General features: G+C 41.6%; 3 protein-coding genes across 3 annotated transcripts; 1 reads left to right on the forward strand and 2 right to left on the reverse strand.

The window, feature by feature from the left end:
- Positions 1-1,221: 1,221 nt before the first annotated feature.
- On the reverse strand, positions 1,222-10,468 carry efhc2 (EF-hand domain (C-terminal) containing 2). The gene is made up of 15 exons (XM_041950968.1): positions 10,427-10,468; positions 9,471-9,659; positions 8,998-9,148; positions 8,583-8,806; positions 7,809-8,060; positions 6,835-6,942; positions 5,817-5,955; positions 4,742-4,907; positions 4,522-4,664; positions 4,028-4,224; positions 3,676-3,806; positions 3,207-3,401; positions 2,067-2,159; positions 1,772-1,871; positions 1,222-1,350 (listed from the first exon to the last, which is right to left on the reverse strand). Exons 1-15 carry the CDS (start codon positions 10,466-10,468, stop codon positions 1,222-1,224), a joined length of 2,259 nt encoding a protein of 752 aa, XP_041806902.1.
- Positions 10,469-10,781: 313 nt separating this feature from the next.
- fundc1 (FUN14 domain containing 1) lies at positions 10,782-13,820 on the reverse strand. The gene is made up of 5 exons (XM_041951084.1): positions 13,748-13,820; positions 13,091-13,244; positions 12,427-12,502; positions 12,186-12,314; positions 10,782-11,571 (listed from the first exon to the last, which is right to left on the reverse strand). Exons 1-5 carry the CDS (start codon positions 13,818-13,820, stop codon positions 11,494-11,496), a joined length of 510 nt encoding a protein of 169 aa, XP_041807018.1. The 3' UTR covers positions 10,782-11,493.
- Positions 13,821-15,533: 1,713 nt separating this feature from the next.
- Positions 15,534-57,670, forward strand: kdm6a (lysine (K)-specific demethylase 6A). Its single transcript, XM_041951529.1, has 30 exons — positions 15,534-15,997; positions 16,140-16,203; positions 19,588-19,696; positions 23,233-23,282; positions 26,603-26,661; positions 31,249-31,369; positions 36,120-36,174; positions 36,588-36,622; positions 38,894-38,987; positions 40,096-40,222; positions 43,112-43,210; positions 43,552-43,771; positions 44,168-44,308; positions 45,469-45,561; positions 46,591-46,668; positions 47,392-47,499; positions 47,666-48,049; positions 49,443-50,329; positions 53,052-53,181; positions 53,370-53,475; positions 54,100-54,305; positions 54,640-54,692; positions 54,793-54,867; positions 55,026-55,174; positions 55,260-55,374; positions 55,461-55,648; positions 55,847-55,988; positions 56,122-56,248; positions 56,360-56,530; positions 56,667-57,670. Exons 1-30 carry the CDS (start codon positions 15,828-15,830, stop codon positions 56,691-56,693), a joined length of 4,383 nt encoding a protein of 1,460 aa, XP_041807463.1. The 5' UTR covers positions 15,534-15,827; the 3' UTR covers positions 56,694-57,670.
- Positions 57,671-144,179: the final 86,509 nt, after the last annotated feature.

A 144,179-nucleotide genomic window follows, 5' to 3' on the forward strand; every position in this document is an offset into this window, starting at 1 on the left:
GAGTGACTGGGGAAGCTAATATTTTAGTATGTGTGAAAGCTGACGGAGTGGACCTGATAATACCTGGGGTGATGTAATGCACTGTTTCTGTGCTCATTGTGAAGTGGGTGAGGCAGGAGTGGTGTATGCATGATGTGTGTTGGGAACATAGAGGGGATTAGGTGGTTGATTACCTAATGTCTGACTTATCCCCTTACTCGAATTTGCAACACAGGCTCTGATTACAGTGACTTCTCAACCTGAACAACCTGTGCCTTTTTATAGTCTAACACTGCCACATGCAGCCAGCCAAACATATAATGAGGCTGTAGTTCCTCTTCATCTCTCCCAATGGTATCTGTAATATAACATAATAAATCCCGTAACAGTCATCTACAGTAAACCACTGGTGCTACAACAAGCCTCAAAAAACCTCAAACAAAAAGGACATAAAAATAAAAAAGACTATTTGTCCACTTTCCTTTTTCCTTTTCTACCTTTGCATGTGGGATTTTTTTTCACTATTAAGACTTTATTAATCTCACAATGGAGAAATTTACTGTTACAGATATAAATGTGCCAATTTAGTCTGGCTGATAAACATATGAGGTCTTTGTGGGCTGGATACACTTTCTGGCTTCTGGACGCATGACAGCCCATCTTTATTTGTAGTTTTCAACAGATGGGGGCTGACAGTATGGATGGCTTCTGTCTTGTTGGGAGATGTAGAGAGCATACAGTCATGTAGAACACATCATTCATTACAAAGACAATGTCCCCCCTTTTCAACTTGAAACAGTGCTGGAGAATACAGTTTAATAGTCTGCAATCATGTGTGTGAACAAACGTGAACAAGCACACGCACACACACACGCACACACACACACACGTGCACGCACGCACGCACGCACGCACACACACACATGCACACACACACACACACACACACACACAAAAAGCATCTGTGTTCTCAGAACTTTCCCCTGTAAAGCATCAATTTCCCAGCTCACAGGACTGTGTTAGCTTATGCTTAAACAGACAATTACTGATCATTATTCATACACGTGAAAACAAACTTTCAAATTGTGCACACATATCACACCACCTGGAGTTTTACACATCTCCATCATGAAACACAATCAAATGAACAGATGCTGGTTAGCTGGATGCACCTTTAATTGAGGAAAAAGTAGTGTGTCCATATGTGTGTGAGGCACAATTGTTTCACATCCCACTGTGTGTCTATGTTGAGGTGGCAGTTGTTGGGTCACTCTTGTTGAAGGGAATGCTGAATACATCCCCCAGAAAGGCAGAATAGTTGACGTTTTTCACAGTAACCCCACTGGCACCAAACCTTGCATTCACATCAAACTGGAGACAACAGGAATATACAAATCACTTTTCAACTCTGACAGCATTGAAATACTTTATTTTTCAGATTGATTATTTTAGTTTCCACTTTGGTTTTACTAATTGTAGCTGTCCTTTCAATTGTTATTGGTTCTCTGTGATAGACCTCTCCTTTTTAAATTCTTTTATTTGTCTTACTATTAGCTTACTATTCTATGATACAACTTGATAAGCACCTTAAGGTTTCAGTGTGTATTAAAAGGGCTTTGCAAATAACACTGCCTTGTTTATAGTTCTAAAAATTAGATGACACACACACACACACACACACACACACACACACACACACACACACACACACACACACACACACACACACACACACATTCTTTCTTTCTTAGGGATGACCCTAATTTTTAGAACTATATCTCCTGTCTCTTACCCTTAAGGTGTCTTCAGGCATGACTGGGGGAGTACGGTGCTCTGCCCAGTTAATGCCAGCCAGGAAGGCAGAGTAGTCAATCTGGTCCCCATCTGCAAACCTACAGCAGACAAATTAGAAACAGGTACATACTGTTTAGCAACCTCCAAATAACAAGACCTCAGCAAAGACCCCATTTAACTTAAATAAAGCCACTCTGCTCTTCTTTACAATTAATGACATGAACATTCTGTAAATGCAGCGCAACCTTGGAACTGTTCTACCCTGAACTGTACAGTGATTAGTGAGCTCCTACTTGCTGAGCAGTCCTGCCAGCAGGTTCTCAGGCAAAGGAAGCTGGAAGGCCTTACAGATGGTCCTTGTCTCTGCGGTGGAGAGATGGCCGGTTCTGAAGATACAAAGAAAAGCAGAGACACAGGTATCGAAGGTGAGAACAAACTAAGAAGCCCTAGTGTTGAAGCTAGGTGCTTGGACTCACATCAGACAGCTTACATATTTGTAGTGGGTTATTAAAAGCTCAAAGAAAACACACATGCTCCTTAGAGGCTACAATCTTCCCTCAACTAAAAATAATCCACACTTATTTTTATAACTTCATAAGAACCATGAGCAGGCTCACATCATTAGTCAGTGCTGTCAAGCTGAACACATAAGACCAGAGCAAATATGCCATCAGCAGCGTTAGTTAGCCTTTGTTGATCTTTTAAAAAGGTAACAATCTTCCATCAGTATATAATTTATAGAATAATCTCTCAAACTTAATTTGTATGAAAATGGGAGTGTGTGTGTGTGTGTGCGTGCGTGTGTGTGTGTGTGTGTGTGTGTGTGTGTGTGTGTGTGTGTGTGTGTGTGTGTGTGTGTGTGTGTGTGTGTGTGAATCAGATGATGCTTGTTCTCTAAGACCACAGTTGTTTTCCACAGTGATGCCAATGGTCCAGATGCTGATTCTTATCATGCCATCTTCATTACAGTGTTGTTGATGAACAATCTGACAATAACTGAGAGCATCAGCACAGCTACATAAACAAACAAATCAACTTTTGGCACTACTGGCCATACATTTTAGCTCACTCATTGCATGTTAAAGGTTTACTAGATATGGATTGGCAGCTATATGTAACATGCATGCATTAAACATGCAGTTTTATACACAAAAAGAGTAGAGAAATGACATGCAGAGAGACAGACACAGAGACAGAATGCTACACAAGTCTTCAGGGTCCATCTGGTTCCAATGCTCCACTTTCACAGTGCTGGAACTAATTGTTGCTCTGAGATATGGAGCCGCTGGCTGCACGATTGATGTCTTGTTGTGACGCTGTCTGCCTGTGTGTGTTTTTTGTGTGTTCCTGCTGCAACGGTGTTTTGTCTTAAGCAAATAATGTGTGTGTGTGTGTGTGTGTGTGTGTGTGTGTGTGTGTGTGCACCTGCCTACTTTTGTCGGTCCTGGTGTGTGAAGGCTCTGGCCATTTCGGGTAGCTCTTCAAAGTGCTTCTTCTTGAGGAAGTCCTGTGCCACAGCCAGCATCAGGCGCACATCCACCGCAGGCTGCTCACGCTCTGAGAAACATCGAGCCAGCACCAGTACCTCATGATCCGACAGGCCGCAGTCCAGGCCCATCAGCAGGCCCCTGTGGTGAATACAAACACACAAACAAACATGTAGAAAATTATACACAAAAACCGATAGGACATATTATTCACCACATCTCACAGTCCTAATTTTAAAGCCAGTATGTAAAGAATTTCTCTCTGCATCCTATTGTCACTTCCTCCATAATACTTACATCCTTTGAATTGGAAAGAAATGACCAGATATCATTTGTATCACTTCAGTACGTGTTATTGCAAGGGGAGCATACTAGACAGATTGAACTATAGTTCTTTTTGCAGTATTTAGTGTACCTGAACGACTCATAGGGGATGAAGCCAGTGTTGGGGTCATTGAGAGCCAGAAACTTCCTGATCTCACTCTGTTTCTCCTCAGGAATGGAACGTAGTTTGCTGATGATGTTTCCCACGTTGGCTTTGGGGAACTTTAATCACACACAAGATGAAATATTTAATCACATATTGGATTAACTATAAATGACGGCTTCATAGTAATACACAGGTAACAGGTGATGGTTAGAGCTCCTGAACCAGGCTGTTTATCCATGTTAGCTCTAGCGACATGTTCCAAAGACCACCCCTGAAAGCAAGCTTGTGATAACAAAATGTACCCAAATAATCCTTAAACCTTCAGTTCCCTCCCTACCTCCTCAGAATGTTGCTCCATGTAGTTGAAGGTATATTCATCAGTATCTAGAAGTTGGAAGTGGTTTTTGTGGAGGCACAGGGTAGCTCCAATGTACAGATCGTGAGCTGTGAAGTGCTCTGACAGCTCGCTCTTAAACAGCTCCTGGCCTGGCTTCTTTACACGACCACGCGCCAGAAACTTACCACCAAGCACACCTGGTGCACAATGTGTGAGAGAGGGACAGGTGAAAGGCTGGCTAATTGTTCATTTTACTTCACTGCTACTTAAATCATTTTGTTTTACATATTTTAACTTTTATACTGAACAGTCCATTAATCCATCATATAATATTAATATTGAACTGAAAAAAAAACTTTCATACATCTCTTTTCAAAAGATTCTGGAAAGGGAAAGTGAATCTGACAAACCAACAGTTTATCATGGTAGCCGTAGATTGTGTATCTCAAGCCCTGGGAGTAGTCTGGGTGCAGCTATGGTCCTAACACTTTTACCTGAGTTCCTCTGAGGACGTTCAAACACACTGATGGAGTCATCACAGAGGTAAAAAGAGATGATGAATATCCTGTCTCTGTCAACTTGATCGGTGGTCACCATCTTGGCATGGAATTTCAGCACATTACTGTCTAGGCCACATCTAGGGGGACATATGCACACTAGAGTTCAGGGTTTCATTTCAGTGTAATTTGATTGTGTAATTTCAACACATCCAACCTGTCTTTCTCCATAAATTTGCAGAAATCTTTCTGCGGGGGCTTGGGCAGCAGGCCCAGGCAGGAGCTTAGTGAATCCTCCTCTGAGCCAAAGCCATTGTAGGGGGGCACAGGCCTCAAGGGCTTAGGGGCTGGTGGAGCTTTGTACATTACTGGGGTGAAATTCTCTAAAAAGAAAGAAGGACAGAGAACAGACAAAACACTTAAAAGAAGAAAGCAACCGAGAAGAAGAGCTGAAATAATCAGAGGGCAGCAAGTAATCCAACCATGCAGGAGCACAGCAGCCTGGGTCTCACTGGAACCCTGAGCTGACCTCAGACTGCTCAGAGGGAGACAGGACCCTCCATCACAGTGGCCTGTCACTATGGGCTCTGCCTGTTTTACTACTGTGACTAATGCAGTGAGCCCCAGAATCTGCCCAGGGTGGCAGACACATCCAGGTCCAGCTTGGGTTTCTCCAGATGGGGAGCAGTGTGCCTCTTGTGGTCCCCAGTGCCTTTAAGTGTGGCGGCATGGAGAAATAGCAGTGCTGGCGGGCCAGAGTATCATATATCAGGCACAGTGGTGCCGAATTGTAATTGACCAAGGAGTAACAAGGAGACCCACAGCATTATGTAAGTTACTGAGTGACCGCAGTCCAGTTTAACAGAGAAAATTACTCATAACATTTCAGTATACCATATACTAATACTATAAACTACATAGATAAAGACAGAGGTATCCTCTGCTATTAGTCTCAGGGATCACTTTTGCAGGAAGGTAATGCTTTTACTGGTGCTTGCTTTTACTGCCACTAAGTGTTCAGATTAATGCATTGCAGGCATGAGTACCATGACGGAAAATCAAATACATTCAAATGTGTGACCGCCTAAAACATCACACTGTCAATAAAAAAGAAATGCACATACATCTATATATATATCGATTATATATAATAATAAGATTTTTTCTTGCACTGATAAAACACTTTTGACATCACATAACATAAATCAGTCTATCATTTTTGGAATTAATAATTTAGTCTGTAAAACATGTTTGCTGCAATACTGAATCAATAGCACAACAATATTGGTTACTTATGCCGTATCTGGAGCGGTAGTAGTCTTTGGTGAAGTCATCACAGTCAGCGATGATCACTCTCCTGCCCCACACGTTCACCTCCCCACCCACAGTCAGATCACAGTCCTTATAAAACTCCTCATGGACAGCTCCTGTCTGTAAGACAGAGAGGAGAAAGACAGGAGAATGAGATGGGTGAAAGACCACCACTGTAGGATTGTTACATTTTTTAAATTCAGATAAACATATGTGAATTGTGCATTTGGCTACATTTAGTGTGTGATTGCATTATGTGTATACTTAAGATGGTGTTGTAGAGTGTCACTTTTGTTTGATCAAGAGCAGTTGTGCTCGGAACATCACCTTGGTCCAACAAAAAGGTTGATACTGGAGCCCCACGAGCTGTTTGTTAGTTTATTTTTTCATATGCTCACTTTTGGCTCAGAACCTGTGGGTTTTTTATCGGATGTGCGTGCGCATTTGCTGTAATGGTAATAGTAAATTCTGTAAGATTTTGGTAACTTGTAGTGATATACTCCAGTTCAGCCACAAGAACATTATTGAGGTCACGTACTTATGTTAGGTGTAACAGTCAGTGTTACAGTCCATCACAAAGGTGTTGAAAGGGGCTGAGGTCAGGGCTTTGCGCAGGCAAGTCAAGTTCTTTCACACCAAACTCAGAAAACCATTACTTTGTACTTTGATGATTTTGTGCATGGGGGCAGCAATTTGCTGAAACAGGAAAGATGTTCCCCAAACTGTTTTCGGTTGTCACTCAGTTGGAAGCACTTTATTGTCTAAAATGTCACTGTATGCTGTGTATTAAGATTAACATTAACTAAATCATCAGAATTTGAACTAATTTTTACCTTAATTGGACAAGGGTGTCCCCATACTTTTGGCCCTATAGAACAGCTTGTTTTAGGGCCACTGTTACTCCAACCTCTGGGTTACAGAACAGTCTCCCTCTCTGTCAAGTTACTTTGTGACCCTTCAGCATGTTTATAGTGAAAGTATGGCTAAGACAGGACATACTTTGAGGCTGTCCAGTATGTAGCATTTTCCCTGATTCCTGGAGGGAAACACATTGAGCACTGTGCGGTCTGTGACCTCTCCAGGCTGCTTCATCTGGGCTGGAGCATACTACAGAGAAAAAACAAACAGCCAGAGGGAGGAAAAGGCACAAACTGTTACACAAAACACATTATACAAGATCCTCACAGAACTGTGCACCGTACTGCATGCAATCCCAGATACACACAGCTGAGAAAGACAACAGCTGGGTAGATAGATAGATAGATAGATAGATAGATAGATAGATAGATAGATAGATAGATAGATAGATAGATAGATAGATAGATAGATAGATAGATAGATAGATAGATAGGTTCAATGACAGAATAAAAAGACAGAGTAAAGAAGTGATGGATTCTGGATGATGGTCTGGTCAACCTTTAGGGCTGCATCGTACTGAACTGAAAGCACATGCAGACACACACACACACACACATGATTGAGGACTGGCTGTCTTTCAAGATAAATTAGGCTTCAGTCAGTAGCTGAAGGAGGACGCCAAAATGCTTGAGGGAGACTGGATGCAGTCCTGTCAGACTGAACAAGGTCTCTGTGAGAGGAGGGATGGTGGGCGAAAGATGGAAAGAAGTCACCCAACCAGAAAGAGAGGCACTGCAAGCCTTTCGGTTTGGATGTATAAATGTAAAACATGCTAATGGACAAGGAAATTGAACGCACTTAATGCATGAGATAAACTGTGAGACAGATACATTCACATACACCTTAAGAATTCATTACCACCCTTGAGAATTTAGCAAATTTTCTGGCTTTTCTTTCCTAGCATGTTCCTCTCTCTAAAGTATTCAAGAATTTCGATGACCTGGAGAATCTGTGTTTTTTCCTTCCTTCTTCTCCTTGACAATAAATATAGTTGTCCTCTCTCCACTCCCATAGCCCAAAGACTCACAGACTGTCACACTTTTATGGTGCCTTACTTTAGGTAGTTTGCTGCGACATAGGAATTTGGACACGCTATCTCTCCCGGAGTTTGGTGTGATAACCTCCAGAATTTCTATGGTGTCATCAGCCAGGAAGTAGTGAAGGATGAGCTCCCGGAGGTCCCCGAACATGCTCTGTGTGTCGTCCCAGAAACAGTAGAAACACAGGACTTTGCGATCATGGTCAAGGAACTGCTTCAGTGTGTCGTGCCTCTCGTATGGCCGAAGTGGCTGCATACTTTTCTCAATCTGGATGAAGGTCCATGTGAAATACAAAGAATCAATATATCTTATCACACATTTAGAAAAGGTATCAAATAGGTATCAGTGCTTTTTAACTGGGCAACAGGCTCATCAGCAGGGTTTACTAGTTGAATAAATGAACACCTGATCCAAAATAAACAAATATATTTTGATAATAATTAAAATAAATGATGCCAAATAATGAATAGTAAGAACAATTTGCTGGTTCCAGTGTCTTCAGTTTAAGGATTCTGTTTTATATTTTTGTAAACTAAATACTCTTGGGATTTGGTACAGTTTCCCCAGAGAAAATAGGCAGCTTTAAAACATCAGCGTGAAGGGTATACGTCATTATCAGACAATATGTTGACTTAGAGTGTAGAAAATTTTAATTATTATGACATTTTACAGACTAAAGTATGAGTAAATCAATTAAAAAGATAACTGATTTACAGTGAAAAAATGGATGGTTGCATCCATTGCAAAAAGGCCCAAACCCACATAAAAATGGGTCGCTCTGATGTTTACCTGTTCCCGAAGGTTGCTGTAGGGGTCATCAGGCACGGGGGCACAGTCATTTAGGTGTACCCCACATTTAGTGAGAAAATTCCTTGTGAAAGAGTCACAGTTGGTCAACGTGAATGTGCGTGAGTGCAGCACCATCTGTTGGTTGATGTTGAAATGGAAAACATTGTAGAACTGGTCGTCATTTGGGGGAGGCAGTGGGATACGTTGGCGACGAATAAGTGTTCCTGCCGCAAGGAACAACAATACAGCAATGGTAAGCGACAGATATTAAAGTGCTCATCATAGGTTACCTGTTTACTTTGGGTAATTGATCAGTTGGAATTGGGTGAAATGATTCCGACTAACGAAAATTTAGAAAAAGTACATGAAAAATAAAGCTACTGTCACAAGACATTTTCTGTCATGTCACAGACACCTTGAGGGATGCCACTGTTCTTGTACTCTGGCTCCACCACTTGCATGGTGTCATCTTCCAGGTAGAAGTAGATCTTACACTTCCTGATTCTGTAGGTCTCATCTTGTGCCTCATGCACAGCTTCCTGAAAGTATGCTTCAAAACACAGCGCCTAGAGGGGCAAAATGGCATTTTGTTAAATTATGGCTTTTAGTTACCTAACTGACCATTGGGTTTCAAGATTTCTTTAATGACTTCACAGAAATATGCAGATGTTAATGCTTGTGCAGTAAATGATTAAAACTAAATGGATCAACACATAAACCACTGGAACCGTTGTACTGTGCTTAGTGACATAATGAACAGAACATTCACTGTATTGTATGTAACATTTTAACATTTAAAGCAAGAGCTAAATATCAGTTGGAATTAAATAACACATGTCAGTCCATTCCAACTTGCCAGTACTCCATACAATGCACAAAAACATTCACCTGTTTGTCAAAGGCCACCCATGATGGGAAATGACTGCCCTCTCCCTTGGGGTAAACAGAATATTTGGGTTTAATCTTCTGGCCAACTAACAGCTCTCCTCCAATGCCTGGCTTCGCAGATCCCACTAACATAGGAACTCCATTTGAATAGTCAAAATGCTGGGATTTGTGAAATGTCCCCTTCCTCAGCTGTAGTAAAGAAGAGAGAAAGCATCTCTACTGTCAACCTTGCTAGAGTTTTCACTTTCTATTAAAAACATACTGTAGTATAAGCTCATCAAATAATCTATTCATCAACTATTTATTTATCTATAATTTGTGCAAACAAAAAACAGTCATGTAGTGACACGTTAAAGTGAAATTATTTACTGCTGCGAGTTATCAAAAACAACCAACATTGGGAGATGAGTACTGGGAACTCTTAAAATATGAGTTGGGAAAGTTTCTCAGCAAAAAAGGGCAACTGAATAACAGGAGACCCTGTCTGACAGACGTGAATACACAAAATTCTAAAATAAATTGGATGACTTTATTAAATCAAAAGCTAAACTAGCATACATTTGATTTAGAACAAAATGGTTACAAGAGGGTGTGCAAAACTTAGCCTATTTCTTTTAATTGGAAGCTTTACAAGCTACTGTTAACCAACTTACGGTGAATAAGAAAATAATCAATGACCCGAGGGAAATAGCTGCTCACTGACCTGAAGCCTGTAAGGTCACCACAAAGTGAACGTTATCTAACGGGTTTGCCATTTCAGCTTGTATCTAAAATGCTCTCGTTTGATTGTGAAATACCGACATTTAGTTTAGGAGCCGCAAACTAAGTTAACACACAGGACTGTAACGTTAGCTCGCATTAGCTCTAGCTAACTATCTATAAGTCACATATTGCCAAGCTGACCAAAGCTACACTCACAACATTTGTATGAAATGTACTGAATGTCGTCAACTTACTTGTTTATCGGGAGAATTCCCGGGCAGAAAAGGTAAAGCCATGGCTGTAATATTTAAAACACGTTGATTCGTTTCTTCATACAACTCAGCTGCTGCAAATTTCTAGTGGTCAGTTTTTGGTTACCATGGAAACGTTTATTAGTGTCGCTTGGCAACGTTCTTAATGGAAGGAACTAGTAACTATTCATATGCATGTGAACAAAGTGAGATTTTAATCTTTGTGTCAGTCCAGGGTACTTCAAAATGCAAACTGCATACCTGTACTGAACAAAATATATCACAGACAACATGGTTTAAATGGAACATCGTATCGTCTTTGTATTTTAGTCATACCTGTAAATTAAAGAAGCACATGTGGTTCCATTTACTCTTTAATTATGAGCATAGAAAGGAGGAATCCAAGAAAAACCATACTTGCACCACTGCACATAAATGAGAAACAATTCAAGTGATTTTATTTTTATTTGTTCACAACTTAGCACACAAACCACAACCTTCAGTGCCATTAAATACATTAAAAAAAGATACAGGGGAGGCTGACATAATGCATAAAACATGAAGAACCTCTAAAAAAAAGGTATAACAATCCTGTATCTTTCAGCACACACCCTGAAGATGACTGATCACGATGTCTGGAAATGAAAAAATAAAACACTGGCACCGATGGAGTCCTATGGGCACCATCTGCCCTGTAAAAGTGAATTTAAATCTACTTGTACTTGACTTGGCTTAATTGAGCGCGGAAAAAATAAATAAAAAAAATTGCAACATTCTGATGGCCTTTACATTTTTTCAATTTATTTTGCATGATATTTATCATTGTTTGGCCTGGACAGTGAAGCGTTTTAAGGTCATTCTGGTGTAACCAAGAAGTCCCACATCATATCGACAGTGCTTGTCCTGTGGATGTGCCGTTTTTAGGTTATGTAGAAATATAGCTACAAACTATTCTGAAATTGGTTGCTAGCCGTCATTAAACACTTAAAAACCATCCAGCAATGACTTTATGTTTTTCTACAGTTTTTCATGACATCAAACCAACACAGAAGCTTCTTATTTGGCAGACCCTAAGATGCCAGGCCGAGCAGGAATCCTCCGATGAAACCGCTTGTGACAACAATGTTTTTCTTCACAAACTCTGTTGACTGAAAAAGACAGAAAATTTATTTCAGTATATAAAGTACTTAGAATCCATTCTAGATTGACACTGATTCTCACTGACACTGAGTTAAGTGATTAAGCTGTTGATCTTTTTTTTCTGACTCAAATTTTCAAAAGCAGAGACAGCCTGAATCACATTAAGAAAACAGTCAAAATCATTAAAATCTTGCAAGCAGATGTGCTTGCAGTTAGCTGCTTCCTTGACATGTTGGCACTGATATCTTAAACATACAAACATCAAGCCAAACCTTTATTAAGTAAAGAATGGCTAAAAAAACAGCATCTTTGGCTAGTTTATTGCAAATTATTCTGTAAGTCTTTATTCGTCTGAAAATGAGAACAGACATTTTACAGTCTAATTAGCCACACAGTATAGCTGGTGACATTGTTGACACTGACAAAAAAAGTCGGAGGTGTGATATGCAGTTAAGGTCTCAAAATCAAACCAAGGATGTTGCAGTTGTATTGTTAGCGTTTCAACCACAAGGCCACCAGGACGGACCAACTGTCTCATTTTCAAGTAGGCAAGACAAAAAATATTCTTCAAGACTGATGGCCCTTTGTGTGACAGTCAAAATAAATGACAGAAAAATCATACCTTCTCAACAAATGTGTTTAGCTCTGGGCCTGCTTGATTGGTACCCTTCTTTAATTGCTTCTTCGCTTTGTTGACGTCTTTCTCTACTCTCTTCCAGTCCACTTGGATATAGCCACTATTGTTAGCTATCTGGAGAGTCAGGTAAATGAAAAAAAAAATTAGGGGCAAATTCACCAAAGTGTTTTTAATTCTGTTGAAAGTCTTAATTCATACATGTTTATGGCTCATGATGCAAGAATACCTGTAGCAACAAAAGACCTCCCCCTACAGATGTAGCAGCAACTTTTCCAACCTTCTGGAAGAGATAGCCTACACACCTAAAATGAATCAAGACAGAGAATGAAGGTTAGTCTCACATTTTTGCCTCTTACTTGAAAAGTTGTGCCTTACTTGAAGGTTGATCTGTACTTGAAAGTTGTTCATCACTTGTAAGTTGCACATTACTTGAAAGTAGTTCCTGTTCTTATTTTGCATGCCCTTGTGTGTCCACCTTTTTGAGCTGCTGGAACTGCAAATTTCTCCTCGGAGATGAACAAAGTATCTATCTATCTATCTACATAAATGACCTCAACTGTCTTTAAAATTACCATTGTAAAGTTTGGTGTGATATCCCAAATGCACAATTATAAAGTTGTAGGGTATAAATCATGGAATTTGTTTTCATAATTGATGGAAACAGGAGATTTGTCTTCTTAAAACATGGAACAAGATGAGAGATCAGGAAATAATCCGAGGCCCCAGGGGCAATTAGTGATGTACTGAATTTAGCACTAGACTATTGCTGAACCATTCAGAATGTTTTGGGTTATGCACATCATAAATCCATAATCCATACAAAACTACGTGGGAGAGTTAACTAGGAGCACCTGAAGGCTACACAATGCATTTCCAAAGAGAGTATTTACCATCCACTCACTCCCCCGATGGCTATCTGTGTGGCCACGGAGTATTTCTCTGCTACGGGGCCAGAGTTTTTCCCGAAAAGTCGATTCCACCATCGCTGACGTTTGGCATATTCTGTCAAGTCCACGACTTTGTCGTAAATCTCCTCTTCAAGCTCTATTCATACATGGTAAAACAACAACAGTCAGCATACAGTAGCAACGAAAGGATGCCCTGCAGTGGTGTCTGGCTAACACGGCAGTGCTGTACACAGTACTCCAGTTGTTATAAAAATCAACACAATATTTTCAACGCTGTACTGGCGCACCTTAGTGATAAACCTTATCAGTTCAGGTGTTTACGTTACAGAGCGGTCAACATAGTTAACGACAGCTCAATTACTGGCTTTTTCGGTAACTTAGTAAAGTTCTCAGGCCAAACAATAAGTTAGCATTATCAGGGAAGTAAAGCTAGACGACAGCTGAAAAGTTAGCTATTAATGCTATGTCTGAAGACACCGCGATTTAAACGGGGGGAGGCAAAGTTTTTAGAACACCAAAATATAGTCAAACTTTGACAACATGTCTGATGTGCAAGTCATGTCTGATGTGCAAGTCAAGCATAGAATAGCCGGTGTCCCAGTTCAGCTAGAGATGTAGTGAGTTTCTAGGCCTGCTTACCCTTGTCGCGGTTCGCCATTTTGGAATGCGCTGCTGTGTCCTCAGCTGCCTGCACGCTCGGCGTCATTTGCATAATTTTAATGGTCAAAGTAAAACAGAAACCGAGTCAGGGACAGGTCTGCCTAAATAATGTCTTGATGTACACACCATAATAATTACAATAATGTCAATGTAAAAAGTGTAACAAGTGGAAGCATGGTTAATAACATTTATTTAAAAAATTAATAAATAATACTATGCAAAAATACATCTAATCCAACTCCTAACAGACAAATTTATTTTAATGGAAAAAAAAAAAAACATTCAAAAAGTGACTAGACAGTGGGTAGAGAATGCCGGCTTGGATACCCCATCATGTGCTGGGTGATCTGCAGCAGACTCATAATGCAAAAATGTACTGAATGTAGTTAAGACACAGTTATGGACAGCGAACGGTTTGGTATTAACCAAAGGTTTTTCCCACGTAAATAAGGCAATGGCCACTAACAGAATAAATAAATGTATGCATTAATTCAATTGACAAAAGGGTAATTAGAATACTAGCAAGAACTGATACTCAGACTTTTACTCAAAATTGACTTTCATATACACCTACAATCAGGTAGGTAGTTCTGTCAGTGGGATAGCTAGATAGATAGTTATGAAACGGATAACAAGAATAAAGGCCATTCTAAGTGGGAAAAGGCTATAAAACATGATACAGTAAATGATCCAAAATGGTCCAAAAAATGTGTTGCTTGTTTTAAGCAGTTATACGGGTTGCCTGTTCTAAAAGATAAATCCTAGCTGACAGAAACACAGGTCTACTTTTATTTACGGCATATTTATACCACTAATTGACAGTTTGATAAAACAGATTCTGAGGGAGGTGAAAGAATAGGTAACTTTTAAGAAAGCAAATTAATGTTACTCTGTTTTGATTTGACAGAATTACATGGGCTACCTTAAGTATAGATTTTACAGTCAATTTTACTTCCCTCCCATCATACATTGTGGTGATGTCTATGCAGTTTTGTTGTTTGGTAGTGAATTTCCTATTTTTACCTATAACTGAACCAAAGCAGTCCTGTGGAGACATATTCTGAGTAACCACCAAGAATTTTGAGAGCTGATTTTCTTCAGAAGTAAAGTTATAAATGATTAATATTGAAATCATTGCACAGCATCCCATATGTATTTATATGGACAGTGTGCAGAACTTCTCGGATACTATCTAATAATGCAATTTCATAGAGTAACAGAGGGAGTGTAAGATAAAAAAAGGGATACATTTAGTATTAGAAAGCAAAGTCACAGAGACCTTAGCAACAAACCTTCAAGTGAGCCAACAAGTGAGTTACATTTACTGTGGCACTATCATGTGCATACACTTAACAAATGTAAGTTTGTCACTTTAGTTAAGTGTTTACTATCTATCTATCTATCTATCTATCTATCTATCTATCTATCTATCTATCTATCTATCTATCTATCTAATGTACTGTATATCTGCAACGTTGCAAAAAACATCCTTGACAGCCACCCCCCATAGACAAATATGACAGCTATTATGGCCAATAGGTTGGTTTAAAATACAGTTACGTAATCATAATATCGCGTGGGGAGCCAATAGCAGAACTAGAGGTGGGTCTTGAAGGTCCGTTTGATGTGTGCGTGAGCGTGTTCGTCCGCGTGTTAGCAGCACGTCAATCCGAGAAAGTCATGTGATTGCAGACGCGGGCCATTCATTGGTCAGGATGAGCAAAGGGCGTGCCGACGGTGGCGGCGTGCGTTTGCCTATGTGACACAATTACAACAACTTTGAGCCGATGGTTGGGGAAGTTTGCGACATTATTAAGTAACACTCACTCCTAAAACCCAACATTACATCAACTTCATGCATAAATTGGCACTGGAATACACGCTGTGTTTCGATGTACAATGAGGAGAGTGGAAGGTAATTTGAAGGGGTCATTTCCTTGAGGATTTGGCGAGAATTACGCTACGCCCCGTTTTAGTCCTGGATAGGTGTGCAACACTTTCGTTGATACTGCGTTTTGCCGGAGTTGCTCGGTGCCGTCGATCTTGCCATTTCTTTCCCATGAAATCGTGCGGAGTGTCGCTCACAGCCGCTGCCTCTGCTGCTGCTCGGAGTCTCGGCGTTGCTGGTAATGACGAGGAGAAAATGGCGTCGGGAACAGCGACTGAAATCGAAGAGGACTTTCCGAGGCTAACAGCGCAAGAAAAAGAGAGCTTGGTCGGAACTGACAGGTTAGATTATCTATAGTGAGAACAGTCTTACCCGCTCCTTTTGTGCAATATATTTTTTCATCGCTCAGTTTTAAACGACAAATATGATTGCCCCCAAGTAATACGGAACCGCCTGTGTGTGTTGTCTGTCCTCTACTTGCAGTTCACTGTTTGGATTTCATAGGCTTCAAGAAGATGGCGCCAGAACGAAGGCCTTGCTGTTAAAGGTATGCCACAGAATAGGATCGCAGTCGCCTCATTCAGTTATCTCCTCTGATTAGTGCATATCCCACCTGAAATAAGTGGTACAGACCTCTGAACGCCACTCTTGCTACATGGCTAGCCGCGACGTACTCAAGCCTCAATTTTCCCAACTTTGAAGCTGAACCACCGTCTGACTGTAAAAGCAGCTTTCAATTATGGACGTGATTCTTATATTTACTGAACAGCATTTGCACTGCCAAGCACAGGCTAAAACTACTCAAGTACAGACAAACAGGTCCAAATTAGCATACAACGTTATAAAACTGCAGAACAATATGAATCTCCACCCTGCTAGAATCGGTGTTGTCATCGGTTGTAGAGAAAATAGGTACCATGCTAGGTGATAGCATTTTATCTACTGATGAAAACGTGTTTGTCACAGCATGAGTGTTATACATAGCTCTCAACACAATGATCCTTAAGAAGAAGCAGGCATGTGTGAAGAAACCACACTTATATTCAACTGCCGTAACTCTGCATGTTACATATGCTGTATAGTCAAGTGAAAAGTGTGGGCTCTTGAGGTGAGGTTAACAAGTGTAACACCTTGCTACCTAGCTAACTGTTGGGACTTGCAAAAGTATGACAGCGAATTTCAGAAGGGGGACTGCACACTCCCTTAATGTTTATCGAGAGAAGTGACATGGAGTTGACGGCTATGTTGGAAACCCTCAAACGTTGTACCACCCGTCCCATCCTCATTAATGGCAGTTAGAGTTTGGGTTGTGCGTCAGCTCACTCTTGTACCGTGTAGCGGCTAATTGTCCAGCGGTTTTCTCCCTCCTTCACTCGCACATACAGCGAACATTACTATGGCATCACTTAGCAGACATTGTCGAGGGAGAAACAAATATATAGTGTCATTCTACGGTTGCAAAATAATGGCTGCTTGACCTGGCCCAAGATGGCGGGGATGGGAAGAAAATATCTAGCAAACGTTTGCTAGCTAACTAGCAGCAGCAGTGGCTAGGCTAATCAGCATTCGTAAAAACTATATCACGATGACGACGATCAGTGTTTGTAACAAAGATGATTATAAGGCGGAAGCCAGGGGCAGCCGCTGAGCTGACGGCATTGTGCATGATGCACGTAGTAATCGTGTTCATGCAGTCATGTTGCCACCGTTACGCTGTCCGGGCTTTATACGTGTCTTCAACATGTGGCCTCTGGATTTCTTGTTGAATGTTTACCATTGTTTTGCTAAGGTGTACTTTCAGATGAGGCCTGGCCATGTACTCAGTTATTGCCATTTTCTGTGGCTGGCCGTCATACTCTGCTGGGTACCTGGCCAGCCAGGCAGGCCTGTCCACATCATATCATTCAGCTCACAAATTGTTATTGTTGGATTATTCTCGGTAATAACGCTGCATGCATTAGGCTGTGTCACATTAAATTTCTTTGTATCTCTCTGGTGGATTAAATCTATATCGTTACCGAGTTCCCTATATCCTCTCTTTGGACTCTACCATTTTAAAATGGGGGGTAGAGAATATTAGTCCAGCATGAGGCACTGTTTAAACTGAGAGAGTCAAAACACCTAAACCTAAGAAACATGAATTCATTTTGGCCCTATATAGTTTGCACTATTAGTGGGTGCCTTTGTAAGTGTACTGTTTTGTTTGCTGAATCACACTGTCTCTGCAGGGTGCTCTGCTGGACCTTAGCTAACCTCTGTGACACAAATTCATAAGTAGAAGAATGGCTTCGCATTAGGCCAGCTCTTCCACAATGTGTGTAATAACGCATGATTTTTATTTGGTGTATGACATTGTGTGTGAAGAATTGGTGTGTATGTGAATTCTTCCTTCTGTGGATGCAAGCATAGCTGCTTTTTCTCAAATTAAAGTTGTGGTTTAATCACAACATGATTTGATTTTGAAAGTCCCAAATAGTATAACAGTTATAGAAATGCAACACCAAGGCACTAGTTCAAACATTTATGGCAATGAAAATGACCAAATACAATATACACTACATTCATTAGTGATGTATACAGTACAGTATTGTATTTAATATATTCCTATTGAAATTACTGTATTAATTCTGCCACATCACTAATGAAGGGTAAATGTTTTTTTGTAGTGCACAAATGGGATAAAGATCATTGGGCTAGCAAATAAATGATTGTCTGTGTTCTCCATACTGCACTGCCAGTAGCAGCATGGATTCTGCTCAGTACTGTGATGCACTTCAGTCACTCAGGGTTTGACGCCATTGTGTGTCGCATTGTGCGTGACATTAAAGACACTTTGAGTGGAGTCTGGGTAGCATACCTGGTACCTGTGTGTGTGTGTGTGTGTGTGTGTGTGTGTGTGTGTGTATATATATATAACTTACTTTGATACTAGACTTGCAACCATGTGCTGCAAATAAACATCAGAAATAGTATGCTCACCATGTGTTATTTTATGGTGTCCATGCTAGATGGGTACAGAAGGATCAGATGATTCTTACAAGTTTCTCAAAACAAAGAAGCAATTATAAGAAACAATTTATATTGCCTGCTCCTACAAGCCAGATAGCCAAATCCTGAATGAGCATTAATGACTGCTGTTGACAGACAACTGAACATAGCCGTTTTGCCTGAAAAAGATGTTCATCTTTTTTTGTTAATTCTGAATACCAGAGTGCTTCAGTAACCATTTTACAAACACAAACATGACATTGTAAATGGTATTCTTAATAATGACTACAGGCAAAAAGGCCTAGGTAGCTTCAGAATGAATTGTGCAAAAACATGTTAAAAGCTTACTGAACTGTACCAGTATTAGCATGTCACAATACAATGATTTCATTTCAGTCTTACGACGAAAACATTGCTGAATCATTTGACTTTAGGAACATCCATTAAAATTTTAGGGATGTCAAAGCTCAACAATATTATCTTACACTGAAGGTGATGCTCTGTTCAACACAAAACAACTTCTTTTATTTGTCAAGTTAGTTTTTCTCTTATGGTATGTAGCATGCAACATAATTGTTGTGTTGACTGTATCTCACACACCGCTATATGCACACTCACAGTCATACTCTCTAATCATTCCTTTTCAGTGGCTGCACTGTGGGCTGTCGAGTAATTTGTTTAGTCGTTGCTTAAGCACTGAGACTGACGAGGTCCATATTTGGTCCTACAGCTGGTATTATGCAAAACAGCCCTGGAAGACTGGGAAAACACACCCCTTTTAGGAGTGTATCAGCCAGTTGTGTCATCACCTCTAATAAATAAATTTAAGCTACTGGTGCAAACATGTTTTTTATGATATGCATATGATCAACCAGTCATTTTATTTTTTATTGCAGTTCCATAGCAACCCTTTAATTTAACCCTGAATTATCATTTCATTTAGGCTGTTAGCAGCTATGATGCCCTCATCCTGAAAACAGAGGGGAAAGTGGACCCTGACATTTTCTGCCAGCTGGGCCACTTCAACCTCCTGCTGGAGGACTATCCAAAAGGTGAGAGTCTCGTTGTCCAAATCTTCTTGCCTATTATTTTTCCAAATCTGGGTCAGTAGATTATTTTCTGATATTTATATATGGCCTGTTTTGCCTTTTCTTGTTTTATTGATACTTTGATTTAAAATTGTGTGTTTCTATTGTTTTTATATGGACTCCAGGATGACTAACAACTTCTTTATAGAAGCCAATGGGGATCCAAATTAAGAATTTAAATCTAGTTTTTTACGAGGAGTCAATTGATGCGTACTGTTGCTTTGATTTTCTAAACAGATTACTTTGTTTAACACTGCTAAAACGTGCTGGAAAAAAAGGATTATTCTGATTAGACATTTTGTGCTTGTCTTGAAAGCTTTACTACTGGAAAGTGTTGAAAGTGCAGCTGAGTTGAATATCTTGAACATTTAAAAATAGAGTAGGTAAAGTATTTTAGAAGCGTGTTTGTTATACTTTGTTGAGTCTCAGTTTACATCTGGACAGCAATCAAAACAGGTGGTCTGATGAACAAAAACGTCTGTGACTGTTGCAGTCCTGTGATAAGTCCATCCAATCATTTCAGTCGGCCCAAATGAAATGACTGGAAGGCCTGCCTTCCTGTCTACCTACACTACCAGTCAAAAGTTCATACACACCTTCTCACTCAATGTTTTTTATTTTTTTTAATTTATATTTTTATTATTTCTCTCTACGTTGTAGATTCATACTGAAAACACATGTGGAATTACGTGGTAAACAAAAAATGGTTAAACAAACCAGAATATGTTTTTAGATTTTTGATTCTTTGAAGTAGCCACCTTTTGCTTTGATGACAGCTTTGCATACTCGTAGCATTCTCTCAATCACCTTCATGAGGCAGTCACCAACAGTCTTGAAGTAGCTCCCAGAGGTGCTAAGCACTTGTTGGCGGTTTTGCCTCCACTCTGCGATTCAGCTCATCCCGAAATTTCTCAGTTGGGTTTAGGTCAGGTGATTGTGGAGGCCAAGTCATCTGATGCAGCACTCCATCACTCTCGTTCTTGGTCAGATAGCCCTCACACAGCCTGGAGGTGTGTTTGGGGTCATTAACCTGTTGAAAAACAAATGACGGTCCGACCAAGTGCAAACCAGATGGGATGGCATGCTGCTGCAGAATGCTGTGGTAGCCATGCTGGTTAAGTGTGCCTTGAATTTTCAATAAATCACCAACAGTGTCACCAGCAAAGCACCATCACACCTCCTCCTCCATGCTTCACGGTGGGAACCAGATATGTTGAAACAATGCGCTCACCTTCTCTGAGCCTCACAAAGACATGGCGGCTGGAACCAAAAATCTCAAATTTGGACTCATCAGTTCTTGGCCCGAACAAGTCTGTTTTTCTTGTTCTTCCTCAGTAGTGGTTTCTTTGCAGCTATTCGACCATGAAGGCCTGATTCACGCAGTCTGAAGCATTTATATGGGCTCTATTCTGAGGTGCATTTAATTTATGGTTTCTGAGGCTGGTAACTCTGATGAACTTATCCTCTGCAGCAGAGGTAACTCTTGGTCTTCCTGTTTCATCATCAGCGTTTGATGTTTTTTGCGAGTGCATGTAAGGATACATTCAAAGTTCTTGAAGTCTTCTGGATCGACTGGCCTTCATGTCTTAAAATAACGATTGACTGTCGTTTCTGGTTTGGTTTGGGGACCACAGGATCCCATCTCTGCTTTTTGCGGATGATGTTGTCCTGTTGGCTTCTTCGAACCAGGACCTCCAGCATGTGTTGGGGCGGTTTGCAGTCGAGTGTGAAGGGGCTTGCATGAGAATCAGCACTTCCAAGTCCGAGGCCATGGTTCTCGACTGGGAAAAGGTGGCTTGGGTTGGAGGAGAGCTCCTGCCTCAAGTGGAGGAGTTCAAGTATAAGTTGGGGTCTTGTTCACGAGTGAGGGAAGGATGGAGTGTGAGATTGACAGGTGGATCGGTGCGGCAGCAGTAATGCGGTCGTTGTACCGGTCCGTCGTGGTGAAGAAGGAGCTGAGCCGAATGGCAGAGCTCTTGATCCCTACCCTCACCTATGGTCATGAACTTTGGGTCATGACTGAAAGAACGAGATCTCGGATACAAGCGGCTGAAATGAGTTTCCTCCTCAGGGTGGCGGGGCACTCCCTTAGAGATAGGGTGAGGAGCTCTGTCACTCGGGAGGAGCTCAGAGTAGAGCCGCTGCTCCTCCACATCTTTACCTGATGCCTCCTGGACGCCTTCCTGGGAGGGTGCTCCGGGCATGCCCCACTGGGAAGAGGCCCCGGGGAAGACCCAGGACACGCTGGAGGGACTATGACGCTCGGCTGGCCTGGGAACGCCTTGGGGTCCCCCCGGAAGAGCTGGTGGAAGTGTCTGGGGAGAGGGAAGTCTGGGCATTACCTGCTTAGACTGCTGCCCCCGTGACACGACCCCGGATAAGCGGAATGAGATGGATGGATGGATGGATGTCGTTTCTCTTTACTTAGCTGAGTGGTTCTTGCCATAATGGATTATAACAGTAGTCAAAGAGGGCGGTTAACTGTGTACCAACCGTACTTCTGCACAACACAACTGATCATCTCAAACACATTAAGAAGGAAAGAAATTCCACAGATTAACTCTTGACATGGCACAACTGAAAACCATTTCAGGTGACTGCCTCATGGAGCTGATTGAGAGAATGCCAGAGTGTGCAAAGCTGTCATCAAAGAAAAAGGTGGCCACTTTGAAAAATCAACATATAAAACATATTCTGGTTTGTTAAACCCTTTTTTGTTTACTACATGATGTGTTCCTTCATAGTTTTGATGTCTTCAGTATGAATCTACAATATAGAAAGTAATATAAAATGAAGAAAAACCATTGAGTGAGAAGGTGTGTCCAAACTTTTGACTGGTAGTGTATGTACCTGTGTATCTTGCACAATGCTAGGCAGATATTTTGCTAAAGCTATGGTGAGCTAGACACACTCGAATGACAGAGAAAGTGCAGCCAGAGTTTCCAATACTGACATGCTTGCTTGACAGCTGTGAGTACTAATGATTTTCATGTTCATTATGACAATGTTAGCAGTTTTCTTACATGTGAATGAGACATGAGGTGCTCTGTGCTCCAGTATGCACCCTCTGAGCCAACAGACTCTCATTCAGCAGCTAACCCGGTAGCACAAAGGACACACCCACAGCAGTGAGCAATAAATGCCAGGTTGGGTCGCAGATTCAGACTGCAAGGTCCATTCTTGAAGGCTGTCTTGCTCGTGTTTACGTATATGATTGTGATATTTAATAAAGTTGTCTATTCAATGTTACTTTTGGACTCATCCTACAACACTCTTCAGGCAGTGCACATTCATGTGTTTTCTCAGGTTTGGAGGGAGGCATGAGGGAGGGGATGGAATTTTTTAGCTTGATGCTTTCAAGCTAAATCTTAATATTGCTTGTTTGCTTGTCCGACATTATCAACTCCAGCTTTAACATTGTCACTAATGGTTCATTATCCTCTTCTGTGTCTCTCCCTCTTTCTGTGTCATGTTCTTTTACTCATCTCACATTTTCTCAGCATTATCTGCATACCAGAGGTACTTCAGTTTACAGTCGGACTACTGGAAGGTGAGTTTGCACAACTCCTCACGGTGGTCCAAAATGTACAATATTAAATCTGCCTCTGTAACAACTTGAAAGACACTATTGGTCCTGACCTTCTAAACTGTCCTTCATCTAGTCCACGTTAGTAAGAGCTACTCAGAAGTATTGTTAAAGACACTTAAACATTATGCCCACATTAACAACCAGCAACAGCCAACAATGGCAAAGACCAAAGTTGGTGACATCTGCATATGAACATTCTTCCAGCTGCAGTGCTCTTTCTCAATACTGAACCATTTTAAAACATTATTATCTCCACTAGTCACTTAACCACAAAAACATGGGGAACTCTGCACACAATGTCACTTTCGTTGACAAAATCTTAGTCAAGCTGAAACGAGTGGATAATTCAGCTACATGGTAAAGTATATTATTTTATAATGTGTAGGTATCTAGATCTATTAAAAGCCATGTTTATAATGAAACATAATCATTTTTGTTAATAATAATAATGATTTTATTATTATTAAGAAATAATTGTGACACAAGTAGTATGTCTCCCATTGTATCTTATGTACATAATGCGCATGAAGAGATATTTGTGGTTCAAACCTGTGTTTTTTAGAAGGAATAACTGAATATAATTTTTGGCCAATTTTGACAGCCCTTTTCTGCACTGATTCACAAGGCTTCAAGATCTAGTGTATCAGTGCACAAAAGGAACCAACTAGAACCAGAAGTGCCTGAGACGCTGCAAGAACTGAGGGCAATGGAAGGTCACATATGTTTTGGAGTGGCTAATGGTCAAGCCGTTACACAAGGCACAATAGTCACAGTGAGCACATCCTTCAGGTTGACTACTACCACACGACAACTGCTGGTGCAGATAAAGTACATACTGATTATATGCAGAGTAGCCTATATGGACCACAGAAGGGTCCACTTGTAACAGTTTATTTGACGTGCACAGAAAATGATAGTATTTCATACAAACTGGTTTAGTTACATGTCATTTACTCTGCTGAGTTGCTTAGTTGTGAGAGGTGTGAGTCTTTCATATATTGAGATCAAATGTTTCCAGCTAGAAATGAAAATCCTGCAGCTGAATTGATTTGCATCTAGAAAATATAACCTGCACATTCTTCTGATGTGTGTGATTTAGCATTGTGTTGGGTTTTGGATGTCTGTGGTGAGAGTGTCAGCCTGGAAATAGTGTGGTTGGAAGGTTACAGTCTCCTTCACGTTCTGTGAATTTGGGCTGTCACAGATGATCATTGACAGCTGTGAGACAAATAGCAAAATCTTTGGTCCTCAATCCAAAATGGTGGTCCAAAGTTGTGAGACATGGCCAATGTAGAATTTAATCCCACATTCTGACTGTAGCTGTGGCCCAAATTTTCAAACCAACCAATCAGTGTACAGGGTCATTGCAGTCAGAGCCTGCAGTCATTATTGGGTGATAATTTTCTGCAGGTTCGGTTCCGCATGTTTTCACGTTTCCATATGAAAAACTGGTATTCTAAAAATATTGACAATAGCAGGTTTTAAAGCTAAGGTGAATGTTCTTCCCTCTTTGGATCAAACATGCTGTCATTGTTGATACAGTTCATGAGTTGATACTGTTGCCTTGATACTACAGAGCCCCCAAAGGGTCACAGAATGATAGTGGGTGTGCTTTGGTTGTCATTGTTCTGATAGTGACATAAGTTTTGTGTGTGTGTGCGCATGTTGACATGGTAGTGCTGGAGGAGTATTGTATTGAAGCCACTGTGCTCCTGAACTCCTGTGGTGTATTGTTAACACATCTGTTATCCCTCGAAGAATAGTAGCAGTAAAGAGTAGTGACAGTACAGCTGTTAACCACATCTATAGCATCAGAGATTCAGCCACAAATGCAATAACCATCTCCATAGCCAGGCAGAGCAGCTACAGCCGTGCTCACAGCCAGTGGCTGTATTTTGTCGACACCTGGCATTTTGACAAGAGGAATGAGCGATATACATGCATAATGTAAAGTGTCACATCACCTTTCCTTTCTGTAGTATCTGCAGAGCGATTCTCTGAAGTGGCAGTGTATAATAAATGGACTGGACCAACACACTAACTGTTCCTATGAATTGGGGGGGTGCCTGGGGAGGGGAGATGCCAAAGTATTGCAAGGAATGCAAAGGTAAATCATGGGAAAAACAAAATCCCACCGTGATCCTTCAGGGGCTGTGTATGTTTCTACGATTCCACAGTTAAGTCATCCACGATGGTGTTCCTCTCTCTCATGGCATGTGGTACTGCTACTGGTACTGGTACTGTATATTGCAAAATCAAAATGTAGTTTGATTAGTAGGTGTTATGTTTTTTAATATTGTCCAGACTATACTATAATTAATCTGGCAGATAAATTAAGTAATGACCTCATTTGGCACTGATTTGTATCCAGTGTGGATCATGATATTGCTTTTGCTTAACCTAGCTGATAGTATAGCATTTGTCATTCCAACAAGCTTAGCTTCATTGGACTTTCTGGGTGGATGTTTTGTTGTGGATGTACAGTAACAATGTTTTAGCATTATATGCAGAAATATTTGCTCCGTTTAGATTGCGTACAATTCCGGTTCATGGCCTGGATTGTCCAATCAGCTGTGATATGATTGCGTCCAGCCCATCCTCTCCATGCTTTCTGTGTGGATGAATAGACCAGTTTGGTTTGATGTTTCACTGTTTGAACTGGCCATTAAACAGAGGTGCTGAGAGTTTGATTGTGATCAAACCTGACAGCTCTGGGCTCCTCTGTATTAGTGACCGTGTGAGGTCCCACCCTCTGCTTGATAATGGCATGGGCCAGACTTTTCTTGGTAGCTGCAGTGATGTAGATAGTTTGGAGCCCAGAAGCTCCAGTCTTATTGGCCACAATGTGGTGGTGTGGTTGACCAAAAAGTGCTCTGACTGGTCTTCTTAGTGAGATGGGGATGCTTATAATGCCGAATAGATGTGTCAACATAATTATGTTGATGATGGTACTGCATTGATTTATGCTCTGTGAGTCTGTGTGACTCATTGGCTGAATGTCATTGCAACTGTATGATTGTGCTTACTTTAACCTTTATGCTACGCAATGTGTTTTGTCTGTCATCTGGTTGTACACTTGAATGAAAGAAAGGTAAGAATAGAAACTTTGAAAAAGAAAATTTGTTGTAACCACATGCTTTAGTGTGTGACATCACTTGATATGAAAGACCATCTGAACGAGGTAAAACTAGCTAGCTTTTAGCTTCTTGTCAAGTCGTTACAATGTGCTGGAGAACTTCATTGTTGCTGTTTGTAACACTTTTCCAACATTCTTTTTTCAGAATGCTGCCTTTTTATACGGCCTTGGCATGGTTTACTTCCATTACAACGCATTTCAGTGGTAAGTGCTTTTTGAAAACGTTTTGATTGCATGCAAGTCGTCCGCCAGTTTTATGATCAACGTTTTTCCTGTTGATTTGAAAATATGGTGGCCAAACAAAGCGTTATACCTTATTCAAGAAATACTAATATTTTGGAAGATACACCATTAGTTTTTCACCTCGAGTAGGATGAAAACATTGAGATCATCATTTCATTTCAGTGTGTACAATAGAGTTGGCTTCAGAATCTGTTTAGCATAAACACTGTAATCAGGCAGAAAAAAGCCTTTTTCCCTAAAGGTGCCTTCTACTTACTTGCGTAGAAGGAGACACACCCATGGTTTCTTGAATTAATTATTAAATAATACCATATTTAAGATCTCCACTGCAAATATGTTTATTGCCAAGTACTTTTGTGACTAATAAACAACTGAACAAAATATACAGCTCCATTGCTTCACATTGTGTCAAACAAATGACAAAACATGTACTGTGCTAAATTGCCTCACTTTTTAGCCATTCAAAGCACCGCTACCGTAACAGCACAGACAGACGGTTTTTACAAATGATGAAGATGATGAAAGTTGTCCTTACTAGGCTGCTTACATGCTTTCAAATAACTGATTTAAAGTGAATGTAACCATTCTTCTTGGGAGAATCATTCAAGCTCAACCGGGTTGGATGGTAAGTGTTGGCACAGAGCCATTTTCAGATCTCTCAGGAGATGTTCTGTTGGGTTCAGGTTTGGACCTTGGCGAGGTCACTCCGGGACTTTCAGAGGTTTCCTGAAGCCACTCCTGTGTTTTCTTGGTGGTATGGCTTGTGTTGTCTTGTCAAACTGTAAACTGGAGTGCAGCCTGAGCACTCTGGAAAAGGTTTTCATTCAGGATAGCTCAATTTTTTGTTCTGTTCTTCTATCCTGACTAGTCTCCCACTCCCTGTTGTAGAAAAACGTCCCCTCAGCTGCACCGTTGTGCTGGGCTGTAGGGATGGTGTTAATGAGGTTAGGCTCTGTGCCTGGTTTCCTCCACACACGCCGTTGGGAATTGTGGCCAAATAGTTAAAAGAAGAATTTTGCTTCTCTCAGTCTGAGAGCCATTCAGGTGTCTTCTGGATAACCCCCCCAGCATGCTGTATGTGCCTTTTAGTGAAGAATGGCATCTATCTGGCCACTCTACCATAAAGGCCTGATTTGTGGAGAGCTACCACCTATGGTTGTCTTTCTGTAAGGTTCACCCATCTGGCTTGTGGGTTCCCTGTCTAACAAAGGCCCTTCGTCCCCAATTGCTCAGTTTGACTAGATGACCAGATCTGGGTAGTAATAAAAAAAAGACCCTGTGTAGTGGACACAATGAGACAGCTCATTTGTTAAAATGCCTGACTATTTCTTTTAACATGTTGAGCCTTCTCTGTCTGGGTATCTTTTATAACTGTGATACCGTGTTACTCTGTGTGCTGCTGAAGAAGTTTTGTGAATGTGGCAGTCCACCATGCTGTGGAGTGGGGGTGTTGATGTGAAGAAGTGAGAATCTTTGACATCTGTTCAATGAGAAATGGTTGTTGAATGTAATGTAACAGAAGTGAGGACTTTCCAAAATGTCAAACTATAGCAGCTGGCCTGGCATTATCCGTCTTTGCCTGCTACCTTTATGCCTGTTGAGCTTGATTTATTCGGTTTAGTAAGTTGCACAATGGAACGTTATTTTGGTCTGTGTACCACTTATTTTAACATCCCAACTGAAGAACCTGGGTTTCTGTTCTTAAACTGCAAGCAAACATAACCTCAGCCTGTGGGTCATCTTTGGCAAATTTCATGGATTTTTCGGAAGCCTCGCCGATGTGTAGATCCTTTGTGGCTGGCTTGCTAATGTTAGCACCTTTAGCAGGCCGGGCGTCCTCATACGCTTTCCAAGCCCCGTCGAAGCGATGGTTATGTTTCAGGTGGCTGACCAGGTTTGAAGTAAGTGTTTTCGTAAGCACGCTGTGCCGCATGCTGCATACATGTTGTAGCGTAAATCACCCCAGTCCCTCGTTTGCTAGTCGTTCTTTCGGCCTTTTCAAGTTCATGTTTCTATTTTTAATGTGTAACATGTGGAGAAAATACTGCGAATATCAATTCAAGTCAGCAACTAGCAAAATTATCACCGAGTTATCGAGTTGTTTTCTGGCATGAGGGGGTATTCTTGATTATTTTTCCCAGTGAGAGAGTTTTCTGATTATGCCGATGTCACGTGAATGCTCTCAAGTGTCAAGTGACATCAGCATAATCAGAGCATTCACTGCAGGCCATTCGGGTCTCATAGTGGGAGCGAGGCACTGCTGTGCTGACAAAAATACAGTATATATGTTATGGGGGCTATTCGTCATGATATTGGACTTATCAGAATGACATCATAATTTCCTGTTATCGGCCCAATAGTTATCATGCACCCCTAGCTTCACCCTAAGAAATATAAAGTTTTAGAGCACGGCACTCAACAATACTTAATTCTGATTGATCTTGATTCTGGTCAATCACCAAAATTCAGCTGCATTTATTTTGTGATAGACGACCGCCTGCCCAGAAATTACTAACAGTCATTGGCTAAAGGGGCAAACCGTTAATGTACCAAGCTCAATAACAAATTGCCAGCTGATTTGAGCGGCAAAATATGGAGCATTTACCAGACATTACTTATAATTTGTTTCGAGAGGACAAAACACTCGTTTTCGTTTAGATTTTTTATGCTCTTGTCTTTGTAGTAATACTACTTTCTTTCAGTGTAGTTAAGAGAGGAATTTAAAGTGTATTCTTTTATTAGTTATTATTGTGTTGTCTACCATATAGTACACTTCTGAAGCCAACCTTGCAGGCGTAGACCAAATACTGGACATCACTGTGAAGCTTTTCTTCTCTGAATGTCACTGGGTTGCAAAAGCCACAATTTCATTATTTCAGACAATGATAGCTGTCACTCACACATTTAGTCAGCTGTAGCTAATCAATGTTAGTTCCAGTTGACCAAACTGTTGGCTCTTGTCTGGTTAATGGATACATCTCAAGTCTCTTATTTGACCTTTTTGAAACGTGAAATAGTCCAGATCTAACATCCTGCAGCCCGTCCCCGAGCCTTGAGCCGTCACAGAAGTCTTTTACCATCAGACACACCCACTTATTGGGTCAGTTATTGATTGGGTGCTGCAGCTGATTGGACTGATCTGATATATCACAATGTCACTGTAGTTTCACATCAGAGTGAAGACAGATAACAGATTAAACTCAAGTGTAGTACTCCCAAGTGTATCATTTTGTTTTCAAATTCACCATCTAGTCTGAAATCTGTGTCGATTGTAGGTCTGAACAACAAGGGGACACAAGCAACTTTCTCATGAGGAAGATTTTTCATTTCATGATCTGTTATTTCCCCTTTGACTTTTATTACACTTCTCTCTCGCTCACTTTTACACTTTGTGCATCATTTGTCATCATTTCCATTAATGCCATTGGTTTTCAGTCCTGGCATGCAGAGCTCATGCTATCTGTATCTTTCATCCTTTCCCAGCCTTCAGTTTGGATTGAGTGTGCCTTTAACAATAAATATCCTATGAAACTAACATTTATGAAACCAATTAAACGTAAGAAAACTGTTTTATTTCAGTGCAGGTTGTTAACTAAAACAGCTTTAGCCATTATAAGGCACTTCTGACAATGTACCTGTTTGTGGTCAGCATCAGCCTTTCTGGACCCAAAATATTACCTTTCTCACTCATCTCACTGTGCACGCAGAGCTTTAATATCACTCACTAGCAACAAACTGCATGTTTTATAAATAGAATAGTAAAAAACCAAACAACTCTATTGAAGAAACCTCAAATCAGAGTGAATAATGTAAATTACATACTTTTCCTTTTGTATCAAGCAGCAAGAAAGTTCTGCATGACGTGTGTGTCCACTGGTAGAGATGTGGAAATAACTGTTTCCACTGCTGGAGCTATCCCTTAAACTGTATTTACACACTCACAGTGTATGCACTGCTACCCTGCTGCACAGTGAGCCAGTGGGCATGTTGATGGCATTACTTGAAGTGTAACTGCTTTGTACTCCTTTTCTGCTTGCCTGTATATTGTTTTCCACTCTTTCATTGATTGCAGATATGTCTGAATACAGTTTGCAATGCAGTTTTGATGTCACCACTAAGGCAGCCATCATTATGGACAAGTCTCCTCCTCCCTCTGGACGCTCTGCACGTACCATGACTTATGCTGTTAGCGTGATATGAAATTCAATAAATATCTTAAATTCTATTTCGTTGAATGATTGTTCAAGCAAATCTTCTGTCGTCAGGTATTGGGTTGTAGTGCCATGTTTCCACACTGCACAGTGTTTCGTCTATATGATGCAATGTGTCAACAAGTGGTTTTGATGGTCGACTAATCTGGCAGCTCAAACAGCAAATGGAGGTGCAAATAAGAACAATAGGAACAATAAGATGCAAAATTACTGTGACAAGATTGATTATTTTCAGATTTGCCATTAGTCTTTAATACGTGTACACATTCCCGTTTTTTTAAACACTTACTACACTATTTAACACTCTGTTTCTGTGTTTTCTCTCCTTTTTTCCCAGGGCAATTAAGGCGTTCCAGGAGGTGCTTTACATTGACCCCAGTTTCTCAAGAGCTAAAGAGATTCATCTGAGACTGGGGCTCATGTTCAAAGTCAACACAGACTACGAGTCAAGCTTAAAGGTAAATCTAGATGATGTTGATTTTGGTTCAGGTCGAGCAGGGCCTGATGACTTTTAGTGCATCCTCTCATTGTAGAATATGTTTAGTCGTGTGAATTACAATGCTAGGTTTGTAGTGATTTGTTCTTTGCAACAAATGTATTATAAATTAAGCACAACTTCACTGATCTTTCAAAATATGTTTGGATTGAATTGCTTTAACTTCATCGATGAGGGATACGAAAAAACGCTCTAAGATAATTGTAGTCTTTTAAAATGTAGTACATTCCGGAAAAATCTCAGTCACACTTTTATTTAAGTTTCCACAAAAGTTATAGGAATCGAAAATGTCATTTTATCAGAACATTGACTGTAGATGGACATTTTCAAGATAAATGTACACAAAGTGAAAAATGCAGTAACATGCTGTCATTGTGGACAGAATTATTGTAAGAAATAATTTTCTCTGAAATAGCTATTTATGTCAAAGAATCTGACTTTTTACTACTCCAGACTTAGTTTTACAAAATGTAAAATCTGACCTGCCAACATGGAATGTGTATGGCTTCTCCTTGTTTAATGCTTCAGCCTGGTCATCCAATAATACTGAACCACATTAACAGAGTGGAATCATTTTCCATTCATGCCAGCTGTATTGTGTACCTGATGCATAGTCATAGAAGCCTTCTTCCTGCCTACATAGATGTGATCTTCCTACTTGTCAGATTAGCAAAGACTGGTGGATCATCTGTCCCGTCTGTCTGAGCTAAAGCCTGTCTTCTCTCTCCTGGCACGTGTGGGCTGTAGATGTCCAGGCAGTAACAAAGAGTTTTCTGTCTGGAGCCTATGGATCCATTGTTGTGGGTCCTGGTTCCCTTTAGACACTGACTGCCATCTGATCCTGGCCTTTGTCATACTCTAGACACTCTGTCACAGGGGTTTTTAATATGCATTTTAGTGCATTTGCACACCATTGAGCCTTGCAGAGCGTTGTTACTTTAAACTTAGAGGCTTTGAGATTAATGGAATAATCCCTGTTAATTCTCTAATTATGGTATTTCAGTAAAGGAGTATGTTTTTATTATAATTCAGTGTTAATTCGCTGACACAGTTCCTACAAGAAAGCTGAATATTTACAAATCTGTTCCAATGGATTGCATTTAACAAGTGTTCATAGTTTGTCTACCAATTTACAATTACATTCATTATCGTGCAGTGTCTAGGACATGGTGCACTATGTATATAGGACATCTATGTGTGTTCATGCTTGTAGTGTTACGCTATTGAGCTAAGTAGGCCTGTCCTCACTCAGGCTTTGCTGCATCCCTCTCTCTTATGCCTGGTGTACAATGCAGGATTTCAAATCTTAATTTAAACCTGAGAGACCCCAAACACAACCACAGATTTTACCGATTTGTAATGTTTTTCTCGTAAGGATGCACACATCAGACGATTTTGTTAGTTGGAGGACTGTAGGAATCCGCACAATTGATGTTTGTACTAACAAAATGTTGAAGTCTGACATATTTAATTCTATGTAGATGTGAAAATATTCCTGCTTCACACGCTGTCTCCCCTGCTCTTTAGAACACACAAGGTATTGGAATATGGAATATGGTATTGGTGTATAGGATGATACAATCACTGTTTTTATGAATGGAGTCTGGTGGCTTTGGCGAAAGCGATAGAACAGCTCTATATGGTTAAACAGAATGGATCTCACTCTTTAACCTTTCCATAATGTCGTCAGACACTTATAACACTCTGAGCCTGTCAGTGGCAGAAACACTTGTAGTACATGGACATGCAAATGCTAGGAGGGATTAAATTGCAGTGTGTTTCGTGGCTGACGGCTGCTGCGCTCTTGTTCAATACTGAAAAAAATTCAAAAATGTTTTGCCCCAATTAGTCATTTGCACATAAAAAACACAGGAAAATAGGGTCCATAATTTGTTTGTCCTGGATGTTTGGACACTGGCACCAACTGGCGCAAACAGCGTCACTGCATTGATTGAAAATGTAATGTAGGTTAGGCTGAAACGAGCGCACAGAATGGGACATTAACTTATTTGTCTATTTGTAGGCATATAGATCTTTTTAAAGGCTGAAATAATGTACAATTAGCATGTCTCTCGTTGTATTGACTTTCCCTCCCTCCTATGGACGTAATGCACAAAAGTAGATATTTGATAGATACATGGTTTGAACCCATGTGTTTTTAGAGAGGAAATATTCAAACATCATTTTTGGCCAATTTTGACAGCCGTACTATAAACCCCTCACTCAACAGGATCATTTGGGCAGATAAACTGTGCAGCCCAACCTTGAATCATGAAAACCCCCGCAATCGTTGGGAGAGGAGAATTGGACCCAAAATCTGCCCAATTATTTTAAAGTGCGGGACCAGCAGTAGTCCTGGCTCAATGCCAGCAACACACACACACACACACACACACACACACACACACACACACACACACACACACACACACACACACACACGACTGCACCAGTTATGTACAGGGTGGGGTGGTTGCATGTTTAGTGGAGCAGAGATTAAATAAAGGTAGAGAGAGAAGGGAAACAGGAAAGTGTTTTCTGCAGATGATCTGTGTGGAGAAGGAGGGAATGTAGAGACAGGTTTTTATGAAGGAATCATGTTCATCCCCCTCTCCCATGAGCACAATGGATAAGAGGAACTCGAAAGATTTTTTTTTTAATATGTTGTAACCTAATTAGGAGCCAGCCATCCCAGGGTATATGTGGACACTCACACTAACTTCTTTCCATCATTGGCTGCTAATTTAGCCAACGAGAGAAGGGGAGAATGAGAATGGCAGAGTGTTTCTACGCTGTTTATTGGTAAGGTGTAGAGCCATGTAGCCATAGAGAGGAGCTTTGAGCTGAGAAAGGAGGTGAGATAGAGGGAGGGGGAGACAAGGAGAGGTTCTGTGTGCTGCCTATTCCAGCTTTGAGGTATTGTGTGTCATCTCTCTGCACTCTCTACTGCAGCCGTCTGCTGAATAGTAATCAGTGACACCGGGATAGAAGAGGGGGAACGAGGGGGAGGGAGAGAGAGAGAGAGAGAGAGAAAGGATGATAGCAGTGAGGTGGAGAGAGAGTGAGGAAGGCGAGACATGGGGAGGGAGGTGGAATGCCAAGCTGACAATCCTGCTGCATTATCTGCCTGTTGGTAGAGCAAGTGTGAAAGAGAAGGAAGGGAAGGAAAGAAGAGACAGAGGGGGAGATCTACAGGAGGATGCAATGGGGGTTCCAAGAGGAGTGTGATGTACCAGAAATCTAGGTAACGCATTTCTGTGTGTGTGTTTGAGTACATTCTCTAATATTAAGGCATCTGGCTGTTATGAGTGTGTCTGATGTCTTGTAGCTCATAGCTCTGCGTAGAAGGAGTTTATTCTTAGCAGAGTCCTGTGTTTTTCTGTGTGTGCACACATGTAAGTGCATGAAGCTCCACTGGCCCTGGGTGAAGCACACAAAGAGACCCAGCTGGACAGTTCTTAATTTTTATCTGTCTGACATTGACCGTCTGGAAAGCTGCTGCTGCAAGGCTACAGTCTTCTCCTTTGGATGTGTGTGTTTGTGGGTAACAGCTATCCTTTTTCTCAGCTGAGATGACAGACACTGACATTTGCCTTTAAGGTTACAGCATTTCTGTTTTTCTTCTATGAAATCCATTACAGCTGACCAGTGGAGTACAGCAACACCAGCAGTACAGTCTGTTCGCTAACTGTTCCTGGTTTCAGGAGGTTCTCATGTTCAAGAGCTGTGAGTTTTTTCTGACTCACATAAAGACACCAAGTGGTGCCTTTTTAAATATGTGAAGCTCTGTGTGACTGCATTTGGTCATTGTGCAGCTTAGTAACTGCAGTGAAGCCTCTCACCTTGAAGCCACCTATTGGCGCCTGAGTACTCCCTTTTCCACGTGTGAAATTTGCTCAGCTCAGATATTCGTACCACCAGGTGTAAGGCGCCTAAGTTTGCTCTGCACAGTTGTGATACCCTGAAGCAGTACCGTACATATGACTTCCAGAAAGTATAAGCTCAAAATAATAGTGGCTTGCCAACATGTCAACATAGAGGGAAGTAATGGAGTTGTATGGAAGTCCTCTGGTGATCAGGACAAAGCCAGAAGTGACAGTCCATAGCGTTGCCTTTGTAGCTGTATAATATACATATATATAAGCTAATCTGTTCAATCACCCAGGATGGAGATACTGGCCGGCAGCGTGCCACGCCTTGGCAGCCAGGCTAAGCCTCTGCAGATAACTTCCTTACTTAGCCATGTTGTCTCTTAGCTTCAGATGAATGGAACAGGACCCCATTATAACTCCTGAGTATTACTCTCATTTTAAAGACTTTGTACTCTGGTTGGGCACAAGGAAAGAGTCAAGGTTGGAGCAACAAGAGTGATCCAGAGACGAGAATATCTCTGGTTCAGCCCCTCCAGCTATTACTGTCCTCTCATGTTGCAGTGAACAGGATTCATTCATGGTTTGTTGCGGATCTGTTGGGGAATTCAGTAAAGAAGATATGATAGCAGAGAATATAAAATTCTCAGTGATTTCCTGGAAAGCATCAAGACGTATATGCAATCCAGTACTTTATGCTGAGTGTTACTGTTGCCTGTTTTAATTATGCGATGCATGTTTTTTATCACTTTCTGTATTTGTGACGTGAATGTGCAGACTTTTGATCATGTAAAAGTTTATGTATGTCTGTTGTTAATAAAATGTCTCTTTCATTCTCTGCAGCATTTTCAGCTGGCTTTGATCGACTCCAATCTCTGCACTTTGTCAAAAGCTGAAAGTAAGTAGTATTGTTATGATTACCAGAGGCCACATGGGAACCAGCCATAGCCTGCTGTGTAATGTAATATTTTATTAGATGTACCAGCTTGTCATTGGTAGATAGCACATACGGAAAGGGCACAGAAATATTTCTACAAAGCAATTTTTCCTCTCTGCTGCCGTTTCCCTGCTGACTCTGCCCAAGACTGGGGTTGCCTAGGAGACAGCACAGAGAACTGGAAGTGCTTGCAAGCACATTGCACATACACGCTGTGATGTCAGATTACATGTAGACTCTGGGGAAACTGTCCCACCCCCACTCCTATTTGTGCTCCATACTGTCCACTGAAGTGGATGGGGGCAATTTGTGGTATATGATTGTAATATAATGAAGTAAACCCTTATTCTTCTTTCCTCTGCTCTTTTCCTCAGTTCAGTTCCACATTGCTCATTTATATGAGATCCAGGTAAGTAATCTGTTACAATTTATGTTTCAAAATTCATGTCAGTTTAATGTTCTGGAAGCTCTGGAGGTTAAAACGAGTTGTAGGCTTCATGATATTCTTTTGTTTGTTTGGTTGGTTTAATGCTTTTGAGCAGAAGGGTTTTATTCCCATAGCTTTCATGGTAACTTTAAAATTCCCATGGCCCTGTGGAAATCAAATAAATTGTAAATCATTTGTCGTTTGTTTCCATAGCTTGTGTGGACATATGCCTACATTCATTCCCTGCAGACTTACCTTAACCATTACTTGCCTAACCTTAACTCAAGTCTCCACCCTAGATTTTAATGATTTATTTAATGGAGTTTGGCATTTTGGTCCCACAGAGTTGTCAGACCCCACAACGTTGACTTCTTTTATTTAGACCCCAAGAAATACGGAAAAAGAAGCACACACACTCTCTCTCTCAAGTACATGGGCTCTTCCTTCCCTGTGTTGACCAAGCAGTAAACAGTCAGTCTCTCTGTTGACTGCAGTCACTGGATTAGACTACCGCTCCTTTTCTTGTTTTGCAGCAATATGCCATAATGTACCAGAAATAATGGTCACTTACGCAGTTTTTAATCCTGCAGACAATGGACCAGGATAGTTGAAAACGCAGAATGGATTACACAGAGGATATTATCCTTCTTACTTATATCCCATTCATTTAGTGCCCTGTGATTCTGAGGAGCATGGACAGTAGCGTCATTCACAAAAGCTTGACGTCATGTAGGCCTGCACTTTTCATCTTTAACCCTTAAATGTCTCCTTTGACTTCAGCAAGAGGACTTAGGAGCTGCATGTTGATCTGTTTACACACAGGAAGAATTGTCCTGTTCTCAGCCTTTTAGTTGGGTGTTGATCAAGTGAAATGCTTGTATATAGATGATGTGACAGATGTTCTGCCACCGGCTTGTTGGCAGTGACTGAATAATGTAAAATTACATTTTTGTTTTACTGTGACAGTCCTGTCTCTATTTACCTTCCCATTTGACATTGCGTTTATAGAAATGAATCTGCTCGATAACACTAAGATTTGTGATCTCTCAGTATGTTAGCTCTTGAATTCTTTCATTTTAATTTATTTAGCCTTTGGAGAGCGTTCAACTTACGTGGATGTTGATATATTGGTATTGTTATATTGACTCATTTTGTATTTTTCTAATGTTTTTAATGCTAATTTCTGACTAGTGACTCATGCTTTGAGTGCTTTTGATCATCAGTCAAACTCTGTAGTCCTCTGATTAGGTGATTGGATATTTGAGGCAGCTCTTGTGTGCTCATGTGTGTCTGTATGTCTAAATATACACTACCAGTCAAAAGTTTGGACAGACCTCCTCACTCAGTGGTTTTCTTTATTTATTTAGACTCATGAAGTCTAAAGACTCATGAAGCTGATTGAGAGAGTGCCAAGAGTGTGCAAAGCTGTCTTCAAAGCAAAAGGTGGCCACTTCAATGAAAGAACCTTTTAGTTTACTACATCATTTCATGTGGGTTCCTTCATAGTTCGCTGTCTTCAGTATGAATCTACAACATATAGAATCACACAGACAGAAGAATAACCAAAGAAATATTTCAGTCTGAACATAAAGCCCAATTGACAGATGATTTTCTACACTCTTTTCAGTGAATTGTCAGTTGAAGGAAAGAACCACTAAGAGCCTTGATCATTTATGTGCCTCAAGCCTCAGTGTTTACCCTGAGATGTCTTTATTGTGAGCAGACAGGAAGAGGTGTGTGCGTGTGTGTGAACATTTGGAGTTTTAGGGTCTGTGGAGGTGGGGGCGGGGCTGCTCTTAAGAAGACTGTGCTTTAGCTGATAAGAGAACATTCTGCCTCTACATGTGGGTTCAGACTCAAGGTCACTAAGGTTGCCATGTCAAAACACACGTTGGACTAATGTCAGACCAGGCAGCTCCGATTTCCTAAAATACAAAGCATGCACTGCGACGGACGGAAACCTACGCATAGACACACACAAACTTAAAGCTGCCAGACGTGTTGAGTCTGGCCTGTCCTCTTCCACGCTGACCCTCCCCCGTGTGTGTGTGTGTGTGTGTGTGTGTGTGTGTGTGTGTGTGTGTGTGTGTGTGTGTGTGTGTGTGGTCATAACGAGTGTGAAGAGGTCTGAAGACTCTTTGTGTCTGTCCAGATAGAACCATAAAACAGAATTATCCTCCTGTCTGGCTTAAACAACCTCTCTGTCTCTCTCTCTCTCTCTTCGTTGTCCTCCTCTTCTCATTCTGCTGGCAGAAGAAATACAGAGCGGCGAAAGAGGCGTATGAAAGTCTGTTGCAGACGGAAAATCTTCCTGCACAGGTGAAGGCGACCACACTGCAACAACTAGGTGAGTGCTCTGGAGATGTTTTTTCTTTTGCCCGTCATTTTGTTCAATGAAGTTTTTCCCACAAATATTTTACTGCTACTTTCAAAGCGCTGGTTTGAGTGTGCGTGTTGCGGTGGAACATTGTTTCCTCTTGTTCCCTTCCCCCACACAGGGAATGGACACGCACATGTACTCAAATGCTAAATGATGTTGTGTGGGTGCATTGAGGTGCATGATGATTAGAATTCATTGAGGAAACTATTTTGCTAATGAATATCATGCTACAGAAACAGATTTCTCTGTCTCTGTGTCACACCGCAGTGATTGGAGAGAATATCTGAGTTTGGATTTCCATTTCACACACTTCAAGTTTTACTGCAATGTTTATTTAGGAAAAACAGCTATTGTGAAATCATTTGATGATTAGTGCGTGACGCGTGGTGGTATATGACACTATACTAGGACTACAAGGAATCTGATTGCACTGATGATGTGGGTCAGAGGCAGTAGGGAGGAACGACAAATTAAATCAGAGAATCTGTTTTGTCTATCTTGTCTGACTATGATGGGATGGTTAAATTAAATAGTGCAATTAAGTAATACTGCAGTTACAATCTGAATGGTTTCTCACTGAGTCACCATTGCCCCCCCAACACACACTCACACACATACACACACAGTTGTAAAAACCATTTCCAGTCTAGCCTGCTGAGGTTGTTATGGTGACCTATGAAGCTTGCCACAGGTGTATAGGCGAGGAGCCAGGCAGATCTGTCTGTCTGTCTGTCTGTCTGTAGCAGGGAGGAGTCGTTTGTAAAGTGTGTGGGTGGGTTTGTGTGTCTACCCCTCCCCTCTTTGTCTGCCTGTTTTTGCCCTTCCTCTTTGATTACAGCGCTTTGGTAGGACAAGCCATTTGTTTTGTTGTGGGTGTAATCCCTTTGTGCATTCAGGTAACCTGCTTTATATGATTCTTCCCCACACTGCTCAGATTGTACTGTTGCATCTAATGCCTGTTTATTGGTACCCTTGTGCTACCTTAAGAGCAAGAGCAAAGTGAGCTGGCTTTGTTGGAGGTGTTTTAGCTGAATCTTGAAAACTCACACCTGATCTGTTGCCTCTGTTCTTGCAGGCTGGATGCATCACACGGTGGAGCAGCTGGGGGATAAAGGCACCAAGGACAGCTATGCCATCCAGTGTCTGCAGAAGTCTTTAGAAGCAGACCCAAACTCTGGTCAGTCCTGGTACTTTCTCGGCAGGTAAGACAAACAAGGGTGTGAGGTTTTGAGCTTGATTATTTTGTAGGGATAGCCTCTAACCTGTGCTCTCACAGGTCGTTTTGTGACTCCTGATTAGAATGTTTGCTTTACCGAGAAGCCATGAGGAAGTTCGCTGTGATAATAATCTTTTTGTTGGTTGAATATTGTTGGTATTGATTAATGGCCAATAAGTGCATGGAGGCACGCACTTGATACAGAATTCTCTTGTTCCTGTGCTGTTCAGTTGGGTTTGTCCAGCTAGGGCAGGCATGTCAAACCGATTCCATAAAGGGCCGTGTGGCTGCTGGTTTTCGTTCCAACCAAGGAGGAGCACACCAGGCCAACCAATCAATACCAAGGGATCACTTAGTTATCAGCTGAAGACTGAGATCAGCTGATGAATTGATTTCAGCCTGGTGTGCTCCTCCTTGGTTGGAATGAAAACCTGAATGTCCACTGGAGAATGTTCATTTGTCCACTATAAACCATCTCCAAACTCATTCCCTAGAATTTGAATAGAAAAAGTCTGAGATCTTCCAACTAAAAACAAGGACTGTCTGTCTCTATATCCTTTGCATATATCGAGGTGTGTGTGTCTATATACTGTATCTATATACAGTATATACAGCCGTCCTCAAAATTATTCATACCCTTGCTAATTGTTGTGATTTTTTTAATTTAGTGATGAAATGAATGCAATTGAAAGCATCACATTATGAGCAACTGCAGGGCTGTACAGTGAGACAGAATTGTTGCATGTGCTTTGAAAACAATCAGTCTGTGCAATGAATGAAATGGTGATACACCTTTGCAATGCGTGTGAGAGACAGCCTGAAATGATGCTTTAAAAAATATACATATACAGTCGTCCTCAAAATTATTCATACCCTTGCTAATTCTTGTGATTTTTTAATTTAGTGATGAAATGAATGCAATTTTTTAAGTTTGTGTACCAGTTATAAGTGACCAACAATTGAAAGAATGACAACAATACAAAATTCAAAAAAATGTTTATTTCAGAGTTATTTTATTGATGGTTTCCCAAAAAATGCCATGTTCAAATTAATTCATACACTTGTCCTTTGTCTTTCTTTAATAGTCAATCGCATAGCCTTTGTTCTTTATGACTGCTTCTAGACGATTCTTGTACGTGTCCACAAGCTTCCTGCATGTCTCCTGTGGGATGTTGGCCCACTCTTCCTTGGCCATCACCATGGCCTTCGAGTGATGCCACAAGTTTTCAATGGGGTTCAGGTCAGGACTTTGACTTGGCCATTCTAGGACTTTGACATCAGTGTCTTTGAACCATTTCTTCACTACCTTGGCAGTGTGTTTAGGATCATTGTCTTGCCAAGCTGGAGTTTCTCAGCAGATTCCTTCACATTTTCATCAAGGATCCTGATGTTATCCTTCTTTTTCATGGTTCCTTGGACCTTGACGAGATTCCCTGTGCCAGAAACACCCCCATAGCATTATGTTCCCACCACCATACTTGACAGTGGGCACAGTGTTCTTTCGGTCTGTAGGCTTCTCCTTTCTTTCTCCAGACATACTGAGTATCCATATGGCCAAATAACTCCAACTTTGTCTCGTCAGACCACACGATGGTTGACCAAAAGCTGGGATCATGCTTCAGATGACGTCTAGAAAAGGCCAGGCGAGCTTCCAAATGTTTCTTCCTGAGCAACGGCGTCTTCCAAGGTGTACGTCCATGGAGACCTCCTCTGTGCAAAACTCGCTCGATGGTGGACCGTGACACCTGTGTCCCTGCCTGGTCAAGCATTTCAATTAGGGCCTTGGTTGTGGTCTGTGGGTTGTTGTTGACCTCAGATCGCAGATTTTCCTGGCAAGTTTAGAGGACACCTTACGCTTTCTGCCACGCTCACTGAGGTTTTGAACCTCTTGTGCTTGTTGATGATGCTCTGGACGGTTGACGCAGGGACATCATACTGCTTGGAAATGGCCTTATAACCCTTTCCTTCACTGTAGGCACATACAAGACGGTGACGTAGGTCCTCGCTGAGCTCCTTCTTCTTGACCATGACTACCAGAAATTGAGAATGACCTGAGCACTTTTCCCCTATTTATACTCTTCTGGAAGGATGTTTTTTTTTTTTTTGGTTTTTAAATCAGTGTTTAACATTTGGTCAACAATGTTAAAGGGTTTTATTCTATTGTGACACCTTAAAGTAACTACTGGACAAAGATTACCACATTTGGTATATTTTTGTTGAAATATTGTCAGGGGTATGAATAATTTTGAACATGGCATGTTTTGTGAATCCATCAATAAAATACCCCTGAAATGAATATTTTCTTAAATTTTATATTGTTGTCAATTATTCAATTGTTCTTCACATATAACTGATACACAAACTTTAAAAAAATGTAATACTTTTTCACTAAATTAAAAAAATCACAAGAATTAGCAATGGTATGAATAATTTTGAGGACGACTGTATATGTATATTTTTTAAAGCATCATTTCAGGCTGTCTCTCACTGACACTCACATTGCAAAGGTGTATCATCATTTCATTCATTGCACAGACTGATTGTTTTCAAAGCACATGCAACAATTCTGTCTCACTGTACAGCCCTGCAGTTGCTCATAATGTGACGCATTTAGTGTTTCATCTGAGTAGCTTGAAATAGGGTATTACAAGTCTTTGGTTTTTGTGTACAAGGGTAGCAAAAGGAACACAAGTGCTTTAAGGGGATACTGGATGGAAAATTGTTGAACGAGTTGGAATTGGTGCCAGTGCAACAAGTGTCTGTTTGCTGTACTTGAACTGCTTTGTATTTCTACTCACTGAGCAGTTCTTCATCTCTTATTGTCTAATATCTCATTCCTTTTTCTTTTTCTTTGTCTGTTTTTTCTCTCCTCCAGGTGCTACTCCAGTATTGGGAAGGTGCAGGATGCCTTCATCTCTTATCGTCAGTCCATTGATAAGTCAGAGGCCAGTGCTGACACCTGGTGCTCCATAGGGTAAAAACAGAACTTGTATTATATTGAGATACTGAGAGGCATGGTAATGGTCACAAGCATAGGGATGCTTCCATCTGTAAGTAATCTGTAATCTGTAAGGGAGGGAATAGCTGGTATATAACAGTTCATCTGTTCAAGAGTGGGCAGCAGTGGCTCTGCAAACGCCCCTTTGAGATACAGAGGACATGGAAGAGGGTAATAACAGAGCAGCAGGAGAAATGATCTATAGATTGATGTTTGAAGGGTGGGGTATGTTCTCTGGGACTCTGACAGTTGGGATGCTCAAAAAGATAAGGACTGAAATTCTGAAATTCATCTCCCCTCTGTGTCTCTGGCTTCAGGGTGCTCTACCAGCAACAGAACCAGCCTATGGACGCACTTCAGGCCTACATCTGTGCTGTTCAACTCGACCACAGCCATGCTGCCGCCTGGATGGATCTGGGCACTCTCTATGAATCCTGCGGCCAGCCACATGATGCTATCAAGTGCTACATCAATGCCACACGCAGCAAAGCCTGCCTCAACACTGCTGCACTCACACAACGCATCAAACTGCTGCAGGTAAGGCTGGCTTTCAGATGATAATGATAATGTCCATCAACCAGTCCTGTTTGTTAGATGTCGTGGAGTATTTTGTGTAGTATTTGTGTGTGTGCGTGCGTGTGCTGAAGTGCCATGTTTATTACCAGGCATTGCAAAGCAATCAGCTTTTAAAAATGCAGATTGTGCTTTTCTCATTTTGATTTCTGACCACTGATATATGAATAATGATTCATATTGGTGTGTTTAAACACATTTTTCTCACTTGTAATTGTAAAGCATACCTTCATGGCATTGAACATTTCTGTTTTATTTCTGTGTAGTATGGTTACCTAAAACATCACCCTTAAGTAAGCAGTAGTCTTTACAGTGCCTAAAGTTCAGCACTAAAGTTGTGTCTTACATAATTTCTTCTAGGCTCAGTTGTGTAACCTACAGCCAGGTAGTCTGCAGAATAAGAGTAAAATGCTTCCTAGTATTGAGGAGGCATGGAGCCTACCCATTCCTGCTGAGCTCACGTCCAGGCAGGGGGCCTTGAACACTGCACAGACGCAGCAGGTGAGATCCAGCTTATACAAGAGACTCCGGCCTCTTGGAAATTACTTGAACAATATATTTATGAGGATTATTAAAGCTGTGGCCTTCTTCTGATCCTTTCAGATGTTGTTTCTAAAATTCTGCGGGATGCAGTCTGAAGGAATTAGCGCAGGGACAGAATTTCTTAATTAAGTAATCAAGTAATTACTTGAGTGTAGTTGACATTCAGAGTGACTCTGTGCCACGATAAGTCTTAAAATTATGAAGCAAAGGTACAAAGAACTCATTGTTTCCCACACCTCTTATCCTTAATGCAATGAAGGCACAAATCTTGTGGTCATTGCAATACAAATGGTAAACTGCAAGGCTGAAAATGCATGCTTGAATAGACCCAGCATATTAAGTAATATGAAAGCATGTATTTTGTGTCATGTTGGCACTGATATGTCTCAATTTTTCTCATGAAAAGTTAAGTTCAAATTGCCAAATATTTTTTACTTGTCAAACTAAGGTTGACAAACGTCAGCTATGTTCATTCGATCTGAGGGCTGACTCATCATCAACACATCAGTTTTATGCTCTTATTTTCCACATCTAATGTGTTTTCATGCTATTTTGTCTATTACGATCTTAAACATTGACATCATCCTCTTTTGGCTATGAATAACATCATTTTCATTATTAGCACATGCTTGATCTCACAAAACATAGGGGAATGAGAGTAATAGAAAACCTTACTGATGTGGCAACTCCTCACAGAGTTTTCAGAAAGTGTTGACAACCAGGGAAAACTCTGAAAAGACCAGAATATATGGTCTGCATGTCCAAACAACCCTCCACTATTGCAACTAATGTCGCATTATCCCACGTCACAGCACGAATACTCTGATTAGGACCTTAATCAACCTCTGTCAGTTACATTAAGGTCATAACGCAAACCAGATTCTAATCAGAGTATTGTCATACATAAATATTTAAATGCTCACATTGTTGTGCATGTAATTGTAGTACTGGGTGCACCTTCTAGTGACACTGTGCAAAACGGTTTGGATTTCTGACCATTTCCCCTTTTTGAAGCACTACATTAGGGTTTATTTTGAACTGTAGTTTACTTGAAGAGAACTTTGATGATGTTAGTCAAGCATGTCCTCACAAGCTGTGTCTCTGTGCTGGCTTTCTAGGCCTGTAAGGGGGAAGAAGGCCAGTCTGCCAGCAATCATACAGATCCACAGGCCAGTCCAGCCAAGAGGAAACGCACTGCCAGCCCAGCTAAGGTACAGCAAAAAAACACCAACATTATTATTTTGCTGGACAGTTGACCTTTGGCTAAACCCCTCTTCTGAACAGTGACTGTCCAATCGATCAGTCAGTCATTTCGGACCTCAGTCCACATCCGAACCAAGTAGCTAGTCAGTCTGGACCCAGCCCTTAACTCACCACCTGCTGGCCCATGGGCCACATCTGTCCTACAGAGAGTTAATGAATTTAGAAAAGTCATACATACATACTTTATGTTACTCACCAGTGGAAGAAGAAACCCATTCCGTCTTGTGAGTGATCGTTGATTAGCTTGCCAACCACCGGCAACAAGCCAAAAAAATCCATGCAGAATCTGATTATTCTCTAACTCCTTCCTCTCTATTCCGTGGACCCACCATCAAGTCTCAGGTTTGGCATTTCCTGGAGCCAACAGTAGGCCAATGGCTCGACTACGGGAGGTAACTCCTGAGCTGTTTTCTTCTCAAAGAGGAGTTTCTTGTTGAGATAAGGACTCATTCATTGGCAGCTGAAATGTGGGTTTTTATATATATTTGCGATCACTTCCTAAATCAGGTACCGAAAGTATCTTCATTTCTTGAGTACACAGTTTCTCCAAATAGTGTAAATGAATAAGACATAAGAGTATGTCTGAGTCAGAAACAAATATGAGCTAAATTATGTATGTGACATGAATCAACAGCTGGTGAGATGCTGAAGTTAAGCCTGGGATATGTAGCATCCAGATGTGTCCCGTGGAAGCGTCAGCTGGAGACAGACTTCTCAGCAGGCTCGCAGAGTTTAAGCATGAGCATTAGCTTACAGTGGCTTGCTACTGGTCATCTGCTAGAAATGAGAAGTCTGCTTTTGTTTACAAGTGAGAGTGATTGAAGGAATCAAATGTTGCAAAAAACTGATGGTAAGTCTGCAGTGAGAGAATGGAAAGTTTGACACATATAGCCACAGTAACTAAGGGGGACAGGACTTAGCGAAGGGTCAGCTGAGAAGGTGAGCCATGGTTCACAGTTTTTCTGTCTTATTTACAGGGTGTTACAGACTCATGGGCAAGCAGCCCGAATCAACAGCAGATCCCCAACTGGTACCTAACGCCACAGAAGCTGCAGGTAGGAAATGTCTCAGGTTCATACTTGTATGTGTAATATTAATGGTTTTGAAAACTTTCCTTCTACAGATTTTAAATTTTTTATTGAAAAAAATTGCTCAATGCAGCTCTGAAGCTCTTATGAGGCTGTCACATCTGAAGCTGGATTCATATTCATGTGTTAATAGGTTATGATGTACACCAAGGACATAAGTCTCCATAGCTAAACTGTAGCTAATGTAAACCGACCCAAAAATGCATCTTAATATATTTCAATTTTGATGAGAAAATATAGTGCTGATGTGGTTTCAGAAGCTGATACTCGAGATACTAGATCACTTCAGAGTTTTCTTTATATGTCAAGAGCCCAGTTTGATGATAAAAAAATGCTTTTATTAGGTAGTGCAAGAAATGAGGAAGAGAGACGAAGCAAAAGTCCCTAGCTGGGTTTGAACTGGGGATGTTGGTTGGTGTCTTAACCCGTATACACCAAGTTCATTCCTAACTATAGAATAGAACTTTTTTTGAGCTGCTTCACAAATCAAAATTTTCCCAACACTATTAATGCAAATGATGAAATGAAGTTTACAGATATGTAAGTTGTAACGTTAACATTTGACATTTTTAGATGAAAATAATTCCTTGTGCAAAAGTCTCTTTCCGAAGCAGTATTTTTATTGAACTTTTCTAATTACAACTCATTGTGAGCTGCTGAATTAATACAGCACTGTTGTGAAATGTGCAGCACCTGGATCACTTGCGGACCAACCGAGCAAACCTCAAGCCCTCCCAGGTGCAGATGTTGGAACAGCTCGAGAACCAGTTCTCTCTCATGCAGCAGCATCAGCAGCAGGTACCCACATGCAACCTTGATTATTCAGGACTACGATTCTAAGCAATTTAGTATCTGTGTAAAGCCCCTGTTTGTCTTGGGCTGCAGTCACACAGACAGTTATTGATAGCTTCAGTTGTTGGTCGGCGTTACCGTTTATCTTTTCTGCTTCTCTGCTCTGTGTCAGATGAGGCAACAGGCATCAGTGGGTGGGCAGCCGCGGCCCGGCCTTCCCAATGGTCCTTTGGCTGAGCTGTCTCACCACAATGCAGGCCTCTCCCGCACCTCCCCCCTCAATCACACAGCCATCCGGCCCCCATGTGTCTCCCAGGCCACAGCCAATGGATCCGGTTCTTCAAGTCCTTCAGGGCTGCTGGGACACCTGGACAAAAATCATGCCCTGGGACTCGGAGGTGGTGGCGCGAGCAACGGAAACGTGCCTTACCCGCAGCAGAACTCTCTACCTCACAACTGCACAGCCGCCATTCACCCCAGCACCAGCAGCACTACCAGTAGTCCCAGTCACACAGACGAGACCTGGAGGAGCCAACAACGCAACACTACCACTCAGGTATCCCTCAGGCTCTTTTAATGTTTCCAGACTTTTTTTTGTCATTCATATGGCCTCATATTTGCCTGTCTGTGCCTTCATGTGCTTAGTATTCTTTGTTTATGTATTTTATTTTGAAATAAGGAATGAATGATTACTGTTTTTAAAACTGATACCGATAACCGATCATTTTCAGATCCTAAAGGCCGATACCAATAACCAGTAACACACACATATACCTAAGATCATGACAGCGATACTATGAACCAAACCAAAAACAGTGGACTCTTTAAATGAAGAGCGATTTATTTTTTCCAATGAAATACTACTGGCAAGCCTCTCAAACATGTTCTTAAAGCTATCAAACAAACCTATTTGATATCCCACATCAATTTAAATAAGGTGCATTACTTACTGATATAAAGAATAAAGCCCCTTGAACTGATGCAAATACATGCATCAGGATTACAAACTGAAAAAGTGCATTCCAGAAGTTTACCAAAAATAAATATACATAGAAAATGAAGGCAGTGATACAAGTTAGATTCAAACATTTCTATGTAAACAGACTGAAAAAGTGCACTCCATAGTAAGTCAAGCTTCATCATGTCCATGATTAAATCTTCAATAACCCCAGCCTGTGGGTCATCTTTGGCAACTTTCATGGATTTTTCGGAAGCCTCGCCGATGTGTAGATCCTTTGTGGCTGGCTTGCTAATGTTAGCACCTTTAGCAGGCCGGGCATCCTCATACGCTTTCCAAGCCCCGTCGAAGCGATGGTTATGTTTCAGGTGGCTGACTAGGTTTGAAGTATTAAAGCTTGTGCGATTTCTCCCTCCTCGTGGAACTCGCTAGGAACATCTGTTACAAATAACCAGTGAAGAGTCTTCTTAGGAAACCCTGAAGAAGTCTGAACTCTGTTTTTCGTAAGCACACTGTGCTGCATGCTGCATACATGTTGTAGCATAAATCACCCCAGTCCCTTGTTTGACAGTCGTTCTTTCGGCCTTTTTAAGTTCAAGTTTCTATTTTTAATGTGTAACATGTGGAAAAAATACTGCGAATATCAATTCAAGTCAGCAACTAGCAAAATTATGACCGAGTTAACAAGTTGTTTTCTGGCATGAGGGGGTATTCTTGATTTTTCCCAGTGAGAGAGTTTTCTGATTATGCCGACATCACTTGAATGCAGCATTCACTGCAGGCCATTTGGACTTATCGGAATAACGTCATAATTTCCTGTTATCGGCCCGATAGTTATCGTGCACCCCTAGCTGAAATAGTATATCCTGTCATGATGATGATGTTATCTGCATGTGTCTGTATTTTCGGATGAAGTGATAGATGTGTCCTGTGGTCCTGTTTTTGCTGTTAAAAGAGTTGATGTATTTTTTTGGTCTCCTTCTCTGTCCAGGGGATTCAAAAAGGTCCAGGTTCACATTTGGCAGGTCCCAATGGAGAACCACCTTTCTCTTCCTCCTCCTCCCCTCAGACCTCGTTCTCTTCCTCTGGCATTTTGAATCAGGTTGGACATTGCTCTGGGCCCTGCACTGCCTCCTCCTCAGCCTCCTCTTTATCCCCCACCTCTCCCCAGACCACACCCAACCATTTGTCCTCGCCTCCCCACTCTGCTACTACCTCAGGGGTCCACACCAAAGACACCACGCCTTCAGGGGGCAAAAATGGCGGCAATGGTGCAGCTGCCACTTTGCCATCAGGTTCAGAGACCGCCAACAGGCATTCCGCAGGGACACCCCTAAGTCCCAGCACCACCCCCGCGCAGGGATTGACTAATCACATCCAGCCGCGGATAACGTACAGTTCTGCTAACCTGTCTCAGCCTAGCTCTCCTGCCTCCGGTGTGATCAGTTCAGACAATCCTCAGCTCTCAGCCTTGCTAAAGGGAAAAGCCAATGCTATCAGTAATGACGATAACAATAACTACAGTCACCACGGCGGGCCTTCCTCAGAGAAAATCAATAACGTCCATCCGGGTCTCCACAGTGCCGCCAAGTCAGTGTCAGAGAAGTCTGTGGCATCCTTGCCACTTCTAGCCACTGCTGCGTCCTCTCCCCGCTCTACAGACCCCCACACCACCAACAGCCTCTCCTGCCTTAACAGCCCGTCCAATATGAACAGCCAGGGACCCACAGTCAATGGGAAGGGGCCGGAGGACTCCCAGAGCCCACTGAAGGTGGAGCCCTCTGGAGGAGCTCAGAGATGCACAGTCCCTGCAGGTCTGGCACCCTGGTCCTCCGTTTCTATCTACCCCAGCTCCAGTGAAGTGCTCAAAGCATGCAGGTAAGAAACCTTCATGGCACCAGTTAATGTCAGACTTCTGTGCTCAACAGGGAATAACATTTCACAGCTGTGAAGTTATTTTACTGTCAGAAACTTGTAGAATTTGATATATAGAGTAAGTTATCCTTAGTTTTTAGCAAACATGACAGTTTTCCTGATCCTAACTTAAGATAACAGCCTATGTCAAAGAGAAAAAATGATTATATGAGATTAGAGTCTTGGGGGAATTTCTTCAAATCTCACAAAACACATTTTTGTTTCACTCAAGAATTCATAAGCTAATTGTGAGAAAATTTCACACAAATAGAAAAAAATATGGAAGTGATGATTTCCATATTTTTCTATCCAAAGGTCCATGGTCAGCTTTAATGTGACACCATAATGTTCTGGCCATAATTCAACACAATGACACACACTTACATTTGGTCAGATACTGAATTGGTGACACTATTCTTGGATACCGACTCTGAACCTGTGGTGCTGGTATAGATCAGGGCTTCTGACATGAACTGATTTCATGTTATTTTGTTAATGCCAGTCATTTCGGACCTCTGACCTCGGGTGAATCAGATGTGGACCTTTGCATAACTCGTTTGAGAACCCGTGCTATAGATCAACTGTGCTGCCAGGTTGAAGATGTGTGAAGCAGCCATGTTTTAGAGTTTGTAGCTTATTTTCAGCAACATCCATATTTTGAGTCATTGTAGTCACCACAAGCTGATTGGTTCTGCTGATATTGAGCTTCAGGTGATTGTTGTTGCTCCATGTGATGAAGCTCTCTATCAGTTCTCTGTATCCCTCTGTAAAAATAGTCTCTAAGTAAAGACAGCATGTGTCTCACTGGAAATTATTCACTGGAATCGTACATGTCAATATATTGAGAACTTCCATTTCACCAATAAATGCACTGAATACCTTTTATTAAATTCCTTCACTACATGTATTATATGACTCTGGATAGACATGGATGTAAACTGTGACTACGAGAGGTGGTCAGTTTAGTTTTATTAATTAAGCCTTCATTCATTTTTCCAAAATTATTAATCAAATTTCTTCATGGCAGCAAAAAGTATATGCTTTGAAACAAATTACATATGTTCATTTTAGTTATTATAGAAATGGGGTCCCGCTGCATAGCCCTGCACTGGTTGCTAAGGCTGAGATTACCACTAATAGTTTAATTGAGTCTGTCAACCAATCAGAAGCTGTGTTATTGAACAAAATGTGTGCAAAATGCTGCTCACACCAGCCTATTGCCAATAGAAAAGGACAACATTGTGTGGCACTGAATGTTTGTGGCAGTTACGCATCATGCGTTGTTCCTGCTTTCACTGTATCAGCATGAGCCCTGAGCTGATGTCAGACACAGATTTGAGTCCATCTTTGGTTGTGTGCTGGTGGGGCTGTCCCCATGCAGGGCTGTCTCATATCATTCAGTCCATATTGAACACATTCATTGGCAGAAGTTTAAATGGTAAAACACCAAAATCCAGTTATTCCTTAGGTAACTAGCATATCTATCTTTAACATGACTGCTTTTATAATCAGACGGTCATCAATGTAAGGACAGAGACGGTGATCTCTGGACATTATGGACTCATCCAGAGCTCAGACTAAACATATGCATTGTTCTCCTTTATAACGGTGTGCCTCTATGAGATTCAGGTAGCTGTAAGGTTGTCAACCAGTTTCCCTGCACTGACAAGTGATTTATTGCACTGATGGCACATTCCAGCCATGGTTACCATACAATGTTGGACATTATGTGATTATTTCTCAGTGAGGATGATTGTGGTACAGCTGAATAGACTTAAAGAGTCTTAAACTTGACTAAAAATAGTTTAAAAGTGTTTTTTGTAACTGTAGGCGACATAAGTGGTCTTAATGTGTATTGGCAGCATTTCAGTGACTGTTGTACACATCTTCAAATAAAGTCATTAAATGCTTTTGAGCAAATGTGAAATTTACAGTCAGTTTGAATCTAGGCACCTTTTCAACTGCAAATCACCCAAGTTATTATTGCTGGGTCAGACTGTGACTTTACACTCAGAGGTCCAAAGTTAAGTGTGTCTCATCTGCTTGAGCCATATTTTCATCACCAGTTGCTGCCACCTGCATTTTTCCCCCCTGAGGGTACAGCTGAAGTAACATAGGCTATTTAAAAATTGAATGTAACATGTTCCTTTCTCCACTCCTGCTATTAAGGTCTGCATTGGCATGCATTCGTATTCCTAGCTCCGCCAGATTCTTTGTTTACCCACCGTCAATCACAGTATCAGAGCTCTATTGATGATGGTTTTCTTCGATGCACACACTTAGCTCACAGTGAACATTCTCAGAGTTGATTGAACTAATCCCAATCAGTTGTTCTCAACCTGAAAACTCTGAATTTCCCATCTCAGGGTTAGTGATTTTAGAGTTGAATTTTAACCGCAGCTGTTGAACTTGCTTTCAGGGACAGGTGTCTGACTCTGTGAAATACATCTCATCTGTCCAAATGTTGAGCTGTTATATCGTTGTTTGTTTTGTTAGGTGTGTTTATGCTCAGTGAAATGTGTTGTGTTGGGGTGAGGTTAGCTGTGCAGTGTAGTTTTTAAATTGTACTGTTTTCTTCTCCACACTGAATAGCATTGTGTAGCACATTTATTGTTGTTTGTCACTTACAGTTTGCTTCTACCTGAGCTGATCTAACTGTTCTCTCTCACCTACTCTCTGGCTGCAGGAACCTGGGGAAGAACGGCCTGTCGACTAGCAGCATCCTGCTGGACAAGTGTCCCCCACCACGACCCCCTCGAGCACCCTCTCCTCCACTGCCAAAGGACAAGCTCAATCCCCCGACGCCCAGTATCTATGTATGTGTAGCCACACCGTAGGAGAAGTATTTATGATGTGTGGGCAATGTTAGCGCAACAGTGTCTTGGCTACAGCACTAAACACAAGCACTTGTCGTGAGGTCCTCTTTAACGTGTTGATTCTCCTGATATGCCCTGAGTCTATTCACTTTCCCTGACCGCTCCTGTGTCTCCTCTCTGATAAACAGCTAGAAAACAAGAGGGATGCCTTCTTCCCTCCTCTCCATCAGTTCTGCAGTAACCCTACCAACCCGGTCACCGTCATCAGAGGACTGGCTGGAGCACTCAAACTAGGTATGAGGCTGTGCCAGAGATGCACACAACATGCACTTCACTCTGCTGACCCTGACCGCAGACTGAATTTTAGATTTTCAGACGTCGAAATTTGTTTGATTTATCTGTTACTTGATTTTGCTTGTGGTAGTGGCAGCAGCTGAGACATGGGCAGCTGGATGTTTGTGTGTTCTCCAGGCTCACATGGCTCTGTGGGTGTGTCTCTGTAATCATAGGAGCGAGTGTGTGGATGAATTTGACATGAATGACAACAGCACCACCTGCAAGTGGAAAATGTAACTGCATGTGTTTGCTGTCGAGCAAACTAGTTACTACAAACATCTGCTCTTCTGTTACAATGACCTGCTGCACTATTATGTAATACTCTAACCTAACAGATTGTTCCCTGCTTATTTTCTTAGCGTATAGCCCAAGTTACAATAAGAGAAAACAGACAAAGAACTCCCTCTAACCCTTCTGCAGATTAATAATAACCTCTCACTCCTCGGTGTCTCACCTCGCTCTGCCTCAGTCAGTAGATAATGCTAACAAAATATTGAAAATTAATTTTTCCATGTAGTGCTTGCCTTGATTCCAACAGCTCTTCTTTCTTGGCTCCTGTTTCTTTTCATTGCACACGCATAGATCTTGGCCTGTTCTCTACTAAGACATTGGTGGAGGCCAACCCAGACCATACGGTGGAGGTGCGAACCCAGTTGGCTCAGCCCACTGATGAGAACTGGGACCCCAGTGGCAGCAAGAAGATGTGGCGCTGCGAGAGCAGCCGCTCCCACACCACCATCATCAAATATGCTCAGTACCAGGCCTCTTCCTTCCAGGAGTCTCTACGGGTCAGTGGGAGGTGGATTCACACCACAGACACACTAATACTGGATTGCTGAAAAGAAGTGTGCATCAGCCGAATGAAAGTTTAACCAGTGTGTCTCTCACAAAACAAATGATATACCCATGATACCATGGACACTTTAGCTAAATATTTTATTAAAGATGGAGTGTATCAGCACTATCTTATACCAGTGCACTTTGATGAATATGTTACCAGGCATCCTTGTTATTCATATCAGAATAGTACATGAAATGTATTGTGAGTTCCTGTCACTGTAGTGACTTAATAATTGATGTTTAGATATGTTTTAAGGAAAAGTTGCTAATTTGTTGGGACAGGAGGAGAATGAGAAGAAGAAGGAGATGGAGGCAGAGGGAGGTTCCTCAGAGAGGTGAGTTGTCTTTGCCTTTGTGTCTCCTCAGATCTCAAATTGTACTATGTGTACATTTTTGTTGTCTATTACTAACCACTGCACTGTCATGCTCTGACAGTATGATGCGGCGCAGGAAGGGGCCTTTCAAACACATCAAATTTGGCACCAATATCGACCTTTCCGATGAAAAGAAGTGAGTGAACGGTTGAACATGTTCAACTGCATTTCCCTCAAAATATCTGGTTGTATGAACCATCTTCTCACATTATGTTGTGTTTTATCCTTAGTAAGGAAAGGGAGTAACACGTCCTTTACTGTCACACAGTAACCTGTAACCTTTGCTCCATACAGGTGGAAACAGCAGCTTCAGGAATTGTCTAAACTGCCAGCTTTTGCCAGGGTGGTGTCAGCCGGTAACCTGCTCAGTCATGTAGGACACACCATCCTGGGCATGAACACTGTCCAGCTTTACATGAAGGTGCCAGGGAGCAGGACACCAGGTATACATGGACAAAACAAATCCCTTTGTTGTTTGCATACTCATTTTGCTCACTCTGTTAGTAATCATGTTCTTCACTTTTGTAGGTCACCAAGAGAACAACAATTTCTGTTCAGTCAACATCAACATTGGTCCTGGAGACTGTGAGTGGTTTGCTGTTCCTGAAACGTACTGGGGTGTCATCAACGACTTTTGTGAAAAGTGAGTCACCAGAAATGATAACTTTCTTAGTTTCTTAGCCACTTGCCAGAGGTGACTCTGACAGCAATGCGTGTTTTTTGTTTCAGGAACAACATCAACTTCCTAATGGGTTCCTGGTGGCCCAACCTGGAGGACCTGTATGAGACCAATGTGCCTGTTTATCGGTTCATCCAGCGTCCGGGGGACTTGGTGTGGCTCAACACAGGCACTATTCACTGGGTTCAGGCCATTGGCTGGTGCAACAATATTGCGTGGAATGTTGGACCCCTCACAGGTGAGAAAAGCAAAGGAATTAGACATTATGAAAGTGTTCATGATGCTCATTACTGTGATGTCTGCTGAAATAAAATTCTCGTCCCTTCAGACTTAATACAGGCTGTAGGTGCAGGTAGGTCCAGCTGCCTGAGCGCAGGATAAAAGCTCCAGTGTCCACTGATGAAAATGAAGAGTGCCTCTCGCTTTCTGTCCGCAGCCCATCAGTACAAGCTGGCAGTGGAGCGTTACGAGTGGAACAAACTGCAGAGTGTCAAATCCATCGTTCCCATGATCCACCTGTCCTGGAACATGGCCAGGAACATCAAAGTGTCAGATCACAAGCTCTTTGAGATGATAAAGTGAGGACTCACTGTTTCTCTTCAATTATAAAACCACATTTGTGGTATGACTGCCAGGGCTGCTGGGTGTGTTCTGTTCGTTTTGTTTTTTGTGTTATCCTGAACCCACCTAACATTTCTTTGTATGTGGTAGGTATTGTTTGTTACGGACTCTGAAGCAGTGTCAGATGCAGCGAGAACTGCTGTTGGCTGCTGGGAAAGAGCTGGCCTGGCACGGGAGGACCCAGAACGAACCAGCACACTATTGCAGCATCTGTGAGGTAACAACATTTTTCCTAAACAACACCTAGATCTTTTCTGCTGTTGTGTTAATGATACTTTTAAACTTTGCTTACACATTTGCACCCTTTTTGTCTACCTCTTGTACCTAGGTGGAGGTGTTTAACCTGCTGTTTGTAACCAGTGAGAGCAACAGCAAGAAAACGTATGTGGTGCACTGCCAGGACTGTGCCCGTAGGGGGAGCACTAACCTGGACAACTTTGTGGTGCTAGAGCAGTACAAGATAGAGGACCTCATGCACGTTTATGACCAGTTCACACTCGTAAGTATCTGGCATGAACCCACCAGTAGTGCTAGTAGCTACCAGAGTAGCTCAAACATCAATGTCCACCTTCATGTCTAAGTTCCATGAGGTTTGTCTGCAGAGCTCAGTGTGTTCTTCCTTTATCTCTCTACAGGCAACTCCCCTGCCTTCCTCCTCCTGATGGTAACATTGTTGCTCTGAGGACAGTTATAGCCACAATGGACTTCATTGGAAACTCTCCGGAAAGGTTTTTTTTGTTTTCTGATAATCAGGAAGTAAGCCGGCAGTCCTCAAACGGCGCTCTGTAGCTATCCCATAAGGCAGCTGCGTGAAAGCTGTGTGTCTATGCAATCTGCCATGAGTGGTGTGCCTGCCCCCAGTGGACTGACGGGGGCGGCAGCTCCTCCTGTCGTCGTGACCAGACTGTTCTACTGCTGGCCCAGCTGGACTTCACTAGAAAATACACAAAGTCCCACATAAAAATGATGAATTAAAATTTTGTACATATTAAGTTTGAACTGGCAACATCGTCCCACAAAGACTACTGACTGGATAGTTTTCTTTTTCCATTTTTGTATTCTGTTTGTGAGTTGTCACAAGAGCTTTGTTCTCTCCCCTCCCTGACATGAGTAATTTGCATAGCTGGTCTTTTTTATGTTAGGCACATCCTCGGTCAGGAAAACAAGATTAAAAAAAAAGTTTTGTATTGTGAGAAGTTAATTGACAGATTCTTTGCAACATTTCCCCCTCTTTTTAAAATCGGTTAAAGCGTTAACTTTTATGTTGCTGGAACTATGATGAGTCTTTGGTTACTTTGGTTGGGGGAGAGGAAATCATTTGTAGACAAACAGCCAAGTCACAGAGAGAAAGGGTTGCACATAGACAAGAGTGAACTTTAATTTGTTTTTTATTGTGATGTAAATTTACGCTATTTATAAATGCATATTTATTGCTTGAGAATATTTGTCGATGGAATGCTGTAATTTTTTTCCCAGAGTACCTGCCATTAAATTTGAAGGAGCCCTGTGATTTTAAACACGGCCCCTCATACGTTTTCTATATAAATAAAACTTAGTAAGCATTGTACAGAGACCTTGAAATGCGTTTATTGTTTGAAGGATGTTTTATGAGTCAATAAACAAAAACTGTCTTTATTTACATCTGCAGCTCTGTTGTACTTTTTCAGGAGTTTTTTTTAACACTTTTTTTTATTGTTTATTCAAGCAGAAGTCAGGTCATTGTTAAGTGCTGGTCTTCTAGCGCAGCCACCTTAGTGTGAGCTGCATAACTGCACCTAGTAAAGCCTGGGCTTTGAGTACAGTATGCACAGAAGTAAACAGGCTGTTCCGGGTCTTACTCAGTCGTATTATTCATCTTATTCGTTAGTCTTTCTTTGTGAGATGAACTGCAAGAAAAATGTTGATTGCACAAAATCAAAGTTCAAACAATCTCTATAAATGCAAAATAGTAGAACAAGATTATAATTCAACAATAGAAATATAAATCCATTTTAAAATGTGTGAATCCAGTAGTAATAAGTAAAATAAGTATAAAGGTATAGTTTAAGAAAATAAGACACTGCCTCACTGTGATCCTGTAATAAGAACCAGTAGTTACAGTGGGACAAAAAAGTATTAGGTCAGCCACCAATTGAAAAGTTCTCCCACTTAAAAAGATGAGAGAGGCCTGTAATTTTCATCATAGGTACACTTCAACTATGATAGACAGAATGGAGGGAAAGAATCCAAGAAATCACATTGTAGGATTTTTAGTGAATTAATTGGTAAATTCCTCTGTAAAAAACGTATTTGGTCACCTACAAACAAGCAAGATTTCTGGCTCTCAGACCTGTAACTCCTTCTAAGAGGCTCCTCTGTCCTCCACTCGTCATCTGTATTAATGGCACCTGTTTGAACTCGTTATCAGTATAAAAGACACCTGTCCACAACCTCAAACTGTACTATGGCCAAGACCAAAGAGCTGTCAAAGGACACCAGAAACAGAATTGTAGACCTGCACCAGGCTGGGAAGACTGAATCTTCAATAGGTAAGCAGCTCGGTGTGAAGAAATCAACTGTGGGAGCAATTATTAGAAAATGGAAGACATACAAGACCTCTGATAATCTCCCTCGATCTGGGGCTCCACGCAAGATCTCACCCCGTGGGTCAAAATGATCACAAGAACGGTGAGCAAAAATCCCAGAACCACACGGGGGGACCCAGTGAATGACCTGCAGAGAGCTGGGACCAAAGTAACAAAGGCTACCATTAGTACACACTACGCCGGACTCAAATCCTGCAGTGGTCCCCTGCTTAAGCCAGTACACATCCAGGCCATCTGAAGTTTGCTCAAGAGCATTTGGATGATCCAGAAGAGGATTGGGAGAATGTCATATGGTCAGATGAAACCAAAATAGAACTTTCTGGTAAAAACTCAACTTGTCGTGTTTGGAGGAGAAAGAATGCTGAGTTGCAAACACACCGCCCCGGCAACGAAGGAGTGGCTTCAAAAGAAGCATTTCAAGGTCCTGGAGTGGCCTAGCCAGTCTCCAGATCTCAACCCCACAGAAAATCTTTGGAGGGAGTTGAAAGTCCGTGTTGCCCAGTGACAGCCCCAAACATCACTGCTTTAGAGGAGATCTACATGGAGGAATGGGCCAAAATCCCAGCAACAGTGTGTGAAAACCTTCTGAAGACTTACAGAAAACGTTTGACCTATGTCATTGCCAACAAAGGGTATGTAACAAAGTACTGAGATGAACTTTTGTTATTGACCAAATACTTATTTTCCACCATAATTTGCAAATAAATTCTTTAAAAATCAGACAATGTGATTTTCTGGATTTTTTTTCTCATTCTGTCACTCAGAGTTGAAGTGTACCTATGATGAAAATTGCAGGCCTCTCTCATCTATTTAAGTGGGAGAACTTGCACAATTGGTGGCTGACTACTTTGGCCCACCGTAAATGGCCACTGACTGCTGTTTGACCATGTATTGTCTACTATTGTTTCCCCTCTGCAGGTATCTGAATGTTGTGGTTGTAGAGCAGCAGCCTTGAGGTGGTAGGATTTGTGACTTGCTCTGTAGCACAGTCTAATAGCTGCTGCAGTCTGACGCAGGAAATTGGGGTGCGAAGGAGGCAGTAGCACCCCCTGAGACCACGCAATATAAGAACTGACGATTAAAAAAATGATTCAGAGAGGAAGCATGAGAATATGGACAGAAATCAGAAATTTGATCCTCTTTAAAATGGTGGAAATACAGTGCAGGTACATAGTTCTGATTTATGTATGAGCTCCCTGTATTCAAAGAGATGTCCTGTGTCCGATGTGGGGCCTCACTCGTAAAGCATGACAAGCTGTGCAAACCTAAAGCAAGAGGGTGACTGGAAACCTTTTATTAAGGTGCCAAACAACTATTAGATGGATTGCTGCGAAATTTTGAACAGACATTCATGTTTCCCAGAGGATGAATAGGATTACTTGGATAGCTGCATTTACTTCACACAGCTAGGTCAAAAGCAAACTTTTCACTTTGTGAGTTTGTACACATGACTTTCATGTCAGTCTTAATTTTATTTATTTATTTTTGCAAATAGATGCCGAGTTGTCTAGTTGTTCTCCAAAAAAGGCCATTCACTATAATTATTGACAGATATCTATATTCATATTTATACTATCCTTTATATATTGGAGGCAGTTCTTTTAAACTTGAACTCTCAGTGGCTGTGGCCAGGACATGGAAGATCCTATTTGGTCAAGTGAGGTGTCAATCATAAAGTCAGGGTGCAGCAGTCGGGTATGCATTCATGCTAATTGGAGTAAGAATATATCGGAAGATTAGCACATCTGCTGGTTTATTTTAAATCATGCAGCAGTTTTCCATGGATTATTTATAGACATCATTCAGTGTTTTGGACCAAATATTTTATATTGGATTGGATCATCTGGAGCTTTGACAATGTAACAAGATAAGGTGACCGGTCGCCTTCTTCCCAGCTATCATTACTCCTGGCTATTGTTTTTGCAAGCATGTACATGCATCCGTGCATGTGGAAGGGCAACCTGGTGGCAGTCGCTCCTGCTGCCCTCTGGCCTGTGCCCAGAGACACAGCTGGCAAAGGCAAAGAGGTCTGTGTGTTCACTGGGGAAACTACAGACCCACCTGGGCGTAGTTTCTATGGGAATGCAGTCGTCATACGTAAGTGTCCATCGAAACTGGGTTGGAGAACGACAGATGTGTTCAGAGTGGGAATGACATCAGCACCATTCTGTGTACCGTCAAAATCATTCTGTAGCTGTTATTTTAAGGTAAAGTAGTTACACAATGTTGCTTTAAGTTTTATCCATTTTACAATTTGGTTGTATTTACAATGAGTATTATTATTGGGTTTGGGTAAAAAATACCTTCTACCTGCCGTGAAAAACAGCAGAGAGACACTGGCGAGTTCATGGCTGCCATTTGTCCATCTCAGTTGGTCTTCTCATCTGCAGCAGGCTCGCAGGACAATCCTAACTTTGCCAAATGGATCATCAGGGGGACCATTAAAGTGGTTTCTTACATACAGTGCTGAAGTCTTCACTAATTGCACGTGGCTATGGAAGTATCTCGGCAATGTATAGGTCAGAGTATGGCTTTAAATTTAGCATTTGTAATCTGGAGCTCACTGAAATTCAATCCCCACAGTATACAGGTTTTGTATTTGATCGGACAAACGTAGAAAATCAAAGTACTGCTATATTGGATTTGAACCAAAAAGCAAATGAAAGAACAATTCTGGGCTACTGAGCAAGTGAGAACAATACAGATGGCAGATAAAAGATGCGTTATCCAAGCAGTTATACATGTTTAGTAGTCACTTGACATTTAGAAAAGACAGCACCCTGTTAGGAATTAATAATAGCTGTAACACAGTGAGGTAGTGTGTTGAATTGGATTTTCATCAGTGTTAAAGTTGAGGAAAAGGACAGTTTCATGGGCACTCTGTAACTCATGGGAGCATTGTTTTTTCAACCCTGCTGAAGTCTCATTTAGCTCACTGGTCTTGTCTGCAGCATTCTGGGGAGTCTGTTATCCCTGCAAATTGTGCCCTGAATTCTCAGCGTATACAGTCCACTGCAAACACGCCCCAGCCCGATCCCTGCACCGTGACAAAGACATAATGCCTCATTAAATGTCCCCCTGGTGCATCCAGTTGACCAGCTCCGGCAGGGAACTTTTTTTATCTGAATGAAGTCTGAAATAATGAATCAGAACAAAGTAGCTGGGAGAAATCTGTATTTGTGATGTTTCTGTCTGATGTGGAAAAAACTTTTATACTTGTGATCGATCTTCACTTTGATGAGTAGGAGAATAAAAACCTGTGCAGCTCCACTTGTCCTGATGTGACTATATAAGTTTATTACAGCACAGGCCTGATGTCAGAGAAAAAAACTGGTGCAGCATGTATACATGGAGACTGTGGTCACATCACATTCGCTCAGCTTTAAACAGCGCGTCCTATGGAACCACATATCATCATTATCAGGCAAGTTAGGAACATAACAAGGTCGACATCTCATTGCTACCTCTGCACCGAGAGCTGCTGACATAAGTATGGCAAGTGTTTCTAGCCTGAGCTGGCCTCACTAGGCCAGCTCAGGCTAGAAACCATGTCACTGCACAAATCCATTTATTCTCCCACAGTGGTCAATCAAGGTTTCGTGTATTACATTTTTCCCCTTAGTATTTCCCCTCAGTAGGTTATGGCGTGTGCTAATTAAACAGTGTGTTGCTCAGTTTTTGGATCTGCTGCATAACATCTGTTTTACAGCTTCCTAAAAAAACACCTGATGATGTCATGATTTATGGGAGATGAAAAGAGGAACTTGTTGATTTGTTGACTTTTTGACAACTGCTGACAGTTGTCGGTTTAAAAAGGAGGAATAGAAAGCGTTTGCTTCATGAATGAATGGGTGAAAATAATGCAACAAACCTAACAAGTAATTAAGTTACATAATTAATGAGTTTTTTTTGGAACTGATTTCATCTGATCAAAATGTTTGTACGTTTGGACTGTTTTGTGGCCAGTGCAGTCTTCTGCCATGCTTGATTCAGTCTGAACCTGGATAATAAAAAGACTCTATCACCATGTTCTGATGGAAAACTGACATTCTGACATGCATTCAGTCACCAGTCAGAGTGAAAGCATGGCTCTTGGGAAGGTGATGCTGGTCAGTCCATCCACCACTGTGGTCCAGACTCAAATATCTCAGCAACCATTGGATGGTTTGGACTGGATGAAAATGTGTACAGATATTCCTGGTACACAGAGGATGAATCATAATAACTTCAGTGATCTCCTGACTTTTCCTCTAGGTCTTTGAGTGTCATTCTGAACATGAGTATTTAGCTCAGTGCACTGCTGTGCCTCAGTACAACCTCACAGAGCCACTAGCGTAGCTGTAGCCTCTTCGTCTTGTTGATACACTGACAATCATATATAAACAGCCGTTTGATGCATTTTATTAGCTTAATGCATGGATTATACTTTGACATGCTTTTGGCAATATTTCATGAAAATTAAACAGCATTTTGCAGTGCACATATTTTTCTCTTGTCTTATCTATTATGCATCTTTCTAATTAAAGCTCAGATTATTTTTTTCAAAAATGACTGCATGGCCAGTACAGGTAAGTGAAATAAGTGTTTTGTTTGGTGATTCGAGTCGTGCTCCGACAGCACATCAAGCAGTGAACCTCGCTCCACCCTCGCTTGTGAGCGACTGAGCCTTACGAGGATGCTCCTTTCTCAAAAAGAGAAGCACAGGTTCACAATTAGCTAACTGGAGAAACCTGTGGTTTAGTTCACCAGGGTCAGTGTTTGAGTATAAACCCGTGATTTCAAATTAGCCATTCTTATCAATGTATTTACGTGTTTATAGTTGCTAACAAACAAACTTGAACCCCAATTCTCACCTGCCAATGTTGAGAAAAGATTGTTTGGTTTTTAAACCTCAGCACAGCGAGCTTCAGCTCCTGCCTAAGTTCATGACTTGTTAAACCCTATGAGCCTGCTCGCTGCATAAGATCCTCTGGCAGGGCCCCTCTAGCTGTTCTCACTCTCAGAGGTGATCAGTCCATCGCTTCAGGCCTTTAACTGCACAGGGCACAGAAAATCAAGTTCCTCTTTTGCATCCCTGCTCAAACTCAGTTTTAATCTAAATGTAACAGCTCTGTGCTGCTGTGTTAGATTGGTTTTTATGCATGTAAAGCTCTCTGTAGCTTTGTCTTAGAAAGTGCTCTAAAACCAAATGTATTGACATTATTATTTATCTCTACATGTGTGAAGGGTGATTTCCATTAAAGCTATTAATGCATCTTGCCCATCACTCAACCCAGCAGGAGGAAAGTGTTTTGTCCCAAGTCGCTGGCTCTCATCAGACACACTGCTCCACTCTGCTGAAAGCCTGGTAGCAGGACTTTTTCCATTTCGTATTCAGATGAGGCATACATACTACTCTGTAAACTTAATTGGCTTGTTTGTTCATTTGTCATTCCACAAAGCTTTATTTTATATTAGTTTGACATTTTAACATCACATTTCCCTTATTTGACTAAAAGCAGTGATAAACTGTTCCTAACAAATATCGGCCACAGAACAGAAACAAGAGCTTGTTGCTTCGCACCATACACATCCATCGTTCAACACATCCTCTACCATCCATGTCTGAAACGACTCCCAAAGTAAGATATATCATTGGACAGCACCAGCAACAAGCTCATTCACCTTGTGAAAAGGTCTCAATTTGCTTAAGTTTAGGCACCAAAACTACTTAGTTCAGCTTTCTGCACCAAAACTACTCTGTAGTAGTTGTAGTTTTGGCAACAAATGTGTTTTTATTTAGGAAAAGAGGGTTGTGCTTTTCTTTAATGGTGTTTTGACAATAATAAAAATACAGAATATCGCCAGATAGATCCTTTATACTGAACTCAAACTGAACCCTCAGATCCCAGCAGTCTGAAGACGGTCAGTGGGAGACCATACATTTTCCAGACCTGTATCTCTCATCCATGTGCCCATTACAGCCCCTGTGCATGTGAAATGATTAGGCGGGTGAAAAAGTGTGCGACCATCCACACCTGTGTAAAGTGTTTCAGCCTCTGAATGCAGGAAACAAAGGAAGCCTGTATGTTTCAGCACCTGCCTGCCTGCCGACAAAGAGATGAGGAGTCTCAGTTCAGCTGAGAAGGAGAAGAGAGGAAGGGCTTTTTTTGTTTCATGGAACGATGTGAGGTGCATTAACTCTGTCTCTATCTGCTGTGACACTGTCACAATGCTGACTGGTTTGCTTCTGAGTGGTCACCACTGTCCTTTTTATTCTGCTTTCTGGGTGGAAAAGGACGCCAAAATACCAAACAAATCTGGCAAATGCAAGTGTGGATTGAGTTGATGACACAACCTTTTATATGACCACTTAGTCACCAGGTGTGAAATGCATGAATGATAAGCTTATAATAATATTAAAATAAGACTTTTTGGTCCTTTATGGTGCCAGAATCCTTTAACAATAAAACCCTCACCTGAACCTTTTCTCCAAACTTTAGAGGAGGCACAGTATGATGGGGGATGTTAATAGTGCTCACTAGATGACATTCATTGTGCTCCTGTAAGAACATGAGTCAGAAGTGTGGGATCATTCATCTGTACCAGGGCATGCATTGTGCCTGACAGTAAGTCATTATCACAACCACAGGTGGCTCTATTGGTTTGATGGACTGACAACCGCTTCAACCAATGAGCTACAATTTAAATTTATTCATGATCCATTTTGAATTTTCAGGTCTAAAAAAGTACTGGCAGGCTATGTTTTTCCCTTATTTCCATTTATCAAAAGTGAGAATGGGGAGGAGGTTGACATTTAAGAAAATATCAAAGCCTGAGCCTGAGGCATGGCCTTGCACAAATTTCCAGGTTTTAATTGAAACACAGTTTACATTTTCTAAAATGGAGGCGCAATTGGACTTACCTGTTTTGAGCCTTTGTTTTTTTTCCATACTGATGTATTTATGAGGTTCAGTTTGCAATAAAAATGTATTGATGTGGCACACCCCAAGGCTGAGTCTTCAGGGTCTGGGTTTGGTTCCAGGATCTATATTAGACTATTTTTAGCATTTTGTTGTTTTGAAAAATGTTGAAAATCCAGTGTACTATCTTTGCCCAGCACCAAATGGCAGACAGACAAAGTTGCAGACAGGCTTGTTAGTAAAAATAAGTGCAAATATTTATTTGGAGCATAAATTATTTAGAGATCCCCTCCAGACATCTTTTACAAAAATGCTCAGGTTCGAATGATAATTTAAAATGTATTAAAAACTATATCTATCCACATCACTTGAACTCTATACATCATTCAGCACAGTGAAGGTCAAACATCCAAGTTAGGAAACAGTCAGCAAAACATAACATAAAATAAGGTAAAACTTTATTAATCCCCAGCTGGGGAAATGTAGTAATAAATGAGTATTACAGCAGCATGTAATGGCAGTTGGAAACAAAAGTAGCAACAGAGATAGAGAAATTCAAAAAGCAAAACTCAAAATAAAAGTTGACTATATATATATGGACAAATTATACATGTGACTACAGTATATAAAAGAAAAAAATGTAGAAAAATTATCTAAAAAAGTATGCAATAACTGTGGCGACAAAGGGAGACTTTAAAGTAGTTTGGCTTCACTTGCTGAGCTGCATGCACAGTGTAGTTTTGTTTGTCATTCAGAGAAAGAGTGAGTGTAAATGAGACTCCCCACCAGCCAGCAGAACTCATGAAGCCTCTTGAAGTGATACTCATTCAAGCATGAGAGGCCGACCAACTCACACTGAGGACAAGTGCAGAATGGGTCTCAAATTAATAATAATAATGTAGTACAGTACCAGAGAGGAGGCTCAGGAGTCTGACAACCTTCTTTCACAGCAGCAGTATAAGAGCAAGAGTAACCTGGAGCCAGCAGATGTCACTGTAGTTATGAAAGAGATGGATGTGAACTTATAACTGGAACACATACACACACACACGCGCACACGCACGCACACACAAAAGCACACACACACACACACACAAGCACACACACTATTAAAGAGGATCAAAGCTGTTGCTAAATTCTGAAGGTGTATTCCAGATGTCTTAGTCACTCATGTGAGTCAGCTTATTTGTTCCGTTTGTATTTGTTTTTACTCTTAAACCAAGTGACTCACACTTAAGTTGACAGAGAAAACATATGCAAGTATTTTAGAACAGGAAATGTATGTACAGAAGGGCAAAAATTATATTTCTTGGACTGAGCGGATCAAGTGCCTTCAGCAGCCAAGAGGAAATCATAGTCATTTGTGGAAGTGCTGGGTTTGTGAGGAATGTGTGTGAAGGGAGCGCAGGCTACCGTTAATGCAGAAAGCCAAATATCTGAAGTCTGACTGGTTGAGTGAATGCCACCCAAAAGTCTGAACCTTTCTCATTTTCAGAGTAGCCTGGATTCATTTTTATTCTGTTTATTTTTTGTCTTTAAGCTTGTTGAGTTTTTAAATAAACCAGGCAAGTAAACAAAGTTCAAGCTTATATTCAGCTGCCTCAGTTTGCATCAGTTCACAATCTTCCCAAATACTCATTTTCAGGCTATTGGTCACCAGAAACTGAAACTGGATTAATGTCACATGCTTTGTTACAAACTGTGGGTAGAATCAATCAATCAAAGTTACATCACAACTCAATTAATCAATCAATAAAAAAAGAAAAGAAAAGTAATATATTCAGATGAAATGGTCATTTTGAGAGTAAAAAGGAGCGTTGCAAAAGAGAAAAGGTCCTTTTATACATTTTAGGAAAACGCCATATATATTAAGAATACAATGAATGTGACAGGGGGATTTTTTTGAGACTAAGTAGATAAACTGTGTAAAGCAGGAAATAATCCGTGCAAATTTCCCATGAAATGAAGATGAAATGAAGTACATCTTCAAGTTCTTCACTTCAGATTCAAGGTATGGTCAGGGTAAGGTATTTAATGCAACCTACTGAGAACATGCCTCACTTTCGCTCCAATTCATTTCAGAGACAGAGCCTGTAGCCTGAGTTTTACTCAGCTGTTCGCATTTGACAGCTGCAGTCTCAAGGAAATATATGCAAAAATATTCTAACGACATAATGAGCTCCGAAAATGAGATGAATTCTTAGAAATGTAACTTTCTACCAGTGGAGGTAGAGGCACCACCTACGCCAGGTACAGCACTTGAATAATTATTTCACACTGATGCACAATAACTGAACATTTTCAGTAGCACAGCTTGCTCTGACTGGGTCGTTCGTTTGAATGCAGGCTGCTTTCTTCAGACATTGTGACTTTCTCACACGGTTCTACATGGTGAGAGCTCAGTTGCGGCAGCGGGCGCGCGGCAGCCGGCGCGCGGCAGCAGTGACTCAGCCACGAGTCAGCGCGGCCGCGGTGCGTCGCGTGCGTCTCGCGGGGCGCGAGGAAACGGCAAAGTTTATTATTGGGACGAATAAACTACCGCAAACATTTAAACTAGAAACAACCTCATGAGAAAGAGAAACGGAAACTGTCCTGCAAACGTTTGCTGAATGTAGAATGCTGACAAAAAAAAGGCCAGATATGAACGAACACATGAGCGAAGATATTTGCATTGAAGCCGTCCATTCATAAAATGAAGTGTGAAAAGTCCCTATGACTAGTCACCAAAACAGTGACTAATGTCCTGTGGAAGTCAGTTATTTATATAGTCTGTGTGGTTAATGGGCGATGGAACAGTTTAATCCTTAGATCAAAGCATAAACAATGGAACAGTACTACATACAGCACAGGGAAATCATTCCTGCCGTAGAAATGTCATTGTTTCCAGTAAATGTGCTCAAATACAGCTCCTTAGTGAGGAATGAGCCATATCAGCATGTGTTAAAATGTTAAAATCTGCCAGAGGTACGATGCTCTACCCAGACCGACAACAAAACCTTTATTCAAAGGGGAATACAGAAATATCCAACAGCAAACAAAATATTGGAAAGTTAGCACAACCACTGCTGATGATTAAAAATAGTGTCACACCTAAAAGGAAGGAATGCATCACTGTGACATCCATCTTAATAAACAGGTGGACTGTATGCTTGTCACATATCACACCCTGTATGACCGCAGGAGATACAGGAAGCTCACCTGTCTCATCTGCCAAATGTGTGCAACGTTCAGCACACGGCTAACTCCCTATTGTGTTTTCAGAAAGCATCCATTTTCTCTGTGCCAAGGCAACAACAAGGTCTCCATGTGGTAGAAGTCCCCCAGATTCCTCTTGGATGAGTCTAAGGGTTTTGGAGCCGTGAGTCACAGGAAGCTACGGGTTAACTTGATTTTGCACACACACAGAGACACACTCACTGAGGTGTTGTTTTTAACAGCTATCGTACAGGATCATCTGGATGAGCAATCCAGATCTGTGTTCAGGTTCTCAAGTGTTTCTTCGGAACTTGGCAGAACTGCACTATGTACTGTGGATTTGAATAATTCAAATAATAAGTTAACCTTTCTAAGACAGTGTTGCCCTGATGAAATCACTTAACCATGCATATCGTTTCAGAAACTGCTATTATAATTTCTACTGTTGAAGGCAACCGTTGCCTTTACTCTTTTCTGTACAGTATGAAAATGAACTGGCTGTCTTGAAGCTTTCTTGAATTGTGAAATCCATCAAGGCGAGCACTGAAGTTTCATTGCAATTATGATGAAATTCAATACAGAATATTAAAATCAATCTGCACTTTAACTGCAATACCAGGGAATGACAGTGTATTTGTGAAAATGGAAACAGAAACAGCAGAAACAAGTTATGAACACAAAATTGATATCTTCCCCTTTTAAGTTGATATGGTGAACTTGTTAACAAGCAGTTGCTTATTTACACACCTGGTCGTTACAGAACAACACTATTATTCATTTGAAATAAGTCCAGTATTACATATATACTGTATTACAGTAATATATTCACCAGCTAGTGGAGTGAGCAGATAGTGCATAGTGGATTTGATTTATTTATTCATGTTAAAAACAGCTGGCTGTTGCGAGAGCAGTGAGAGTGAACCAGAGGAGCAAAGCTGTGGCTGGACAGCTGAAACTCACTGTAAAGCTCTGTAAAGCCACAGGGAGCAGCAGATTCAGGGGATAATTCCCTGTAGGTTTATCACCACAAGCAACCCCTTTCACATTGTCACACTGTTTTCTCATCTCCATTTGATGCATTGTTAGAATAAACACATTGATTGTAGTTTCTTGCTTGCTGCTAACTGATTGTTATTCAATACAGAAATGAATGGAAACAACTGGCTGCCTGGATATGATAAAATAAAGCAACAGCCCGGCATTTGAACATGGTCCCATGGTAAGGTCCTTTAACAGTGAAAAGCAGCTGATCTACTAATCACTGCTAAAGACAACAATAATGACAATGAGAATGTGATCAGGTGATTTTCTGCTCAAAGAGTAATTCCTCTTTTCTCATTCAAGCAATTCCAGTTGAAACATGAATTCCTCACGTCTCCTCTTTGACATTGTTGGACTGCACGAAGCCTACAGGCGTGAAGACAGTTTGATCACATCATTGCAATGTTAACCCAATCCTGTCCTGTCACTTCCAGAGGCTCATATGGAACAGCCACAAAGATATATCTGCCAGATAAAAGTGTTTATTTATTTCACAGGGAATTATTACCATTGTCCTTTATTAAGCTACTGGGAAATGCCATGGTTCATTATTTTGAATGTTTTGTTTTTTCTGTTATAGCCGATCAACCATCAGAAAATGACGTTGAATTGATGAGTGTTGAGCTCAGCACTGAATCATAGTTTAAAAATGCACAGGGGGAAATTATTTAGCTGTTCATTCCGTTGTGGCTGTGCTTTTCCCAGTCAGAAGGTTGATAATAATATTAATCCTACTGTCTTAATATAAATAGAATTAGCCGAAGATGATCTTATTCTCACAGAAGTGAAATGGGGAACAAATACATGTCTAAATCTTACATTACTGTATAATAACTAGCCAATAAATGACTGACAAGACTATTGTCGGTTTGATGCATGACATGAAAAACCTGATTAGTTTTATCAGCAATCAGACTCAAGTGTTATTCATTGGTCCTAAACACTGAATTAGTTAAATTCTCTCATAGCCATTCTAACCATGTACAAAGTTATTATAGGATACTCAGTGCCCCTGTGACAGCTCAGCAGGGCCCATCCTGAAAGTGATATACAATATATACAATATATACATATGTGTGTGTGTGTGTGTGCGTATATATATATATATATATATATATGCTGCTAACATTTACAGTATTTGCTTATTCTTTGCACTATGAAAACACCATTGCTGTATCTTTGAGGTTTATTATCACAGATGTCATAACAGAAGGAGTTTCCCAACTGTTGATATTTAAGCTTTATCTTAAACAGGTGAATCTAATCGCAGTGCTTTGTTGACAGTGAAATGGAGAAGCAGGGAATACCCGTCTCTCCTCACGGTTGTAACGAAGCCTTCAGGTTGGAGGGGAGCCACATGGTGGCAGTGTCCACAAATACTGTCAGCTCGTCTTCAACGTCCACAGGAGAACATCCCCTTCCTTGAAACTGGCTTCCCCACTTCCAAGATAAGAGTTCTCTAGCTATTATGTCTCTGTGAGCTGTGAAGTCATGTTCATATATGTAGAATTTGAAAGGAGGCCTCTGCAAAAGGCAGATGGCAACACAACTGGCACCCTGGGCAAGTGTCCAAAATCTTTAAATTCTTTCCCATGTTATACTTGAGTCACCATGACTCCTCTGACAGTCATCAATCAGCAGAGAGGTCAATCTAACAGCCATTTGATAGTTCACATTGCTAATTTGAAACAGTGGTCAATCAGCCCACAGTGTTTAGTCATTTCTGTCACATTCTGGTGCCATGAATAAATGAAACATCACACAATGAAAACTAGGGAAAAGGTCAATGCTCTGAATATGAGTGATAACGATGAGTCATGATGACTTGATTGAGGAGCAGATTCAAAAATAAGAGATATTTTCTAAACGGGTAGCAGGAAAAATCAGGTGGATTTGATGTTGTGTTTTTTTAAGTCATAAAGCAACGTTCTTCCTGACAGGTGCTCCACTACCTGGGCAATGAGGGAAACTCCAGCACTCCAACGGATGTGACTGAAGGAGCTGTTTTTATAGACTATGTTGGCATAAATAATCTCATCACATCATTTCACCTGTCCAAAACACTGGGCCAGAGTGCTCCCGTTTTCTGGAGGGCAGCGTTTTTGGGTGACTCATGACTGACCTGGCCTCATTCTCCAAGAGGAGATCCAAAGAGGAGAAAAACTAACACAAAGATTGGTTCCACAGTGACTGGAATGGACAGAATTGATGATTGTCCCTTTTGAAGTATAGAATGAGTGTGTGTGTGTGTGTGTGTGTGTGTGTGTGTGTGTGTGTGTGTGTGTGTGTGTGTGTGTGTGTGTGTGTGAAATGAGCAGATACAGGAAAGCCAGCTGAATTTAGGGTTGTGTTGCTTCCTTTTGTAAACATACCACAATATTTGGTCATCTGAAGTGCCTCTAACAGTCATCAGATTATCTGGCTTAGCTGGACAGTACGGTGCTTTCCACCTACTAATGCAGTATAAGTCACTGGCCCTTGACTAACCAGCAGCACTACACCGCTGCCTCTGTGCTGCCTCCAGGCCCTATATGACAGATGTTGTTTAGAGGTTGACCAGCCGGCTCCCAGCTTCGACCTGCTGTTGTCCCGGCGCAGAATGACGCAGGTATTGCACAACATTTTCCTTGGTTATGACTGTGTGACATCACCGGCTCCTCTTAGTGCTCGCTGTTTCCCAGTTCCCCTGACGCATGATACACTCTAACGATTGCACTGTTACGTGTAAACACTGCAAACAACTCAAAGGCCGCATGCATACACACACACAAATGCACCTTCGCCGCCTCAGGTCCCGCTGTATCCACGGAGGCACCTGTCATACGTGACGTCACATGTGAGTCAGGTGAATGCATGCATGCATGAGTGGGTGTGTGTACAGGCTCCTGCTGGCTGTGGGATGTTTGCATAATCAGCACAGCAGCACACCTTGGTCACAAGGTAAACTTTCCACTGTGCTCAGAGAAAAAGACCTCCGTTTCACACTTGAGTAGTCAGGGAATGGCCTACTTTTACAGATGGGACCTATGTGAGGTAAAAGGTAGCAGAGTCCCCAGTGAGGGTCTTATTCTATTCCTCACAGTTTAATAGTAGAATCCCAATTCCAAAGCAGATGAGACACTGTGTAAAATGTAAATAAAAACAGAATGCAATTGTTTGCAACTGTGTTTACCCGTGACCTGTGATTACCAACCACGGTGTGTCATAGTAAATAATGTTTAGGTGGGCTGAAAAACCTACTGCATGTTCTTTTTTCAGTAAATTCTCTGTATCAGTAATGCTGCTTATACTTGAGCAGATTTGTCTTAATATGAACAGTTCACAATTTTGGGAAGTGCTTGTATTTGCTTTCTTGTTGAGAGTTAGATGATGAAGATCATACCACTCTCGTGACTGTGCTGTAATTATACAGATAAAGCAGCAGCTTAACTCGGTTTATCTTAGTTTAACTTAAAGACTGGAGACAGGGGGAGGCAGCTAAAGATCACTCATACCATGCTACCTCTGGTTTGTCTAATCCATACAAAAACAGATGTATAAAAACAGCAAGTTGCAGGGTACACTGTGTTAGTGAGTGTTAGAGGTGTTGGTATGCAGATTTCTACTGGAGTAATATTTAGTGCAGTCAATCTAGTAAAGCTGAGCAAAGTAAATTTCTGCTTGAGCTCAAAGTGGATATTTGATTTGATTTGATTTCAATGAATACATCAATAAGAACTACAATTTAAAAAGAGTTTATAACAATAAATATACAAAAATAAGTAGAATAATAATAAGACATATTGGTTTATTAAAATGTTGTTTTTTTTGTGAATGAGGAATCTTTTGGTTGCCAGTTACCCCATGTGTTCAGTCTGGGATCTTGTTGGAAAAAGCATTTTTTATCTTCACTGGCTCTGACCTGACGTGTCCAAATAAAAAAGTTCCGGAAACAATTAATTTCTGACATCTCTGGGTTTCAGTGGTCCACTCATGGGTATGCACTGCTACAAATTTTAATGATGGCAATTGAGAGCTGCTGTTATACCCATGGCATAAAACATTTCAAAAGAATAACATTTCACGTTTTCTCACTTGGTCCTTGAGATATCTGGCCACACAGATAGCTTTGGCTACACTGAGTAGGTTTTGAGAGATCCTTCTTGAAAATTTGTGTCCTTCCAAAAAGAATATCCTGGGAGCACAAATGTCACTGTGAAGGGTTTCATACTTTCTCCAGAGGACACAGTCCCTGTAAAGACTGTTCACACTGCAAACTGTGTGACTGTGTGATGTGGGAACGCTGTTGAATTCTGTCAAAATCATTTTTCAGTGCTGTGAAAACATAAAATGATTTTCACCTTTATTGCAGTGGCAAGGAGGCAAATGTCGCAAAATTTGGACCAATTATTCCAAAACTGTCTGCGTGACTTGATGTAACGATAGGTATACAAGGTAAACACCTCATTCCAATGTGCAGTATAATCCAAATGATTGAGCTGTTTTATAATTTGATCAATCTATTGATGACAATGGTCCATAGTTGACTATCCTTTCAGTTAACTGTTTCAATAAGAGTTGAACTGCAGTTCACCTGCCCAGGAGACAATAATGGTGGACCGATGCAACAGAGACCCATCTGTTCTGCTCCTATGAATGATCATAAGGCCAGACTGAAGCATCTAAATATAGACAGGACAAATTAAATTCAAATGACTCAGATGCTTGATGACTGAGACGAGTGACTTATCCTCAGTGCCTTGCTTCAGTCGGTCAATGTTCTGCCTTTTAGCAAACATAGATGAGCGCCCAGGCGGGAGTCACTTGTTCCACTCTGGGTTGCCTCTCAAACCTTCAACTGTTACAGGAAGGAGGTTGGGTGGTTGGGGGTGGTGGGAGTGAAAGGAAGATGGGTGGAGGGAGGGAGGAGAGAAAGGTTAAATCAGTTGGCAGAGGCGAGGAAGCTCTGTCATATCCAGGAGGAAGTGTGAGTCAGTGCTCGTACATTCTTGGAGGCTGATTCAGCGCTGCACAGGAAGTGGGAAATGCTTATTGCTGAGCTTTAACACCAGGAGGGAAAGAACCTTGTCTGGAGCGGTGTAACTGTAAAAAGAGTCCCCCGGCAAAAAACCCCACAGCCAAACAAACACACGTTGTCACAGGTGCTGAAGCGTAACTTTCAAAACATACATGAAAACAACTCAAAGGCTGCATTCAGCTCTAACACCAAGAGGTGGCCGTCAGTCAAAAACAACCACGAGACAGAGAAAACAGAAAGGAGAAGAACGCCTGCGCTACCACACAGGCATAGAGCTGTCAGAGAGGAGGAGGGCAAAGGCTAGCACTCTGGGTCTTCTTCTTTTTCTTTGGTCCCCAGAAATCTCCCCTTCCTACTCTCTCTCCCGTCACTTCTCAGATTTCACGGTTCCAGCTATGCAACTTAACCCATTCCTTTCCAATAAAAAGATGCCTTCAGCTAGAGCTCTACATCTGAGAGCAGTAAGTCACTCAGAGGAAGGAGGAAATCGTTACAGCGAGGCCTGGCCTAAGAACAAGTTGAAAGACGTTGCTTATATATTGATATTATTACATCAGTCTACATTTGTTCTAATCAGGTCTTAATTTCTGTGTGACTGAAGGAGGCTTTCTAGATTGTGACCTAGATTTTAGCTATAAGCCAGGGTTGGTGGCATCATGGTGGCCATGTGGGTGGTGGTGGTGGGGGCTGTGGCGGGGTTAGAGGATATTCTCTCCTGTTTATACACCCACGGACAGTGTGTCCCACCCAGACTCTCATGGTCACTGACTCTGTCCTCGTGATTAAACACCAGTTTATCACCAGTTTCCATTCAGCTTCTTCGCGCTTATGTAACGTCAACCCAGGGAGGAAGTGCTGTCCGCTGTGAATGAAGAATGTATCTGTGTGTGTGTGTGTGTGTGGTGTGTGTGTGTGTGTGTGTGTTGCAGGACGGAGGAAGACAAGAGAAGAGTGAGACAACGTGTGGAGTGGAACAGGTTTCCACATGAGAGTAAACCCACCAAACATGCACAACAGTGGAAAAATTGTGCTCAGCTGATTAATGCATGGGCACACACACACTCTCTGTCACACACACACACACACACACACGCACACGCACACGCACGCACGCACACACACACACACACACACACACACACACAACAATCCATTCCCAAAGTCTCTCACACTTCTTGCACACACATCACTCTCACACTGTGTCTCTGTCTCACACAAAACCATGTTGTATTGTACAGGGTGTTGCTAGGAGACAAACTAATTCCAAACCTCTTGAAACAGAGGGACTTACTCCTCATTTCTAAGCCAGTACGTTGGGAGAGAAAAGGGAGAGTGAAGGAGATGGGAGAGGAGGGACGGGGGTGAGGAAAGGGCTGTAAGAGACAAGCAACTCTCCCACGCAGAAAAGCTTTCACTCTCAGCAGGAACAAGTCCACAGACTCATCAGTCTCCTGGTTCAACATCATCTCCATGCCTGGAAAAGCATTCGAGTGTCGATACTCATCGAACATCAAACTGTTCACACAGCAAAATGGCAGTTCAGTGCTCCCGGTTACCTTTTAGACATGCAAATACAACCCTGATTTCAAAAAAGCTGGGACACTGTGTACAATCTGCATAAATAAATAAACAGAAGCCCATGTAGTAATCTCCTTTATACAGTCATGTGTTGACAAAGTGGTGAACCTCGCTCCATCCTCGCTTGTGAGTAGCTGAGCCTTTTCAGGATGCTCCTTTCATACCCAATCATGACACTATCACCTGTTACCAATCCACCTGTTTACCTGTGGAATGATCCAAACAGGTGTTGTTACAACAATCAACAACAATCAATGAAATTGATTAGATCAGACATTATTGTCTTTGTACTAAAAGGATTAGCGAATTATCACATCTGTTCTGTATCTATGTTGTATACAGTGTCCACACTTTTAGAAATCATACAGGGAAATTTTACTGTGATCTACAAAATTTTGGAAGCAATGCCATCATTGTGTGCTTTTCAACTCAAACCTAAGAGACTGCATTCAATCCAAGTATTCTGTTTTACAGCTGTGGGGCTTTTAGAAGCTTTTCGTACTGAAGAAGAAGAAGAAGAAGAAGAAGAAGAAGAAGAAGAAGAAGAAGAAGAAGATGTCATTTCAAAATAATGTCAAAGGAAAATAAACTGGCATGAACTGGCATGTCCAGAGACAAAGGTGATTCGAACGATACAGTACAACAATTTTTTAAATATTTTCTCATCTGAAAATATAAATAGTGTTGACAACCTTTAATTAATCAGGTAAATCCCACTGAAGATCTCAGGGTGAACCCTTTCCCTCATCATTCCCTCATAAATAAATAAATACATTTGAACAATATAATATATAATACAAGACTCCATAGCCATGCAAACGGATTAACAACCAAGAAGAGTAGAAGAGTTTGATTCAGTTTAAAGTATGGTATACGGTATACGGTATGAATACAGTATGAATATGGTATAAACAATTTATGTGGAAATTGAATTGAAAACTGAATTTATGGAATGGAATTTAAGAATTGAAATATTTCCTCATCTATGATCATCCAAGCCCTAATCAGCAGCGTTTTAATGAGTTCCAGGTTAAAGAGACCCTCCCTTCACTAAAGTCTGCCACTGTGTGTCAGTCATAGTGGCAGTCAGGTGCTTGTAATGTCATTACCAAGGTAAATGGGAGCCTCAACATTCTTCAACAAACAAGCATGCAAACACACACCCACCCACCCACCCACACACACACACACACACACACACACACACACACACACACACACTCAGAACAAATGGAGCAGAGAGGCTCTTCCCACCTCCTGTCATGTGCTCTTCATTTTCATCATGCCATCCCGGCTATTCTCTGCTGGTTTACTCACTCCCCCCTTAGGTCCCTGCATCTTCTCAGCTGCTTCATCTCTCTCTGCCCCTCGCTGTGTGAAACACTGAAATGCTGACGGGGTCCATCCCTGACAGAGGCTGGTCCTCCAGCCCATTATGTCACATGCTTTACTGGTGTGAGGTCAGCTGCCTGTCTGTCCGTCTGTCTGACATGACGGAGAATGTGCTGTGTTTTTGCATTGTCAGGGTTTGTCACAGATAGGCTTCAGTGGGATGGAATCCAACCAGAATGCCAATCTCACGCTTGTCTCAGTGTTTCTCTCAGCCTTCTCTGACTGTGCATATGTCGAGCTAAACTTAGGGGCTGATGTGAGAGCAGATACTGTATAAAGACTTGTCGCAGAGTGCTAGTAGCTGACACTTCACCTCTGACTTCTTGTTGCTGCAGAAATACCCTGGGGTCACTAGGTGCAGCTGTATGTCTCCCTGTGTGTCACCTACATTAAGAAGGCCAGTGAAGAGGTTATTATTTTTAGGATGGTATCTGTGAACCAGGGCTGGTGCAGTCATCAGCATGCATGATTTATCCCATTCATGCTGTAGAGGTCGCAAAGACTGCGTGTGAGTTGTGGGGGGTTGTCCCGAAACATACAATGCACAGTGCAAGTGTGCAGTGTTTAGCACTCACATGATGTTACATTTGAAACTGTTGCTGTACCAGTTGCATAATGGATTCAAGAATGACAAAACAGCATCTCTTGCTGCACCACCACAACGATAATATGATATTTTATAGTGAGCTCGCTGATCAAAGAGGCCATATTGTGCTTTCTTGGATTTTCCCCATTCTTTTAGTGTCCTTCATAGTTTTTTTGTGTGTATAATGGCTGCAAAGTAATTAAGTCCAAAGTCCACTCCAGAGGGAACTACTCTCTCCTACCAAAAAAAAAAAAAAAAAGAAAAAAGGCTCCTGAAGTGGATCAGTTCTGGAGGAATCCACTGTCTTCTACTTATCTATAATCACCATGTAACACAAATTCCAGCTCAGTGATCATCCTCCACCTAGGTGACCATCCTGCCCACTTCACATTCTGATCAAAGCAGCCAACTTCTCTGTTGCTGGCTGCAAGAATCAGCACAAACGTAGACGTCTACTCTCACCATCAGAGGATCGATGCAGTGGATTAAGTTAATTTTGATGGAAATGTGAAAAATCCTCACAAGGACTGAAAGATCTCGTGTGTGCTAACCATTTTACTTTGTACTGCTCTGAGGGCCAGAACAGCACAAAAACTATGCAGAGGAACTGCTGTTGTTCGCTGCAAGAATCATCACACCTGATCTACTCCTACTATCTGAGGATGTCAAGACCCAGTGGATTAACTTCATATTGACAGAAATGTCGGCACAACAACTACAAAACTGTGTCTGCTTTTTAACACTACTCTGCCGAACTGCTTTGTCTGCAAGGGCCAGTAGTGGTACAAACCCAAGGATGGATCAATACCTGTCAATCAATAGTCTGTGACCACACTTCAAACTTGAAAGCTGTAAGTTCTGCCATGTTTTATGTTGTTTTACTGTTTATTTTGTTGGTTAGCCTGTTTAACTTGGCACTAGCATGCTGCACAGCTAATATGGCTACCCTTACAGACTGGGAGTTAAAAACTGAGCATTTCAGACAGAGGATAATGGGACTGCAGCAATGGACAAAGAAAAATAATGTGTTTTTTTGAACATTAGCAGTTAGTCAGACCTGTACCCAGTGCATGTTGGACTTCTCACCGGTTCTGTTCATTTATTTCATGGAAAGAATTTCTAGGTGCAGCCAAGGGCCAGAGGGAGTCTGGCTTGGGGACCACAGGATCTCATCTCTGCTTTTTGCAGATGATGTTGTCCTATTGGCTCCTTCGAACCAGCTCCAGCATGTGTTGGGGTGGTTTGCAGCCGAGTGCGAAGCGGCTGGGAGAATCAGCACCTCTAAGCCCGAGGCCATGGTTCTCGACCGGAAAAGGGGTTACTTGCCCCCTCTGGGTTGAAGGAGAGCTCCTGCCTCAAGTGGAGGAGTTTAAGTATCTTGGGGTCTTGTTCACGAGTGAGGGAATGATGGAGGATTGACAGGCGGATCGGTGCAGCGGCAGCAGTAATGTGGTCGTTGTACCGGTGTGTTGTGGTGAAGAAGGAGCTGAGCCGAAAGGCAAAGCTCTCGATTTACCAGTCAATCTATGTTCCTACCCTCACCTATGGTCATGAACTTTGGGTCATGACCAAATGAACGAAATCTCGGATACAAGCGGCTGAAATGAGTTTCCTCCACAGGGTGGCAGGCCACTCCCTTAGAGACAGGGTGAGGAGCTCTGTCACTCAGGAGGAGCCTGCTAAGGTGGCTCGGGCATCTTTATCGGATGCCTCCTGGACGCCTTCCTGAGAGGGTGTTCCGGGCATGCCCCACTGGGAAGAGGCCCCGGGGAAGACCCAGGAGGGACTATGTCACTCGGCTGGCCTGGGAACGCCTCGGGGTCCCCTCGGAAGAGCTGGAGGAAGTGTCTGGGGAGAGGGAAGGCATCCCTCCTGATGTTAGCAAGTAGAACAATGGTAGAACTGTCAGAACATTTTTGAAGTCTTGTACAATTTTAATGGCCACCTGAATTACATTGCGCAGACAGCACAGACAGGATTCAGCATTCAAACATTCAAAACACAACCTTTCTCAGACCCAAAGACTGTTTCACATCCACAGCTGTGTGTTGGAACTGTTAACTGCTTAACATCCACTTTTGTCCGTTTATTAGAAGTTAAACCATTGTCACAACTTTGCCACAGACCAAGTCCTTCACAGGACCAGTTTCCACAAGCCCCTGCTTCACCTACCCTGCTGACATGTCTAGAAGTCCTGAAGTGAACCTTTACAGACACCAGGACTGCTGCTGTGCAGTGAACCCTGACACTTGGATATCTGGGGTCGTGTCAGAAAGCAGTTGAAAGATGGTCTTACAAAATGTCACATCAATGTGAAACCTTAGGTAGAATCTGACATTTTTTGTGCAAAAACACTTAAAGAACAGTTTCACAGTTTTTCAAGCCTGTCTTAAAACAATAACCAGGCGCCCATATAAACATTAAAGCAGGTTTAACTTGCTGTAGCCATTCCAAGAGATCCATTCCTAATATACTATGTAAGCGATGGGGATTACAGTCACAGCCCCCGCTTTGTGCAAAAAATGGATCCCAAAGTTTATCTGAGGTTAATAGAAGGCAAATCAAGTTTCCATAGAAGCAGTGTTTAGTGTGAAATTCTTGCGGGAAAAGGTGTTTGTTAAGGGCTTGATAGCGATATTGAACAAACAATAACTTTTCGTACCTTTCCCATGGACACATTGAGCAAACTGCATGACATTTTCTTGAGAGATCAACAGAACCTGGAAGTTCTGGTTTCACCTCAGCTCTTTATGAGTTAATATGAGCCTGTGTGTCCTTCAGTTTCTTTCAGAGTACTTTAGCCCTGTTGTGAGGATTGAGCAATCATTCAAGCCTTTTTGTTTGGACTAATTAGGAAAAGTGCATTATTCATTATGCCTCCCAGTCAGGTTGGGTCAGGCTGTTTTGACGCCAAACTCACACCAAACTCTGTGGTAGGTTCCTCCTCTGCCTGGTGAGTCAACAGGTTTGGTATGAGATAATGGAATGGTGAACATGCTGTGATTTGTCTCCCTCACCAACAGTTTGAATTTCTGGTGAAGTGTGGTCAAACCGAAGAAGAGACAGGCACAGCATGTGAAGCCTACATTGTACTGCTGTAATTACTGGTCTCTCCAGTCCATGATCTGGGATATCATCTTCCAAGTTTAGGTTTAGTCACCAGTTTTGACTTAAGGTTTTACGTAACTGTCATGATTCAGTGTGTGTCATCAAGTATCAAATATACTCACGTTCAGCCCTGTAGCAGTTGTCTATGTGCATGTAAGGTGGTTATCTAGACGCGGATGTGGTCAGCCATGTTTGTTTATCTCCAAGCCCTTTTTTGCTGTGTCATCATCTTTGATATTGTGTGTCTGGATCAAATAGAGAGATGGAATAAGTCAATCAGAGGTATGATTTCACTACTTTTTGAGTTTCGAGATGATGTCTTCAAAAGAAATGAAATCCAAACCTGATTAAAATCACAGCCTTTCATCTCCCTTATTTTTAAGCCTCCATGTTTTCCTCTCCTTCCTCTTATTTCCTTTTTCACTTTTATATATTCTGCTTGTGGGGTTCATGATAATGTCAGTATGTGACTGGGTCAGGACAATCCCCTGAATGTTTCCCCCACTGAAGCCATACATTCATGCTTGTGACTCTCAGGCTCTCAAATGCTATAACAGTCACACAAAGCTACAGACCATTAAAACCATTAAATTGGAACTACTTATACGCTTTTCTTGACAGCTGACCGTAGAGAGGTCACAAGGAATGCAGGTAGAGAGAAACTTTCACCCTGACTTATACATGAACTGGGGACATCGTAGTTAATGGTCACCACGTAAAACTGTTGGACCACCTGTACATTTTATTTAGTGCTGCTTTTTTGTGTTGGCGCATTCTTTCGTACCACCTTCATGTATCTGTAGTTTACGAAAAAAAAAATGCCAACAAGTTTTCTAGTTGAAATGTAGCATACATCTTGTATGTAACATATTGTACACATGTGGGGGGAAAATGTGTGTATGCTTAATAAAAAAACACACATAATACAGTAAGAGAATTAACCTTTGCATGCAATACTCTAAGAATACAACAAAATGAAAAAGAACAGTCTATTACCTCTACCTAGAACTCCCCCCTTACCTTCCATCTGTGCCGGCGTGGTTGCTACCTGGACAATGGAAACCAGCTCCCACTTCAGCCAAGACTGCAGTATTTAAGACTCAAGTGGAGCCTTGTTTTATCACAAATGGTAAAAGCCAATCTGTTTTTTGTTTATTTTTTCATCTTTTAGCCTTTCTTATAACTCTATTATACAAAAGCAACAGCAGACTGCATGAGACTGAATGAGACTCCAGCATTGGAAAGTAATTTTCTGGAATAAGTAGACGTTTTTAGGAAACTGACCTCTAAAATTTCAGTGCACAATGAGAAATGTTTCTGGAGCTACTCTAGCTTCCACTTCTACACAGTTCAGTTCAACACGACTCACAGACCTTGAGGGATGCAACACAAACTCAGTGCAAAGACTATGCTTTTATACTGATGTGTAAAGGGTTGTGAGTTCACCTGAGAAACATCAACTTCAACAACAACTTGCTCTCAGTCTGAGTTCTGCTTTTTTTCTTTTTTCTTTGTCTTTATTTTACAGAGGATGAAACTTTATTACCATAAGTGTTAGTTTGTTTCTCAAATGTTGAAACTGAGAAATTTTGTTGTTCTTTTTTAATTATATGTGAGTTGGATAAGATCATGTTTACCACTCTGTTGCATCACCTCTGTGTAAGCCTTTGGGAACTGACTTGCTGTCATTTTGAAAGTGGAATGTTTTCCCAGTTTTGCTTGATGTTCGATTTCAGCAGTTCTGGAGCTCCTTTGTCGTATTTTACGTTTCATTATGCGCCAAACATTTAAACTTAGAGACAGGTGGGGCTGCAGGCAGGCCAGTTTAGCAACCAGACTCTTTTACTACGGAGCCACGCTGCTGTAATGCCTGCAGAATGTGGTTTGGCATTGTCTTGCTGAAATAAGGACGGCCTTCCCTGAAAAAGACGAAGTGTATGTTGCTCCAAAACCTGTATATATGATTCAGCATTAATGGTGTCTTCCCAAATGTGCAGGTTATCCATGTCATGTGCACTAATACACCCCCATACCATCACGGATGCTGGCGTTTGAACTGTGCACTGATAACAAACCGGAGGGTCCCTCTCCTCTTTAGCAAGGAGTACGCGGCGTCCATGACTTTCAAAAAGAATTTCAAATGTTGACTCGTCAGATTAAAGGACAGTTTTCTGCTTCACCTCATTCCATCCTAAATGAGCTTGGGACCAGAGAAGGCGGCAACGTTTCTGGATCTGGTTTATAAATGGTTTCCTCTTGGTAGAGTTTCAGCTTCATTTGTGGCTGCAGCGATGAACTGTGTTCATAGACTGCACTGATGTCCACTACAGACTCCTGTCTGTTGTCAGTGCGGTGCCATCTGAGGGCCTGAAGATCACGGCCATCCAAAACTGGTTTTCTGCCTTGTACCTTGTGTACAGACATTTCTTCAGGTTCTCTGAATCTTTTAATGACATAATGTTCTGTAGACAATGAAATTCTTTGCAGTTTTACGTTGAGAAACATTATTGTTAAATTGTTGCAATATTTGCCAGTTCAGTCTGTCAGAGTATTGAACCCCTCCCCATCTTTACTTCAGAGAGACTCAGCCTCTCTGGGAGGCTCTTTATATACCCAGTCATGTTACTCACCTGTTGCCAGTTAACCCAGTTCATTAAGAGATGTTCCACCAGAAACATTTTTGACACAGGGTCTCAACTTTTTTGGACATAGGGAAGTGTAACTATGTTTTCATTAGTGTATAATCACTTGAACATATCTCTTTGTATCTACAGAGCGATTGTGTCCTCTTCCACTGAGTCTGCCATGTTACAACATCATGTTTCTACAGTAGCTCAGAATGGATAACCCAAACATTGGCACTAGAGAAGGCTTTTTGTGATTTCTCCTGTTTTTACCTGCCTCTGTAGGTTATCCTACATGCTTGGAAAGAGAGGGTGAGGCAAGGGCAGTAGATCTATTTGTGGACACACACGGTTGCTATGCCAACCTCATGATACACCCTCAAAGCAGTTTAGGTACTAAACTACTTGGTTAAGTTTAAGAAGAGATCTCAGGAGCGTGTCCCATGGTGTGTTGTGTCGTCTGTGAAACTACAGATATACCCTTCTCAGGGATATTTAGATGCCACTAAATCCTCCACACTGGTCCTTTAAGGTTAGGGGACCATTGGCGTCATGGTTACTATAATTACAACTTGTGTAAGGTTAGGTAAATGCAGCGGTCACGTTAAAAGAAGCCAACGTTGACTGATGGTGGAAAATGAATAACAGTCTCCCTTGTCAAAATAATTTTGTTAACCCTTCCATCCATCATGACCTCCAGCCTCTGCAGACTTTGTCAGAGCACCACTCTAATTCCTCCCTAGCTCTTGACAGACAACAGTCATAACTTACATGGTCGCTAGTGGGCTTTGTGCCTTAATTCCAAAAAACATGGGATGCTGTTTAAAATGTAAATAAAACCAAAATGCAATCATTTACAGTTGTCCCTGTCTCATCTTGTTTGAAATGCATTGCTGCCATCAAATTGAGAATAAGCATACGTTTACAAAAGTGAATTATTTTCTTATACAGCATTCTGGGTAACTTTTTGGAATATACAAATAAGCAAATGTTTTTTTTGGGCCGTGTGCTAGGAGGACACAAGGACTGTCCAAATTTTAAATAAATGGTTGTAGTCAGGGGCTAAAATAACAAAACCTTCAGGCTGATAGAGAAAATGTTCCATCCTCTTCTGGGGATGGCAGTGTTAACTCTCTCTATGCGACCCCTGTAGCTACAGACTCAGCCCTACTGTTGAGGTAACTGCATAACACTTGGAACTTGTTACAGCACTGATGCAGACAAGACATGGGATGTGTGTTTATAGCAAAGGGGTTAGACAGGACACTGGCTGATGACATCACTGATGCCACCTTCAAATGACAGCACCTTCATCTTCTACACTGTCCTCCATGAAAACGCTTGTGTGTGTGATAGAGAAAGACAGATGTCGCAATCTCTCTTTGATTTTCTCTCTTTTTTCACTGTTTTTCCACTTGTCATCCCTCTTTTCCTCAGTATTATTTTGATTTGCATTTTGACTGTGTGTGCAGTCCTCACAACATGCACGTCAGCAGCTTATCAAAGCAACAATAAACTGCCCACACACCCCTCCTATATCAGCCATTAGGAACCACTCACATTGTTGGGATTCTCATAGTGGGTCCTGATGGATTTGTTTAGCTTGTGTAATATTGTCACAAAAACAGGGTCTGTGTTGCTGAACTTGAGGGCTTTAGTGGTGAGGCATAGACAAGACCTGTATTGATGATGAAAACGCATCCACTAATTCAGTGTGGGAGATATAGAGTAAATTCATAAATGCAAATCCATTGTAATTATACCCAGAGGTGCTACAGGCATTTTTTTTAATCCAATAATGGGTTTATGTGTTTATTTATTTATTTATTTATTTATCTACACCTAGTCTAACTAGGATGCTATATATATTAACATTTTTGATAAAGTTCCAGTAGATATAAATGATTTTATATGTGATTTCATGACAATCACCTAAAGAATTGGTTGGGTTAGGTGTTTTCAAGTCAAATCTTAATACAGTACTTACATGCCCATCTGTGGGTACTTGGAAAGGGATGTTGTTGCCTATTTGTCGATATAGTCAAACCACACGGAAATTTTCCAAAATTATACTCTAATTCTCTAATTATACTCTTTTAATTGCACAATCCGCTCTTTGTGCTTCCCTGGGGCAATTTCACAAAAGCTTGCATGTTGCAAATTTAGTGCCCCTGGTTTAGTTTATTGTTGGGATACACAAAGACTAAAAGGACTATAACTTCAGACAATACTGATTTGACTTGACTAAGTCAGACTGCTGAATCCTCACATTCAGAGCAGCAACTTGTGGTTATTTTTATTAGTGTTAAATCAATAAATTCTGCAGTCTGTAAAATTGCACAAAATGAAATGTCTTGATTATTCCAACCAACAGGCCAAAACCCAAGGATATTCAGTTTACAACTTGAAAAATTACTTAAACTGAGACTTGTTTCTCCTTGCTTCTACTCCTTCTACTTGCTATGCCTATTGTCTTCAGCTGAATATCAGAATGCATGTAAGGAGGACTGTGGAGTTTGTCCCCAATTTCACTTTGGAATTACACCAGCAAGGGATGTCTTTCTAAGCAAGTATAGACAGAACAATTGCAAGGACCAATAAATCATTCAATATTAATCTTTGATTTGATGATCCTGCTGCCAGGAAGTTGTACCTCAGTTTTTGTTTTTTTTTTTGTCTGGGCTGTAGACACTCTCACTTATTTTTTCACCTTTTTCATCACCTTTTTTGCCAGAGTACTGCTACAGGGACATGACCTAGGCAGAACTGCTGAATACACAGTCATTTCCTTTATGTTTTGGTATAAAATCATGTCCCTTTGTTTGGCTCACTGCCTTCAGACATTTCTGAAGCCAGTTCACCTGCCTCTGCACATCTGCTCCTTTAGTTTGTGTGTGGAAAGATGACTCCCAAAGAGTGGCTACAATCATAAATCAGCAGACAGAGCCACTAAATTATGGTTTAATTGCGTGTATCTGAGTAAACATGTGATTTTGAGTTTACCTAAAAAGAAAATCAAAACAAACAAACATGGATGTGAAAGTTGTTTTGGGAGTCTATGGGCTTTGAGTAACGTGTCAGAAAGTGTCTCTTCCACAGCTACACCCTAAGGTGGGGATACAGAATATCTTATAAAAGCATTGCTGGCTTGTGTGAAGTTTTGATGTAATCCCAGGTGTGTGTGTGTGTGTGTGTGTGTGTGTTGGCTGCAGGAAAGACAGTGCTGTGCCCCTAATAAGGAGCCAGTCTGACAACCTCCTGAAATACAAGGACCCAGCTTTGTGCGAAGTTACTTGAAAATTCCTGGCCTCTCTTGCTCGGGGTTAACTCCTGGGATGTGGAAGCAACACTGAATCAATTTAGATTTAGCAGATTCCCGATTCTGCTGAGATTTTTTTCTCCCTTCAAATCATCTGGGATTCTGACAAATGACAGCACGAGTCACTCGGTAAGGTTAATGTGAAATGTTTTCTTTTATTGAATTGACAAGGTCAGACATTTGAGGCACATTGACAGGATAGATGAATACTTACCTTTTTGAGTACAGCAGGGTTATTGAACAGCTGCTTATATTGCTAGCCAGAAACCCAGCAGACAATGTAGCTGTAGAATTGAACCACACAGAAATCTACATTGTATGCCAGGTTCAGGACAAAGCAAAGGTTCATCTCTTCATCTCAAAGCCTTTTCAAACCTACATCAATTAACACTTCTCTTTTGACAAAATCACTCCTTGAAATTTCTCTCATAGAATAGATATATAGATTATAGATTAATAGCTCTTACCAAGGACTAATACAAAGAGGGCCTCACAGACCGTGAGGAAGAGAAAGCAAGAGAGAAGCAGAAACCGGGAGAATTAAAAGAAGCATGGCGGAAGAGGAAGGACTGAAAAAAAAAAACACAAAAAGCCTTGACAAGGGCCCCTTGTGGAGTTGTGACACAGAGAACATCCTGTCTGTGGGGTCACAGGATGGAGCCCCCCTGACATCGCAGCCAATCAGAGGATTGGAATGTGCCACCAACCAATGGGAGTGAAATGAGTATGTTCGACCAGGATGTAGGCAGAGCCGTCAGAGACCCAGTAGCCAGATGTAGCTGCTGATTGCTACACAGGATCTACACTGCCTACTGAGCAACGGACAGCAGCCACAGAGCCGTGAACCGTGAAGGCCGGCTGGTTTGGTCGGGTGGGAAGACTCCTCACTTCTGTAGAGACAGCTGAGGCCATCTGAAGACAGAGTGAAGAGAAAGAACACATAACTCCTTTAGATATTAACTACAAACAGAGGTCAGAAGAGTTGGAAATAAGTCGAGCAGTGAGAAAAGAAAGCTAAAAAAGAAAATGCTAAAGCACAGGAAAGTGGCAGGAGTCCACTGTGAGGATGGGATGATACATGGATAGAGGAGAGGGGAGAGTATGGTGGAAGTGAACTAAAGGGAAGAGATCAAGCAGAAGAAGAAGAGGAGCCTGAGGGAGGGGAAGGATATGGGAGATTATCTGCTGACGAACATCTCCAAGCGTGGCATTATCAGTTCCAGATTCCTGTCATTCTTTCCCATTAGCCCTGAGGCGCGACAGGCAGCGGCCACCGCCATGTGGGCTCCAACACTTAGTCTGACACATAATGGGAGCGCTGACCCAATCTTAATAAATTACGACCTAGATGCAGGTGCCTGCAGGAGAGGAGAGGAGAAAGATAAAGTGTAGAGGGAGGACAACATGGCTAATTTTGCTCTTTTTCTCTGTGGTTGCAAGTCTAGCTCTGCATACCTGAGGCCTCATGACCATATTGATCAAACATACTCTGACCAGCTGATGGTCACTTGACTCCAATTTCTTTTTATTAAGGGAAATGTGCTGGCTGCTCTCTCCTCCCTTGTCCTCCTCTTTCCACCTCCCTCCTCACATTCCAGCTCTCTGTCACCATTACTGGTCCTTCTGTCTGTGTCTGCCTCTTCTTCTGTCTCACCTTTCTTTGTCTCACTGCTGTTTTCACCATCACCAAGTTGATGAAGAAAAGTTAGGACAAGTTTTAGGTATTCCTCAACACTTGCATCATTTGTCTGTCATCAGCACAGACAAATGACAGTTCAATGACTGATGCTACCTGGAACTTAATGTTGAAAGATTTATTATTGAGTCTGCTCTGCATGGTGAAGCTTTAAAACAGGGGACTGGAAGAGGTGTAAAGGGATGTAGCATCAGGCTCTGTTCTTTGAAAGGACTGCAGTTTCTAGACGGGGTGGTAAGTCGAGTGACAGACAAAGAGGTGAAGATAAGATGTAAAAATCAATTACTTACTTCTCCTTGGAATTGCTTTAGGAAAACATGGTTGTTCCAAGTTGTTTCTGTCTGTTTCTGTGTAGAATTAGCCAACCTGAAAAACATAGACAAGAAACATTTGTCCAGACAATAAGTTTTGACAGATATACAGAAATAATGTGATACAAATTAAATCAATTACATAGGATGTCACATTGCAAACAATAACCAGAGCTGTATGCTAAAGCTGTCAACAGTGCTATAAGTACAAGTGTGATATTAACAAGTCCAGACTGGTGGGCCTGAGCAAGCTCACAAGGCTAGAGATAAGGTGATAAGGTCTTCTGTGTCTTATCTCTGTCTTTTTCCATGCTTTGGTGATGCTGCCAAGAGAGGTCAAATGTACATAAGGTCTTTTTTTCCGCTGAAAACTAAGCCTTTGGTTTGTGAGACAGAGTGTGCTGGCAGGATAAGGTCAGAGGCTGAGGCAGACGGAGACAACAGAGGAACTGAAACTCTCTCAAAACTTAATCCCCTAACCAAGGTTTTCAAAGAAGTGATACCAGTTCACAGATTTTTAAATACACAGCTCATAGCAGAATGATTGGTGCAGTGTCTGAGGAACAAAATTCAAATAAAAATGGAGCAGAGACTAGAGGTTCAATTACAGATATTGGCACCATGACTACAACTGGCCATGTTCACCAGTTGGAGGTCGGTAATGGATCATGTTTTCATCACTACACTATACTGGTTGGTAGGGAGGGTTTAATGAGGGGTAGCATGAATGTCCTGCATGCTACGCTTTCCCAGTAAAGCTCATCAAAACTCATACACACTATGTCCCACAGGGGACACGTCCATGTGTAGGCCTCCACAGGCCAACAGTAGAGTCAGCAGTATCAAGGGATAGTGCATGAGGAATTGTACATTTCAAACTTGGACAAAAAGGGGAAATGACACAAAAAGAATGAATGAATGAATGAATCATGTGGGATTCTCCAATGGTTTTAAGTGCAGGGTGCAGTAGACTAGAAGTTGAGGAAGGAGGATCTAAGAAGGGGTGAGTGCTAGGAGGCCTGAGGACGGGTGAGGAGGGGTGAGGACAGGCGTGCCATTCCATTCCTGCCTGTACTGGGCAAGTCTATTCCTAGAGTGTGGTATATGGCAGTTGATGTGGGTTTCCTCTTAGCTGCCTGGAAGATGACTGGGCCTGACCACATCCACACACACACACACACACACATGCACGCACACACACAAACTCAAAACACATTCACAAAGTCACAAAGTGACAACTGTGCATGCAGATACAGCAAATATACACCAAGTTGCACACAGACACAGACACAAACACAGACAGACAGACACACACACACACACACACACACACACACACACACAAAGAAGTGTGTGCAAATGCTTCCACGTGCATACAAATACACATTCTGAGGGAAGCAAAGAGGAACTGAATCATTACCCTGCCTTAGCCTCAAAGTAGGGGGTGACCACTGTACAAGTATGCGTGTGTGCATGTGTGTAAAGAGAAGTTGCACTTCTGCAGTAAGTGACATTGGTTCATTGGTTGTGTGCATGTGCTGTTTGTTGCTCAAGTATGTGTGGGCATGTGTGTGTGGGTGGGTGTGTAGGATGTGTGAGCTGGGTGTGGATGTATTCCCTCTCTCTCTATACAGTTTGTACCTCACTTCAGTCCCCTACTGTTCCCGAAATGACTTATCATGTATAGATCTGGAAATGTATCAGAATTTGCTTGAATGCCAAAAATTGGATTTCAAAAATACTATTCTCAATGCAAACACCTTTTCCCCTCACTCTGTCTTGCGAAAGACTAGTGTGCTCATCACACGGGGACCTGATTATTTTCAACAATGCTGCAATACAACATGTCAGTGAAAAAAAAAACAGTTCAACCAGCTCTGCTCATTTTAAAGGTCTCATATTATGCTAATTTTCAGGTTCATACTTTTATTTTGGGTCTCTACTACAAAATGTTTACATGCTTTAACGTTAAAGAAAAAAAGCACATTATTTTTGTCATACTGACCATTTCTGCAACACCTTTATTTAGCCCCTGTCTGAAGCACTCTATTTTAGTGCCTGTACCTTTAAGGCCCCCTCTGCTCTGATTGGTCATCTCTGACAGGCCTCAGCAGGCACTGCTCACCCTGTTTCTGCATCTGCTCTGCTGGTGTTTTTGTAACCACGGCCGTGCTGGGGGCATGGCTGAGAGCAGTGACATAGTGACAGTGTATAGTTGTGACATCAGAACCTTACGGAAGCCCTAATGGCTCATGAAAGGCAAGTTTCTGAATATTGGTTGTGTATATTTCTCAGTGGACTGAGCATTTTGGTACCTTCACAGTATCTATATAGCATGGAAAGTTGCTTTACAATCAAAACAATACTTTCTACAATAGGGGACCTTTAAAATATCTGCCGGTATATATGTTTAAAGTATTGTTCATTACTGACAGTAAGCATGAATACTTGAGCTTATTTTCACACAGTGTCTGAATTATTGGTGGGTTCATAAAATGAAAATGGACAAGTAGACATTGCACCAATCAGTATGGCTTCACTGACTGAAAGAAGTGCCTAGTCTGCAAGATGAGACAAGCCCACAAAGCAGTGCTCACCAACAGCTTACCACCAATTAAGAAGTTGTTCCACAAGGCCAGCAGCCAATCAGATATAAGTTCTCAGCTCCCCAGGTTCCATTAGAGCCCAGCCTGTTTGGTTGTGATGGGTGTGTGAAAAGCGTCCAACCAAGAGAGGAAGCCAATAGCTCTGATTCTGTGGAGACAGAGGTTATGGAAGCTCAGCCGTCCCTGCCACCTCTGTTCGTTATCCAAAGTCATTCCCTGTCCCAGAATATTCTCCTGCTATCCAACCAATGCTCGCTGCCAGACAGACTGCTAAAGTCGCTTTCTCCCCTTCCTCTTGGTCTTCCTCTCCTTCTCCCCAACGCACTTTCTATCCTTATTGCAAACTGAGGAGATGAAACAGGCTCTACTTGTAAAGCAATCCCAAATGGTTCCTTTGGGTGCTGCTAGGTGGCTGTCAGTTGAGGTGAAGACTGAATCCAGGCCTACAGAGCGGAGAGCCAAAGAGCTTCTCCAGAGGGAACCCCAGCCTTGAACACACGGCCTGTACCCCAGCCCCAGGCCCAGGCTCAGCCCCAGGCCTAGAGAGAGGGGTGTCTGCAGGCTCTTCCAGGGGGCTGGACTGATGGGAAAGAGCTGGCAAGATGACCAAGGAAAGCTAACTCCCTCCTCAAGCTGCTTTATGAAGGCTTGGAAAATGTGCAGAAAGTGAAGAAAGGAGGCAGCAGAAGAGGGAAAAATAGAAATACAGTAAGAGGAGGGATAGAAGGATGAAAAGGGTGACATCCTCCAAAGTCAGCGTAAGGGCATTCCTGCGTCCCCTTTGCCTCTTGGCCTTTGTCGGGTCAGAGGGTTTAAACAGGACTAGCACTGCACCCCGGCAAAAACACAACCATAAATCTGCTTCATTAAGGCAACGCAGAAGGTTTAATGTTATAATATGTGCTCTGTTTGAGAGTGCTACAACCTGGCTACTGATACCTGAACTGCCTCCACCCTAAATGCTAACACACACATTGATAAATAGCTCAGAGAGAGCTAAGGAAAATAACTCAGAGACAGGGCTGTAAGAGGGTTGGTAGACCAATTAATTTAATAATTCAGCTGATCCACAGGAATCACAGGGGTTTTGTTCTAGCTGCTTCAATGCTGTATTCAGTTTGTGTAATAGCTACATGACCACAGTTCCTTATTGACGTCCTCCTACAGCAGTCAGTCTGAATAATCAGCCAGGCTGAGTCATTGTGTTAACTGATTACCTTTGGAAAACAAAAGGAACACCTTAAGACCTCTGTGGGCCTTGCCCATTGATCCTGGTTTTCCATGACGTGCATCTGTCATGACAGCCTCTTCCTCGCGCGCACACACACACACTTGTTGGAATTCAGTGGGGGGAAGCTTTGCCCATATATGAGCGGAGGAGGAAGCAGGCCAGGTGTGTGTGGTTAGGTCGCAGTTAGAACAAGCATTCTTGACTACACAAAAAACACACACACATACTCAAGGTGCGTGCACGCGCACAAACGCTCTAACGGGCTTCTTCTATTGTGCATGCACCCATAAACCAAACTGCATTTAGCCCTGTGACGTCTGAGTTATGCTGCTAAGCTCTTAACTGTGCAATCTGCCTGTGAATGACAGGCTTGTGTGAGTGACTTGTTGCTGTATAAACAAAGACGAGTCATGCGAAAAAGGAAAGTGGGGGAAAAAAAGAAGAAAGTCCAGTGATAGTTAAGATTGTTCCAGTGTTAGTAACATGATGTAGATGTTGGAATAACTATGGTATGTCACAATGCCTCATCTCCTGACACACCTGTATGTGTGTGTATGTATGTGTGTAAGTGTGTGTGTGTGTGTGTGTGTGTGTGTTACTGTGTGTGTGTTTCTTGCAGCAAAAAATGTGGTTCAAATTGAACCCTGTTACCTTAATTACTCCCTTCAGCATCTACCATGTTGTAATATGTAGACTTCCATTCAATGACTGAGTAAGACGTGATTAGTAGCGTAACATTTGACAATAATAAACTGATCATTTAGCACTGCTGAAACAATCTCTGTATCCACCGCCATAACAGTATGAGTCTATGCACATCGGATTATTAATAACATTAACTAAATAGAAGTATATCAATATGCGATCCTGAACTCTCATATTGACAGTGTTAACTCTCATGTCAACTGTATACATACTACAACAGTATAATAGACATCCTGAAATTCAGGTATGGCTTTTGGGTTTGGTGTGACACTCCAAGATCTGGCCACAATTTCTGGAGGCACCACCACCTTCAGTGTGGACACTGCAGAACTGACAGCAGACATGAAACAACTGTAAGTGAACTTAAAGGTGAAGTCTATGTTTTTTTAAGTAACATATGATCATTTTAAATCATTATTTTTAAATAATCCTTAGATCATTATATCAATTGGTATGACTGATTGTGGTGAAATGCAAATTGAGTGATTGGCACCAACATCACCAGTGACTGCTTGCTGATTTTTTCACCACATACTGTAAAAAAGTTAAAAACTATTTTAGAAACGCAACAGTCGCGGTTTAGTCATCTACTGTCTATTTTCTTTGTAACCGTTTAACAGCTAAAAAAAAAAAAAGCAATCTCAAAATCAGCTGAAGTGTGACCTGAATTCTTAATGAGAAATGCATTAACTTCAACTTTGGTCCCCTTTGTGGACATCTCATGATAACAATTACATAATAATCCAAGATTGATAATTGTAACTTTTCACTAATGCTTTATTTGCCTTAGAAGTGTTTGGCGGCAGGACAGTGGTTGGTCTGCACAGCTGCTTCCTGCCAAGTAAGACAGGGCAGGGTTCATTCTGGAGACGGAGTGATAAGGCAGAGGGCAGATTCCATACTAATCTCCACCCGGGAATTTAATCTCCCTCATCAAGATACCTGCGATGCATCTCACCGCCAATCTCCCTGCTATCACACACTCATGCCGGAAATGCTGCCTTGATAAGCTTTGATAGATCCTTGCGCTCCAACATGACAGTTTACGGCTAGCTCCTTATCCCCATTCCCCACTCTCTCTATCACACAGACACACACACACACATATAGCTCTGACATGATCCCTTGTATTTTCTGCCGGTGAGCGATAACCCTGACAGATCCTTTTGGTGGCACTTTTCTTAAAATGAGCTGTTACAATATATCTGCAGATGGACATTATTACTTTCTTAAAATGCTACCTTTTTCTTATGCCGTTAAAATATGTTGAACAGAAATGGCACGCAGCAGAAGTTTGTTTCTCAAGTTTATCTGAGTATTCAACAAGAAACATTATTACGTATCAATGCTGGAGACCTGCCCTCTTATTACATGACAAGTGAGTAAGACTAATGGTAGTTGGAGAGAGCGTCGTCTTAGTCAGAGAGAGTGGGAGATCATTTGAAGAACAACAGCTGGGCAGAGAGCCACGACTTTTAAAAGTCCACAGCTTAAGACACACACACCCCACTGTTCAGCTTGTTACTAAGCCCCCTTACACAAACACATGTAACCCAGAGCCTCTAGCACTGATTCACACAACCGCTCAAACACTCGCTCTCTGTGGCTCACACACATTTTTCCCAAACACACATACAAATGCATATACACATGCAGCAGTGCTTGAAGCATTGGTAACCAGGAGAGACAGCAGCGACGGGGAAGGGTAGAATGAATCTCAACATCAAGTCCTAGCTCTGCAGTCATCAGTCGTCACTATCCTCACAGCCAATCAAATCAGCCGGCTGCCATGTCCATTCATAAAGAAGCCACACTGCACTGTCCCTGCTGTATGATTCTGTGTCAGCCCCCCCATACGCTCAGTTCATTCATGCCCTCTGCTGCTGAACAGGAGTGGACTGTGCTATCTGTGTGAGGGGGAGAGAAACACAGTGTGACTGAGGCAGAGAGAGGAAGTGGTGCCTCTGTATGAAAAATGTTGCCTATTAACCACAAAGACCTATTTTTATCACATACTACACCTCACATCAGCACATCAGCGCCACTGTAAAGACACTGCCAGATGAGACTATGTCAGGTTCATTATTAATGACGATCGTTCATACCATGCATTGTACTTCCATCTATTCCTGGCCATAGTACTGTAAGTAATCCTCGCAGCAGAGTGTGAGCCAGACAAGTTGACTATGTAACAGTGAATCAGCTCCGCTGTAATGTGATCACATTGTGAGGTAATGCTTCCTCCACCACAGATGACCATTCAAACGGAGAACTTAGGAGCTTAAGATCTGACAGGCTGAACGTGATCATTCACCGGCATCAGAAATAAAGGCAGGCCATGTGACTTCGAGCCTCACATTCAGGCATTTCCTCTGTTTCTCACACTTTTCAAGAAACTTTGGTCTCTAGCAGTGACTGCTGACAGCCTGCGGACCGGCACTGAAAGCCTCCTGTTCTTCCTCTCAGTTGTGCGAGCTGCTCAGCCTATTAGAATCTGGGAGCAGTTTCTCAACCTTAACTTGTAACATATGATATCCATCAACAGCAGCAGCTCTACATTCTGGGAGTATTTCCCTTTCTTTCCTTTTTTCTTTCTTTTTTCACTTACCCGTCGGGGCGAGTAGTGTTTCCTCCCGGCGCTGAGTTTGGAATGAGGGAACCCCACCACCAACAACACCCAAACCCCCAGTTCCTCATTCTCCGATGTCTTTCTTTAATTTCTTTTCCTTCATTTCTGGGTGTCCTTTGCTCTGTCCTCTCTTCAAAGAGGGATTCCGGGTTCTCCCTCACTTTAACTTTGCTTAGTCCAACAGAGAGTAAAAGAGAGTGTGAGAGAGAGATAGATAGAGAGAGAGAGAGAGAGAGAGAGAGAGAGAGGCTATTGGGTAACAACTTCTCACCCACGTCACTGTCCACGGCTGTGAGGGCAAGTCACACAAAACTTGCCGGAGCTCAACTCCCAAAAGATTTCATCCTTACATGTCTCCCCATCTCTTTCCCTGTCTCTTTTCCTCCTCCCGTTGCATTCTTCTGAGTGTAATCAGTAACAGGCTTAAAGTGACAGCAACAGCACTGCATGGCTGTCTCTCTCTCTCTCTCTCTCTCTCTCTCTCTCTGTCACACACACACACACACACACACACGCTCCCTCTGGGCTAAAGGTGATTTCCCAGAGCTCTGGAGTCACTACAGCCGTTAAACTCCCTATAAGCAAAGTTGCGCTATCACATGTTTCACAGCAGTCTCTCTCTCGTCTCTCCCTTTTTCTCTCACCCTACACCCTCCCTTCTATTCCTCGGCCCCTGACTGACACCATCGGACAAACTCTCTCACACACACACTCAGGGCCGACGCTGCACTCTCTTATAGTGTGGCTGTTAAAGAGGGGGCTGAGCCTATTGCAGCAGAGGGCAGTGTCCTGTTACACAGCTCTCAATTGAGGTTAGAGAGAGGACATCCATTCAGAAAAAAGAGAGGAGAGAAGAAGGAGGGGGAGAGGGAGGAGGAAAAAGTAAGTGCAGCCTCTCTCTCTCTGTATGCGTGTGTGTGTGTGTGTGTGTGTCCAGGGTCTTCAAAAGCAGGAAACTCCACTGCCAGAGAGTTGGGGTGTCTGTAAAAATGGGATCCGTCTCTAAATAAGGGAAAGAGGCAGGAATATAAGCCCCCCCCCATTCACACACACACTGAAAACACACAGCAACAGTGGAGGGGTCTTTATGACTTCCAGCCTCACTGGCAGCACTTCACTCAACACACATACACCCACACACATACCCACACAAACCTATACTATATGAGCATCTTGTCTACCTGTTCCAAAGGTTTCAGTACAATCTGTCTCATGACATTTCAGAAATGTTAACAAAAAATCCATGCATGTGTTGATGTGAGACAAAGATTTTCTGGTGGAATTTTGTGATGAAAAAGAAAGACAGGCAGCTGATTGAGACCACAAAGAGAAAGTACCAGAGTTCACAAGAAAAGACAGGCCAATAAACATGAGAGTAACCCCGTGGTGACCACAGCTACTAAAATGAAACAACCAGACGGCAGTGGACAATGGCAGAACCGAGGACAGCCTGTGACAAAATGAACGGGACAGGGGTCATGATCATCTGTTAGGCTCTAACTTTGAGCTCCTTGCCTCTAATCCTGACCTACAACTGCCCTTGTCCTTGGTTCATCACCCTGTTCTCCACCTCCCTTCTTGGATCCCGGTTCCCATCTACATCCTGCTATTTTACCCCACTTCTATTCTCTGCCACGCCATCTCTGCCAACCACACCTATTAACAGTCCCGTCCTACCACACCCTACCCCGCCCCATCCCTCCTCCCTTATGGTGTTTGGGAAGAGGGTGGGCTCGGGTTTTGAATGGGAGTCTCAAACTTCAGGAACTGCATAGTTGGTTTGTTACTCACAGGAGGCCATGTGACTCATCAAAGGCCATGCTGCACCCATGCTACGCTCCCGTTACACATATTGAGGCGTGCAAACATGCACACACGCACTCACACACACACAGACCATTTAGTGGAGCGGGGGAACTTCCTTTGTCAAGCCCCATTCATAACTATTTAAATAACCTCAGTGAGTCATCTAACAAGTTGGGTTAAATAATATTTGACCTCTATACACACATTTCTATTCTGCATTGTTTGCCAGAAGAACAATCACTCGTGACCCCTTTATATGAACTAACTTATGACCCATAGCTTTTGTATGTCCATGAGAGCGTGTGGGGTAATCTTTTCAATTGTCCGGCATCCACACATGACTGTCAAGTTTCTGTCCGTGAAACCAAAACAATGGCAGACATTTCCTTCATTCTCAGTGGAAAATGGAATATTTCAAGATACATTAAATGTATGTAAAAAGTGTTTTCATTACATTTCTGGTCAGAAAAATGTATCAGTGAATGTGTGTGATCTTTACTTAGTTGGTTATTATGAAACATTTTTCAGTCAAATAGTTCAGATGCTTGCATGTTGTTTGAATCACTGTCTTGGGTTGTGTGGTCATCTGAGCTGTTGCTGTTATTTGTGCTATGCCATGTACCTCTTTGACGATGTTCTCTGAGTAAAAAACAACCATTTTAGACTGTCAAAATGTCCCTGGTACTTGTCCCTGGATGGCGTACTTCTCTCAGACAACAGGTTTTCTGTCAATGATATCCTCAACATTTCTCAACACAAAAACACCAAAGTGTCCTTAATAATTCAACAGTATGGCAGGTTAATGTCGTTATTTCCTTCGATTTTGAGAACAGTAGTTTTTTTGTCAGTTTTGGATGGCAGAAGACTAAATTATCCATGATCCTCAGCGATTGTTGCTATGGAGACAAAGCCTGTCCGCTTTGCCTTTTCTATTTCAAAAGCTAGAATTTATTTCAAACTGATTGATTTTGTGTTTGAAATGAAATAAGAATGGACCTTTTTATGTGGCCATGGTACAGGATTTCATGCGGGTTGGGTTAAGGGGACATTGTGTTTTTTTTAATAACTAATTGAAAAATATTTTTGGTGCAATTTGTCATAAGTCTTCAGGGAATGTATCACAATACGGACAAAGAAAAATGAGAGAAAAAATAAATGTATTTAGTTCCATGACACGAAGTTTGGGATAATATTCCACATGTTATCTGGATAGTTTTGACATCTTTTGATGCAGTTAATTTTCATAAAATGGAGATGCGCGAGTTTGTCAGAAGTACGTCATCACTGGGACACTCCAGGAAGTGTTCGGAACATCATCAAACTGGTGTTTAATGTAACACAAATAACATAACAGCTCAGATAACTACACAACCAAAGACAGTGATTGAAACAACATGCAAGCTACATGGTTTCAGTATCAGCCAATCCAACAACTAACATAGTAAGAATAGAAAACGATGTATTTAAACTACCTTCTGTGAGACCTGAAAAATCCTTTGTAATAACTGCTGATCATACACATTCACTGTACAAAGATTATGAAAATACAACATACATTTCTCACTAGAAATGCCATTAAAACACATTTTAATGTAGAGTTTATCTTAAAATATTGGTATTTTCCATGGTAAATGAAAGAAATGTTTTCTGGCTTCAGAGACAGAAACTTGACACGTCACATCATGTGAATGCAGGACAACAGAAAAGAAATCTCACATTTTTAGATTAGATATTGTGAAACTAACACACTTTGTGCTGTGGACAAACAAAGCTATTACACATTTTGATGTGAGACTGGGTTGAGTCGACAGAGTGACTCTCACTCAGTGATTGTTTCATTTAAACATTTTCAGGAGTGTGAAGGTAAAACTGTTTTGTTTTTCACAAGAAAAAAGTAGAATTTCGTTTTTTCTTGTTTCCCATTTTGGGAATGATCTTACGACCCCTGATGCCAAATTGGGAACCTCAGGCTTAGATCAGCACATGGGCAGCTTCAGCTCGTATAAGACCTCAACCTATAGTGTTTATGTGTGGGTGAATCACAGCTTGTTGTGTGTTGGCTTTCTGTGTTTCTCAATGGGTGCCACTGAGTCCCAGCAGTAGGCTGGGCTCAAGCCGGGGATGAGTCAGGGCTGAAGCGGGTAAATAACTCCAGACTTGCAGACACACATCAGCATTAACTTGAAGGAGTCGCCAAGAGGATTTATATAAGAGCACTGTCCTCTTGTTTGATTGAGCACACTATCTCCTCTCATTTGATGTCCAGAAATAAAAGAAGGCTTGCTGTTAATTTCCTTTCAGGTTGTTCTAAAAAAAAACATTTTTGTTATTGTGTGGAATTATTTCAGTTCAGCCATTTCATTGACTGTTACCTGCCAAAAGAAGCAAACCAGGGATGATGCATCCTCTGGAAAGAATCATTTTTTTCTAATAGGATGGGGGGTGGTTTCATGTTAAATTTGGGCTTCATTGTGCCATAACAAATTAATCTACTAATCATTCAACAAGAACATCAAATATGAAAATAAGAACAGGAAAAATGTAACTGACTGCGTTCCTATTTATTTTTTCTTTTGTCAAATTGCCTACAGATAATATGATGTAATGTTGAAATTCAAGCACAATTATGGAAACATGTCACTGTGTGATTTAATATGATTGGTTCAGGTGTAAATGATGAGAATTTAGTTTGTATGTGCTATTGAAATGAAAAGACTGACATTAAAGTCTCGACTTAAGTTTGCCGTAAAGAATAAAGTTTCAGAGTAACTGAGAGGTTTGCCGTTATAGAATGTGACTCAGTCTATTGTGGGCACAAACTGAGCACCGCCTGCTCTGGGTGGATTGGATACAAGGGCGGAGATGTGTTCCAACACACACGCACAGCACAGGCGGGGGCCTTTCCTTCATGTAGTAACACACACCCACACACCCACACACACACACACACACACACACAATGGAGATTGCAGTGGAAGGGAAGCTGGGGATTCCTGAGATTCCTGTGGACAAAAAGGTGTGAACTCAGGCGGCCCAGCAGCCTGGGAATTCTGCTGGGTCGGCTTGAGAGGCAGTTTAATGGCTGACCAGATTTACTAGTGACACACAGACAGAGATAAAAAAAAAAAAGAGCTTGAGAGATAAAGTCAAAGAATTCAAACAACAGGAAAGAGACTGGGGACAGAGAGACTGAGAGAGAACGAAGAGACAATGTCAAAATGAGACAGAGGGGCAAAACTGTGTGTTACTATGAATATAACAATTGCCAATATTCATTTACAGTATGTCTACATACATATAAATGACACTTCTGCTAATAATTCACTCAATAATACGGCATGGGTTACTGAGAAAGAGTAATTCCAAAATATTTGGAAAAAGACATTGAGCTACATAAGATAAGATAAGATAAGATAAGATAAGATAAGATAAGATAAGATAAGATGAGATATGACTTTATTAATGCTCCCCCTAGGGAAATTCAGGGGAGTGCAATGGATGAGCCTCGCCCTGGGTGAACCACCTCCCTGGCCACGGTAAGTATCATAAGTAGCATGTGGAACTGCATATGTGCTCTAACTTATCTCACCTAATGAGAAACAAAAAAAAACAACAAAAAAACAAATAATATTAAATGATATAATCAGATTGTTTTTTCAGAAGACAGACAATATTTTCATACACCAAATAGATACATGTGTCACGTGTGTGAAAAGGTGTTGATAACAGCTGTGGACAGATATTTCCACAGGCAACATTTCAGAATATCACAGAAAGTATTATGCATTTAAACTAAACAAGCACTGCTTTTCACTGGTTTTTCTTTCAACAAAAACATTACCATCAAATCTTTCTCTTTTCTCTACTGCGACAGATTTTCCAAGTCAAGCAAGAAACTAAAAAACTAAAACTAATATTGAGGAAATTCTTCAAATATTGCCATTTCTATTCACTTTTTAGAATTTCCGCCCTATTCTTAAAGAAAATTTAAATTCTGAATTATGTAATAACAATAATCTAATCTACACACACACACACACACACACACACACACACACTCAGGCAACATGGAGAGTTTGTCATAGATGCACCTGTCTCTGCTACGACTTAAACTCTCTGCCAATGATGGACAAGAACAGACGTAACAGCGATGTCATTTCATTCACTAAAATGTCACACACACACACATTCACACACACACACACACACACACACCTCTGAAGAAAGACATGCCTACAACCAACCAAGGGCAGGAGATGGAAATATGGCAGGCAGACCCCCTTGCCCCTGGCCCTGTGAGGAAGTGTGTGTGGGGCATGGTCTACACTGACTATATTAGGCCAGCCTGTTTCCAGCGTGGGGAGACAGTGAGCACACAGATACAACTGTGATGTCACAGTCACGCTGGGGAGGCATGACTCTACGTCTTATCTCCCTCTCTCTGCTTGTTCTACATTGCTCTCCACTGCCCTGCTGTAACATGTGCACCCTCTTCTCTCTCTCTCTCTGTGTGTGTGTGCTTATTGCCCTGTGATAACAGTGGACTTTTACTGACACACAGGGATACCTCAGCAGCTGGACGTGGCCTACAGATCTGATTCAACTCAGTGAGTATAGTGTTAATATTAGCAGTGTCATTCCTTTACTTAAGTGTAAAGTGCTAATACAAAAATATCAAATTTCTCTTTTGCAAATACAAGTTTCATAGCTTCATATTTTCTATATTATCTAATTGTCTAACACATTAGAGGAAACTGTTTCTTTGCCTATAAGTGATCCAGTATCTGTCTTTTTTCACTCGTTTGAAGAAGGAGGGGCTCGTCTGGAGAAAGGTGATCAGAGTCACACTCTTAATAAATAGTGTTTTTTTAAACAGCTGCTTAGTCATCATCATATAAAATGTTGTAGTTAAAAACATAAGATTTGAAACAAGGTTTTTAGGGGCTTTTAGGGGGCAACATTTTAATGTGTTTGGATGTCATTAGTAACTAGGGGCCACATGTCAAACAAATGTACAGAAGCAATAGTACAATAGTTCCCTCTTAAGTAAAACATAAGTACCTCACAACTGTATTTGAGTACTGTACTTAAGTAAATGTACTTAGCTGATAATTACCAATAGAAATAATGGCCAAAACTATAATGATAAGGCCAAGGTTTTAATAAATTGGAATTATCCTTTAATTGATTTTGTTGGTAAAACAACACAGTAAAAAAAATGCTTTTAGTAAAAACAACACCATAATAATACTCCCTTGACACCAAAATAAAATGTACTGTCACATCAACAATGTCACTCATGACTTCAGTGTAAAGACACATTGCTTGTATGTGTTCGCATGCTGTTAAACTTTGCATGACAGCATTGTGACTCCTTTAAATGGGTGTAGCGCTGTCATCCCTGCCCTGCGAGTCCCTCTCCTCTCCACTCCTCCTTTCCTCTCTGTCCTCCCCCTTTCCTCTTCCTCTTTCCTTCAGAGGTGTCAGAGGAAAAACAGCTTCAGTATGAGAGTTTGTCTCTCTCTCTCTTCCACAACCACACAAGGTGGGCTATGTGAAGGCAGTGACTCCGCTGGCCCACTCACAGGATGTAAGAGCTGCGAGCCCTGCCAAGGCGGTGAGGGGTCACACTGTGGAGAATGTCTCTGTGTAATAAGACGCAGTGTGTGTTCGTGTGTGTGTGTCTGAGGATGACTGTGTCACACGTGAGCTCCCCCACTGGCTGGTGGCTGTCTGAGCAGCAGCACCAACAGCAGACACCCTCATCCTGACGCTACAGGGCGGAGAAGGCTTCTTGTGAAACATTCCACCCCCAAACACTCTGACCAGCGTTTCCTGTTCTCACTTCCCTGTCCTTCTCCCCCCGCTCCTCGCCTGCCTTCCTTTTTGCCTGTCCCACCCCCGGCTCGCCTCCACATGCCATTTCCCACCGCCCCATCTACGCTGTTCTCCACCCCTGAGCCAGTCCCTTGGCTCCAGCCCCCACGCCCCAGACTGGTGGACTCCCTGTGGGTTTCCTGGAGAACCACCTTCCATTATCAGAACGGCCGGCCCAGCCCAGAAATGCTGCTGCTGCTGAGCTCACTGGGTCATTGTGGCCCTGAGAATGAGCCCTCTGTGGATGGACTCCACTTTTTGGGCTTTGTGACATTTCATAGACCAAACAATGACTCAAATTAATCAGTGATGAAAATAATCTTTGGTTGCAGCCATCGTCTAAATGATGTTTAAGGTTACATACATATGAGCCATATGATGAAAGCCACATTTGTGTAAACGGAAGGCCAGAAACATGTTTATTAACCGAGCACAGTCACCAATGATGAATGCTCCCTATCACTTATGACTAATGGTCTTTGCATATGTATGTGCATGCACAAGTGTGGAATGTGAGCATGTCATTCATAGAAGATTAAACGGACATGCAGCACACAGTTCTGTTTTCTCAGCTCCTTCTTTCAGAAAGCAGACAGTGAGAGAGAGCAAGTGGTTCCAGCAGATGGGGCTGGGTCTTATACGGCCATCTGTCTCCGAAGTGCAAAAAAATGTGAAATCGGTCTGGGGCTGTGCTATGCAGAGCCTCTGTATAGTTATATGTGAGGATTTAAAGCCTGAAATATACAGGACTAATCTGGGAAGTTGCAGAGCTGCCCATAATTAGTCACTTATAGTCTTATACCCACAACTTTGACATTTAATTAATTCTAAAGTAGAATCACTAAAATAAAAAAAAAAGAGAGACACAAAAGAAGATGCAAGCTACAGGTCCTCTGCCATCTTCATCACCACTTCTGCAATCCCAGCAACCATCAGCTCATCAGTAAGTGTTTTTTCTGCAGGAACTTGACACTTTCTGAGACTGTTTCTACCGCTCTCTCCTATCTGCAATTTCAGCACTTACTTCTTCTACTCTCTTCTCCAGGATGAGTACACTCCTCATAATAAACTTTAATGTTTCATCATATGCTGGCAGGAAGAAGACTCTATCACTGTGTTTCTTCCCTCAGCAGTCTCTTGTCTGGGGGCTCTGCAGCAGGCTGACTCACAGCCCCAGCCCACTCTTCCCTCCCACTCAGCCCCAGCCGTACCCCAGCGTGGGAGGCAGCGCAGCCCAGGACCAGAGCCTCCGGCTGGGCACACACATGCAGCCAGCACGGGCCCACGGCTCTGGAGCTTTGGCTTTCATTCCCTCACCCACACAGAAACAAAAACACACACACACACACTGCCTACCCACATGCAGTACCCACACTGATTTTTAGAGCACCTCTTTAATGATGTCATGTGCCTTACATCTGAAGGGAGCAGAGGCAGGAGAAACACGTGGGAGTGTGTGGGCTGTACGTGCTGTATGTGTGTGTTTGTGTATGAATCACGCTGCCAGATTTTTTGGGGGGTTTACATTAAGTGCACTAAAAAGTTTTATATACACATGTACTGCACTGTTAGCCGCTGTAAGTAAAGAGCTTTGAGCATGGCTGGGCTCAGTAGTTTGTAGTTATTTTTAAATCACAGCTACAGGGCAGGATTTTGATCTACTGAGGACATTGAGGAGTGTGATGAATGGCTTTTAGATGTAGTAGAGGCATTGAAGAGTGTAGTATTTTATGAGAGGAAACCCTGGTAAAATCTTGATCTAAAACTTCTGCTAACTCATTTCACGCAAAGTGCATTAATAAATGTCCCAAATTAACAAAAACCTGCATTTGCCAAGGAGAGTCTAGTTTCCACGTCCAGGGTTAAATTTTCCATTTGATAAATGAATTCACGCTATTTCTGCATCAGTTAAAGTCATAGATAATGTGTGATTCTTACCAGCAGGACACGAGTCCTCGATCGCCAGGCTTTGCCACCTTTTCACTGATGTGTATCATGAAGAGTTCAGGCTGTGAAAAACAGGTGGCAGAGGGGCACGTCACTCACCTCACATTGAGCTTTTTCAAATATTCTCATCACTGACACATTCATCAAACTAAAAATCTAGAAAACATTCACTAAAAATTTAGAGATTTGCACAATATCACACATTGTAGGATGCCTGTACTGAAAAGAGGAGTAATATTAAGAAGGGCCAGATTGCTCATTAGAATATCTCGCATTTGTGTGTGGGCGAGCATTTAGCTGTCTTTCTCCCTCTAGTCCCTGTTCCAGAAACACTGTTCTCTGTCCAATACCATCCCGGATGCTAAACCCAGTCTGTCCGCTAAAAAAGTAAATCCAAGCACTAACTTCTGTCCAGCTTTCATGTACAGTATATGACATATGCTGTCAACTTTTTAATAAACACATCCACTGTAACAACACCCCTGAATGCTAACTTTTTTCCTGTATTTGCTGCCATGCCACCATGAATACTGATGAATATTTTGACTGAATGTTAAAGCTGCATTCCCATCATGTTATTGATTAAACTGGCTGAAATTCACCATATATCACAGCAGAGAACACTTCATTTTAACAGCACACACATGGAGTGATGGATGCACTGTACTACTCCGTTTTGTGATCTGACCATTCAACTCATGAAGGTGAGGGAGCATCATGAGGCAGCGAGTCGCTGCTACAGTGAAACGAATGAACATCATGTGATCCAATGAGAAAACCATGCACCTCCAAATGTGATCATTTTGAATTTTTCAGATAAGTTTAGAGATTGTGCATGCTTTATGGGTTCAGAAAATTCTACCATTGGAAACCCCACAATATCATCTGAAGAGTGCTTTGCACACAGGTTATGAAAAGTGGATATTTTTAAGATACATTTTTCAGCGACGACAAGCATTTTGTTGTGTGTCTATTTAAATACTATATCCAGTTACAATCAAAGTCAAAAAGCCAAATTAATTTAAAATTCTGTAAACACTAAAGGAAATACTCTATTTTCTGTATTTTCATGCTGTGATTAATTACAAAGTTTTCCAAAATTAAACAAAAGAATTTGTAAAATATCTAAAATTGGGAAATGACATTAGTGGCACGTTAATAACCATTGAGTTCCAGCTACATGTGTCACAAGTGCCCCCTGTTGGATACAGCAACACTGTATCTGAATCTGAGGGCGCATGCTTTAAACTCTTCTCAGAGGAAAATAACAGTAACAGAATCAAACGGTAAAAATGGAAATCGGTTATTATGATATTGTCAGTGTCACTGAATTTGAAATTAGCAGGATACTTGCATTAAACAGCACTCCATAATTGATTTAGTTATTTCTTAGAAAGCCAATGCAATCACAATAGCTCAGAGTACTCGTTCCTCTCCTCGTACATGCACGTCTCAGTGTCTGTCCTCCTCTCTCTGCCCCCCCTGTCTGTCCCGCAGTCACGGGGTCTCCCCCGGGGTAAACGCATTCCAAAACACAAGAATTTCCTCCAGCCCAGCTCACATACCACCTCTCCTCCTTATCTCCCTCTCTGTCACACACACACACACACACACACACACACACACGCACACACACACGCATACGCACGCACGGACTTACGAGCACGCGCTCACAAACACACATGCATGCGAAGAGTGCACGATGGTCTTGCCAGAGCTAGAGAAGACCACACACTGCGCAGTGCCATGTTCGGCAGTCTCACCACATGCCGTAAGATCACACAAAGTGCCAAGGCGGACAGCACTGACACATAATATCAATGAAGTCAGATCCACCAAGAAACGCTTCTAATTCTTCTCATTTTGTTCATCAGCACTTCCTCTTGTTTCTTTGAATAATAATAACGCCTAAAAATGTTAATTCCTGACTGAAATTCGGATGAACAATGGCAGACTGTACTACCTGTAATCTTTTGGTGCTGCGCTGCAGTTGGAGTTATAAGTTGCAGAAGAATTACAGTCCGATTTGCAGACACCTTCCTCGAGTGCAGCGCTCCTGGATCTATCCGGCACACACAAATACACAGAGGGCACAAAAGACCGAAACAAAACATCACCGAGGCTCAACGAGAAGTGCGCGTAAACCGGGCAAAGACAGCCGGAGATATATGCGGGAGAAAGGAGGAGGATCGACGTCGCTGTAGTAATATTCTGATCTATTACTCATCTGATCTGTCCCTTCTCTGGCTCACTCTCTGCTTCATCTATCTGCCGCCTGATCGGCTCATGCGGGGCTTTTCGCTCTGCTACCGGAGTGGAGGCTGCCTGCCCAAACGCACATCAGCCGGTCGCGGCGTCGTCCCCGCGACGGCAGAGTGTCGACCTCAGCCCGCCAGAAATCCCCCCGCCGCCCCCTCAGGCTTCGGGGACCGTCCCCGGTTCACCCGAAGAGACCGCGGAGACTAAGAGCTGAACAGCGATGCCACTGGTGACAACACCTAAAGGTGCATGCAAAGAAAGGCAGTGAAATAGAAGAGGCAGAAGAGAGAGTGACTTTCTGTAGAGGAGTGCTGCACTGATAAAAGGAGAATCTGAATCAAACCATTAAAAAACAGCAGAGCCGCTCATCATCTCTGCAATAATGCCAATTTTAGGAAGTAAATGAACGAGACAACTACTAAATATTATAACAATACTTTTGTTTATATAAAAAATCCAATATTAGGAGGGATAAGGGCTAATTTATCAAGTTTCCAAAGCAGAGAAATCTTCCGCTTTTAATTTGATGGTCTCAGGAACTGAAGCTGCAATAAAGGCTAAACAAATATAGCCCGGTGCAGTTATAATCTGCAGAAACAGATTAGACGCACATTTATTTCTTTGCTCTGTGCAAATGCTATTTATGAAGTGTGTGGTTCCCAACGTGGGGTCCAGGGACTTCCAGGGGTGATTAAAATATTACAGATGGTCCCCAGCAAATTGAGCATGAGCTGAATTTCACTTAAATCCCATTTAAGCACAACAGGTGAACATGTAGGGAGGCTGCTGGAGATTTCAGTCCTCCACAGAAAAACACATTCTCAGATGAAATGCATCTAGGCCTGTTTAGTTGGGGTTTCATTTTAAGGAAGCCCGCTGCTATCACACCAGATACAAACAGCTCTTCACAGACGCTTTAAGACGCTTTTGAGAACAGGAGAAATGTCACAATTTGTCACTATCATAAACCCTTCAGCTTCGTCATTCTCTTGTGCCATTTTTTAAATGGTAAATTATAATTGCTCACAGAAAACAGGCTGAAAAGAAATGAATTGTCCTCAATCCCTACAAATGAACTATGAAGTCCAAAGCAGAAAACATGTAACACCGAGTTAGTTCAGAACACGGTCGACACAGTCAGTCATTTTTAACCAAACGCTGAATGTAAAACATTTTGAAATCAAAGCCCGACGGAGAACTGTCTCTATCTCATGCTACTCTCCCTTTGGGGAAATACACCTGCAGAGGGATTGTACCTGCTCAGTTAAATGTATGCATCTCTATTTGTATACATTTCCTGTGAAGTGTGTGAAATGATCTATCATTGCTCACCTGCTCCTTCCCCTTTGCTCTCGCAGACTGTCTCATCACTCTCAGTTTGAGAGTGAGAGTGATTTGCTACAGCAAATTGGGAAATTAACAATTGTTTTCACTGCTTGTTTTCTCACTCCACTGGCACAGGCTGAGGAGGTATGAGGTCTCTAAACCACACCGACAATATAACCAGCACGATGACTCGGGTTCATATTGTGAAATTCCCTGAATAAATTACTGTGCCCACTCTTCCTCTTATCTGGTTATAAGTACAGTCATGATCTCAGTTTCTGGTGTTTGGGATGGGTATTTCTTCAACGTAAACTTCCCAGAAATATTTTGTATTAACAGTTTTTCTGTTAGCGTTATGACAAACCTGACAACCCTTTACATTTCAGGTTTTCTCTCTATCGTTGAGTATTGTGGTCAAACGCCATTACTCTCTTTAATTTGGGATTTTACCTACACTGACAGTCATATATAGACATCTTAAAGAAGAAACAGACATTATGAAACACTGACAGGTTTTTCATGTCTTACGAAGCGCTTTTCGTTAAGTTCACTCTACCTGGCTTAGTCGTTTGATTAGCTGACATGAATTGTGACTTGGGGCTAAGCTGGAACATTCATTGAATCAAGGACAGATATATACTTCAACACTACTTATGAGTTCACATTTCGGCTTTTAAATTTACTGTTAAATGTTTAGTCATCATGGACTCTCATGACTGAAGCAGATAAGCAGGAAATCAGACGCACTTTGAAAAAATAACATGAATTTTACATAAAAATGAGCTTTTAATAAGATAGTTATATAATTTAGAAACACTCACTAAGGAACTGATAGCTGTTTTTCCTGTGACATAGACACACACACACACAAAACAAAAAACAAAAACACCAATTTACAATGAGCACAATCTGCCGCTGCGTGACATTCAAAGACCGTAGTGACTGGGGATAATCCCATACTTTCCCCTTCATGTTACTCAGCAGAGCAGCTGTGTTTTTGATTCTGTATCTGTATTGATCTGACTCAGAGTGAGCAATATTGATTCCAGGTCAACAAAAATGCCCCCCCACACCCCCCACCACCACCACCACACATCATATGCACAGCGAGCATGCAGCAGGACTTCAGAGGCACCGGGAAAGATCGACCTGTAATGCAACTGAACTCTAGTCTCTTTTCTGTCTGCCTGAACACAGACGACAAACACCTGACGAAATCGCAACTCCGAGATACCGGGCTAGCTTTGAAGTCAGAGATAAAGACATTTGCAAGGGCACACTCTAATGTTGCAGCATTTCATAATGCGTTGTTTCATGACGGCAGCAGAAAGGTTCCAGAAACACAGTCTGATAGAGCTGCTGGCAACATCGTAAAGTTTACATTTGCACTGATCTTCGCATTCTTTCCACTGCTAATAAAGACCGTGAAGTGACACTTCAGAGTGTTTTTGTGTTGAAATGCTGAATTTCAATATCAGTTATCCTCTTTCAAGACTTGGCCAATTGCTACTTTAGAAGCCTATTTGATAACTCAGTCCTGGTCATTCCTTGGGAATTTGTCACTTGCAGAACTCCCCTTAAGTTATTGGTGGTTTTAAAAAATTCAAGTCAGTGGAGTACAGTAGAAGTCAGTGGTTCACCATTGAAGTCACTGGTGTACCACAGTGGCGGTAAGGCTACAGTACCTCCACCAGTGTGTTTCTCTGCTGGTATGTTGGCTCCCAGGCCCATTGTGTATATGAAGGCAAAGGTGTAGTGTGTGTTTTTACTGTCTCCTCCCTGGGAATTCCCCCCCGTTCCAGGCTCTAACAGCCTGTTGGAGCCACAGCTGTGTGTGTGTGTGTGTGTGAGTGTGTGTGTGGATGTATACACTTTTCAGTTATTCGCATTTCAGTGCACGTGTAGGCATGCATTAATGTAGTGCGTGTGTGTATGTTCATGGGTTTCCTCCCTGATTCCCAGGGTTCTGCAGAGTTAAACCCTCTTAAATGTCCCCCTGGCTTTTGTCCTCACGTTTCAGCTGAATTTCCCTGCATTCATCCCACCATTCAGACTCTGTGTTCGAGCGCTCAGGAATGCATTGGGTTTGACAGGCGCCCCAACTGTGTGTGTGTGTGTGTGTGTGCGTGTGTGTGTGCGTGTGTGTGTGTGTGTGTGTGTGTGTGTGTGTGTGAGGAGCAGATTTTTTTCCACTTTTTTTCTCCACCTCCTTTTGATGCAAAGATGCTCGGTTGGACTCGGAAACACACAATGACCTTACCTTTGCACACACATGCTTTTCACCTTTCTATACACACACACGCATTCAACACCCACACACACTACGAGTCACATGTGCTCTCACTCAAAGAGAGCTCTGCACCCACTCACCCTGACACCCACACAACCACCCACACACTCACGTGCACTGCCAAATAGCTCTCACTCTTTACCCTCCCACCCTATCCCCTCCCCACCCACACTATCCCCTCCCCACCCACCACCACCACCTCCACATACACACACACATACACAGAGTTTCACATTAAGTGCATGTGCCTGATCTGGTTTCCTCTTTGCTTTGCGAGCGACCCGCAGTGATAAAATAAACACAAATACGTGATAATCACATTCCAGACATTTCTCTCCTGCCGGTGGGAAGTTTCAACTGGTTTTCTCCAAGAGTTGGTTTGATTGTGCATGTGTGTGTGTGTGTGTGTGTGTGTGTGTGTGTGTGTGTGTGTGTGTAAAGTGTGTGCAACCCCGGAGAGAAAAAAGAAGAAAGAAAATGAGGGAGAGAGGGAACAAAGAGATCTGGGGCGAAGTCTCACACATTCCTCAGTCCTGCCAATATCCTACCAGTATACTAGACCATCACAGCTCAGCACACACACACACACACACACACACACACACACACACACACACACACACACACACAGCAAGAGACAGCCAGATCTGAATAAAATCTCCTCATTAGCATTATGTCTGTGGCATCAAACAGGAACAAGTCCACACTTTTTGCAAATCATATCATGCAACATTAAAATGAAACGAAAACCTCCAATGACACTGGCATCATCAAACCCAAAAGACAGCACTGCATGAGACTGAAAAGTTGGAAAAGGTGAGTGAAAATAAGCCAGTGAGTGAAAACATGAATAAGTGCAACTCTTTTGGATACTAAGTCTAAGTAGCAACAAGAAAAGTCCTACCTTGTGTTATTACTGATAGTTGTTTTGTAGAAAGAGGCACAGGGAGACAGATGCAGTGAGGAAAGAGGCTGTAAATGGGAGAATTGGAGACTTGCATTAAAGAGTAGATGTAGATGGGACCTACCTGAGCACATGGCCCGCATGGCATGCACACTTCCTCAGTCAACACGCTTTGTTTCTCCTCTCGCTGTTGCATGCTTCTCCTCCATCTGTCTGTCTCTTTGCGTCTCTCTTCTTGTCTTTCTCCCCCTTCCCTTCCCTTCTCTCTCTCTCTCTCTCTTTCTCTCTCTCCTCCCCTCTCGAGCTCTACAGCCCTCTTCTCTTACTCTGCTGCTCTCTGCTGCTTTTTTCTAACAAAAAAACAACAACTTGTCCCTTGTTTAGCACTTCACTTGTCCTCTCAGGCTTTTTCGCTCAGCAAAGTTGTCCGTCTTTATGGAAGTCAGAGTGATCCATGAAGGCAGTCTTAACTTGAATGTCTCTCTCCTCCCCCCACACCGCATGGTGTGTGTGTGTATATACTGTATGTGTGTGTTGCTCCTTTGCCAGACCATCACCTCCACACATCTTTAAACATTTTCTGGCTTTTGTATTAGTCCACCTTTTCTTTACCTACCTTTGTTCACACACGCACATACACAGCCACACACAATTGTGTTCATGTCAATTTACAATACTCAATTGTAGTGTTGTTCCCATACGTTTTCCTCCATGGAACAATACCAATAAAATCAAACCTCTCGTTCATTTCTCCTTTATATTTCTCTCAGAAGACAACACCTGCACAATCTCAGCCATTTATACTGAGGCAAGAAGGTGAGTGAGAGAAATGGAAAATGGAAAAGATCGACAAATGGAGGCCGGAATAAAACGGCAAAAAAAACCCAAAAAAACAACCAAAAACTGGTCTAAAAATCTGTGCACACATGTTGCTTAGCTGTTCACTCGGTTTAGCAATCTTAGTGCTTGGAAAAACAATGCACACAGACTCATTTTGAAGCTGTCAAGAAGATCAAGAATGCATCTGGGATTCAAGATAAATGTGCGGCACATACAAATAGTGAAATTGTGAAAATACTATAATATGCAACCTACGAAATGTTGTTTATGTAGCACAATATGGCTATTCAGAAAACCATTCCAAGGAATTATAATTTCTGCATGGATTTTATTCACTGGCAATGTTTTCCTGCAGTCCAGGAAGTGCTATGTCATTATAGACATAGAGCTGAGGATGATGGTCGGTGTTCAAAGCCAAGGACCAGAGACCAAAGTTCATTTCCTGCACATGTCTCATGTTGTAAAGTTTATGCTACAAAAACATTTTGGTTAAGGAAAGATGGTGGTTTCACTTCATTGTTAAAGAAGAAAATACCTCCTGTCTCCTGTCACCAATTACTTTTTGGATATTTAACCAAGATCACAATCTTTGCCTAACCTTAACAAGTCTTTTCAGTCGACAGAACATAAGTAGAAAATGTCAGTCATGCTTTTATTGCTACCAGTGGCTGCTGTTAGTTGTTGTACAACACATGTTGTCAGTGAACATTTTACAGGTATGCTCAGAATGAACCTCCTGTAACTTAGCAGATATGTTCATTAAAATGTTTTCTGATTAAATGATAGCCCTGCATACAGCTACAGGCTCATTAATCGTCCAGGGTGCCCAGCCAGAGCAGGAAATATGTACCAACAGAAGCACAGAATGTCAAGATCATCTTATTAGTTCAGTTGCACAGAATTACAAACGGGTGAGCAAACAGTGCATTTTTCATTGGCTGCCACAGGATTTAAAAAATCTACCTGTTGCTGGGCATAAAAACCTGAGGAAGGTTTCATAATTATACACATGTGTCTTTGAACTAATAAATGACATAACTGGTGTGTGCTGGTGTTTCTATGCTCATCTTATTCTCATTATTTTTCATCACGCTTCTGTCAAAGCATATACTGTTGTAAATAAATGATACATGCTGTACATAATTCTTAGGAGACAGGGTTGTAGTATCCTGTGTGTTTGCCTAACAATAAATCAATAAATCAGTAAATCATGTCATGTTAGCGCACATTACCTGACATAAATGCTCATCTGACCTGAACTCCATCCTCAAATTTACAAACTGTCCATTAACAATCAGTGTCTAATTTAAATTAACATAATTACACAGTGCTCTGAGTGGCTGTTTGACACTCTATTGTCTGTACCTTACTGGACACATTGTAGGGATGGGGGGGGGGGGGGGGGGGGGGGGCGTGAATGATGAATGATAAATGATTTATGTTATCATGTACTAACATTTAACTTGAATCCTCTTTCATTATCATTGTTAATAATTGGCAAATATCATGAGATGGGGGGAGGTGATCTCTTTTTTACTTCTGAAGGGAGACATGATGGAGAGCCACTCATCTAACTCTAGCTTTTATTCTGTCGGTCAGAGGACCATATTTCCCAGTTTCCATGAACACATCTTTAATGCTTGGTCTACCAAGTAATATTTTTCACTTTACAGTTTATTAATCTGTTCAAACAGATTTCCACATCACACACACAGTTTTTTCTACCATGTGACCTCCAGCTGGTTCCGTAGCCTTGAAAACAACCTGGTCAAGCAAGCTTTATTATTCTATATAAAAAAGGTGTGCTGTGTGAGCGAGTGTCACACACTCTTCCCTGAGAACCAGCCACCACAAGTTTCCCTGCACTGGATGCAGAGAAAGCAGGAGAACACATACGTGTGTTGACGTTGCAATCAGAAATTCCAATCGTGGTTTAGCAGGGCAGCAGCAACCCAAACACAGCTCAGCGGGCTGCAAGAGGGGATGAATGCTGTCCATAATGTGCCGTTGTCTTTTCCATTCCCCCTCCAAATATTATCCCATGTTTTTCACCCGCTCCATAATATTATGAAAGGGAAGTGGATGGGTAACTGGGTGCTTTTGCATATGAAGGGACAGCAGTCACAGTCCAGGGTGAATGTGTACTGTTTTTTTGAGAACAAGCTGAGAATTTGTGTGTCTTGTCAAACATGCCTTGTTGTCCTTTCTGCCTTTCGTCTTTAACACAAATTATGGCCAGTCTGACGTCTCAACCGAGGGAACTTCCTCCAGTGTGCTCCGTAATGTAACATAATAACACAGATGCAGCAGTCTGTCTGCCACCATGGTACACATTTTCTCCATCAGCGATGACAAATTAGATATGAAGGCTAGAAACTGAGAAAAAGAGCAGGTAGGTTGATTCGTAATGCTTAATTTACCCACAAGGCAGGCTGCTTACTGTTGGAGCCCACACACGGCAACAATGAAGGCACGATAAGTGATTTCATCTTGCTTTCTGCTTTTGTGCTGCAGATTAGAAACTCTTCGGGAACAGCCTTTCCACTGAATGACCATCCTGCATGCCCACGTCCTCTTCACATCCACCCTTCTTCCTCTGGCCAGCTATGCGTGTGTATGTATGAGTGTGTGTATATGCGTGTGGGAGTGTGAGGGTGAAGGAGGACCACTCTGTGTGGGCTGAAGAGTGCCCGGGCTTTCTCTGCTGTGGTGTTAATAGGCCTTTTTCTCCCCTCAGCAGGACACAGAGAGCTGTCATTTACATGGAGGTAATGGAGTGATGTAGACGTGGATGGAATATGTGTGGGCGAACGATGATGAGGACCTAGCACCTCTCTCTCTCTATCTCTCTCTCTCTCTAGCTGTGTCTCCCTCACTCATTTTTTTCCTACTGTTGCTTTTCTTTAGTCTTTCTCTCCTTCCCTGTCTCGATGTAAGTCTCATTCTCTTCTTTTCTTACATTACTCATCAAGGCTCGATGAGTAATGCCGCCAGTCAGAATAAATCCTAACACCAGAAACTAAACAAAAGTCCTTGACGATGCTGTGATTTGAACATTTTTTTTATTTAAGGTCTGACCCTGTCAAAGAAAGGTAACTGTAATGAGAGCTAGTTAATAGAACTAATAATTGGATATTCTTTCATAACATATTTACGATCATTTGGTTATCAAAGAATTTTTGTCTTGCTTGGCAGCGGCACTGTGTCAGTGTTTGAGCGCCATCCAAACACATGGGAGAATGAATTCACTCTGTGGGAGAGTAAAATAGCCTGCGCGGAAGGGAAGGCAATCATCCAGCCAAGCTGCTACCATGAATTCAGTTGTTCAGTTAAATGACAGGAATTTTGGTGAAAGGGTCTAATGGCTTTTCTGCCGGTTGTGTCTGCAGTTATACAGCCATTGAACGATCAGCTGAGAACCTGATGAAATATTATGTGCTCCCTCTATCTGCCTTAACCATACCAATACCAATGAGTTTTTGTGTAAATTCTTGGGAGATGTGATTCATGAGCAGTTTACCAGTGAAAAATATTCATGAGTAATTAAGAAAAACGTTTCACCATCACAGTCATGAGTAGGGAATGATAATAAAGGCTCAGTTTCAGCAGCACAATACCATATTTTCCATTCAAAACAATCTCACTTTTGAGTCAAGTCAATGTCTGTTATAGAGCCTTCAGTCATACATGATCACATGAACTAGAGTTTGTCCAGTTATGATGGACGTCTCACCTTTATACCAGTCAATAATATGTCCTTTTTTCTGAGCACAGCGAAAACTTCACATCCTTGTGGGCATGCTAGTTTCTATTGAAGTGATATATGGTCAGCTGCTTGTTCAACTAAATAACAAAAGAAAAAAGGGACATGAGTCATGTTAACTGACAAAAATATACAACTTCAAAGATGATTTGCAGTTTCTCCTCATGTCAGTATATAAATGACCTCCAGCGTTAAGCATTTTGGAGCTACAGACATACAAACATCTGAGATGGAACACAGTAACTTTCACAGTACTTTCTGAAGAGTCAGGTGTCGTCTGTTCACACCAGCTTCTGAAAGCAGGGGTTCTCTGCCAAGAGAAGTACTTTTGCTTTGCCTGTTAATGCCGAGGCGTCATACAGTTGATGAAGGGATTGTCCATGGGAAAGTTTGGGATGTTATGGTGACAGTAAATGACACAAAGTGTGTGAATTTCCTGGGGTTTATTGTCATCATTTTGATGTTGGTGAATCTTATTGGTGGGAAAAAACAGAAATAAAGGAGAATTTCCCTCTGAAAAAAACATGATACATGGCCACGTGATAAGTACCATAAACATAATTAAATGGTACTATTTAACATTTTCTGTAACAACTATTCCTTTAGTTTATTGACATTGGGAAAAAAAATCATGCAACATGTTGCTGCTTGTTATAGCTTTACGTTTAGATATTGTAGTTGTCTTATCAATCATAATTCTACAACCTTGATTTAAAAAAAAGCTGGGATTCTATGTAAAATAAAAAACATAATGTGATAACTTGCTAATCCTTTTTGACATATACTCAACTGAAACCAGGACAAAGACATAATATTTAATGTTTGACCTCATCAGCTTCATTGAATAAATGAATAAATATCTGCCGATTCTGAATTTGATGCAGCATACGTTTCAAAAGTTGGGACGGGAGCAACAAAAGACTGGGAAAGATGTGGAACGCTCCAAAAACGCCTGTTTGGATCATTCCACAGGTAAACAGGTTGGCTGGCAACAGGCAAAAGTAATATTGAGTATGAAAGGGACATCCTGGAAAGGCTCAGTGGTTCGTGTAAAACCATTGTCTGTAAAAACAAATTGTTTAAAATGATTGCTTTCTGTTTATCTTCACAGTTACACAGTGTCCAGACTTTTCGTATCAGCGTTGGTTTGCTGTGTGAAACATGGAAATGGAGCCACAACCTAATATTTTGACAGACTAAATAACTCCTTGAATGAAAGATACTAGATGAGCAAATAAATTGTAGTCTTAATAATTTGGTGGGCGGGCTATCAAATGCATAATACTGATAAAATAGCTAGCATGGCTGCAAAAGCAACATCACCTACGATACACAGTTACATCAATTACAGGTACACTATACTTTGTTAGTGCTCTACATCAACTCTCCCTCTCCCTCTCACACATACACAGTCTCATTCTCTCTACACCTTCTCCCTCTCTCTCTCTCTCTCTCTCTCTCTCACACACACACAGTCTCATTCTCTCTACACCTTCTCCCTCTCTCTCTCTCTCTCTCTCTCTCTCTCACACACACACACAGATACGCGCTACAAAATGTGCAGCTGTTTTATTCCAGCTGTTTGGCGACTTGCAGTGTCAAACACGCCTTCAGTACAACAGATAACCTCAGCTACAACAACGTGTCACAGTCCTTCAACACATGTCTACATGGGCCTACCTTTTTGAAAAGAAGCTCACATTGACGGCCTTTCTGGGATGCAAACAGGTTGATCACCATGTCATTGAAGTCTGGTGATTTTTAGATGTAGTTCCTCTCGATAGACAGCATGGCAAGTGCATTCAATCTGTCCTGGCCCATGGTACTTCAGAGAAACGATTTAATCCTCTTTAGCGTACTGAAACACCTCTCTGACTCTGCCGATGTCATTGGAGTTGTGATGGCTATTTGTGTTCATTTCAGAGAAAAAGTGCTCTGAAGTTTTTCTCCTTCAGCATCCTCAAAAGTGACAAAGCCGAATTTAACTCTGCGTTACTGTACATCACAATCAGCTCACCTCAAGCACAAATGATCAGTAAATCACGGGGGCGTGACATGACACCTGTCAATCACTTACAAGCATGAAATGCATGAAAGGGGACTGCACGTGCTGAGGCTGTAAAAAATAAGTTCATTTACAGATATTCTATGTTTTTCTTTTGACTGATTGGTGCTGTTGCTACCTTGGGTGTCACCTAAACTCAAAACAATCTGTCGTAAGTTATTTAAAAAATTATTTTCTCATCTTTTGTGTGCTAACTTGGAAGGGCTGAGCACTGTTAGCCCATTTATACCAGCCGTCCCTGACAGTCTTATTGCAGAGATAAACAGTTGCAGGTAATGTTTCCAAAATAGCAGCAGCAAGTTCAATTTAGTATCAGGAGACACACATGGAGGATCGGGGGGATTATCCCCTCCTCTTCCGAGAGAAGGGTGGTCCCATCAACTTGTCACTGACAGGAAACACTAACCACAAACCAACGTCTTCTCCCACCCAGAACAAACACACACTGGGTGCACAGACAGCCATCACCTTATATGCACCCTGATATTGTCACAGCCATCAATCTCACACTTATTCATATTCTCTAATAGTTGTGACGGTGACGGTGACATAACCATATGAATGTGAAAAATGTGAAAAAATAACATGTGCGCACATGCATGCACACATGTGCGTGTGTGTGTGTGATTTCCCTTCACCTTGGACAGGGAATTCCCCTCCGTTTTTTCTCTGCAGCGGGGACTCTCTGCTCATGTCCCCGCACTGAACACTCGTCTCATTTTGAGTGCTGGGAACTTTTCTGATCCTCTGCCCTCTACCCTTCAAACCTCTTCTCATCCAGATCTTTGATATATCATCTTAAAGATGACAGTTTTAGCTATATCACATGCACATGGCCTGCAAACAATGCCTTTCAAATTTTTTGTGATGACCGCACTGGCATCTAAGATTATTTTATCATAGTGATTCCTGTATGCTACACATGCATAATGTTATGTCATACACAGTTTTATATATTTGCTGTTTTCAAGTAATTTAAAGGACCATGCCAGTGGTTTGCACTCAACCATATAGCAACAACATCCAGAAACTGACTTCTCACAAGTCCATATTTCAAGAAGAACGTGTTACAACAGAATGGCTTCGAAGAGTACGCATAAAAGACTGGATTCCTGCAGTCCAGTCCCCCACTGAGAATCTGCAGCACATTATGGATCACAAAATGTTGAGCAACCGAAGTCATATATCAGGCGATAATGGGAAAGAATATCACTTTCAAAATTTCAGCAATTAGTGTCTTCAGTTCCTATAGCTTGTAAGTTGTCTTAGTGTTGTTAAAAAAAGGTGACACAGTAACACAGTGGGAAAGATACCCCCGTCCCAAAGCTATATTTACTGAAAATAGAGATGTCTGCTGTTTATGTAGCACCTCCCATACATGCTGATGGAGTCCAAAGTGCCTTACAGTGGATCCATTCAGCATATTGCTGCAATGAAATAAGCATTTAGTTTGAGAAACAAGATATTTTGCACAACTTTTTGCTCATAATGAAAAACAAAACTTAAACCAGAAACTTTTGTCATCTGTTATCTTGTGAACAACACATCACATAATATTGATATGTTGCAAAACTTTCCTTTAAACAAAATCAATGTATCTTGTTAAACCGAGAAACTTTTCTAGTTAATACATGCTAAGTTGGTATACAAATTGGTTCACCTGGTTTGGACTTTAAAAGAGTCTCTCCTTCTGAGCACTCTGAGTTTTACATTCATCATGACTGATTTAGATTGACTTTTTGGGGTCGCCAAGCTGGAAAAGTTGCGTACAGTGTGACAGAGACTCGAGTGTCCTTATCCCTGCCGATCTATAAGCACGTTATGATGCAGCTAGTTGAACCTTCACCGCTGCGATTGGGAAGGCACTAGAGAAAAGTCAACGAGATGTTCTCCCATTGTAGGGCAGCAGACAGAGTGGCATTGCAGAGCTGAGTGACATTTTGATTCTGCTAAGTTTAGCTTTTGAGGGGCAGCAGAGAACATTAACAGCTCTCTGCCATGGGCTCAATCAAGCTTTCGGTTGTTTTGTTTTCTTAAGATCTAACCTACTGTATGACAAAAGACATGTAGTGTATTATTCTTTGAGTGTGATGTTGGAAAGCTGTGTTTTTTTATATCATACAGGTGGGAGATGGGGGCATGGTGCAGGGAAGAAGATACCGGAAGGAAGGACGGTATGGTGAACATTTACAGCACTGACACAGTATTCTGTCAGCCTCTTTCTGTCCAACACTCAGATGGATGACATTACATGGTTGCTGGTTGGTACAGGGGTGATTTAAAGCAACTGTGTAGTGTTTTAGTACTGTCCCATTACAGTCCTGAGCACAGTGGTGTGTGACCAAGTGTATTCATTCCTGCATGCATGTTTGTGGATGCACGTGTGTGAAAGAGAGTCTAACAAAAAGTTAAATGGCTGTGTGTGCATTTGGACAGGTGTGTGTCAATTCCTGTCCCGTCGTTCGACTTTTTTGCTGAAGCTCAACAGTCACTGTTCTTAACCAGGACAGCTTTTAGTTCCTTTTATTGGTGACAGTAACATGTGTGCTTCATAAACCTGAAATGTCACTGCCTGTGTCTAACTGAAGAAATTTGAATCAAAAATTGTATCTGGTTCAGAGTCTGCTGCACACAACTTCCTGTGACAGTTAACTGGGAACAACTGCAGGAGAAATTATGCTTTTCATAAAGGCTTCTGCAAAATAGACAGATCAACTGCATAAGTCAAGTCGCCCTCTTTGAAAAAATGTGTTCTGCTTATTGTAACTTGGATGTTTGAGCTTCACTTTGCAGAATGATGTCTGTCCAGACTTTGGTTGTTTTCACATTTATCTGCTGAATGAGGAAGTTTCTTGGTGTTCACCTTAAATCTCACTTTCGGACATATATGAGAGAGATATTTTGTGACTTCACAACTAGTTTAGTCCAACATGAAACTTCCTCACATGTGATGTGGAAACTTATACCCCTGACACAGGAGGCAGCTTGTGTCGAGCAGTACGTTTTAGCAACTTTTGTGAAACATATTTGCATATTCATAGATTTTTCAGTAAAGGAGCACTGCTACTTTTTTAAAACGGAAAAACCAAATCAAGAAGGAAGGGAAGCTTTAAAATGTGTTAACAAACAATGACATGTCACAGAACATGAAAAGAAAGAGGAAGATAAAGACACTGAGCTGCATGAACACCTGTCTCCAGGATGCTGCTGTGCTGCATTCTACCTGCTGTATTTAAATATGTATTTGATGACAAAAATGTTTTTTATTATGATCCTGCACATTATTGATTTGGAATCAAAATGATTCTGGATGTGTTCCTTAAATCCATACCATCAGACCACTAGACATTTTCTGCAAAGCTGCATTCTTTATAATTCAACATGTTTTTCATCAGATAAGAAAATATTATTTCTTATCTCTTCCCTCAGTGTCCATGACATAAGGTGTCACAAGTCTGATGATTAAACCACAAAGCCGGTTGTTGCCATTCATATGTATTTGTAGTGGGCAGTTGTTGAAGTTGTGTCAAGGGGAAAACAGGAATCGAAACAATGAGGCAGTGGCTACTGCTAATCAGTTTGTAATATTATATATAGACATGGATGTGAATATTATATAAATATGCTTTGAATATTATTGTTTTTTATTTTCTGAATTTGATTGTGTGCAGATTCACAGACTGAAGATAATCATTAGACACACCCTTCTGTTTGATTAAATGTATCTGCCTTCACTGGCTGCATAAAGCACACATTACAGTCATGTTTCACAGACCTAACTGCAATCTGGTCTCTGCTAAAAGTATCTTTTTAGGTATGGAGTCTCCCTGCTCCTGTCTTTCGTGTAAAACTACACTGATTGTGGGTGTGGGACTGTGAACACTGAGAAAATGCCTTGAGTGCACAGCAGTACTGTGGCTGAACAGATCCAGTGTGGACTGACGAAGGACCGCAGCTGCTAACATGCTGCTTTCATCTCGGGGCTGGGGGAGACAGGAGCTCTGTCCAGAATCACTCCCTATTTACTATAGCGTGCACTATATTTACCATTTTATTTGAGTGTCTGGATTCTGGGTATGAAATTTCTGCACTCTGAGGTGCCTCAAAATTTCCAACAATGGAACTAATATGTAGTGTCTATGACATGTACACTAGTGTCTGCTAGCAATCTTACAATACAAGGCATTGCTTGAAAGTAATGATATGATGGGACTATATATGCTTAATTAGTTCTGTGCAATTTACTAATGATGAGGGGCTGAGACCTGAAACATTTGTATGTGTACTTTTCTGCTACTAAGATGAAAAAGAAGGAAAAAAGTGAGGAGTTGCATATGTGAGGAAAGACTTCTCCATTCTTGTTGAAGGTTGCGACTGATCTTTGCTCCTGTGTAATGGAGTCAGCAGACTTCAAACAAACTGCTCTTTGGATCATCAAATTTCAGCTTGAGAGCCCCCGCACTCATATACATATTCAGTTCTGGAGACTGTGTGCAACAATTTGTGCTTTTTTTTTTTTTTTGTAACAAAACTGACAATCAGACAGGCCTGCTTCATGCAGCTATTGGCCAGGTGTGCAGAGGTGAAGCAATAGGCATAATTTGACTGAATTATTGCATCTTGCCCCTTTCTATAAGCACAAGCATTCAGAACAGCTTTCAGCAAAGTGTCAGTTGGTCTGAATTAATTCATAGAGATGAAGGGAAACCTGACGTGGAAACTCAATGACAGCAAGTGTCTGTGTGCGTTGGCCTTCGTGGTGGACATTACCAAGTAACTCTCATATCTGAACCAAAGCTGCAGCACCTTCTCAGCTCTCTGATTTCAAATGTGAAATCACCTGAACCGAAGTTAAAGCTGTGGCAAGTGCACCTGGAAAGAGGAAACACTGCATTTTCCTGCTCTGCAAGAACAAAAGCCTGCTATGTCATCTGAATATGCTGGAGTGTGAAAACTCCTTCAGGCAGGTGAGAGGTTTCAGGACATGAAAAGTAAACAAAAGGAACTGAACATACTTGTTACGATGTTAAGTGTGGAACTAGATGATGTGCCTGACAACCTACAACGATAAGCTCAAAGCAAGCTCTGCTTGTACTGTATGTGCATCCTGAGAATTTTCCTTTTCTGAGGAGACATACACTAAAGTTTGCATCTCTAATTGGGACAACCAACCACTGTGAGCAATTCTCTTCACAAACAACTCTGCAAAGACTCTGTTCTGCTCTAAACTGACTGACCCATACCAGGAAAACCAGGTGCAGGTAGCATCCTCATCACCACTACCATCTGACATCAGACACCTCACCAAAGAGATGCAGTTCCAGCCATCACATTAGATGTTAGTTTGATATAAGCATTCATTAATTTAGTAAGGCCCTTGAAGGATGCTCTAAAAATTGAAATGACCCTTGATAGGAAACAATTCCCCATACTTGCCTTAAGGCATGGTCACACTGGCAATACTCTTTGCATATTCACACCAACTGCAGCAAACACAGTTTATCTTCAAACTTAAACTTAAATTAGTGCCATCACCTCTTGTTGTAGACTTTACACTACTGACCTGCGATGTGAAGCAGCTTTTAAGGCTTTTAGGCTAAGTCTACTTTTTTCCACCTTCTCATATGATGTGATTGTATAATGAGATGTAAGCTCTGTCAGAATGCCTCTGAATGTACATGAACAGATCCAGCTCATCCTTACTGAAGGATAGCTGATCTCTGTGGTGTGGAGGGTGACCCAGTGTCCTAACATTTACCCCACCATTTATGACTGAGGAAGCAGTCCACAACACATGTGACTCACATCTCTCTCTCTCTCTCTCTCTCTCTCTCTCTCTCTCTCTCTATGGGAGATTATGGGACTTTTATGGACACACCTGTGCTATTGTTCTAATCGAATGATGCACTGATACACCACCATCACATCTACCACACTCACACGTCTCCCACCACTTCCCCAGGGTTACATATTATACAGTGTAATGCTGGACTCCTCTCCTCCTCCCCATGTGCTTGACCTAGTGTCTTACCTGTGTGTTTGCAAGATAACAGCCACAGAAATTCTCTGGATGCATATGGAGGAGGCAGAGGACTCATGGGAAGACTTCTCCCTGGAAATGAAACATCGTCCACCTTTGTGTGTCAGTTCTGCCTCCTCTCCCCAGCTGCTTTTACACCTACATCCACCACCCTTATCCTTCCCCGTCTTTTTGCTCTCTCCCTCCTCGTCCTTCTCCATCCTCCTCCTTCCTCTCTGCTGCACATCAAAGAGGAAAAATACATGAATACAGTAGCTGTGTCTTTTAGATGTGGTGCAAATTTAACAAAGCGGAGAGAGTGTGAGCTATTGGAGGGTTGTAGTTTCAAGTCCCCTTTTGAGTTTTAGATTACATAACATTATGTAATTGCATCGGTAAGTTTAAGAAAATTTAGGAGGCGCTTTGACCTATAATACTCTTCGACAAAACTTCAGTTTCAGCTTCCCTGACATTTTACCAATAAGAACGGCATTAAGCATAATGCACATCGCCCCGCTGAGAATCCTGACTGCCTTGCAGATAAAAGACACAAAATTGAATATTCTACCTGCACCTTGAAGGCAAAACACAGAATGGCATGCATCAGGATGTTTAGACGAGCTGAGGAATGGCTGATTGAATGTGTAGTATTATGGAAAAAGAACAGCAATGACTGCCGTCTGATGACTATTGACTGATTTATGCTTTCCTCTCTGTGTTATCTATTAAGAGATTGCTGAGAGGAATGGGAGAGCTTCCAAGGGCGAATGCCCTATTCTCACCTCTGTCCTCTTCTTTGCTCCATCTCTGTTTTCTCCTTATCTTCATTTACCTCTTTTCTATCATGTACATGTAACACTTTTCTTTTGCCAACCATACCCAGTGTTTTAGTCGGTAATTCTTAGGGTTGAATGTTTGCCACAATCAGAACATGATTGTTAGAGTGTCTGCTGCCATACCTGAATATCAGTAGACCAATTCAACTAAAGAGTTCAATGCTGCTTCTCTTAACAGCAAATCATAATGAAAATTGTAGGTTTAGAAGCCAGAAATAAAGGAGGGAGGAAAAAAGTGAGGAGAACTGTTTGGTTTCTAAGCAACAGTTAACGCTGGGTGCAGCGAGAGCTGCAGGGTGGGTTCCTGAGTTCCCATGTTTCTGCCTTCGTCTCCACATTCTCTTCCTGAGGAATTTGACCCGCCTGACCTCTCTGAATATGTCTGGATTTACCCTCCCCTCCGACACACAATCACAGTGCACTGTAATCGAAAGCCTTTATGAGAGCAAATCTCACTGCCTCTTTTTTTTGCCTTTTCATTGCAGAGGTAGCCTTGACCACAAAGCCGTGTGTGCTGTAGCTGACATGCAAGTGGAATTTAACAGCTCTTCTGAATAAATTTTGTGTTCGGTGTTTTCTACTGTCTATAGGCCTGATTTGCTACATATATGAGGGTGCTGTTCAAATAAAGATGCAATAAAACACTTTGACTCCAAAGCCGACCCATCAATGGAGATCCGCCAGCCGAGAAATATTTGCTTTGGTGAAACTCAACACTCTTAAAAACAGAGAGAAGCCATCATGCAAACAGAGACATAGTAATTGAAGGGAGAGACATTCAGAATATGCAAAGAACTATAATTAAATAACAAAAAATGAATGAAATTAAATACAAATAAATATATATATATATTAAATTTTGAGACTTGTTTGCACATCATAGCAGCACTTCTGACAACTAGAAATGCAAACAATCAGTCATGCATTACATTTAATTCAGCAGACCAAGAATTAGCATGTTAACTTCCCCATAAAAATCTATGTGTGCACATACACTTTGAAATGTGCTGCAGCTGTAATTCCAACCTCAAAGATATTCCATAGAAGGTGCCACTCATGTTCTCCTGCCATATCTGTTTGTGTAAGTGTGTGTGTGTGTGTGTGTGTGTGTGTGTGTGTGTGTGTGTGTGTGTGTGTGTGTGTGTGTTTGCTTGCGCATGCCTGCAGTGGGGTGAAACATGGAGGTGTATGGTGGATGATCAGACAGAAGGCCATCTGAGAGCACGATACACACTCCATCTGGACACATATTCACTGTGAAAAGGAGTGTGAAAGAAGAAGAAAGAGACACACACAGAGAAGGTGAGATTATAATTTTGAATCTATAAACCTGTAAAATTTCCACCAATGTCTCACTACTGCTTTTGACTGATGTGTCTCATTTTATTCATAGTTGCACATATTGCAAAGTGAAGCATTTGCCCCTCTTTTGAAGTTTTTCTTCATTTTAACATTTTGACATTATACAAAAATACAGATTGTACAAACTTGACGTATCAAAATAAATTACAAAAAGGAAAAATAAAGGAGAACAGCTCGGCTATATAAACAAAAATGTAGTCAAAGAGAAATATTCCTTTATACAATACTCTACAATGTTGCATGTATGCCAGACAATTCTGCCAAAATTTGGCTGTTTTGCTTTGGACATTCTTTACTCTGCCAATCAAATTTTCAAAAGGAGCAGTCTTCATCATGAGTGGAAGCAACTCTGTGCACTCTGGTGTTTGTGGGCTCTTCCAGGTCCATAGAGCTCAGCTGCTCCACTAAAACCTGTTACTGTCAGCCCTGTCTCACTGCTCCATTAAGTCCTAGTGGCATGATCATTTGTGGGGATTCTGGTGAACGTTTCAACCCCCCTTCAAGTATTTTTAGGACCTCTTTCCAAAAAGGCGATGTTAGGGGACAGTCTCACAGAAATGAAATTACATTGAAATGTGTTGCTGTTTTAAGCTTATTTTGAACGGTTTGAGGGGTGTAAAATAATATTTATGTGCAGTTTTTATAATGGATGAACTTCTTGCATTCCTTGTTGCCCAGACCACATTTGGTATCACATCCTGCCAGTCTTCCTCCATCTCACCATCAACATGCCTTTGCCATATTAATCTCAGGCTTTTGCATGTTCTGGTTTGAGTACTGCTCCTTGTGAATACTTCCAGAAATTCCCATTATCAGTTAGATTAAGCTGTTCTTGCAGTTCCTAAAACTACATAAATAAACCATCTCTATAGAGGTCATTGGTAAGATTTATTCCCTTCACCAACTGTTTATCCCGTGAAAAGGATCTTCTCCCTATACATATTGATGGGTTGTTGTCTCCACAATGCCCTGTTCATATTGTGATACTCTTAAAACATTGCCATGCAAATTGGGAGTGTGGTAAAACTGTTTTTTTTCTTCTCTCTGTCTTGCTGTATTCTTAGGTGATAACTTCTATAGTTCTGTAGCTTTAGATGGACCCACATGGACTTTCATTTTGTTGTGCAATGCTGTTTTGACCCTTGATTCATAATTTGCCAAGTGTCTTGCTAGTTTATTCAATTCAAATGCTATGTTATATACCTTTATGATTGGGAGAGCCAGTCCTGTATTTCACTGGAATCCACTTAAAGTGGAATTGGGTGATTGATAATTGAAAGCATCCTCTTGATATAGGAATAGTGTCCAGTTTTGTATTAAATGTGAACAAAATTAAATTTAATTAAGAATCTACTTATCATATCTATCAACTATGTACTCACGTGATTTTTCTGAAAAAGATTCAATTGTAGATGAAACATTAGGGATAGAGGAAACAGGCTCTTTATGCAAAGGTAACATGTAAATTCTGGGTCCTGAAATGGACATATGTTCAGCCTTCACGTATATTCCTTTACGTCTGTCTTGATTTCGTGTTGTGTCGTGGTGAAGAAGGAGCTGAGCTGAAATTTACCAGTCAATCTACATTCCTACCCTCACCTATGGTCATGAACTTTGGGTCATGACCAAATGAAAGAGATCTCGGATACAACTTGCTGAAATGAGTTTCCTCCTCAGGGTGGCGGGGCGCTCCCTTAGAGTCAGGGTGAGGAGCTCTGTCACTCGGGGAGGAGCTCAGAGTAGAGTCGCTGCTCCTCCACGTCGAGAGGAGCCAGCTGAGGTGGCTCAGGCATCTTTATCGGATGCCTCCTGGACGCCTTCCTGGGAGGGTCTTCCGGGCATGCCCCACCGGGAAGAACGCCTCGGGGTCCCCCCGAAGGAGATGGAGGAAGTGTCTGGGGAGAGGAAAGTCTGACTGCTGCCCCCGCGACCCGGCCCCGGATAAGCGAAAGAAAATGGATGGATGGATTGATTTCTAAACCAAATTGCAGAACAGCACGATCTGTCAATGCTACAGGTTCTGCTTTGCATAATCAGCACATAACCTTAAATGTAAAGGTCACATGACTATCGAAACTGAAGCGTACTTGCCAGAGGAGATGGTATTCCCAGCAAGTACTGTCCCTCCTTTCTCTTGAGAGGTGGAGCAAGCTGGTTCATCCATGAAGCGCTGAGGTATAGTCATAGTTTTACACAGCACTGTAAGCTGAGGACAGGTGGTGAGAGCACCAGCTCTCCTACCAGTATTCGTCAAGTTGTCTGTTATGCAACGTGGGTTGTCAGTCTGAGAGTTTGCTCTGCATGGTTGCTACCTGTCTGCCTGCTTACCTGTTTGTCTCTGTGTCTGCCAAGGAGGAACACTCAGAAATTCGGGGCAGCAGCGTCAGAACGGTAATGCTCAACTGACTGAAAACTCATCACTTCCTTCTGATTCTTCACATACCTCAAAGCATTGCAATATCTGCTGACGGCCTCATGGTACCATCATGAGAAATTCCATACCTTACATAATCTGTCAGAAACATACCACAGTATGCCAAATTATCAAACTTAAAGAAACCATTTAGCTTACAATAAACTTTAATATGTAGTTGGTTTTGACATTGCCTGTTGACACTAGGGGTTACATTTTTTTTAGCAGTAAGTAAAGCTATCTGTCCTTCCGGAAACTCTGTAAAATGCCTTTTGCTGAGTGAAACCAACCCTAACCCTGACCCACTGTATTTTGGAGCTGCTAAATGATGAAATATTTCTGAGTGAATCATTTTTACAAACATAAAGCATTTTGGGAATTTAATGTTCTGGAACAGTTTGTAAGTTAGTTAACTCAAACTCTCAGCAAGGTTTTATACCCTGTTGATTCTTGCCGCCATCGTTTTATAATTTATATTGCTATAGGCATTTTTCAGAATGTATTTTATTGGTCAATTGCTGTCCATGGTGAATGTTATGTGTAAGAATGCACTTTATTTAATAAGCACAACAAGGTATACTTATTGTACAAAGTCTACAAAGCTCTAAAAGGTCAGGCACCATCATATCCTTAAGAGCTCACAGTACCCTTTTGCCACACTAGATCGCTACAATCCCAGAATGCAGGCTTACTTATGGTTCCTAAAGTCTCTAAAAGCAGAATGGCAGCCAGAGCCTTTAGTTATCAAGCTCCTCTCCTGTGGAACCATCTTCCAATCTTGGAGGCAGACACCCTCTCTACATTTAAGATAAAGCTTACAGTTAGGGCTGGCTCAGGCTTGCCTTGGACCAGCCCCTATGATGCTATAGGATTAGACTGCAGAGGGACTTCCTATGACACGCTGAGCTCCTCTCTCCTCCTGTCCCTCTCCATCTGTAAACATTAATTTCCCATTAATGCATGTTGCTTGGCTTCTTCCCCAGAGTCCATGTGCTCTCTCATCTTGTAGGTTCCGATGAATCATGACTGCACCTGAATTGTGGATCATGGTTGTGCCTACCATCGTGGCCCTTCTTGACTCCCACAGAAACTGCCATTATTATTAGTCATATTTCTATTATTATGAGATACATAGTATTATTATCATTATTTACATTTACAATCAAATTATAATTACAATATACCTTTATTATCATATATTAATTCATTATTAGTCACATGTCTATTGTTATAGCTGTCATATTGTCATTGTTGTGCATCCCTCTTCCTCTCTCCCTCTCTCATCATCATCATCTATATTATTTGCACCTGTTTATTTATTATACCTTGGCAATAGCCTTGATACACTCCAAGTGTGACCCTTGGAGTTGGTAGTGAACTTTCCACAAAGAAATATCCTTGGGTAAGTGAAATCAAGTTTAACAACAACTTTGTGTCAAAAAAAAATTGCAAAAAATCCCCTGAGGATCATGAATGTCTGTACCAAAATTCATGACAATCAATCCAAGAGTATTTTAGCCTGGACCAGAGCAGTGGACTAACCAGCCAACACTGGCATTCTGAAAGCCCCACTGCCAGCAAGGCTGAAAACTAGAACCAATAAGGAAGGCCGTACTTACAAGTAGTATTTACTGTAAAGGAACAGTAAAGCCAGGTGTGATGTTTATGGGGAGATTGCAATATATATGATCTGGTCCATATCATCATTTGCATACTCTTAACTGTCCCTTTGATAAGGGATAGGATATTACATTTATTCATTATTTGTTTATTAGGAGGGTAGTGCATGCTGTGTGAACATGTGTTTATAGTCTCTGGAAGATTTTGTGCATCAGCAACCAATAAGCTTGAAGAAAAGTGAATGAACATTTACAATCCAGAAAAAAAGAGAAAATGAGGTAAGCACATCTTAGTTTTGTAATCATTTCAATTTCAGCGTGTAATCTTAAATCACGCAAACTCACACGTACTGTACATACACGCACACATTAATGCAGAGGTGTTGAGAGAGTTGACCTGTGGCCTTATAATCAGTGCTCAATGTGCTCCAGTCTGTTATATAAGGGAGCAGTGAGTGCTAGTCAGATCCTCCTACAGATGCCTGAGCAGTCACGACTAACGCGGATGTTCTCCATCCATCCACTCAGCCTGGCTAACGCAGACTTCACCTTAGCCTCTGCTCCTGAGTCCCACACAAACACATGCACACAACAGGAGGCACACACACACTGTGAACACTTTGCATGTACATGTGTTGTCGGGTATAAATTCCCACACACATTTACCAGGTGCATATTTTTATTCCCACAAGTATATACATGTACATGTAAAACAACAACCTAGAAATAAAGTATTGATGATATGGAATTTCTGAGTTTGGGGTAGACAATATGAAGCAGAGGGTGAATGGAGGAGAAGAACAGAAGCGCATGAAAGGGGTAGATGTAAAATCAGATCAGTCTTCAATGTCCACCCAAACGTTAGAGGACGAAAACCTTGAGTGCTAAATGTTTCTGCTTCGTGATATACATGACATGATCGACTCCAGCTCATTCTACGAATCCCTGAGGTCCCATATCCTTTTATCTGTATTTTTCCGGTCTCAAGGAAAGGGTTATTTCACCATAGACCTGAAGCAGCCTTTGGGACCTCAGTACCTTAGGCTCTGAGAAGCCTGTAGCTGAGAATAGCAGGCAGATCATACCCACCATCTGATGTTCTCATGCAGTGCTGTCTGCAGGGAGAGAGATGAACCCTGATGAATAAATATGAAGATAACCTGCACCTCTGCTACCCTTCCCATTCCCCATATGGTTCTACTGAAGAGAAGGATAGGGTAGAAAAAAATCTCAGATTTTCAAAAGAAGCCTCTGGGCCATTGTGTTTGTCTATGTGCTCATGCATGTGATGGTTTGTGTGTTCTGAGTATGTGTGTGTGTGTGTGTGTGTGTGTTTGTTTGTGCATGCACGCATCTAACTATCTCTCTTTGTGTGCCACCATCTGAATGTGTGCATACGCATTAGTGTGTAGTTGCTGTGTTTGTGCGTGTGTGTGGGCGGCACTGTGTAGGAGTGTGCAGTAGCTTTTTGACAGAGCCTCCAGTAGCATGTATTTGTGAATCTTTTGTTTTATTCTCCATCTCCTATTCAGCACTGCAGTAATCACACCTAGCAGTGCCACTCAAGTGCTGCTTCCCTTGAATGAAGAGAAACAAAAAAGGCTCTTTAAAGACTAATTTTCACCGGTCATCCTGGGTCTGTCATCAAAAGTAAATGCTGACAGTAGTGATGAGCAGTTTCTGTACATAGATCATTAAAAAAAGACAATTTACATTATGATAAGAGGTAGGACAAAGTCTCCTATCTTTTCCCAGCATAAATCCATGCAACAAACAGCATCAGAAAACCATTCAGCAATCAAAAATGTTAAAGTTGAACCTGTTGCATATATGAAATGTGTTTAGAATATGTAAATACTTTGATTTCAGCAGTGGCTGGTGCACTTCCTGGGCACCGCTCTTGATCTGGCTGAGTAGGAAAGAAGTGTGGGTGGGGGATCAATCTATTCAGGGCCAAATTGTACCTTGTTTTGACTATCAGCAGGTCTACAGTCACAATGGGAATGAAGCAGAACAAAGTGCTGCGAAGTGCTTTACAGGAAGGAGAAAAGACAAAGACAGACGAAAAGAAGAAGAGACAGAGACAATATGTAAAAACAAGGACACTCAAAATTAAAATGATTTGCTCAAAACACAAATACTTTTTGTTCATTTCATTTTTAGATCAGGTTTTCTAAAAAAACAGTAATTTGTGGTGATGTGATCAGTAAATATCCAAATTAACTGATCACATTGGACAAAATCTAACTGGTTTATGAACATCTGTGCAACACTGAAGCTCTATTGGACTGACATTTCAGTAACAGAGTTCTGTCTGTCACTTTATCGTGTTTATTACCTCAAATTTAAATAATTCATTCAACGTTATTGTAGTTTGATTTCTAGATGCAGCTGAGTATCACTTTCCCACATTAAGTGTTAGACATTACTGTCCCACAATTCAAATGAAATGTAGGAACAAAAATATGCAGAGTAGAAATATAATTTTTACCGGCTATTTCTGATTTTTTCACAATGGAAACTGAGATGGGGGTGGTGTTCTAAAGTCACAGCTTGATTCCCACCCATTTGCATCATTTCCAGTATTACTATAAATACAAAATTTTAGAAAGTCTGTGTCTCACTGACATTTACTGATCATTTAACTGGGATTATTTTAATAGATGACTGAAATCCAACATATCATAAGACAGTACATCTCAAATAGCACCAATCTGCCCTGTGTCCTCTGTGTCTTTAACTGCTAACTTTCTTTTTTTTTATTCCCTTCCCCAAAGTGATCTTCATGCTGATATCCTTGGCTGCTTGATGAACATGCTCTATGAGCCTCCTAAAAGCACAAAAATATAAAATAAAACGTTTGGACAGGATTTATGTCTCAGGAAGGTTAAGTAATTTTGCACAAACTGACCAGTGGTTTACAAATGAGGCCTGCAGCTAATTTTGCCATTAAAGCAGACAGCAAAACTCTGAAAGAAATGACAGGATTTAGCATGTTTCATCCTAAAGCCATGAGGCATGCACTGTATGTGTGTGTCATGAAACCTCTGTTACCATTATCTGAATACACATTACAATTACAACATCACATTGCATCACATTACAACATGTTTTGTTGCTTTGGGGAGATATATAGTACATAAACCCATTATTAATTGCACAAATGTGTGTCTGTGGCAGTGAATGCTGCAAAAAGCAGTTTATGAGTGCAGCAAGATCAGAGACAGACATACATTACCCCATGTAGAGAGATGTGAAGTAAATGATGTGTTGTGTAATAATGGAGGCATTTCTGCCTCATTTGTGCTGCCAAAACTCCCAGGATCTCACAGCTTCTCACAGCTTCCACACTTAATGCTTCAGATCTGCACACCATCTTATAGCACTGCCACTACATAATACCAAAGACTATCATTTATAGGCAAATGTGTGTATGTATAGTCAGCCTTGTGCCTATAAGGCCTGCGGAGGTATGTACCAGGGATGATACTGAACATAGACAAGAGTGCTCAAGAGGTCAAAGAAATATGAGGCTCCTGACAAAATATGTAAAGGGAAAAGAAAATTGAGGCCTCAGAGAAGCTGTGAAAACATGCTCTTTTAAAGCCAGAGAACATTGAATTAGTGAGCTCAAGGTCTTTCATACAGAGCGGCCTTACGACTGCGTAGGTGGCTGGGCTGAGCAGCATTGCGTTAGTAGGCAGGGGAGAGATATATTGACAGCAGGAATGTTGTAGATCGTCAATTACCAGGACTTCTGCACTGACAGTTCTTCCTCTAGCGCTTAGCCAAAGGTCTTCTGAGTTCATTTCACCTACCTCTGACACCTATCCCGCCACCCCCACAATAATCCTCTTCGTGGGGGGACACTGCGGACGGGGTGTGCCACACAGGGATGGGAGCAGTTATTTAGTGTATTATACTGTCAGCTGCTGATTTCTTTGAGCAGAGCTAGTGTGAGTAATGGCCACACTAGATGATTTGTCAAGGTTTGGGGTAGGATGTGATACAGAGCAAGATGATAAGTGGGCAACATGTAAGGAAACTCACCTGTGATAATACAGCAACCACATCAATTATTCATGATACTTTTGGTTCTTTAAATTCACGAGTTTTGGGTTTCAACAATGTATTTATTTTTTCTATTTGTAAGTTATGAACCGTTATCTCACAGTTGATAACAGCTGCGACTACAAACATCTGACTTGATTTGGCAAAGGCTTTACATTAAAGGACATCTTTTAGCCATGTGTATGTTAGTTTGCTTCATCAGCAGGTTAGATAAGGCAACAGCCTTAGAGCTTGCTAAGAGGTTTATTTTTTGCTTCTCATTGTTCAAAAATGCAGTGCTAGTGGAGATGGTGGCGGTTGGTGTGTGGATTGCTAGTTTTAGGGAAGAGCCAGTCATGGGTTTTCTACTGCTTATTTTCTCTCCTTCTCCACCTTCTCCAGTACTACTTGTCTTCTACCAGGAAGCAACTTGGATGAGGTGAGGGAGGGAAAAAAGGAAAGTGAACAAAAGAAGGAGACAGATGTGAACTGAACTGAGATGGTATTGTATTGTGTATTGTCTTTGGTCTACTAGCAAATTGTTACTGCAACAAAGTGAAACATTTACCCCTGATAGACCTGACAAGTGGCTTCAAAACTCTGTAGCCAGTTTTTATGCTCAGCATGTTCCAAACGTGTTCCAGACTTTGGTCTTCCATGGGCCAGAACCACTCTAATCTGGATCAAGGTTTCACCATCCTTCAAACAAAGTGCTTGTCTGATCATCTAACTACATCTGAAAAGCCGTCTCCATCACACATTTCTGAAATCAGAACTTGGAGGACTGTGCTTGGCCAGGTGTGCCGAGCAATGAAACTAGGTTGGATTTGAACTTTTCTGAAGCTCTTTTTTTTTCATTCGTCACACAACTACTTCACTCACTTTTCTTTACTTGCAACACAATGAATGTCTCCAAGGTGAGGTGGTCTGAATGTGTTCACGTTCATCCCTATTTAAACGATTCATTGCATCAAGACACAAAAGATACAGAGCTTTTAAAGAGAGGTCAGAGAGGCAGAGGGATGCAGCCACGAGAGGGATATGACAGCGCTTTGGACATGGTCAGATGACCCCTCGGACAACCAAAGACGCACACTGAAACTCACTCACATGGCTAGCCTGATGCTTCCAACAAACAAAACAAAGTGAATGGCAGCGATAAGGTAGAAGTAGTTGGAAAAATGTGGGTTATGGGTAATAGAATGGTAGCAGAGCTGTTGTGTGCTTGTTTTTGTTTGGTATGAGGTGATGATATCTACAATTCATTTGTGGTATGTCAGGTATATCTGTGGGCAAGCAGTTAGGCCATAGGGTTTGGCCATTCTTTTGCTCTGTGTCAGGAGTCTGTGTGTGTGTGTGTGTGTGTGTGTGTGTGTGTGTGTGTGAGTATCACATACTGTGGATTCCTGGTGTGCAGGTTGCATGTGGGAGCAGAGAGAAAGCACCTGGCTGAGAGGTGAGTCACAGACGCAGGTAATCGCTCTGACATTTAATTCTAATAAAGTACGTGGAAGATAATGGCACCTACCGGCATTAGTAGCCATGCACATACCCACACAACTGCATGCAAAAAACAAGCACACTAATACACAGATAAAAAGCCCTCCTCAACACTTACCACTCTAAAACCTGTGCTTAAGACCCTGACTCATGCACATTAAGGCAGAGATGCGGAGGAGGGAGAAGTGTATTGAGGCCCCAGACAAGATGACAGTCAAAAGGACATTTACACAGCCAAACAGTGCCAGCACTAACAGGAGGCAGACGGCGGGATGAAGGAAGAAGGATGGAGAGGTTAAAGAGGTGACTAATGCAGGAGATGCTGATTAGCTTACTTGAAAACACAGTCTGAGAGTTAGAGAGAAATGGAAAGTGAGTTTATAGTTTCTGCAGCTGAGTACATTCAATACTCTCAAATGAACTATTTCACTTTGGAGGAAAAGGGGAAATTTTTCACATGTAATATTGTAGTTCAAGAAAGAGTGGGCAGTTTCACAAGGCGAAGCATTTCCAGGTGGTCTGGATTGCTAATGAGTTTATTCGAAAAGGTGGAGGGTAAAATGCAGTAAATTAAAGTGGGGTTTTCTCATTTGCCAGTCTGTGTACTTTTGTGTTCAGTAATAATACAGTCATGTATGTGTGTGTGTGTGTGTGTGTGTGTGTGTGTCTGCGAGCGTGAGTGCACAGCTCATCAGCATGTTTAAGGTCACATCTGATGTCACTGTGCTTCCCCACAGTAAAAGGGTTGACTGCTGATTGTGGTTTGTCTGAGTCACTGTGGTTTCCCTCTATCTCTATCAGATATAGCCGTGTGCATATATGAGTGTGTGTGTGTGTGTGTGTGATAGAGAGAGAGAGACAGAGAGAGATAGCAAAGAAAGTGACCAAAGGAGTGAGAGACTTTTCAGTTGTGTGATGTGAGTCAGATGTGCTGTGGACTGCTTCCTCAGTCACAAATGGCAGGGTAAATGTTAGGACACTGGGTCACCCTCCACACCACAGAGATCACAGCTCCAGCTCTCCCTCGTTTGGCTTCTGAGACTTTTTTTCCTTGTGCCCACACATCAAATAACGCAAAGCACAAAAGCCCTCGTTTATTTAACCTCAGAGACTTTTGATGTTTTTGACACACTGTAAAACGCCCATGTGGTTTTGGGAAATTCTGCCTTTGAATTTTTCTCTCTTTTGTTCAGCTACCCCCCAACTGTTCTGGGAGGGGGGGCTGTTTGCTGATTGTCAGCTTGTGCAAAGACGACAATGACTTTATGAGTGACTGTGATTGTGTATTAAAGACACCGTGTGTGTTACTTAGAGACACCAAGAGAAAAAGAAAGCAGGAGAGACATCAGTGCAGCACAAAAGCCCGAATTTCACTTCGTGCAAGATTCAGGTGAGTATCAGTGTATAAAAATGAGTGCATGCAAACTACGCATGCAGTTTTGTTCCTGTGTGTTGTTTGAACGTGGTTGCAGATAACGGACACTCTGATTTTGTTTTTGTACAGGACGCAACAGGTCTTGATCTTCATCTTTGTCAGTCGATATACAGTATATTACTCACTAAAATGCTTTTCTGTCCATCATTCTGCCGATCCTTTCACTACTTGAGTAAGCTCAGCCTCATTCCTTTCATTCATTTAATAGTGGTTTGCCCTTACTAATGTACATTGCTCCTGCACAGCTTTTATTTTCATCATAATTTTCTATGCCATTGTAGCATTAGTGGCCTTTGCTGTCAACACATCTTTCCTTATTTGGGGATGGAGGGGGATTTTCTTTGGATCGTGTCCCCCCTCCCTAAGCACATCCTTGTATCTCCATTAAACATGATGTTTTTCATCAGATTCAAAACCGACAGTCCCTTTCACCAGGTTGTCACGCCCTCATCATTGTGCTGCTAATGATGAATCCTGCGGCTGAAAAAAAATCTTGAAAACTGACAGTCACTTCTCAGGCGTGGACCTTTTTTAAACAATGTCTCAATTTTACTTTTGAATATGTTTTTTTGTTGTTGTTGCTGAAGCCCATGCTTGAGTGGTGGAGGTGAAACCCATTATAAGATGTGTCGGCGGAAAGAGGAGAGAGAGAGAGAATGAGTGAGAGGGGGAGAGAGCGGCTCTGTGGTTCGACGAGTGGGCTGCCATGCATTCTTTTAGCCTTATTCACTGAGTACGCGTGGGCGGCTAATTCGTGTTTGCATTCACCAGGTTTACCTAAGGGGGAAATGTTTCATTATATGCTGTCTTTGAAATCAATGACTAATTGTACTCCTTTATTTCTCTCTCTCCATCCACTCATCTCACGTCTGTCCATCTCCCTCAGTTCCATTTTCTCCTCATCACTGCCTCCCGCTTCTTTTCCCCCTCATGTCTCTCAACATCGTCCCCTTCTGGACTTGGATCTAAGGGCTGCAGGGTTTTGGGCGACGGTCCTGCAAAGGGAGGACAATGACCTGAACTGCTACACTCTGTCAAGATGTACTGCAGGAGTCTGGCTGCTGCACCACACAATATAGTGGTGTTGACGCAGGAAACAGAAATTCTCTGGTAAAAGAGGTGTTTTTTCCAATCATCTGAATTTCTTGAAGAAAAACACAAAGAACACAGGCCTTGGGAACTGAAAAAAGGAATACACTGAGATCTTTAGAAATGTTAGGAGAGTGTGATTGAGAAGCAATAAGACAGTTGAAAAAAAAAAAAAAAAACGAGGGACAGAAAGAAGTGCATTCTCCAGACATGAGTCACCTCTGAGTGAAAGCTTTGTAATTTAAGACACACACGGTGAAGGAGAAAAAGAGCAAGAGGGATAGATGGAGAGTTGCAGAGGGAAAAGCAGACAGATGTAGACATTACCCATCACAAAAATCACCAGCTTTAACCACAGAGCCGTGGGTGGGATAAGTCGGTGGGTGTACCTAATGCAGTAACACCTATCAAGGTTGATTCCAACTTAAAATAATTACACACTAAGGAGCTGACAACAAGGACAGGTGACAACAAAAATACTATACTTTATGTTGGTGTTAAGTGTATGTGATCTACAGGGTCACTTATACATTTATCCATCCTTCTTATTATCTTAATAAATAAAAAAAAATAAAAACAACGTCAGACAAGTGTAAAGTAACAAACTTCTGACTTATTTTGATGGAGTACAGATGATTTCCATTCAAGTCTGTACAACAACTGTTAAATCAAAGATGGTGCCAGACTTCTTCCTCACTTAGAGAGCGCAGGGCTGCTCAGTAGCAGTGTGCCCAGTGCTGCCATGGGTGTCTGGAAACTATATTGCAATTACAATATTGATGAGGGAACATTAACTGTTCCACTTCAGGAGATTAAGCTGTTTTCTTCTGTTATTGTTCACTTTCTAGCTATTTTAAACTAAGCATGATATTGATTTTCTTTCCCCTGGTTAGTCCCTATAAAGATTGTCCTCCAATAAGCTTGCATTTTCAACATTCTTCCTGATTTTTTGAAAGCCTGAGGGACATTGCTCAGGTTCTCTCTGAGAGATGTTCATCTTACTTTATACTGCAGTCATGGATCAGGAGAGCCTCTCCATAAATAAAAAAGTGAGTGAAAAAATACACCATCCAACCACTCCTTATTTAAATGCACCCTGTATACTTGATTCTAGCCTTATTTCGGTTTTTGGTTATTTGCATTACTCCAGGCCATCACATCCAGCCACTCTGTACTACTACTGACTGACATACGTCAGCAGTTGAAGATGAACCGGTTTCGATCCTGGCTGCCTGAATACAGCTGCTGCCACTCGGCTGAATGTGTCTTCTCAATTTTGATACCTAAAACACCAACAGGCAATACTGTTGCATGACCAGTGTTTTATTTTCAGAATTTTTTTCTCCTTTATCGCCATCATTTTTCTTTTACTGACAGACTTCTGCATGAATCTAGTGAAGGAAATGTGAACATGTGGCAGACACTGATGAGAAATCTGAAAAAGGTGTTTGTATGTATGTTACCATATCCCATTTTGTATTTATCTCATTATATCTATCTATATTTCATTAATGTGTTTCTCAAAACCTAGATAAGCACTTACTCTGTTTTCTGTTTTTTTTTTTAATACAGAAGATAAAATGTAAATAGCTGTCTTAAAGCAATGCTGGTGGAGCAAGTGATAAAATCTATTAATACAGTCATATCTATAAATCTGTTTTCTACTGCTTCCAATCTGATTGCTAAGCTAGCTTAGGAAACACCTCAGACTTATCTCAGACATGAAATTGATATTCACATTTTATTCTGGGTGAGATGTTAATGTTCCTTTAAATTTATATGTCCACAATGTTGTCATAGTCTATATTGAGGTGTAACTAAAGATCCATCAGCTGAGCAGGCTCATATAGTATTCTGTCTCTAAAGTAAAACTCCTTCACATCTAAATCCTTTGATGATACAAGAGAAATGTCTTCTTCATTTGCTGTATGTATATTATAAACATTATTAACTGTGAGGCCTTATCTGGTATTTACTGATTGTGTTTCTTCATACCTATTGATGCCAGGATGTACATTTGATTGAACACGTCAAATCTGTACAATCCACATGGCCAACTGTACGTGAGTCATGTGGTATTCATCATGACCTGCTTCAAGTCCTTCCTCCTCTCTGATTGCCAGCTACTATTTAATTTACTGTGGTCTGGATGATGGCTGTGCCCTGGTCACACACACACACACACACACACACACAGATACACGTGCACAAATCGGCACGTGTCCTCAAATGCAGTCCATCCACTTGACAGCTGGTGTTTTTTTTTTTTTTAAATGGTCAGTCTGCCTTTTGTGTTTTTTTTAAATCTTCATTTTGAGAAGGAAAAACAGAGACACATGTTGTGAGTCACCACAGTGTGTCATGATGATCCGTCAGAGAGGATAGCGTCCTGTGTTGGCGGCGATGTGTTCCCACAAACGTCAGATCGCTTTTTTGACCAGCACTGTGCTGCCTCCTGTCAGGGCAGAGGACAGAATAAGAGCGTACCCATCTACCTGACAGACCTCAGGGGGAGACTCTCGGTCTAAATGACAGACAGCACTGCCACTAACCTGGACTGACAAGAGCAGAAGCGGGTAATGCAACAGGGATCACTACTAGTGAACCTACAGTGAGTTGCAAACAAGTTCACCATATCATCTTAAATGCTGATGATTTAGAATCAGAAAGAAAAGCAGAATTACCACTCTGCAAAAAATATTATATAATGTAAAGTTAAGGAAAATTCCTCCAAGATTTTACTTAAACTGACGTATTTAAGTACGTACGTAAAACATCAAATGTAAAAGCACTTGTTTGGCAGAATGGTCCCTTTCAGAGTGCTATATCACAGATATATGATTGAAATATTATCACTCATGCATTCATATGCAAGTAGACTAATCCAAAGATCTGCATCATATTTTGTGAACTTGTAAACGATGTTTTCCTCCTACAATTAATCTGCAAAGTAACCAGTTACTATAACTGTGCCATATACAAACGCAGTGGGGCAAATGGTACAAAATTATTTTACTGAAATTTAGTGGAGTAGAAGTACAAAGTACTGTAGCGTAACATTGAGATACTCAAGTAAAGTACAAGTACCTCAAACTATTTTTTGCAGTACAACTGTAGGCAACTTCATGGCTGATTTCTTAACTTCAAAAAGATTATTTTATACAAAAGAAAAATCTCAAAGGTTTTAATTCTTTGAGAAAAAAAAAATTGTAACAAATGGCACGGCAGCTGACGCCATGCTGTGGGTCTGCCTGTCAGAACTGTGCAACACAGTGACACTTCAAATACATTATTGTTCAGCAGAACCAATTAAAAACCACAGTATTGCCATTCTTTGACAGACCATTATTACTGTAATCACAGGTCACCAGTGTGAAGTTTAGGAGAATTTAATGCAAGGTCAAGTCCTCATCACTTCTTGTGGGATTCAAAATGAGTTCCTTGATTGTTGCAGGTGAGCTGGCTACTGTGTCTTATAAACCATGTATGAGGCTGTTAAACATACACACATGTGTTCAGACTCGCACACACACAGAGTGTTTCTAAAAGTCTGCAATTCAAAGCACGTTGACATAACTCCCACACGGAATACACAATGACACTGAGGTTTAAAATGGATTATCATGATTGTCAGAGGAATGGAAACAGTCATTATCCCCTATCTGAACCTCTTACATGTTCTATAACTTGTGTAACTTCGATAAACTGTGTAATGGAAACCAATGCCTCACAGGTATAGAAAGCAGGACGGGTGGGATCATAAACCTGTGCTTTGATGAAATCTGTCACTAACTTCCTGGAATAGGTCTTAGATTCTGTTTGAGGGGGTTCCCACTGAACTCAACAATGTAACTCTTACAGACACTGAATGAGAAAAGAACAATCCCAATCCCAACCAACAATCAACCCACCAGCACCAGGAGGAGTTGACCTGACAAAGGACTTTGACCTGGTTTCGAAACAGCTAGAAATAAGGGAAATCCCTAATATGGAAATCAGACACCTGTGCCAGAAAGGGACAGGGAACTAAGGGGAATAAAGTAATCTTTCCAAAGGGTGCACAGCGGTACGCCACCTGCAGTTTGCCCTGTGTGTGTGTGACTTACAGTCATCATTACCCAACTGTTACAAGTCACTCCAAGTCTGTGACAGGGCAGAAGTGCAAGCTTCTGGCTGAAGTCCACCGCCAGCGCCAACCTGCTACAGTAGCAGCATAGTCCCTG

This window comes from Chelmon rostratus, chromosome 13 (genome assembly GCF_017976325.1).
Source record: "Chelmon rostratus isolate fCheRos1 chromosome 13, fCheRos1.pri, whole genome shotgun sequence".
Taxonomy (NCBI): Eukaryota; Metazoa; Chordata; class Actinopteri; order Chaetodontiformes; family Chaetodontidae; genus Chelmon; species Chelmon rostratus.

Bases quoted from the DNA above. Each gene is read 5' to 3' on its own strand.
- efhc2 (XM_041950968.1), bottom strand. From the start codon at position 10,468: ATGGCTTTACCTTTTCTGCCCGGGAATTCTCCCGATAAACAA. The intron at 6,943-7,808 runs GTAAGGCACCAT...TTTTCTCTGTAG, and splicing joins GTCGCAGCAAACTACCTAAA to TATGCTCCAGCCCAGATGAA. The intron at 3,402-3,675 runs GTACACTAAATA...TATTCACCACAG, and splicing joins ATCCCCTATGAGTCGTTCAG to GGGCCTGCTGATGGGCCTGG.
- fundc1 (XM_041951084.1), bottom strand. From the start codon at position 13,820: ATGCAAATGACGCCGAGCGTGCAGGCAGCTGAGGACACAGCAGCGCAT. The intron at 13,245-13,747 runs GTAAGCAGGCCT...ATGTATGAATAG, and splicing joins AATGGCGAACCGCGACAAGG to AGCTTGAAGAGGAGATTTAC. The intron at 11,572-12,185 runs GTATGATTTTTC...TGTCTTTTTCAG, and splicing joins TAAACACATTTGTTGAGAAG to TCAACAGAGTTTGTGAAGAA.
- kdm6a (XM_041951529.1), top strand. From the start codon at position 15,828: ATGAAATCGTGCGGAGTGTCGCTCACAGCCGCTGCCTCTGCTGCTGCT. The intron at 15,998-16,139 runs GTTAGATTATCT...CTCTACTTGCAG, and splicing joins AGCTTGGTCGGAACTGACAG to TTCACTGTTTGGATTTCATA. The intron at 50,330-53,051 runs GTAAGAAACCTT...CTCTGGCTGCAG, and splicing joins GAAGTGCTCAAAGCATGCAG to GAACCTGGGGAAGAACGGCC.